General features: G+C 37.9%; 6 protein-coding genes and 1 non-coding gene across 13 annotated transcripts in view; 3 read left to right on the plus strand and 4 right to left on the minus strand.

Moving 5' to 3' along the window:
* Nucleotides 1–166, plus strand: part of pigf (phosphatidylinositol glycan anchor biosynthesis, class F) — an 8,828-nt gene extending 8,662 nt beyond the window's left edge. For both annotated transcript variants that reach the window (XM_046853562.1, XM_046853563.1), the window contains exon 6: nucleotides 1–166. This exon is cut by the window's left edge and continues 607 nt beyond it. The gene's annotated coding sequence lies outside the window, so the exon portion shown is untranslated.
* rhoq (ras homolog family member Q) overlaps nucleotides 1–14,664 on the minus strand; it is a 14,882-nt gene extending 218 nt beyond the window's left edge. The window contains exons 1-5 of the mRNA XM_046853564.1: nucleotides 14,272–14,664; nucleotides 13,854–13,912; nucleotides 3,045–3,209; nucleotides 824–919; nucleotides 1–480 (exon numbers count right to left, since the gene is read on the minus strand). The exon at nucleotides 1–480 is cut by the window's left edge and continues 218 nt beyond it. Of these exons, the coding sequence (XP_046709520.1) occupies nucleotides 325–480; nucleotides 824–919; nucleotides 3,045–3,209; nucleotides 13,854–13,912; nucleotides 14,272–14,413 (618 nt within the window). The 5' untranslated portion in view covers nucleotides 14,414–14,664 and the 3' untranslated portion in view covers nucleotides 1–324. The remainder of the gene's footprint in view (nucleotides 481–823; nucleotides 920–3,044; nucleotides 3,210–13,853; nucleotides 13,913–14,271) is intronic.
* A 27,224-nt stretch (nucleotides 14,665–41,888) lies between these two features.
* On the minus strand, nucleotides 41,889–44,260 carry LOC124388968 (cytochrome c oxidase subunit 7A-related protein, mitochondrial). Its single transcript, XM_046854121.1, has 3 exons — nucleotides 44,098–44,260; nucleotides 42,867–43,001; nucleotides 41,889–42,784 (listed from the first exon to the last, which is right to left on the minus strand). Exons 1-3 carry the CDS (start codon nucleotides 44,167–44,169, stop codon nucleotides 42,644–42,646), a joined length of 348 nt encoding a protein of 115 aa, XP_046710077.1. The 5' UTR covers nucleotides 44,170–44,260; the 3' UTR covers nucleotides 41,889–42,643.
* Nucleotides 44,261–45,930: 1,670 nt separating this feature from the next.
* On the minus strand, nucleotides 45,931–52,536 carry kcng3 (potassium voltage-gated channel, subfamily G, member 3). Its single transcript, XM_046852889.1, has 2 exons — nucleotides 51,692–52,536; nucleotides 45,931–49,109 (listed from the first exon to the last, which is right to left on the minus strand). The coding sequence occupies exons 1-2, from the start codon at nucleotides 52,318–52,320 to the stop codon at nucleotides 48,464–48,466; spliced, it is 1,275 nt and encodes a 424-aa protein (XP_046708845.1). The 5' UTR covers nucleotides 52,321–52,536; the 3' UTR covers nucleotides 45,931–48,463.
* A 2,913-nt stretch (nucleotides 52,537–55,449) lies between these two features.
* Nucleotides 55,450–80,672, plus strand: mta3 (metastasis associated 1 family, member 3). Of its 5 annotated transcripts, XM_046852887.1 has the most exons (20): nucleotides 55,450–55,717; nucleotides 57,756–57,823; nucleotides 59,517–59,610; nucleotides 60,700–60,826; nucleotides 62,995–63,058; nucleotides 63,786–63,903; nucleotides 65,365–65,482; nucleotides 65,798–65,897; nucleotides 66,010–66,198; nucleotides 67,925–67,999; nucleotides 68,087–68,145; nucleotides 68,257–68,378; nucleotides 69,928–70,085; nucleotides 70,501–70,723; nucleotides 74,476–74,568; nucleotides 74,665–74,844; nucleotides 74,933–74,964; nucleotides 75,950–76,074; nucleotides 77,145–77,172; nucleotides 79,503–79,692. In XM_046852887.1, exons 1-20 carry the CDS (start codon nucleotides 55,690–55,692, stop codon nucleotides 79,548–79,550), a joined length of 2,049 nt encoding a protein of 682 aa, XP_046708843.1. In that variant the 5' UTR covers nucleotides 55,450–55,689; the 3' UTR covers nucleotides 79,551–79,692. The 5 variants fall into 5 exon arrangements, with proteins under 5 accessions (XP_046708843.1, XP_046708839.1, XP_046708840.1 ...); XM_046852883.1 differs by lacking the exon at nucleotides 77,145–77,172 and having other exon boundaries at nucleotides 79,503–80,672; XM_046852884.1 differs by lacking the exon at nucleotides 77,145–77,172 and having other exon boundaries at nucleotides 75,953–76,074; nucleotides 79,503–80,672.
* Nucleotides 80,673–80,820: 148 nt separating this feature from the next.
* hcar1-4 (hydroxycarboxylic acid receptor 1-4) lies at nucleotides 80,821–85,880 on the minus strand. Of its 2 annotated transcripts, XM_046852890.1 has the most exons (3): nucleotides 85,487–85,880; nucleotides 85,114–85,199; nucleotides 80,821–82,894 (listed from the first exon to the last, which is right to left on the minus strand). In XM_046852890.1, the coding sequence occupies exon 3, from the start codon at nucleotides 82,843–82,845 to the stop codon at nucleotides 81,874–81,876; it is 972 nt and encodes a 323-aa protein (XP_046708846.1). In that variant the 5' UTR covers nucleotides 82,846–82,894; nucleotides 85,114–85,199; nucleotides 85,487–85,880; the 3' UTR covers nucleotides 80,821–81,873. The 2 variants fall into 2 exon arrangements, with proteins under 2 accessions (XP_046708846.1, XP_046708848.1); XM_046852892.1 differs by having other exon boundaries at nucleotides 85,114–85,880.
* A 2,010-nt stretch (nucleotides 85,881–87,890) lies between these two features.
* On the plus strand, nucleotides 87,891–87,984 carry trnai-uau. The gene is made up of 2 exons: nucleotides 87,891–87,928; nucleotides 87,949–87,984. It is a non-coding gene; the product is annotated as a tRNA-Ile (tRNA).
* The last annotated feature ends 27,980 nt before the right edge of the window (nucleotides 87,985–115,964 follow it).

The raw sequence follows: 115,964 nt of genomic DNA on the forward strand, positions 1-115,964 counted from the left end.
TGTGTTACATGCTTGGGTGTCGCCTCGTTCACGTTTAGTGTCCTTGTTGGTCACTTGTTTGACCGCTGAATGATTTTTGTCATTATTTTCATTTATTCACGCCTTCTATCCAGAGCAACATTGGTTCCTGTTTCTAGACAGTAAAAGATTTCATACCTGTGGGTTTTTTTTGTTTGTTTGTTTTTTTCTTCCAGAATGTGTTTTTGTCATCTGTTTACAGAGAGGTTGCACTCTGGTTGATTCGTAAGCTTGCGCTCCTTATTCAGGTCGAAGTCTTGTAGCTCTGACACAGAATTGTCCCTGAGCTGGTGTGTAACAGGATGCTCACGTTATAAGGCAGCAGTTGATGCACCGTGGGCCAAGACGTCGCTTTAACACACATTTCTTGGGGGCTAGAATTGCGATAATGGCCTCGTCAAATACCGTCTTCAAGCCTTTCTGCGTCAGGGCTGAACACTCCACGTAACAGCAGGCACCAATCTACACACATGCACCAAATGGTTATAAATCAGAACAGCACCGTTTTCTGATCTTAATTACCAACAAGGAGCTTAATATATTATTACATTTTTACTTTATCTGCTTTAATAGTTCAGGTGAGAAACAGTCATGTCAGGTACTTTCTTTGGGGCAATAAATATTAAATAAAGCTTAAACTATGACAGTCTTTTTAATAAATAAAAAATTGCCATTACCTATAATATGGTGAATAATATGGTTTGGGACATGATGCTAATTGAAAATTGTGTCATCTTAATTTTGTCCACAATCCACCAGCAGATCTACAGTTAGAACTAGTCTTGGCTTGTCCTTTGTGCCTTACCTCCTTTGCCAACTTCTGCCCCTGTTCTGTCACAATGGGCTTCTCCTTCACATCATTCAACTTTGTAATGGTCTTGGGATCATCTCGCAGATCAATCTGTAGCACGGAAGAGAAAACAAAGGAAAGTGTAAGAGGAGGGAATGTCTCAGTTACGGTTTTCAGTCTCAAAATCTAGAGCAAATTGAAACAAATCCAAAACATTTTCTGAAGGCAGGAAGTGAAGCGAGTGGTTAACTATGTGAGCATGTGGTCTATGAATCTTTATTTTCAGGGTGGTGGACGGTATTCCATATGTCGAGGTTTGTTTTTAGAGCAGAAGGCTCCAGGATATCTGACCCAAAGCCAGATGCTGGCATTCATCTGCACACACTGCCCTTTGCCCTAAAAAGCTCCTTTACAGTTGACTGAAAGGATCTCAATCTCTTCATATCTTGGTTTCTGTGTATGCATCATCAAAAAGCCTACATTTATATATTACATGAACAGTATGTGTCCTTCAGGGTATTAAGCTACAGCTCCATAATAAACCTAACAATGTACTCAGGACTAGAGCTGCTTAGATAATGACTAAAGTACAACTAGTATGTAGTTACAAGTAAAAAATATTGGATATCAGCCATGTGTTTAACGGCAATGTGGATTTGGTGAATTTATATTGCCTCTACTACGTGCACTCAGAATTTTAACTAAAACATAGGAAAGAAACTGATGGATATTTTAAAGTTTTTCTTAGTCTCATCAGACCACAGGACATGGTTCCAGCAATTCATGCTCTTGGACAGAGGCTTCCTTTTCGGAGGACGGTCATGCAAACCGACCTGTTGCATTGTGTGGTATGATCGGAGCACTGACTAGCAGACCTTTTGCAACCTCTAAAGCAATGCTGCAGCACTCATGCGTCTGTTTTGTGAAGCAGCTTCTGCACCTGACGCACAGCACGAGGACTCAACTTCTTTGATCGAACCTTGTGAGGCCTTGAAAAACCAGGACAGGGTTACCGATCTTCTTATAGCCTAGGGATTCAAGAACACAAGATCTTCCACGTTGGCATTTGTAAACCATGACTTGATGGAGTTTACTTTGTACACAGGGCCATTTTTATGCTCCAACAGGTTTCTCTTCAGTTCCAGTGAGGGAAAATATAAAGTTACAGCATACAAAGGCTTTCTATACAATTGTATGCTTCCAACTCTTTTGGCCACAAATGGGTATGAAAGCCTGATGTCCAAAAAAATGTTGCCCAAAAAAAGTGTAGATTTTTGTTTTTGAATACAGTATTTCCAGTGAAAACCTGAACATATATACACAGAGCTTCTGGCAGTTATAATGTAGCATATTTTCTGGACAATCTCTCCCTGGGTAACAGGTGACATCACTAGCACTGTAATGACCAGTCTATCCTATATTAATAGGCTGCAGTTGTTGAAGGACAATCATTTCTGATTAAACAGGTTTCTCCCTCAACAGATTGAGTGAGCAAGTCATTAACAGTCTCTCCATGTTTGTCAAGCAGATGGAAAGTCTAACACAGAATCACAGACTGTTGAGTTATATAAAGCCATGTGGGATATATATATGATCCATATCTGATATTTGTAGACAAGAAATGATTTGTCCATCGCAGTAGTGTGTAATAAAAACCAATGGTGTACAATGTCTGAGAAACCAATGAATTCCTCTTATACCTTTCCTAGAACAGCTATAACCAGTCATTCCCTCACCAGCCTGCAGCTTGACATGTTACCAAGACACTGAAAAGCCACCCAACGAGAAACTTTTCCCACATCTCAAAACTCTAACATCTGGAAAATAGCCTAACCATCGATGCTGATACTGGAGACTCCTTCAAACATTGCTTTTACCTGGAGTGTCTGCTCTATAAAGGTGAATGAGAAAGAGCTATTTTACCAGAAGAATAGGAACACATTAGAAATCGTGAATTCATAGAAACTTGTGATTAGGCTTACAGTCAGATCTACTGTGTAAACATGCTGTTATAAAACAGTTTCTGACCAATCAGAGTAGAGCATTCAACACTGCAAGATAAGATTCTGTAAAACTTCCACTCAAACTGCACAGGTAATTTTTTTATGTTCTGGCACAATTAATGAAAACAGTATTACAATATTAGTCAGCAATAATCAGACACCGAGTTTGTCATGGCAATGCAGTCTGACAGCAAACCTCTCAAGGGGACACTTTCCAATGTAAAGGAGAATACCTGAGTGCCAATGAGCAGGTAGGGGACATTGGGTGCACACTCCTGCAGCTCAGGGACCCACTCCTCCCTCACGTTCTGGAAACTGGCTGGATTCACCACCGAGAAGCAAATCAGGAAGACATCAGTCATGGGGTAAGACAGGGGACGGAGGCGATCATAGTCTTCCTATAAAGAGTAAAAAGAAAACACACATGAGCAGGCTGAATTGAATTGGTTTAAAGATAATAGCAACAACCTCTTTCCTGTAATATCTACCACATCTGCTACGTAGGTTTGATTACTGCAGATGTACATTTTTTATATTCATTCCCACAACAAGAAATGTGTTTACTCAATACAGTAGTACTTCACACATTTCTCTAATACACTGGTCAAAATGATAAAAACCAAAACAAACAAAAAAAAAAACAAAAAAAACATTAAAACGTGACCTTTGGAAATTCGACAACAATTACAGAGAGGAAGCATGTGGTTATTTGCTAGTCGTACGAGTCTGAAGGTACATGTATTATACAAAACCTGTGAGAACGTGTATTAAATCTGAAATTACTTTTAACTCTTTTAACCGTACTTTTAAGTGTTAGGGAAAGGTTGGATAAAACCGAATATGAAATGTCCAAAGACCTTAATGTAAGAGTAATAGTTAAATCTCTTAAACTCTTTATGATGGAATTTGTTGCCCTTCGACACCATTATAAATAAGACTGTGAAAAGAATGGATTTTTAATATTTTCTTCCCTCTCTTTCAGTACAGGGTTAGGTTGTGGAAAATCCTGCTTGTGATAATCTACCTAATAGATGAAGATTAGGCTGAAAAAAAACACTAAACAATTGCTTTAAGCCTAGGAACACAAGAGCGGGATTTGACATCGGTATGATGATAGAGCAGACGCTAATCAGATTTAGATTAGAAATTGTAACCCAGATGTATGTGTATTAATTAATATGCGAGGAAACCAGAGACAACACCTGATCAGCCTGGATTTACAGGGAACATCTTACTGATATTTAGGGGCCATTGTTTATCTGTGTGTGTGTGTGTGGGGAGGGGTTATTCATGGTTCTTATTTCAAGTCTAAGCATCTCCACTGTATCAGTGTGTGCCCCTGGCTATGCAGACATTGTTGAAGAAACGATTCATTAAGTGACAGATGCTTGTCGGAACCGGCCCAGAGCTGCTAGGAGGCATAAAGCTGAGACTCATTTATAAATATATACCAAAAAATAAATAAATTATTATATATATATATATATATATATATATATATATATATATATATATATATATATATATATATATAAAAACCAGCTCTGCACCACTTCTGGGGACGCAACACTACATCATCTTCACGTAAGTGGTGAGACGTGACCTCTAAACAGTCACACTCATTATCATTGTCCCTTTTCTGAGCAACACTGCCCTTCGGCTTCTCCGGAAACAAAGCGTGTGACCTCATCAAGCCACCGCGACACCAGCTCCCTGCACCGAGTCACGTTGTCAAAAGGTCAGACAGATGAGTCTTCTTTTTTAATTTTTTTCTCCTATAGAGCAGACCTGTTCTCCAGTCATATGAAAACCTGAATACTACTACAAAACTGATGTGTGTGGGGTTTTTTTTGGTGCCTAATACCTGTAACAAAAAAAAAAAAAAAAAAAGATGGGTCCAGTTCATAATCTTATCATGCGTATTAAAACAAAACCGATTCACACAGCATGAAGCAGGTGCTTCTGTGGTGTGACCACACATGTATGCGTGTCCCTGTGGGGCAAGTGGTGTTATAAATATACCCCTCAACTGTTTCTTTGCCCTGTTGAAACATTCTGGAGGGAGGGAAAGTGGGAGTATTAGTTACAGCTGGCCTCTACCCAGACAAAATCCACACACCAGATCTCGCTGGATCGTTCGCTACAACTCGTATGTGGGATGAGGAGCATGGTCGGTGCAGGTTATGAAATTCATTAGCTCAGTGATAGTAAAGTTCAGATGTATTCCGTCACACACACACATTTATAGACCACTGATTTAATAGGTTATTAGATGAGCGCCGAGCCGGTTACACCCTGTAGCAAGTTACCAGTGGCAACAATCTGGATCTTGTTAACAGTGAAGTATGTAGACATTTAAGAGGCTGCACACACGGATTTATAAGTGTATGAATGTGCGAGTGTGTGAGCTCAGCCACCTCTTTTAAAAGCGGAGGGAAATGTACTGGAACAAAGACAGCAGTCTAATGCAGCGAACCTGGAAACACCCTTCCCTCTGTGGCTTAAGCATTACCATAAAGCTCTCCCTCTCACTATCTCTCTCTCACTTTGCACACAACTGCAGCTCACCTCACAGCTCACAGCGTGTAACACTCGCACAGATCAGCGCACACACATACACCAGCACGCACTAAGCTCGCTTTCTCCACAATAGTGTCGTTTGTAAACCACACTCCCACACATGCAGACGTTTCTGCGCCGGGTACAGTAGTGGTAATTTGATTACAATCCAGGGTGCCAATATTTTTATGCCTTTCTCTAGTCTGCACAATGGTTTTTCCCTCATGTTGAAAGTATTTGCAGTCGTTTTAATTTCCCAAGCAGAAACGTTCAGCAATGTGTGTGCAGCAATACATCTTTAGAAGGATCTCTGCGTAGGAATCCGGCTCTTCCTATTGCTCCTAAACAATCACCATCACACAGACACACACCCACACTGATGTTTTATATAGACCTGGAATTGAGTGTCTATGTGGGATAAGCAGGAGTGTGTTACCTATCCTGCCTCTATAGCTCCTCAGAGATCAGTTTCAGTTTCCACACACGCATTATCCACAAGCATGCACACAAATCAGCGCCTCCCCTACCTCTACCCTAGTCTTTTATATCGGCTTGCCATCTGCAAAGCTCATGCTGAGCTTTAGCACGATTCGGACAAAAAATAAATAAAAAAAATAGAACAATAACATAATAGGGTGGTACAGAGAGAAAGGATGTACAGAGTGTGTTTTAAGCAACCTGTCCAATAAAACATTCAACTCACGAGCATGTGTGTGTGTGTGTGTGTGTGTGTGTGTGTGTCACTGCAGGTAATCTTACAGGATTTATACTGAGCCGTTGTCAAATTTCAAGTAAGGTGTAACCTATAAAGTACTAGAATAATTAACACAAATAGTGATGATTAAAGAATATTATAATTTTACTTGTAGACATCAATCTCTGCCCAAGTCATTTTTACAGGTTCAGCATCTTATACCAAAAAAACACACTGTGCAATTCTCACTAATGCAGTTTAAGTGGTATAACGACAACAATCAATGCCAAGGCAGAATGCAAACTGTTATTCTGAACAAGACTGCTTATTAACACTTTTATAAAACAGTAGGAACAGCTGTCTGACAAAAGACAAGGCAACGTGTGTGTGGTTATACCACTACCAGTTAACCAATCAGTACCAAGAGAGCTAAAAATACCAATTTCTGTTCCACAAACTCCAAATTCAATTGCGGACAAGTTTAATACCTGGTTTCTTATCATGAGTAAAAGCATGTAAAGACTTTTTCCAAAAAAGCTGGTGATAACCAGCAACCGAAAAATGTAATACTTCCGAAACACAGAGATCATCAAAAATAACTTTATACATACAATATCTACAACTGCTGTAACACAGTGTTTGACTGAATGGCAATAATATGTTGAAGTTTTTAAATGCCGTCAGTCACGTACACCATCATCAACAATGACCAGTTGGTTATGAGTTTCAGCCCCTATGGTAGATCTAGGATAAGTGGTTGGTAACTTAGTTGTTAAGGCATTAGAACTTGGATCCAAAGATTGAGAGTTCAAACCCCAGCAAATCCAAGCTGCAACTCCTGGGCCCCTGAGCAAGGCCCTGAACCCCATAGCCGCTCAGGAGAAGGGCATCTAACAAAATGGAATTGATGTTTTCAATTGTTTCCCTCACTTCTAATCTCTAATTTCTACGCCTTTATGTTAAGAGGTGAAACAAAAGAAGAAAAAACAAGCAGACATGCAAATGTGAAAACGTAAACCATAAAATAAATAAAAATGCTACAAAATATGTATGAGACCTAACAAGCATAGCATTTTAAAGTTTCTTAATTTTTGTAAAAACAAAAAAAAAATGAGGGAACGAGACAAGAATGGCAAGTGGTTTGGCTTTAATTAAAAATGTAAGAGAGAAAAAAAAAAATCCCTTCTGTTGCAAAAGTCAGTTTGCTATTAGAGCAGATACGGAGTTGGACTGCAGTGGTGAAAGTCAACAGGAACAGGTGTTCTGGTAAAAGTAAAATACAAACAAATTATCAAGTTTTTACTCCACTCCGTCTTGCTAACGACTACACTTTAGAACAGCTTATTATTTAAAAAGAAAAAAAGGTCACTTTACTCTGGTCAGTCAGGTTTGCATAATTTTCCCCTGGTTCTTCTTAAACCTTACACGCCAAGCCCTGCTTGTGTGCATCTGTGTAAGTGTGTAGTGGTGGAATCTGCCTCTGGCTGGTCAGTGAATCCTTTACAAAAAGATGCACATTTCATCGTACATTTTGTTTATCAGGACACACTGCTGTAAATCTGTCATTTGATGTGAAGTGTTAAATGGGTCAGATTTCTGCTCAGTCTTTCATTACCGACAGTGCTTAGTTCCTTATATAAGACTTCTATATTTACACCCCCTGCTCCGACAAACAAGCAAAGAGAAAGTGTAGTCAAAGCCAAAAGATGAAATGCTGTGGAGATGGTAAGCAGTAGAAAAAAAAAAAAGATGGGTGGGCAGTTGAGAATTCTGAGCCGCTATCCAAAGAGAATAATTCATGCCTGTGTTTACTCAGCTAGTGCAGATTAATTGAAGCTTGCCGGCGCTTCAGCATGCGCACATGCGTGCACACGCACACACGCTAAGGATTTTCAGTCTATTCTTTGGAAGCGGATGGGTGCCACAGCGTGATGCTCCAGGCTTCCAGCACCTGAAATTACACACTCTGCATGTGCTAACATCTCCATGCATTGCTTGAACACCAACAAGGACACACACACACAAAATGATCCACTGTGATTGGCCCAACTCATCTGCCCTGTGTTTAATGACTGAGGAAAGTTTGTGTGTGTTTGTGTGCAAGTGACCGAGAGACAGAAAGAGAGAGAGAGAGAGAGAGAGGAGACAGAGAGAGACAGACAGAGAGAACAAACTAAATAAATCGTCCTTCATTCCTTCCATCAAAGCCAAAGTTGATTTTCATCCTTTCAGGAATTTGAGCATCGCTGAGAGAGCGAGAGTGTGAACTGGAGGCCATTGCATAAAGAAGAAAAAGATCTGGAAATCTCTAAAGACATTTCCAAGTCTTAAAGGGTGTTCGAGTGCTCTGCTTTTTTAAGTTATCACTGTACCAGCAGAACCTCTGGTTTTTCACAGTGAGTGTTCAGAGAAGTGAAGTGTTCAGAGTTTCTTTTACTAAAACTAAAGCAAACATTAAGGAACCTTTTTGTATTGTATTGTATTTGTATATAAAAAAAATATATATATATTTGCTAAAGTATGCAATTAAGGCAATTACAGTCATAGATTAATGGCCTTTATTTCTTTAATTTTATTTAAAATAGTTAAATGGGGGGGTGGGGATGGGTCACTCCAGGGTAGTCTTAATAAGTAAGTTAGTTCAGCAATATACAGTACTTTGGTAAACTTTTAACAACTGGAAAGCGCAGTGACAGTAGGTCTGCTCTGATATCAGTATGGTAACAGACAGGGAGTGAGAAAGAGAATTTAAAGGCCGTGAACACCATCGGCAGGACTAATTTGGAGTTCATTCTCTTTTTTCGGAAAAAAAAAAAAAAATAGGATTCACCACCCTTGTTTCTCGACACGCTCCCAGATTACTGCTGGTGCGCTCCACATGTCACAAGCAATCAGGCAGTGTACATGAATTGGTACATCTACACATCCAACAAGCTGTGTGACACTCTTTTTCCATCCACACAAGAAATTATGAGCAAGAGTCGATGCTTCCAAAATGATCCCAGGCAGCTGGAATATCAATGCTACTTCTCTGCTTAGATAACCAGCAGTTTTCCTTTAGCACCAAAGCCCTGTTCAGCATGGAACACATAGTCTAATGTGGTTCCGTGCAGCACTGCAAAGTTTCCTGAGATAAAATAAGGTCTGAGGGTTTTTTTTTTTAAATCAGCTGGCTGTGGGAATATGATTGAGTGCCGAGAACAGCAAAGTTCATCCATCACCACCTAACCTGAGCAACAAGCCCAGAAGCATAACCATGCATGCTGGGAACAAACACTAGAGAATCACAGAACACAACCAAATAAAAACACCCATACCCATAAGAGCAGACTGCACTTGTGCGAGTGTAAGACATGCCCGTCTTTCCTTGCCTGACTGCATTCTCTACCTTTATATATATGAAACAATAGTCTTCCTCTTTATTTTCTTGCCTCCATAGAATTGCAGCTTTTAGATGTAAAGCACTAGTTAGCACTCAGATTATGCTTCTACTACTGGACTAATACTAATGCTAATAATAATACAGTAATCAATCCCACTTCATATTAGGTGTCTAATGACTATAAACTTTCTTTCGGCTTCTCCAATCAGGGGTCGCCACAGCGGACCATCCGCATGTTTGATTTGGCACATGTTTTTACGCTGGATGCCCTTCCTAACGCAACCCTCCCCATTTATCCGGGCTTGGGACCGGCACTAAGGCTTGTGCAACCCTAATGGCTGGGGTTGGTTCCCTGACCGGGGATCGAACCCGGGCCGCATCCTAACCACTAGACCACCAGGGAACCTTGGGTGTCTAATGACCATATGCATTTGACCTATGCATTAAAAAAACTATTGAAAAAAAATTACCATGTAAGGCACAATGATACTAATTGTGTTCATGTATTGCAAAACGCTTGATGCCACTGAGGTGTAAAACAGGTAAGATTGGCACAGGTCTCATGGTATGAGTAGGTTTAAGGGATTAGGATTAGCAGTGTCATTTTAGATGTAATTAATGCAAATGCAGATCCAACTGTGTTCTGGTTCAAATATTTTTTGCTAAGGTTTGCATATGGTGGTAGTTTCTTAATGACAGCTTTCCTAAATATTATATCTTATTTCTAAAATAAGAAATATCCCAATACATCACCTTACTTATAGTATCGCAACATAGCGCATGGCAACCCCTGTATGGCGACACGCATTGTATTGCCAGATTCCTGCACAGCCCTACTTTCCCACAGCCCTACTATCCATAGTATGTTTTTAAGAGAAAATTTAAAAACTGGCAACCTACAGACAAATTCTACAGACAGTATCTAAAGCACAACTTTCCCAATATGAGAGTATCTCTAAGAGTACTTTTTTTTTTCTTACTTGTGTGAAATACAAGTGTCTATAAAAGTCTCAGCTGTGATTTTACAAGTACCTCATAGAATAAATGTACGGTGAAATCAGTGTCAATTAAAAAGGTATTGGGAAACGTAATGCATTTTTCAGACATAGTTCTGAACAACATTCTTACTCAGTGATTTTAATTAAATGTTTAGTAACTAAAACATGAACTTCCAATTTAGCCAAACAAAACCAAGTACCATTGTGCAAGATATCTGTTCGTTGTTGTATTGTGCTCAAGGAGTGTCTGTGTGGACGAATGTGCTAAAAGGCAAAACATCCAGCTGCTTTGATCACTTCACACGCAGACTCTGCAACTGACCCAGCTTACACAGAGTACATACAACACATTCACCTTGTAGTCAAGTATACAGAACATTACATTTATACAGCGGAAGTTTGTTTAGTAAGGAATAAAACACTGACAGGACAAAAAAAAAAAAAAAAATAATAATAATTACTGAAGCAAGTGAGCTTTTTAGTAATAGCTGTATCTTACGGTCTCCGTCTATAAACATGAAATAAATTTCTCATAAAAAAAAAAAAAAAAAAAAAAATCTGTTTATGGTGTTACTTTATATTTTAAAAAAAAAAAAAAAAAAAAAAGGATTTTATTAAATGATGCTCTAGCCCCCCCCCCTCATTTAGTTGTTAGGCCTTAGTAAGAGAATCTAACATACAAATCGCTATAAAATTGTTGTTTCCTATAAACATTACAACATTAGAATAAATTTCAATTATCAGAGCTTTAAAAAGTCGAGCACTTTCTGACCAATCAGAATTGAGAATTCAACAGTACTGTAGAGTAATGGAAAAACGTTTAAACCATATTTAATCACACACTTTGTGAATGTCATGTTAATCTGAAATTCCTCTTTTCTCACATTTGAGTCTAACAACAGAAAATCAGATCTACATTTCAGTCCTCGGGTTTCTTAACAAATCAACACCTTATGAAATGTACAGTGCGTCAGTAAAGAACATTCTGTTCCCCCGAGGTTGTTTTTTCACAGAGTTTTTATATGTCTACATGCTTTAAAATATTCTGTTCCAGTAAAAGGCAACTTGTATGAATATGCTGTATGTGCTGCATGGGGATGGGAGGGGTAAGAGTGAAGAGAAATAAAAGAAGAGTGAGAGAAGAGGAGGTATCTCTTTCTTTCTTTCCTTCCTTCCTCTCTTACTCTGTGTGTGTGTGTGTGTGTGTGTGTGTGTGTGTGTAAGATTGTGAGTGGGTGTGTGTGTGTGACATATCCCTCGGCGGAGGATCTCTTTTCTTTGATAAACTTTGTTTCGTTTGATTCTACTCGAGCCTGAGAATATTATTTAGTATTGGAGATTTCCGTCACAGTAGTTACATATACTTCATGCAAATTACATTAAAAGTAGCAATGATGTAAACAGTAATGTCAGAAAAATGGCAAACACGGCCAGTTTAAAACATTTACACACACAAATTATGGCCAACTAGTTCCAAACAAATCTCACATGAAACAGTAAGGTGATGTACTCTGAAGTGATGGGTCTGAAATGTTGTATTGAACTACCAGGAGAAGACAGTACCGCAGTACAGTGGTCCTCCGGAACTCACGAGGGTTACGTTCTAAGACGAGATCCTGAAAATCTGTGAATTTTAGACGCCGCCCCTATGGTACTTTAGTGAATTCATCTAGACATGATGTCACTTTAATACAATAATGTGTTTTAAAAATGTGTATAAAATGTGTTAGTGAAAACCGTTTAAAATGTTATTTCTAACGTTCCTGAACATTCGGGTCCGGCTGCGGATTCCCGCGAATTTTAAGATGATCCGCAACTTGCTGTTAGTTACGTTCCAAATGAGAACCCATGAATTTTCCAAGACATGAGTTTTATCCAGACACATGTGAACACCAATACGACTAATCTTGGTTTGCATTTAGTACTAGGCTGGTGGTAGCTAGCAAACTTCCCCCACAGTAAGAACTGTAGTACGTGCAGTTTTGCTCTATTTTAATGCAAGTCTAACATTTCTGGATAAACTTTCGACCACTGTCAATGTCCACTGAAGAGCTTATTTTCCCCTCCACCATTCATAGAGTTGTGTCCATAAACCATCTTTTATCTTAATACTTTAGTTTGTGTTGTGTTAATGTGGAGAAAGACAGTTAACTATGCTCAAAAAAAATATACAGCATATGCATCATCTCACATTAAATCTTTCCTTTGCTCTTTTTCGATCATGGCCAGGATCGCAGACACACCCTCTCATTTCTCATCTAAACAAGTCCTCAGAGCGTCTGATAAATCAAAGTGTGTAGTGGGGTTTTTTTTGTGTGTTTTTTTAAATCGAATCCAGCTGTGAGAGCACAGAGCAGCATTTGACTTTCGTCTGCTTTGAAATCAAACCCCAGCATTTGGCCCCTCCTGACCCTTCTGCAACATCTGGCCTGCTCCTCACAGTTTCAGTCTCCTTTTAAGTGCTCTGAAAGAAAACTAGCAGCCATGTCAGATGCAGCTTTGCTCTGGAGAAAAGCCTAGGTTTTAGAGCTCCTCTTATTAGTGCACTCTCAGCACAGTGCAGTAGATCCACTTCTATTCACACACCGCCCCGGTCACCTCAGCCACCTCATTAGAGCGTCAGACCCACAGAGATTCATTTCTTTGAAGCAGACACCTTCTAAGAACGAAACGAAAGCTTCCTCTCTTCCTCTGAGAGCAGGCACTTCGGATTAGTGTTCACAACGTTTTCCTCATTTTGGATCACACTTTTGCTTTCACCCTGAGCATGTTACATGCTTAGATTTACACTCAAAGATTATTCCCCACCATTCCCCCCCGTTACACACACACACACACACACACACACACAACCAAATCCTTCAAGCCTTCAAGGACATCATGTTTGGGAATACAAATTTTTTTTTTTTCCCCGTTTCTTTCAGATCTTTTATTCTTGAATCCACTTCACTGTGCATTACTTGGTTCATAAGTTTTATTTAAACTTTTTTTTCCCTTCTTTAAGTAAATTTTTTTGTATAATTGTCTAAAATATGTGGCTTTAACACCACCACTGTGATAGTCAGTTCCTCTAATGTGACAAATAAAATAAATAAATGAATAAAACTGCCTTCAAGACACAGACAAGATCGTGCTTGAATGTTGAAAAGCCTATGCAGGAGCAATGCTAAGGAAGGGGGAAAAAAATTGCCAGATTTTGTGATTATATTTGAGGGAAAACAGCATGTGACTGATTTTGATTTGACTCTATTTGCCACTATAAGCAGTCTGCTGACCTGTTGAGTGACTCGTGATTGCAGCATTTTGAGCCCAGCATAGATTGAGAGCTTTAAATCTCTAAAGATGTGCAAAAAGTGTGCATAGTTCTTATCAAGGAGTGAAATGAAAATGCATGGATTTTTGTTCATACCTGACCAGCGGTGTCATACAGCCCAAGAAGGTACTGCTTTCCCCCAACAGTCACACTCACTGCAAAAATCAAAACATGCAACAGTTACTTTACTAAAAGCATGTGATGATCCGGACGCATTCGTGTGTCATGAGTTGGAATAGTGTGACCGCCATGTGAGAGAGGGAGGAAGTGCGGCTAAACACATCAGCTGCTGCCTTCCCTGAAGCCCAACAGGTGGTTTCGATCAGGGGAACGCGCGAGACAATGAAAGCCGCAACACACCACATTTTGCGCGCGCGCGCGCGCACACACACGCGCGCACTGATTGCACCCCTTTTTATTTCTTTTACAAAATAGACAGAAGGTCATGCATGGTAGGATTTTTATGAAAAATGCATGGCCAGCAATCCTGCGGTTGTGCTCGCCTACAACTTACCTGCATAGTGATCAAACACGGTGGGCACGTATTCCTCGGGAAACGCGTCGTTGGCGTAGCTCATCAAGAGGCACGTTTTGCCGACGGCGCCGTCACCGACCACCACACACTTCAGCATGATCGCACCGGTCTCGTTTGCCATGACACACCGCACACCATCATCATCATCACCATGCTCAGCCTGTGATCCGCTTCCACTGGCTGTTAAAGAGCTGCTTCAGCCTGACTCACCGTCTCTCCTCCTCCCCTATGCGTTTTCCCGGTTTTAAACGTGCGCACACACACCATGTGCCTTCTAATCCTCTCATGCCCACATCATCGCCCTTGCTGTGCTTCTGAACACCTTCTGCATGGAGCCACTTTTTAAAGAAGAAAAATCTCCACGAGCTCAGCTCACTCTCTCCGCACACGGGCGGGGAAGCCCTTCTTTTAAGGGATCGAGAGAAAACTACATGTGTTTACTTTAAAACGCAAAACACTTTTAGAAACAGGCAATGGTGGACGGTAGTGTGTTTTTCGATTCATTTCATTTCAATTTTATTTGTGTATATATATATATATATATATATATATATATATAATTTTTTTTTTGCATTTAATAATGAACATTGTTCCAAAGCAGCTGTACAGAGATGAAGAAGATAGATAGGTAGATAGGGGTTGGTTCTAGGCAAAATATATATTGGAGGGCCCACGTCCCCCTTCCTTCCAACTTTCAGAAAAGGCACAACAAATTTAATCTTTAACCTTTTTATTTATACAAAAATTATCAGTACTTTTATATATTTACTTAAATGTGTATATTAAATAAACTTTAACTTAACACTAAAAAGGTTATAGCTCAGTGGTTAAAGCATTGGACTCTGGATTGAAAAGTCATAGCTTTAAATCACAGCAGCACCAGTCTGCTACTGCTAAGCCCTTGAGCAAGGCCCTTCATCCTCAGCTGTAAGTTGCTCTGGATAAATGTATCTGCTAAATGCCATAAATGTAAAGAAGTAAAGTATTTAGAACCAGCTTCTTTTTATTTCTTAGCCATGACATATCATGTTAGCTAGGCTACACTGTAAAGTATTCATTTGCTTTGATAATGTTTTTGTAATTACTTTAAACTGCTAACTTTATTGTGTTTAAGATAATAATTTTATTATAAATAACTCACAGATACACAATGAATCACACAGGACCTTTAGTGATTTGTTTAGCAATTTATTTACAGTAGCACATTTACTCACTATTTGGAATAATAGTCTAATAGTCTAACTCTAATAACTAACTTTTTACTCCACTACATGTCATTTCTTGATACCTTAAAATGAATACATGTATTATTACAGTTACCTGTCACGAAACCATATATATATATATATATATATATATATATATATATATATATATATATATATATATATATATATATATATATATATTTTTTTTTTTTAATGTTTTCTTTATTTACATGACTATGAAAATTGTAGATTCACACTGAAGGCATCAAAACTTTAAATTAACACATGTGGAATTATATATATGGAATTATATACATAACAAAAAAGTGTGAAACAACTGAAAAATGTAATATTCTAGGTTCTTCAAAGTAGCCACCTTTTGCTTTGATTACTGCTTTGCACACTCTTGGCATTCTCTTGATGAGCTTCAAGAGGTAGTCACCTGAAATGGTCTTCCAAAAGTCTTGAAGGAGTTCCCTGAGAGATGCTTGGCACTTGTTGGCCCTTTTGCCTTCACTCTGCGGTCCAGCTCACCCCTAAACCATCTCGATTGGGTTCAGGTCCGGTGACTGTGGAGGCCAGGTCATCTGGCGCAGCACCCCATCACTCTCCTTCTTGGTCAAATAGCCCTTGATGCCTTCAGTGTGACTCTACAATTTTCATAGTCATGAAAATAAAGAAAACTCTTTGAATGAGAAGGTGTGTCCAAACTTTTGGTCTGTACTGTATATTATCTGCAATTGTCATTGAAATGTACTAAGCAATGTCCATACAGTTGCATCTAGCTATCTATCTAATTAACTTTGTTTTTTTTCCCCCTAAATATTCTCTCATAGCATCACATGCCTAATCAAAAACATTACTTTTTACTAGTAATTATATGAGAGGGCAAAATAATTAAGCAGGAAAAGAAGGATTTGATTTTGCTCCTCTAATCTACTTGACAACAAAATGGTCCAATAAGAAATACTGTATGTACCTCTTGCTGTGTTTATTCCATAGAAGAAGCTTGTGGAAGTGGCCAATGTAATTTGTAGAGGATCCCTAACTTCTACTTGCAGTCCAATCAGCTGGGAGGGGGCGCAGGGATGCTCTGCTGTATCAGTTTTGACAGCCACTGCAGAAGTCACGTGACCAAACAATTACCTCATACCTCTCTCTCTCTCTCTCTCTCTCTCTCTCTCTGTGTGTGTGTGTGTGTGTGTGTGTGTGTGTGTGTGTGCGTGTGCTGGAGACGCGCGCAGGCGTACAAGTCTCGAGACGCACCCATTCGTTTGGACATCGCCGCTGGAGCTCCTCAATCATCTCACTGTAACCTACTTGACAATGAAACACTGCTCTGAAACATGTATAAGTGACTTTACTCATTTATTGTTAGAATCTCACAGAGGGCTACTGGTGAGCTACGTGTTGCACATCATTCTGCAGGATAATAATCAACTCCACAACACACACACCTTTTATAAAATTGACTGGAATCATGAAAACTTTTTTTACTTTTCTATAACCAATGTATTACAAATACAATGTACAATGTGCCAATAATGCTGACATCTCTAAAGAATATTTTAAATAAATTGTCATTGACACATGCTTGTTTGGGTGTATATAACCTTTGATCTGATGATCATCTCTTCATGGTCACAGTATTTCTAGCATGATAATGTATCATGTCATGCACATGACAATGAGTTCAGTGTTTTCCAGTCCTTCAAAGTCACCAGATCTGATTTCAGTAGAGCTCCTTTGGGATGTGGTAAACAGAGAGATTTGCAGCCTGAAAGTGCAACTGGAAAATCTGCAGGAATTGCATGATACAATCAGAATCTTAAAGCAAAGTTTCTAACATCTTGTGGAATCCATACCACAAAGTACTGAGGCTGTTTAGAGAGCAAAGCAAGGTCCTGTCCAGTATAAGTATACATTTACCTTTATGGCATTTGGCAGACACCCTGATCCAGCATGGCTTACAGAAGTGCTTTGTAGTCTCCATCAATAAATACATCCTGATACTGGTTCAGTAGGTCACAGACAGTACAGTTAGTTTAAAAAATATAGGTAGAGGAAGAATAGTCAGAAAAAAAATATAATTTTTTTAATAATTATGCTATAGTGTTCCTTATAAAGTGTACTGTAAGTGTATATAAAATATATAGAAAAGGTGCATTTAGTGACACTAAATGTGACAAAATATTAATAGGTCAGTTTGAACATTATAAGTTACACAGTTTTGAGGGAAGTGGTAGCTCAGTGGTTAGGATGCTGTATGACTGATCAGAAGATTGTGAATTCAAATCCCAGCACCACCACTTCCAAACTTCTTCTTCTTCTTCTTCTTCTTCTTCTTTCGGCTGCTTCCATTAGGGGTCGCCACAGCGGATCATCCGTCTCCATACCACCCTGTCCTCTACATCTGCCTCTTTTACACCAACTACCTGCATGTCTTCCCTCACCACATCCATGAACCTCCTTTTTGGCCTTCCTCTTTTCCTCCTACCTGGTGGCTCCATCCTCAGCATTCTTCTACCAATATAATTTATGTCCCTCCTCTGCACATGTCCAAACCATCTCAATCTCGCCTCCCTCACCTTGTCACCAAAACATCCTACATGCGCTGTCCCTCTAATAAACTCATTTCTAATCTTATCCATCCTCGTCACTCCCAACGAAAACCTCAACATCTTTAGCTCTGCTACCTCCAGCTCCACCTCCTGTCTTTTACTCAATGCCACTGTCTCTAAACCATACAACATCGCAGGTCTCACCACAGTCCTATAAACTTTCCCTTTCAATTTTGCAGATACCCTACTATCACAAATCACTCCTGTCACTCTTCTCCACCCACTCCACCCTGCCTGCACTCTTTTCTTCACTTCTCTAACACACTCTCCATTACTTTGCACTGTTGAACCCAGGTACCTGAATTCCTCCACCTTCTGAAGCTCTTCTCCTGCAACCGCACCACTCCACTGCCCTCCCTCTCATTCACACACATGTACTCTGTCTTACTCCTACTGAGTTTCATTCCCCTTCTCTCCAGTGCATATCTCCACCTCTCCAGGCTCTTCTCAACCTGCTCCCTACTCTCACAACAAATCACAATATCATCCGCAAACATCATAGTCCAGGAGACTCCTGTCTGACCTCGTCCGTCAACCTGTCCATCACCACTGCAAACAGGAAAGGGCTCAGGGCCGATCCTTGATGCAGTCCAACCTTCACTCTAAACCAGTCTGTCGTACCTGCTGCACACTTCACTGCCGTCACACTGTCCTCATACATGTCCTGCACCACCCTTACATACTTCTCCGACACACCTGACTTCCTCATACAGTACCACAACTCCTCTCTTGGCACCCTGTCGACGCCTTCTCTAAATCCACAAATACACAATGCAATTCCTTCTGTCCTTCTCTATACTTCTCCATCAACATTCTCAAAGCAAATATGGCATCTGTGGTGCTCTTCCTCGGCATGAAACCATACTGTTGCTCACAGATGGTCACCTCTTCTCTCAGCCTGGCTTCCACTACTCTTTCCCATAACTTCATGGTGTGACTGATCAACTTAATACCCCTGTAGTTACTGCAGGTCTGCACATCTCCTTTATGCTTAAAGATCGGTACCAGCACACTCTTTCTCCATTCCTCAGGCATCTTCTCACCTTCCAAAATCCTGTTAAACAATCTGGTCAAAACCCCACTGCCATCTCTCCTAAACATCTCACGCTTCCACGGTATGTCATCTGGTCCAACCGACTTTCCACTCTTCATCCTCTTAATCGCTGCTCTCACTTCCTCCTTACTAATCTTATCTACATCCTGCTTCACCATCTCCACATCATCCAACCTTCTCTCTCTCTGATTTTCCTCATTCATCAGCTGCTCAAAATACTCCCTCCACCTTCTCAACACACTCTCCTCACTAGTCAACACATTTCCTCTCCATCCTTTACTGCTCTAACTTGCAGTACATCCTTTCCAGCTCGGTCCCTCTGCCTGGCCAATCGGTACAAATCCTTTTCTCCTTCCTTAGTGTCCAACCTCTCATACAGCTCCTCATATGCCTTTTCCTTGGCTTTCGCCACATCCCTCTTAACCTGCTGCCGCATCTCCTTGTACTCCTGCCTACTTTTCTCATCACTATGTCTATCCCACTTCTGTTTTGCCAACCTCTTTCTCCTTATGCTCTCCTGCACTTCCTCATTCCACACTACACTCTTCCTCCTTCAGTTTCCACCATCTTATTCTTCTTTCAGTCCTCACTCTCCTCCTCTTCATCCTCGCCTCCAAAACCATCCTACAGACCACCATCCTATGCTGTCTAGCTACACTGTCCCCTGCCAACACCTTACAGTCGCCAATCTCCTTCAGGTTGCATCTCCTGCATAGCACATAGTCCACCTGTGTGCACCTTCCTCCACTCTTATCGTCACCCTATGATCCTCCTTCTTTTTAAAATAAGTGTTCACCACTGCCATTTCCATCCTTTTAACAAAATCTACCACCATCTGCCCTTCCACATTCCTCTCCTTAAAACCATACCTACCCATCACCTCCTCATCACCTCTGTTCCCTTCACCCACATGCCCATTAAAGTCCGCCCCAATCACTAACCGTTCTTTCCTAGGTACACCATCTACCACTTCATCTAATTCACTCCAGAATCTTTCCTTCTCCTCCATCTCACAGCCAACTTGTGGAGCATAGGCACTGATGACATTTATCATCATCCTTCAACTTCCACCTTCACGATCATCACCCTATCAGAAACTCTCTTCACCTCCACTACACTCTTACTGTACTCTTCCTTCAGAATCACCCCTACACCATTTCTCTTTCCATCCACACCATGATAAAACAGTTTAAACCCACCTCCAATGTTCCTGGCCTTACTCCCTTTCCACTTGGTCTCCTGAACACACAACATATCTACCTTTCTCCTCTCCATCATATCAGCTACCTCTCTCCCTTTACCCGTCATAGTACCAACATTTAAAGTACCAACCCGAACCTCCACTCTCCTCCACTGCTCCTTTCCCTGCCGTCTCTGTAGACGTCTTCCTCCTCTCCTTCTCCTCCTTCGACCAACAGTAGCCCAATTTCCACCGGTACCCTGTCGGCTAACGATACCTGTGGCGGTCGTTGTTAACCCGGGCCTCGACCGATCCGGTATGAAATTCTCATTTGTGATCCGCATATTTGATTTGGCACGTGTTTTACGCTGGATGCCCTTCCTAACGCAACCCTCCCCATTTACCCGGGCTTGGGACCGGCACTAAGAATGCACTGGCTTGTGCCTCCCTAATGGCTGGGTTACCACCACTTCCAAACTGCCCGGTTAAATATATGAGGGAAGTCATACTAGGTGCCTGCCAGGTGCTGTAAACCCAACTGCTCCTAAAATAAGTCAAGGTCAAATTTTCAGTCACTGACCAATCAGAAAAAAGTCTTTTTGCACCCCAGACATGGAAAACGCATTGCTATAGCTTCCATCATGTACAATATACTGTGCAATTAGCCATGATTTTGCTTATTTCAATTTGTATTCATATCATCATTTCTTAAAACTTTGTGAAAGTGCTCACTGAGCCTATTTTCTTGGCACAATAAATGCCTTTCTAAGGGAAAACCCTAAAGAGTTCATGTAGAACAATACAATATATGTGTTTTTTTAGGAACGGTTCCAAACAGAACCTCTTTAGAAAGCTACAACCATTAACTGCATCCAAAATAAACATTTTTCTCATGCATCTTTAACATTACCTATCACTTTATTACCTTACTGTCCTGGCAACAGCGTGCAGTGTAAGGCCGATTTACACCTCTGGTATCACTATACAGTATCTCTTGCTTTTGTGAGTGTACACTATACGGTAAAAGAAACAGGACATTTGACAATCACAGCCATGTGGGTTTTTTCCCAAAAAGGGACCCAGTCATCCAGCATGGCATGACAAGTGAGGTCAATACAAACATGTTCCAAAATGAACATGAATAAACTTGTGATTTGCACAGCCCTCAAACCCTGTAAAGCTGACTATGTGCCAGGTCTCGTCAAAAGGTGCTGGGTGCTTTATACTTGTCACGTGTACTTTACAGCACAGTGAAAATCTTTCTTCACATATCAGCGATGTTAGAAGCAGGGGTCAAACATGATACAGCACCCCTGGAGCACTGAGTTCAGGGCAATGTTTAGGTGCCCAAAGAGTGACAGTTTGGCGATAAAGGTGATTGAACAGATCAGCAACCCAGAGCTTTAACCACTGAGCTACCTTCTCCTTTCATCACTCACCATTAGTGCCTGACCTCACTAATGCTCTTGTTGCTTGTATTGCACTGGGGTGACATGGTGGCACAAGAAGTATGATGGTGCCACCACACGGCTCCAAAGTCCTGAGTATGATCATTAACTCAATTTAGTTTGTGTAGAATTTCCTATGATCTCCCTGTGTTTGCCAGTTTTCTGCGGGATCTTTAATTTCCTACCGCCTCCAAAATCCACTTCCTACACTAAATTGTCCCTATGTGTGTGGGAATATTGCCCTGTGATGGACTAGTGAACGATCTAGGGTATGTTCTCAAGTAGCACCCACTGATCCCTGGATAAGTATATGATTTAGTGGGAGGGAGTTCTAGCTCGGTGGTTAAGGTGCTGGGTTACTGATTAAAAGGTCGGGGGTTCAAGCCCTGGTATCGCCAAGCTGCCACACTTGGGCCCTTGAGCAAGGCCCTTAACCCTCTGTGCTCCAAAGGTGCCGTATCATGGCCGACCCTGCACTCTGACCACAGCTTCTAAGCAAGCTGGGATTTGCGAAGAACACAATTTCACTGAGCTGTAATGTATATGTGACAAATAAAGGCTACTCTATTCATTCTCTGATTTGCAGGATCAGGTGTTGAGTTGGAACTAAACTCTGCAGTGCAGTAGACAATCTTTCTTATTTAAATAAAATTTCATGTAAAGATCTTTACAGATACAAGAAAAAGCAAACCTTCAATTTGAACTATATCCATATATTTTTCAACTCCAATTATTATTGTTGTATGATTATAATTGTATTCATTATTATTTTGGTTAACAACGTTTCCACCTATGTAATACACCAGCAATGTAAGATGAGTGTTTCGTAGTGTTTTGCTTCCCTCTTGTGGCAATGAGTGTGCGATTCATTTAATAATCTTTTGTGATAATCCTTTTCATTTTCTAAACCCCCCCTATATCCGTTTCCATACCCTGCAGTTTGTCCAGTGATATAAAATTACAATGTAAGATACAGCAAAATTACAGTCAATTGGTGACTTTGTGTATTTTATCATAAATTTGCAGTTAAAGATGGAACCATGTCCTAGGGTGAAACAGAGATTTCTCTGTGTTATTAAAATCATTCATTTTAATTAAGTGTTCAAACAGAGCCAACTGAGGAAAAACCACTTAACATGTACTGGACAATGCAGTGCTAGAATTACTGTTAATGTTTGAGAGTGAAGGGTAACAATATTTAAACTAAGGCCAACAGGCCAAATCCACATTATGAGAAAAATCCAAATAGCTCATTATGAAATTTCCTATCATTTTAATAAAAAATATAAATCTATTTTATTTCAGCCTTGTCAAAAATCTTAATAGGCACTAAAGGGAAATAAAAGATGCAAATATAGTTTTTATAAAAAATTATATATGCAGTTACACATGGGTACAAAATAATTGAAAATAGATTGAAATGTTGTTGTTGCTGTTGTTGTTGTTGTTGTTGCTGGTGTTGTTGTTGTTGTGTTAGGGTATATTATTTAGAGATGGTGACCAGAGAAAATTACATTATTTATAGGTTACTTGTTTTTGAGAATTAAATTACACCAGTCGAATTCAAGGCACTAAATAACTTCACAGTGGTGATTTAAAACATAATCACTCTGTGTTTAATGATTTAGATAGATAGATAGATAGATAGATAGATAGATAGATAGATAGATGATAGATAGATAGATAGATAGATAGATAGATGATAGATAGATGATAGATAGATAGAGACGCAAGTATGAATTTACTCTATCCACATATTTCTAAGTCAATGGTTGTTCTTCACCACTTTACTCGCCAGGTGGTGCTATTGTCTAACAGTGCAGGGTTTGACAAATTAGGAAAACTACAAGGTTTTCTGCCTCATTTTTAAACGAATCATGTATTAGAATATAAATGGTTTGAGTATGAAAGCTTTAGCTTTAGGCAGTGGATATGGATTAAGAGGTCAAATATCATTGTAAAATCCTTTTGCCAGGTCTGGATTATGCCACTGAGGACATTGTACTGCTGCTGAATCAGAGATTTCTTTGGGAGAGACTTTGCTAAACCGTTAAAGACCTGAGGGGTATAAATGAGAGATGTGGAATGAGTATAAGAACTGATCAATAATGCATGTGTTGCTGAAACATGGCCTTTCCTCTTCTCCGGGATGTAATTGGTCGCCTGAGGCTTAGGAGTCCAGTGTCAGCCTGAAACTCATCTCATCTCACATTCAAAAGCCTCTCCTGCTGTACACATCTCAGCACTCCATTCCTATTCATTCCTCTCTGTTTGCACTCTTCACTCGCTCAGCACTATTCTCCATCCTCCATGCACCCGGCTGTAATTGAGTTCTCTTTGTTTCCCTCTTCCTCAATGCAGGTTTGTGTCATCTTTTTTTCTGACACTTGATGAGGACAAAGAGAAGGTGAGTGACAGATCAGGTAAGAGGCAGGGCACGAGTACTTATGAGGCCACAGTGAGTGCCACTTAGCCTTTAAACAACAGATGGATGTGCAGAGTGTGTTTATTACACATCTCCACGAACAGCCGTCAAGTGTAGACTCAAGGCTTTGTTTCTTGTTCTCATGGATATTAATGAGTTTGAGAGAAGTGTGATGGGAAAAAAAACAGACAGAGAATAAGAATGAGAATGATGAATTGTACCGCATACGATACTTTTCATCAAATATCTGTTCAGTATGGATTGGGCCAGGACTCTCAGATGTGCCCGATCAGAATGGTTTATTTAAGGAGAGAAACTACCACATATAGTGTTTCAAATCAATTCCCACACCCGACATAAAGGAGTCGAGACAAACAGCTTTTTCTATCAGGGATCTGTCTCTGCATGGTAAGGCAAGCCTCTGTTGGTTATAGCGTGTCTCACAGTTTGACAATAGAAGTGTTTCCCTATGCATTTAACACGTTTCTCTCCTTATTTTACAGTAGAAATTATGCCTCTGCCCCTATTAAATAAAATATTTTAAGAAACAATATGTTTTTAGACATTCTTTCATTATCACAATTAATAGAAAAGTGTGGAAATAGAACATGCTAAGAAATGATTAGTATTAAAGAAGAATCAGCTCAAAAGTGTAAATCTCCCTTAAAGAAAATCAATGTAGATATCTCCCAGAGCTTCAGACACCCGTCTGTTAGGGAGCGTACCATCAGTGGTCGAAGTTTATTAAAACTGATTAGAAACTTTGATTACTTACTACTACTTGTTCAGAAACTTTGATTAATTGGGGAACCACATGCCTCATTTCAATGTAGAGGGTGGAGTCATTTAACTTTTGGCAATTTTACAGATCTACCAACATCATCATTTGTGGCCTTGTTTAAGGATTTTAGATGATATTAGGATAAAACATATGGACTTAAAAAACAAAAAATAGCTTTGTTTCTGCTACTCAATTTAAAAACAAAATAAATATCAAGTCTACCTGGGAGTCAAATAACCTATGTCGCACTTTCACTAACATGTTGGAGATGGTTTTAAGTGAACTACTTATTTATTCCACAGTTCACGAGGGCTTTCTAGAATACCAAGCCCTAGGATTTAAACTGTACTGTGAATGAAAAACGCACAACAAATGCAGCAATTCTCTGGTTTAAAATTACTGACCTATACAATATGAATCAATGTAATTTTCCCCAATGGACTGAATTCAATTAACCTCAACCATATTGATCTATTATACATGGATGTTCAAGTCCATTATATAAGCAATCTATAATGACTTTAGTTGAGTGCTTTGTCCAACATTTACACAAGTGATGTAATACAGTAATACATCTGTCATTTACAATGCTGTATGGCCGTATGGTTGTTTAAAATACGAATGGAACAACTGTTAGTACCTTTGGGAAGTGCACAACTATGACTTATTTGTTGTTTTGGCTTTATATTGAGCATGATTTTATGTTTTGGCACTGAATATACAGGGGTGGGTGCAGGGTAAAAAAGTTGTACAATATTTCTTAATTTTAGGAATTATGTTTTCCAGAGGAAAAAAAACACATCCATACATCATTGTGTATCATGAGAATCGATGTGAAAGTCTGTCTGAAGCTGTCCTGACTAAAAAAACAAAAGGCCATTATTTTAATATTAGAGCTGCACCCAGCACTATGCTCTGTAGGCTTTATGAGGGAGGGACCATGAATTTTTTATCTCGGCGTGAAATATGGAGTCATGTTTTATTGAGAGCTTTAAGTTTAGCCCCAGAACATTGTTCACACACACACAGAGGAGAAATAGAGCTTACATCTGCTCATCACACATAGGGCAATGGGTGAGCAGGGCTCAGTCACAGTGAAATATGAAAGGAATGTTTGAAAACTTTTTAAAGAAATATGTTAAAAAAATTATTTTTTTTTCAACCTTATCAGCAGTAATAGATCATTAAAACCTATCCTTTGAATTTCCTAAATGTCAGTGTCACTGTTGTACTAAAAAAGGACCATTACCCAATATATCAGCACTATTAGTAATCCATATTCATTGATGGACAAATTATAGAGAGCAACAGCCAGGGTACAATTAGTCATTATATACCAACAATGTGACTTACAGTGGGTGTGCATGCCAAAATGGTCAATAAATGTAAGCATTTACCAAGTATAACTAACAAATAGGAAGTTTTTATGCTGTGGTAAACGTTAAACTTCATTGTTCAATGTTAGGAATATAAACAACATTAGCTTTTTAATTCTATACTGCTGTACATTCATTGTTTTTGTACATAGTACAGCATTGTTAACCTCATGTCCTTGTATGTATTACAGTGCCCAAACCAACTGGCTGCCTAATTGCTAGCCTTTCTGGTCTTTAAACGGTGTGGATTTGATTGGGGAATTGGCCAGATCTGCAGGCTCAAGGGCCATTAGGAGCTGTTCAATGTCCAAAGTAAAGCTGCATGGATATACGTCTATTATACGCCCATCATCAACATCTGCAGGTTCTATTACAAGCAAGAGGAAATAGCTCTTGTTCTGCATCATAATTATGTAAAAGCTCCTACCATTTGGCTGTGTATGAGGAACTCCAACACAGTGATTTGTGGGTTTGATGTTAAGATTAAAATGTATAATGGGATTCTGTAGGTTGAGGCAGCTGCTCGACGGTACTTTATCATACAGTGTGCCACTCTGCATCGAAGGATTGATCACCAATGTGTGGCACAGCCTTCCAGCTTTCTTTACACTTTAGGTCCTTGTTGTGATTTATAGGTTGCCCTCACTCCCTCACACCAATTTTTTTGTATAATGTATGTCTCTCTCTCTTTCTCTCTCTCTCTTTATCTCTCTCTCTCTCTCTCTCTCTCTCTCTCTCTCTCTCTCTCTCTCTCTCTCTCTCTCTTACTCTTTCTTTCTAATTCTCTCTCTTGGCAGAAAGGCCCACTGGTGAAGTACAAGGTGATTAGTGATTGCTTTAGAAGTACAACTCTGGCAGGCATACTTATTAGCCAGTGGTCTTGAGGCTGAACAGCATCTCTCCAGACTCAACTAAAGTGCAAATCAGATAGACTGAACACAGCACACAATGTTGTTCTTGTTTTTTACTACTATAATTCAAAATGACAGATTGATGTAAGGTGTGTAATAATTTACCCTATTATATGCACATGTGAATTATATATAGTCAGATGCAGCGTAAGTGAATTGTATGTACAGATATTACAACAAACCAAATCTTTTTTCTTTTCCAAAGGATGATCTAGTACTGAAGGTACTGAATATATCATCAGTTAATATATTTGTTGATACCAAAGATCGGTTGATTAATTCTTCTGAACATCAGCTCCCACAATTACTTCAGTGAGTTCTTGTGCTTGCTATCTTTTCTATAGTAAAAGCTCATTCACATAGGCTTGATAGGCAAATATATTTACATTTATGGCATTTGGCGGACACCTTTGTCCAGAGTGACTTACAGTTAACTCATTTGTATTTAACTGAGCAGTTAATGGGTTAAGGGCCTTGCTCAGAGGCCCAGAAGTGGCAGCTTGGTGATGGTTGGATTTGAACTCACAACCTTCTGAGCCAAATTCCAGCAGCTTACCCACTGAGCTACCACATAAAAGTATAATAGAGATGTTTAAACATTTATAGGTAGTGCCTGCAGTATCAGTGCTTTGTAAAAGTCAGTGAGTTTTCTACTGTGAGGAGCTCTTCCAGGACAGAACTCATGTGCCTTTCAGTTTTTTAGTAACACGAATAACTGCATTTTCTTTGTCTTAACTTCAAGACAGAAAAACAGAAAGAGCTGGTAATGGAACAAATGTTTACAGCATTTGTAAAAGTGATGATAGGAACTTAACTGGTTAAATTAAATTAAATTAAGATATTCATTAATAATCAGGATTTTTTTTCAATATAAACATGCCCTATTGTATTTTATTCCTGATACAGTCAAGTCCTAAGAGGTCATTTGGTCTTTACTAATTGGGACAGTTAATATCTTAGGACACATTTTATTCTTTTAAAAGTCTTAAGGCTTTTTTGCTCTCTGGCAATTTATTTTGAGATTTTTTAATACTATTCTACAGTTTGTTCAAATAAGCTACATTATATGACCAAATGTATGTAGACAACCTGCCATCACATCCCTATGTTCTTGTTGAAAATCCTTTTTCATATTTAGCACCCCCTTCGCTGTTATAATAACGTCCACTTGTTATGAAGCTGAGAGAATTTGCCCATTTTGCATGGAATTTATTTTACTCTAATTTTTTATAAATCATGTCTGCATGGACTTCGCTGTGTTCACAAGGAAATTGTCATGCTGGAAATTGTTTAAACTGTATGTATTTCCAGTGAAAGGAAATTTTAAGTTGTCAGTCTACATGATGGGTCTTTGCAGAACTTATTGTGGTACATATTATACTAGTTGGGTTTTCCTGAGTACAGGTCACACAGGATACATAAGTAGTGAAACTAATCAATGCTGCAATCACACTTTGCTTTGCTCTCCCCAGGATTTTGGTGGCATAATAGCTTATTCTAATGACCACCTTAATTCTTTTGGACAGGTTACCCTCAGAGACACGAGAGTGCATAATGTTATTATAGTTTGCAATAAATGTCAAGAGAAGAAATTAGATGAGCATTAACTAAAAGTGTCAAAGGTATTTTGATATTTTGAGAAAAAAGAATATGTGCTCTTGTTGACCTCACTGTATGGAAAAAAAGATGAGGATTTGAAGAAACTATTCTGTGGTGGAAGATGAAGGGCTGCAATGAGAACACAAATACTTTGAAAAGTGTAATCAGTTAAGCTGTAGACAGTTTCCTTATTTACATGCTGGAAAAATAAAGAGAATGTGAGAATGTGGATACAGGCAGCAGCTGGAGTGGGGAAGTGTGATCTCTTGAAGGGGCTTGGGTACATACAGTGAGGAAAATAAGTATTTGAACACCCTGCTATTTTGCAAGTTCTCCCACTTAGAAATCATGGAGGGGTCTGAAATTGTCATCGTAGGTGCATGTCCACTGTGAGAGACATAATCTAAAAAAAAAATCCAGAAATCACAATGTATGATTTTTTTACTATTTATTTGTATGATACAGCTGCAAATAAGTATTTGAACACCTGAGAAAGTCAATGTTAATATTTGGTACAGTAGCCTTTGTTTGCAATTACAGAGGTCAAACGTGTCCTGTAGTTTTTCAACAGGTTTGCACACACTGCAGGAGGGATTTTGGCCCACTTCTCCACACAGATCTTCTCTAGATCAGTCAGGTTTCTGGCCTGTCGCTGAGAAACACGGAGTTTGAGCTCCCTCCAAAGATTCTCTATTGGGTTTAGGTCTGGAGACTGGCTAGGCCATGCCAGAACCTTGATATGCTTCTTACAAAGCCACTCCTTGGTTATCCTGGCTGTGTGCTTCGGGTCATTGTCATGTTGGAAGACCCAGCCTCGACCCATCTTCAATGCTCTAACTGAGGGAAGGAGGTTGTTCCACAAAATCTCGCAATACATGGCCCCGGTCATCCTCTCCTTAATACACTGCAGTCGCAGTGTCCCATGTGCAGAAAAACACCCCAAAGCATGATGCTACCACCCCCATGCTTCACAGTAGGGATGGTGTTCTTGGGATTGTACTCATCATTCTTCTTTCTCCAAACACGTTTAGTGGAATTATGACCCAAAAGTTCTATTTTGGTCTCATCTGACCACATGACTTTCTCCCATGACTCCTCTGGATCATCCAAATGGTCATTGGCAAACTTAAGACGTGCCTGGACATGTGCTGGTTTAAGCAGGGGAACCTTCCGTGCCATGCATGATTTCAAACAATGACGTCTTAGTGTATTACCAACAGTAACCTTGGAAACGGTGGTCCCAGCTCTTCTCAGGTCATTAACCAGCTCCTCCCGTGTAGTTCAGGTGCATCTAATTTAGGATAATAAATGTAGTGGAGGTGGACATTTTAAAGGCAGACTAACAGGTCTTTGAGGGTCAGAATTCTAGCTGATAGACAGGTGTTCAAATACTTATTTGCAGCTGTATCATACAAATAAATAGTTTAAAAATCATATATTGTGATTTCTTGATTTCTTTCTTTAGATTATGTCTCTCACAGTGAACATGCACCTACGATGACAATTTCAGACACCTCCATGATTTCTAATTTGGAGAACTTGCAAAATAGCAGGGTGTTCAAATACTTATTTTCCTCACTGTATGCTGCTGTACATTGGTGAAAAAATCAGCACCTAGCTGAAGGCAATTATTACTCTTAGGATATAAATAGAGTATTAATATATGTTAAGAATGCAATACAACACATTTAAAATACCTTGGCAGATATATACTGTATTTACTTGTGCAAGCTTCAAGGCTATTCTTGCCCTCCAGCAACAAGTGATTGAATCTTGCACCACCTCAACCACAACCATGTTGTTTGTTATTAAAGGTGCTGTCTAAAGTACTAATGGAGACATTTTAGCCATGTCCCTGCAGGAAGAAGGCTCCCTGATTTACTCAGGGTTTGTGTGTATTAAAACACGTACAACCTGAAAATGACGATCTACAGACGACAAAAATCACAATTTGTTCATTACAGACATGCTGTTCAGGGTGTTTCGACAAAAAGAATAAGTGGTTAATGCAAATAGTTTAATTGAACCCATGCTGTGTGATTTATCAGGTTCAGTGCAGGAGCACTGAAATGAATGTGTTAGTGTGAAAATTTAAGAGTTTTTAAAGAAGAAAAAAAACATATTATTAATTTAAATCTTTTTAAATGCACGTTTCTTGAAATTGTTCTATAATATTACCACAGTAAATCTAGTATCATTGGACATTTTCACCACACAATTGTATCCTCAGTGATACCTACATTTATCGACTCTCTATGATTATCTCTTTTCTTAATTATCTAATTATGATCATCCACCTACAGTTCTGTAGTTTCTGTAGGCATCTTAGTGCTTTTAATCTGCTATACATTGTGTGGCAATGCAAACATTTATTACTTTTAGTAGCTTGGTGGTCTAGTGGTTAGGATGCGGCGCTCTCACTGCTGCGGCCTGGGTTCGATCCTCGGTCAGGAAACCAACCCCAGCCACTCTTAGTGCCGGTCCCAAGCCCGGATAAATGGGGAGGGTTGCGTAAGGAAGGTCATCCAGTGTAAAAACATGTGCCAAATCAAACATGTGGATGGTCCGCTGTGGCGACCCCTAACGGGAGAAGCCAAAAGAAAGTATATAGTATAGTACCTTTCAGTTAACTTTTCTATGGGTTTCTGTGAGATCTGATCAAGGTTGTTGACCATAATCCTAATGCAAAAATACATTTAAATATTGCGTCCTTCATTGCGTTGCGTGTGATTTAAACAGTTATTTCTTGGAAAGTACCTGAAACATTGAAACATTTTTATAAACTTTTTATAAACTTTTAAACTTTTTATACAAGTTCCAAGTACTTCCAGAACTTGAATGCAGTGTCTTGTATCCATAAATGCATTATAATAACAGTATTTGTTTATAACTTGGTGAAAAACAGGACAATTTCGACTGCACCATTTCAAAACAATGTCAAGACAGAGTATTTGAAAGCGGGGGAAGAATCATAATGAAAACAGAATGAATGTATTGCTGATTCATTTCAATCTCTTTTCAACCCACTCACTGTCATCTCATTCTACAGTTTTGGAGCCAATATTGATTATGTTTACTCAGAGCAAAATTAATTCTGTCTAGAAAACTCCAGTGAGCTGAGTTATACATATCAGGCACCTTAGGGAAATGTGAGTAATGACCTCTTCTTGCAGTTGTGTTGATTAACCGTAGACTTTCCACCCTTGATGTAATGACTTTGTTCCATCCCACTGTGCTACTGAAAGCGATAAGAAAGACTTACTTGGTGCCCAGGCAGTCCATAAATTGTTTAAGCTTAGGTATAATCTCACTGAGTAGTGTTATTTTGAACCAGAGCATTTAGAGAAGTACCATAACATCATTCTGTTTCACAGAAAAAAAAACAAGAAAGTGTGGCAGACCAGAGTAGAGGTATATTAGTATCAAAGAGAGTACACCAAGATTGCATGGAATGAGCTGAAACAGCCTTCAAGGTGAGTAATATTTTTCAAACATATAGCTAAAAAAAATTTTCCCATCTGAGCTTTTATCATCTGTGTGGTAGATCAAAAATCCTTGAAATCACACCTTTGGAAAATCCCATCTGTACTGAGCTATCAAACAGGCACATGGACAGCTCTTTATAGCCATCATCAGAGCACCTACATCTCTGAGTTTAGTGGAGAGTGAGCAGCGTGGTGTAATTACAAATTTGATGTTCTATGTAATGTTAATAAAAAAAAAAGTCTCTCGTGTGTTCACTATGTGCAAGGAGAAGTGTTTGACAAGTTGTTTACATCCTGCTTGGAGAAAGACATTCAATGGAGATAGATGCAGCACAAAAGAATCAATAACATTCTGGAGAGTTGAGACTCTCCTTTCTTTAGTTAAAGAAAAAATCTCTCGTCGTTAGCCAGTAAAGCGCATGTAAATGATTCACCTGTATGGAAATAGCTCATTATTTGATTGCAGTGTTATGTATGCTGTTCATGAACACATACAATGAAAGAAGGGGCACTAAATGTTGACAATTCATCTCTGACTTTGTATGATGATGTATGAGTTTTTGTTTCAAATTACTTGATGGAAAAATAAATATGTTTATATTAGAGATGCTTTCTTTCGTTCTGTCTCTGTACCAAACATTTACTTTAAAATTCACTGATCGGTCATAACGCTAAAGCCATCTGTCTTATACTGTGCAGGTCCCTCTTGGGCCACAAAAACACCTCTGACATTTTTTGCAGTCTGTCAGGGTCCATTATACTCCTGAAAAAAGGCCACTGCCATTAGGGAATACCACTGCCATTAAAGGGTGTGCTTGGTCTGCAACAATTTTTATATAGGTGGTACGTGTCAAACTAACATCTTCATAAATGCAAGGACTCAAGGTTTCCTAGCATAACATTGCCCAGAACCTGACAATGCCTCAGAGATTATATGCACTCTGACTGGTTTGTGCCTAACCATTCCCATAAACACCAAGCAGCACTGACACCTTTCTATCATAGCCAGCATGAACTTTTACAGCAAAAGTAGCTCTGCTGTGAAATCAAAAGAGACGGGCTAGCCTTTGCTACCCACACGCATCAGTGGGTCTTGGACAACCATAACTTCTCCCCGATTTACCAGTTCTACTTTTATTGGACCACATTTGACAGGTACTAACCTTTAAATACCTTATTAGACTGCATTTTTGGAACTGCAGTGATCCAGTTATCCAGCCATCACAATTTTGCTATAGTCAAAGTTGCTCAGATCCTAATGCTTGTCTATTTTCCTGCTTCAATACATCAACTTTGAGAACTGTTCACTTGCTGTCTAATATATCTCACATCTTGATTAATTTTATTGTAACAAGATCATTAATGTTATTCCCTTCACAAGTCAGTGGTTTTAATGTTATGGCTGGTCGATCTAATGATAAAAAAAGGCCACTTCACAACAGGGCAGCGCTTCTGTTTGGTAAAAAAAAAAAAAGGCCATGCACTCTGGATGTCCTTCTCTGTGGCTACAACCTGACAATTTCCTGGAACTAAATTCCCATGAGTCTGCTGGACATCACCCACTTACTGACCCTTATTAAATAATATCCTGCTGGGGCAAAGGCAGACTTCAAGGCTTTTATGTTAACCATGCAGGGCAACTGGAAATCTTGAAAATAACATTGTTTGAAATGACACACACACACACACACACACACACACACACACACACACACACACACACACACACACACATATCCATTTCTTTTTTTTCACACAATAACAAGAAAGGCTGATGCAATACTTAGTTTAATTACTGGTTATATAATCTCTTAGTGCCTGCAATCTGCTAAATGTAGACCATATTACCTATTACATATATATTTTATTTTTGGTTCTGCTTAGAATTGATTAAGTGTGCATTTTAATGGGACTGTCTACAGACTATCCAAAAACAGAGAATTGAATGCATGTGCCACAAAAAAAATATAAAATTTGTGTCCACTGAAACTACAAAATTCCCAGGGTCCTCAGCTAGCAAATGACAAACTTTATTAAAACAAGCTGCATAGTTGCTCACACCTGTATTACTTCTGCATTCCATACCTTCCCACCTGTTGAAACTTAGTTTGTCCTGTTTACGGATCTTTGCCTGATTATTTCCAGCTTGTCTTAATATATGTAACATGAAAATTAGTCAAATATAGTGAGAGGATCAGAGAAAAAAAGAGCCATTCAGAGGAAAGTTTAATAAAAGCCCAGCTATGTTAATGACCAGTGCAGACATTTCGACAAAATGATTTAGGGCCACAAAAAAAGAATTGAAGTCTGTACTTAAAATGTCTGTTGCTATTAAAAAAGCTGAGTATATTAAATATGATCTAATTTCATAATATAAGAATATCTCCAGACTGCACTAAAAGCCAAATCCATTACTTTCCCATGTTGCCTATGAGGTAAAACTTTAAAGTGTGTTACACTTTGGATGCAGTAGTTGTCTCTGAAATGATAGGTAGGAAGAAGGCAATCTTGACATTGCGAATTAGCCTGCAGTAAACGCTCTGATCTGGCACTGTTTTTGCAAAGGCAGATGGTTCCCCCCTCACTCATGTCAGTTTCACAGAGCTGTGTCAATCCTGAGAGGCTGTCAACATGAAACCACTCAACAGCTCTCTGCCAACCTCACTGGTCCTGGAGCAGTGATTTTATCCCCAGTTACACTCAGGTTACAATCTGGCATAGAATGTCCCATGGTGACTGTTTAAAGAACAGACTTGGCTTGCTGTGTCAGTAGTGGTGGGTGTCTGTCTGTGGAACGGTTGGCATGGCTTCAAGCCAGTACAAATGCTGTGCCGCTCCCTCTCGCTACCCCACTGTGCAGAGACAAGCTAATGAAGGCTAATTTTGAAAGACATGCAGTGTTATTGCAGTGCTACTTTTTCTGCTTACGGGTGATTTAAAGAATTAGGGATGGTTCTTTGGACTAAAAGCCATTGACCAACCATACATTATGAATTAGGGGCTTTTCGAAATGTTGCATTCACTACCTATGAATTTGACTTTAAATAGCTTGAAATAACTTTATTAACTTTCATTCTAAATGAAACACAGCATATCTGTGTAATGTCAATGCAAAGTACTCATTACAAGTTATAAAGGGTGTGGATTTTTGATTGAAGCTTAGACAAATGGCATGTCAGTGGCGGAAAAAATAAGAGATTTAATCTCTTTTAACATAATATGCATAGAATTTAGAATTAAATTGGCTTAGCACACTGCTGCCGACTTCTCAATTCTGATGGGAAAGGTGTTGATTAATTACTGTCAGATATGTACTTCCTGCTGCAAGGCAAATCCATTCATTCATCCACTCTATGCTGCCTATGCCACAATGGGGTCAATGGGGAGCCTGTGGCCTATACAGGAAACTCAGGGCACAAGGCAGGGGACAGAGTGCTTACTCATCACAGGGTATAATCTCACACACACTATGAATAATTTGATACTACTTGCAATGCAATGTAGTATCAAATTGCAATGTAGATATGTAATGTAGACTATATGAATACTAATCAGTCTACAGTCTTGCATGTTTTTAGACTGTAGGATAAACCAGAGCACATACAATGGGGCAAATGAGTATTTGATACACTGCCGATGTTTTTCCACTTACAAAGAACAGAGAGATCTGTAATTTTCAATGTAGGTACACCTCAACTGTGAGAGACAGAATCTAAAATAATAAATCCAGAAAATCACATTGTATGATTTTTAAATAATTAAATTCCATTTTATTGCATGAATAAGTATTTGTTTACAAGTAAAGAGGTCAGACGTTTCCTGTAGTTCTTGACCAGGTTTGCACACACTGCGGCAGGGATTTTGGCTCACTGCTCTATACAGGTCTTCTCCAGATCTTTTAGGTTTGGGGCTGTCGCTGGGCAACACAGAGTTTTAGCTCCCGCTATAGATTTTCTATTGCGTTCAGGTTGGAGACTGGCTAGGCCACTCCAGGACCTTGAAATGCTTCTTATTGAGCCATTCCTTAGTTGCCCTGGCTGTGTGTTTGGGGTCATTGTCATGCTGGAAGATCCAGCCACGACCCATCTTCAATGCTCTTACTGAGGGAAGGAGGTTGTTGCCCAAAATCTCACAATACATGGCCCCTTCCATCCTCCCCTTAATACGGTGCAGTTGTCCTGTCCCCTTTGCAGAAAAACACCCCCAAAGCATGATGTTTCCACTCCAATGCTTCCCGGTTGGGATGGTGTTCTTGGGATTGTATTTATCGTTCTTCTTCCATCAAACACGGCGAGTGGAGTTTATACCAAAAAATATTCTATATTCTATGTTCTATTCTATTCTATTTTGGTCTCATCTGACCATGTAACCTTCTACCATGCCTCCATTGGATCATCCAGATGGTCTTTGGTGAACTTCAGAAGGGCCTGGACATGTGCTGGCTTGAGCAAGGGGACCTTGCACACTGCAGGATTTTAATCTATGACTGTGTAGTGTGTTACGGGGGAGTGGTAGCTCCAGTGGTTAAGGCGCTGGATTACTAATCTGAAGGTCGGGGGTTCAACCCCGGTATCGCCAAGCTGCCACTCTTGGGCCCTTAAACAAGGCCCTTAACCCTCCGTATCATGGCTGACCCTGCGCTCTGACCCCAGTTTCCAAGCAAGCTGGGCTATGTGAAGAACAAATTTCACTGTGTTGTAATGTATATGTGACAAATAAAGGCTATTCTATTCTGTTCCTAATGGTAACCATTAGGACTGTGGTTCCAGCTCTATTCAGGTCATTGACCAGGTCCTCCCCTGTAGCTCTAGGCTGATCCCTCACCTTTCTAAGGATCATTGATACTACACGAGGCTAGATCTTGCATGGAGCCCCAGTCTGAGGGAGATTGACAGTCATCTTGAATTCTTCTATTTTCAAATAATTGCAGCAACAGATGCTGCCTTCTCACCAAGCTGATTGCCTATTGTCCTGTAGCCAATCCCAGCCTTGTGCAGGTCTACAATTTGGCCCTAGTGTCCTTAGACAGCTCTTTGGTCTTGCCCATAGTGGAGAAGTTGGTGTCTGAATGATTGAGTGTGAGGACAGGTGTCTTTTATAAAGGTAACGAATTCAAACAGGTGCAAATAATACTAATGAATTAGTTAATGCAATTAAGGTAATGAGTGGAGGATAGGGTGGCTTCTTAAAGACAAACTAACAGGTCTGTGAGAGACAGAATTCTTGCTGGTTGGTAGGTGATCAAATTCTTATTTCATGCAATAAATAAAACAAACAGATTCTGTCTCACAGTTGAGGTGTACCTACATTGAAAATTACAGCTTACTGTTCTTTGTAAGTGGGAAAACTCGAAAAATCAGCAGTGTATCAAATACTTATTTGCCCCACTGTATATGGAGTTCTGGAATTTAATCCCCCAACCCCAAAGGTGTGAGACCAGTACTCAAATTACAAATTTCTCTCAATTTATATTTATGCATTCAATCAAAAATATAATTGCTTTATATGTTCTATATTATATACATAAGGACATGTATGGAAGAGGTTATACATCAAGATATACAATATATTAACTGGTTTTAAAAATCTGTGTGCATTTCTTTAAAAAATAAACACCTTTAAGGTTTTTGGAGTTGGAAGCTTGGAAGCACTTTTGCCAGTGCTTTTTAAAACAGATAAAGCTGTTTCTTTGGGTTCATCTCGTGCTTTATTGTTCAGATTTATTAACTTATTAAGGCTGGTGACAGATGGCACTTTATGAACAGAAGTTTTTGGAAATTTCAAAGTATGGTGTTGCTTAAGTCAAGTATTGGTGAGGGGTAATGGAAGTATTATAGTTCATTCCAAATGTGTTTTGAAGGGTTAAGGTCAATGACCTGTAGCAGGCCACTCATGATCTTCCACTCCAAACCATTAAAACAATATCTTAATAGAAATCGCTTTGTGCACAGGGGCATTGTCGTGAACAGGTTTGGGTTTCTCAGTTCAAGGTAATGAACAAGGGAATGCTACTGAATCCAAAGACATCCTGGACAATTGTGTGCCTCCAACTTTGGGGTAACAGTTTGGGGAAGATCTTTCTACTAGTTCAGCCCTGTTTTTTTTCTGTTTCTGTGATTGTTGTTTTATGTAGCAACTGGGTTCTGGAGGAACGTTGTTTCATTTCACTGTGTACTGCATCAGCTATATATGGTTGGAATGACAATAAAAGCTTCTTGACTTGACTTGAAGATCCACATATGGCTGAAAAATTCAGGTGTGCTGTAAATATATGTATGTGTAAATATAAGCAATATGAGGCAAGCAATGACAACCCACTTGTTTCAGGGAGGTTTCAGCACATTCAAATCTAACTATAAATGATTAAAAGGGACTACATATTCTTTACTAAATTACACTTGTTAGTGTTGGGAAATCGCTATGGTATACCAGGAATTAACCACTTTTGTACAGGCTAGAAATGGAAAGTAATCACACTGTGAGTGTTAAGAAAAAAATTTACAATGTTGTTTTTTTTATAACAGCATTCACCGTGTTTTATTCTTTATACAGAACACTTTGTACTCTTTCCATGAGGATAAGTAGATCCTTGAATGTTACAAATATCTAAAGGAGAAAAAGGAATGGTTTGTGATTATTAAAGTATTAACCCAGTAGGGATTCTGCAGGGTCTCTGGTGATTTTGTTCAGCAGTAGGAGGCAGCTAGTGAGAGAGACTCTCAAACCTCTCATTTAGATTGTATAACTCTAAATGAAAAAAAAAAAGTTGCTATTGATGGATTAGTGCCCGAAATCTTTTCATCAAAGAAAGAATCTTAGGATAATTTCTGCAAAACTGTTTAAATGATGGCTGCTGACCTTTTCCTCTATGCACAATATTTCAAATTACTTTATAATTTCAGGTTTGCACATTTGGACCTTTCCTTAAATCAGACCAAGATGTTTCCATCGTTCAAGTCCAGATATTGGCATGGCCATTTATTTGGCATCCTGCAGCCATATTGATTTGGATGTTTAATTTGGATGATTCATATTCTACAATAGATTTGGGGAAACTTTTTTTCCCAAATCAGCCAATGCCTGGCCAAAAGTTTCCACCTGACAAGACACTATTCCACTTATGATGAATGAATGATGGTTGATAAAGTTTAAAAGTTACATTTTGTAAATTGTTCATAAGAAAAAAACTTCCTTCATGCTAATTTTTGCTTTTCTGTGCCTCCCCCAACATCACAATATAAATGTTTCCTTTTTGTGGGGAAAGTTAAGACATTGTAAACCTTCTTATGCACTGCAGAAAACTACATTTTAGCAAGTGAAAATAGTTATAATACAATATATATAATACATTATAATAGTCAATACAGAATATTAAACATAGTCAAAAATAGTATTTCCCAATATAAGATTTCTACAGATCAAACACTAATAATAAAAAAGGAAAAATTACTACAGATGTATGGAAATTGGTTTAAAAATACTATACAGTACTTGGTTTATGATGAACTTATAGTAAATACTAGATAGTCAGTTAATGTCAAGATGTCCCCCAGTATTAAAGCACCTTACAGTTCCAGTGTCCTCAGTTTGACTGTGAGCATTGTTTGCCGTCTGTAGCCTCACATTTTCTCACCATGTTCATTGGGATTTCCTTCCAGTTCCCAAAACATACTAATAGACTGGTGACACTTAGGTATAAAAAGTGTGTGTGCATGTTGCTCTTCGGTGTATCCCAGGTGTATTCCCAATTCACACCCAATGTTCCTGTAATAGGTTCTGGAAGATCCATGATCCCAACCAGGATAGAGTGGTTAGTGAAGATGTATGAATACATTTGTGTAAATTCCCCTAAAGGTTCCCCTCATTGTGTGTAATTTTACACTGTACTGGGTACTTCATCACATTAACTGATGCTATTTATTAGTTGCTCATTTTGTGGTGATAATGATTAACTAATTTAATTACATAACAAATGCACTGAATGTTTTTTTAAACAGTGACAAATGAATACAAAGTCTTGAGGAAGCCAAAACACCCTGAGCCTTTTTATTCATACTTACGAGTGTGCCACCTAAAAACCCCCACCTAATTCAGTATTCATGCTCTGTACGCGTTCCCTACTAAATGTATTAAGGTCCAGGGAATAATGTGTGAGAGAATGAGGGGGAAAGTAAATGACAAATTGTTCTGGAAAACACACGCAAGCACATATTCCCCAGAGCAGTGTGAGAACAAGCTTGTCCGAGCCAAGAGAGCAGCAGGGCTGCAGATGGAGAAGCGCAATGGCTCTCCTTCAATCAGTAAGATCCACAGGCTGGGGGGTCTCACACCAATCCGACTCCCAGATCCCTGCACCCCCGCAATGTCTGCTCTTTCCCTGCTCTTTCCTCTCCCACTGGTTCATTCTTGTTTTATTTTTATTTTTTAATGAGACATCACAGGTCAGTGAGTAGTGCAAGCTATAAATTGGGTGAGAGAGGGGGATTAAGGCATATTTCTGCACATATTTGTTTCTAGCAACGATAGCCAGAAACATAGAATGGATATCCATATTTTAACAGAAAGAAACAAACAGAGTCAGACATCTAAGTTTCCTGTACAAACCAAACCAGATTTCCTTCTCACACCCAACTTCTTAAACTCGTTACCAGATTCTCCTACTGACAAATTGATTTAGATGTAAAATCAATATTATTGGTCAAGTCATTTGGATTGGAATTAATACATTTCTTGGAAATCATAAAACAGCTGGAAAGAGGCCTTATGTTTCCATAGTTACAAGATTTCTCTTACAACTCAATCCTGAACTGTGGAAGATTACCATTGATCGGCAAGGAATAAGAAGTCTTCGTCTCCACATCATTACTGAAACCTCCAAAGTGTTTATTGATTCACATTTAGCCATCCACGTGCCTATTCTGGATGCAGTCCGATTAAATCACCATACCAGTTCGGGCTTTGTCATGCTTTCTTTGTCTCTATCTGCACACATTTTGTGGTTTGGAGTGGAGCTTTTAAGCCTAGTGTGATAGATCATTTTAGCTGCTGATGACTCTGTCTAGGGTTGGGAATAAATGGTCTTTCATTACCACAGACGTCAAGCCGTAGCAAATGAATTATCGTGTCTCATTGTCATAGACTGCCTTGCACTGCTTTGTATTGTGACAGCCTATCAAACTTCAGCCAACAGTCATGCAAGCTGTCAGCTTTATCATGTATTATTACCACTGAGTGCAAAGAAATTTATGAAAATAAGATTCAAAAGAACAATGGTCCTCTGTTGTTATCAATAGTATATACAAAATTCCTGATCGTTTTGGGTGAAAAATGAGATGCACATTCGAAAGTCTTTTGTTTGTCACTGAATCCTTTTACAACTGTTTCAAACTCTTGTTGCCATGTGAACGAGTGGAGGGGGAAAAAAACCAAAAACAATAGATGGATTTCAGTGATCCATAATAAAAGTTTAAATGAATAATTGAACAAACACACAAATATTCACAATGTCTCATTATTTAAAAGAACACATTTTTAATTAAAGACATTTGTATTAAAAATGTATCAAACATTATTCAGTTCACAAGAAAGTGCTGTGCTGTACCCGACTCACCTCTCTAGCACTCACGGCAGTAACTTACCATATAAATACCCATTTATTTTGAACTGATTTACAGAGCAGAGACCGGTTGCATTAAAATGCAAAAGCGATTAAAATAGCTGCAAGATACAGTTTCCTCCATTTTTTTCATTCGTCAGATGTTTCAGATCTCATTTTCAAAACAGACTCAATCACTGACACCACCACATAACTCTATCTTTAATGTAGTCCAGGTTGTATGCGTGACCAGTGTGTGAATAATATTTTAAATACAAAGAAAAACTTTATAGCCTTCACTGTAAAGTAATTTTGAATTTCTCTCTAGGATCAATTAAGTGATCTATCTAAGATCTATCTACACAGGAAGCCTTCTCATACTCAAACTTATTTAAATTAAATCTGAACTAAATTCCCCATTCTCACCAACACACATGTATTGCTGCTTGAGAAGCTAACCATTTGTCCCTTTGTATTAACTGGAGAAGACCAGTATAGCAGGATTGTTCACAGTAAATAAGGTCAGAAGAAGTTCAGAGTCCTCCCCAGAATCTTCCCACAGAACTGCCATTTGTCACACGATGATAAATATATCCAGGTGCACATTAAAGTCTCTCTTAAAGTTCACAAATACCAATGTGAGGACGTGCAAACACGCTGGTTAACCCTCACTTATTCTTTGGCTGTGCTGCTATGTAAAGAGCCACCAAACAGTACAGAGCACCTCCGACAGTCAAAGCCATGGTGGTCCTGTACAGGAGCCGGTCAGGAATACCACGTTTTAGGTGCACGGGGATCCCATCTGAAGCCTTAAAATTTGAGAATAATCCAGTCATTAAGAGAGCAGACATAACTCCAGTAACAATTGAACTTTTTCCCTAAAATACATACCTGAAATATCCTCTGGAGATCTGGAACTCTGTTGGCACCCATGTACTCCAGAGGAGCTTTGGACTCAGACATCAGTTTGGTTGGTGTAGAAAAGATCAATGTAGAAGTTTCAGAGGGTACACTTGTCCCTAAACCCTGGAATCAAATTACATTCACTTTGAGACATTTAACTTTATGTTTGTATGTCCAAGTTTACCCTAATTCAATCCTTTTTTTTTTCAATTTAATTTTTGATCATAATCACATTGTATAGAATCATTCCTTTACCTGCAATCAGAGGGCAGCCTTCGGTGGAATCAGTAGCAGACAAATACACTAAACATAACCCTAGCACAACATATCACTAGTCTATCATTAGCAGTGTCTACCAATGAATAACTTTACATGATTTTGAAACCCTGACATATATGTTATAACCAAAACCCAAGCATAACTAAAGCAAAGAATAATTTAGACACACATCTAGATCAAGATGGTGTTGTTTAAAAGTATTTAGTGACAAATGAGGAGGACCAATGCTTAGCCAAACAAGGTACATTTGAGACACAAATACAAAAGAGACAAAAGAAAATCTTGTTTTTGATTAAACCTCAGTTCTCTCCAGGAAGGATTGACCAAATCCCATGGAAAGTGTCAGTTAAGAGTTCAATACTCTGCTCAACTACTGTGAGAATTATAAATCATTTTTAAAAATCATTCTGAAAATCAGCTTCATGTAAACATAAATAAGAGCTGAGATCAGTCATGTATTGCAAATGTATTGTTGGATCAGTGCATCTATAGACTCTCAGGAAGAAAAATGGTGAGGTGGTACCCTTTATGCACATTTCTCATTCATGTTCTATCTAGAAAGATGTAGATAATGCATATTGAAAGCTTTAGGGTCCCAATTATGACAATTGAATCTTCCAAGGGAGGAATACACTATAATATACAATATAAAAAGGATGTAAGGTAATGGCATTTACAGAGAGAGGGGCAATATAAGGTTACCAACCCAACTACAAGGACACATTTCCAGTTCAGTACCATTTCATTCTCGAGTACTCATAAAAACATTAATGATAGCTTTAAAGCAAATCGACACTGGCTATATGCAGACATTCAACCAAATTTGAATGATCCAATGACAAACCCCAGGACACGACACTGTTAGCTTTTTCGGCTAACCAGTTAGCCAGGAATTTCAGGAAAAATGTTTACTTTTCTTCCAGTTTGTAATGTAAATTACCTGTGGGCAGTAGGCAGTAGAAGACCCAGACCCGGTCAGCCTCTGTGTGAAACCGCTGAATTTATAGTACATTTTCCCGGCTGGGTTAACCTGACCTCGGCGTGTGGCACGTGAGCGACCGGCTTTCCTTCTTCCGCGTCGCAGAGGGTGTCCAACAAATATGACGTCACTCCCGTTCACACAAAGGGGTTGAGTGCCAATAATGAGTAAAATGTAACAATAAACATATACGTCAAATTATTCATAACCTAAACAAGAACGTACACAAAAAGTTTATTGGGCTTCAATAATTGATCAAATAAATGGAAAAAACAATTTTTATGTTTATTCCATAATTGCAAAATATGTGGACATTGTGGTTCTATGTACATTTTGCAATTAACAAAAATAATAAAAAAAAATTGTACTTGTGGTGTGGTACAATCTTTTAAGCAACTTGAAAATTATATTTAGAATTTTATTCATTATTCTTTTCATTTCACATTAAAGGATATAATTATCTTTTTCAGGCAAAGTAACAAGTCATTTGAATACATTGTCATCTTTTATATTTTGATGGCCAAGTTCGACATTCATAAATGTATATTTTTGTAAATCTCTTCCTAAATTAATGCCTTTAAATATTATAAAAAATACAAAACCTTTAGAACTTGTTAAATCTAATAGAAAACCACAAATCTTCTGTTATTGTCCCGACGCTCAGATTTAATTAATGATACATTGTGATTTTTTTCTGTTTTTATGTTTCTATTTTTTCCTTCATTTATTTCTTTGTTTATTCATTTGTTGGTTTACTCTTCTGTTATTTAATTAAATTTTTTGTTAAGTCTGCTTATACTGTATATCTTCAATTTATTTTTCTGTTCCGTTAACCGTGGATAGTTAATTGTATAACTACATGTTTTACACCAGAAAGATATGAATATACTTTTTTTTTCTCAAGATTGTTGTTATAATCTCTTTTATTTAAAAAACTGCAAAACATTAGTAGAACCTCAATGATCTGTTTAAACAGTTACAATTATTTTCTTGAACTCAACCTGAATAAACATGTTTTAAAGTATTAAAATATTTACTAAGTCCTTTAAATATTTACATGAATTTCAGGGTTTTCTAGTGTTTCAGAGTTGCTAATTTCTCTTTAGTGAGTTCACATTTACATTTATATTTTATATTTAAAAAAATCCACTTTCCACTTTCAATCTGGATGCTTTCCAGATATCCTCACTTATATCACTTCTATATATTCCACCACCTAGGCCCAGAACAAAGAAGAGTCTTGAAACGTGACTTCTTTTCATGAACTCCACAAGTGTCACAGTGTCATCTGCATATTTGCTTCAGTGGAAGAGAATATGCATGGGGAAAATCTGAGCTTTTGTACAAAGCAGTTAACATTGCAAATAGCAGTACTTAATATTTTAACAAATAGGCATCTAGAAATCAATAGAGAATGTTGAACATTTAATATTGCTAATGCTGCATGTTTATATTGTTAGTGTTAATTATCGAAATATTCCACAACCTTCAGTAAAATAAATATTTTATGTTGAAGAAAAAACCCTGATTTTCTGTTATAGACTAGAGACCACATCCTCAGGCGCACTTTCTGCTGAAGGATTAGTCCTGTTTTACCCAGAATAAGAAGGAAAGAGAGAAAGAAAGAGAGAGAGAGAGAGAGAGAGAGAGAGAGAGAGAGAGAGAGAGTAAAAGAGAGTGAGAAATAAAATATAATTAAATGCACACAGTGCCCAAGATCAAAGTGGAACGTAGATATTTGAAGAACTGACATATATCCAGCCAATTTGCAATTATTATTTTATTTTCTAAATGTCCAAATATTTCTGCATTAAAGCCTGCCAAAAATGTAAGCTAAATATAAAACATATTTACAAATGTTTCTTTAGCAGAAGACAAGTACATTTACATTACACAACAAACATATATGATTTCAGGTTTATCTTTCTAAATCAGATATCTGCATAAAGTATTTGATGCAATTTTGCAATATTCCTAGCTTCACAGTTACAAAGCAGAATGTTTCAAACGGTGCAATGTGGTCCGAAAAATAACCCAATGAGCACAGAGATGCTGAAAGACATGAAACAAATCTTTGCCAGTGGTAAATGTTTGTATTATATCCTCTATAGAGGCAGAAAAGTATACAATTGACTGCAAAAGTTTGTATTCCCATTGGTTTCCCAAGAAAAGATAGGCAGAGAGAAAAATATATATAATCATAAAGCCTCTAGAGTATTATAAATACATTCTAGAGTATTTAAATTATATTTTACTGTGATCTGCAGACACATTTGAATAAACAAGATCTGTGATTCAAGCCTAATGTATACAATTCTACAAAATTAGAACATTAGCTGTAATAGTACAAAAGTAGTAAATGTCCAGTCTGCATTCAGGTTCATGTCCCCATTATATTGCACATTATATTAGTAATATACGAAATAATAATAATACAAAATAATATACTAAAACTACTTAAATATATTTACTGTTCACTTGCCACTGACAATTTCAAATCTGAGCATTATTAAAGTATAAAAATAGGTCTTTACTCTCTTTTATAGACATGATGGGAAAATAACTTGTCTGTCCAAATATGTATACAACATTCACAATATATACAGTATATTTATACTTTATATAAATGAATTGTTGGTGAATGGTAAAACATAGCAAATCCTCTCCTTCACTTTCCTTAATATTCTGATAGTGAAAGTTTTTTTTTTTCGAACATAAAAGAAGTTAGAGACAGCTGAAGAGGTAAAAGATTGACATTTAAAGGGTAGTTATTCTTAATATATTTTTTTATCTTTTTTTCCTTTTCTTTTTAAATTATTCTTCTGACGTTATTTCCCCCATTGGGACGTCTTCTACTATAATTTCATTATATTTGTATCCGCTTTGTATCCGTTTTGTCAAAGGGTTTGCAAACTTTTGCACTCAACTGTAAACTTAATAAATATATAATATAGTTGGACACAAACGTGCTAATGTAAACATAACCTATAACACTGTCTTCTTATGTTTAGGACAGTCCAGTGTATCCATTAGTATATCTGGTCAGATGGTGCTCACTGAGTAAAATTAACAATATTATACCTGTGCAGGACCATCTTTTTTTCCTTTCTTTTCCTTTTTTTTATTTTATATCTACTGAGCAATGCAAACGTCATTCATAATGGTTTTCTATGATGGTATTAGCATTAGTCTGAGATAACCCGTTGCATGCGCCATTAATAAAGTAGCATTCGTTTTCAGTTTTTCTCCAACATAATATTTGATACTATCAATAAACAAACATACAAGTAAATGAACTGTTTATTTGCTTTCAATATCTGCCTAAACACAGAATAGATTGTAGCTAGTGTTGGAGATAGGCTAGGTTTTGTGCTTGCTATGTGTATAGTGAAGGAGGAGGAGAGTGACAGCTCTCTGACTGCTGAGTGTGTGGGTGAGGTGTTTGCTAATCAATTTGGTTAACACCTCTCCGTCCGCACAGTCATCTCCTTCGATTGAGATATGGGCAGGTGGTGGCTTTTTCCTTGTGTAGCTCAACATCTGATGTTTGTTTTTTTAAGTTAAGGGTCAGCTCTTCATAATGTGGCTGAAGCACTGGCTGGAATTTTGTTTCACATATAATGCCATTAACTAGGACTACACCTTGCTGCAGGCTCTTTTTTTAAACTTTCCAAAAAATCCCAAGAGTCGCTATAAATATCAGTTTTCTTATATGACCTATTTCTGTTCTTCCTTTCGTCAAAGTTTGAGAATAATTTTGATTGGACTGAAGACTGAAGAAATTTTTCAATGGTTACAAAGTGTTTCGTTTTGTTAAGCCAGGCCAAGGCTTTTGAGGAAAAGGTCTGGAGATCTATTAAGACCCGAAAAGGCTTGCCAGATGCCCCTCATAGGCCGCCAATCCATCTGGTGCCGGCTGTTGCCACAGTTGTCCTTTTTAAATATCACCAAACACAGTAAATGATGTCTCTTTGGGTCAGTTTCATTGGTTTTCATAAGGATGTGGGTGTAAATTGACCACTCTTCTGTGAAGTCCCTTTGGGCAGCTATGATTACTGTATGCGATCCAAATTGGGCTTTTTTGTATTTTTCTTCTGTCGCTTACAATCAAAGTATGAATCACAGTTGTCTGAGGTACCAGCTATCATTTAAACTTCAACATGTAGAGATCCTGCATTGTAGTAGTCGTTAGTAGTCATTTTTCCGTAAATCATTTAGTTTACAATTAATGAGGCTGTTAATTGGTTTTAAAACAAAGGCACAGAAAGATCAGATGAGGGGTAATGGAGCTGGGCTGTGGACCAGTATGTCCCAGAGAAAACCAACATCAGTTGAGAAACTCAGCAGAGAGACTTCGCACGCAGCGTGCTGAGCGGAATTTGAGTTCGTGGTAGCACTGCACAAAGCTGTGGTAGATAAAGGTAATTGGGAGAGCCAGGAGCACAATGCCACTCACAACACACACACCACCCAGCACGCGACCCGGCATCGTGATGGGATACATGTCTCCATAGCCTACGGTGGTCATGGAGATAATAACCCACCAGCAGGCTGCCGGGATGCTGGCGTAGTCCTCATTGCTGCTTTCCAGGTCTAGCCCGTGCTCTAGAAGCTGAGCCAGAGCGCTGAAGATGGCCATGGCAACACACACGAACACCAGCAGCATGACCATCTCACGGTAGCAGCGGCGCAGTGTCAGCCCCAGTGTCTGCAGACCAAGGAAGTGGCGTGCAAGCTTAATGAGCCAAAAGATGCGCATCATCCTCAGCACACGTAGTGTGACTCCTGCTCTTTGAAGCTGCGGGTTTTCCCCAGTAAGGGCCGTCATGGCCACTGATACATAGTAAGGCGTTATAGCCAGGAGGTCGATGATGTTCAAAGGCCGCCGTACAAACTCACATTTGTCCCTTGAGACAATGAAACGTACTATGCATTCGGCAGTGAACCAGCCAATGCATACCGCTTCAATGATCCTGGCAGAGAGAGAGATGACAAAGAGTAAGTGAGCAAACAGCAATGGTCACAATTCATGCTAATAGCACTACTGTCAGTTCCTTGACAGGTGATTATGTCTAATTTACAGCATTTAAAATGCAACCATGCACTCTGAGGATCATAAGTATAAATGTCATCATGCAGTTGATGTGTGCCTTTTAGACTTAAAACAGCTACAGATGGAAAGCTTGATGCTGCTCAAAGATGAAAAAAAAGAGGGAAAAAAGTCTTTAAAACAACAATCCAGCTGAATTATTGTCATCTTTTAGTATATTTTATAGTCGTCAAATTGAATGATTTCGCAGGTCCATGGAATTGACGTACACATAAAAATATATAATGTCTGTATTAAATTATAATGTCTTATTATTTATTATCTGATATTTGCCATGCCCCATCAATGCCATATGTCTGTCTACAAAAAAAAATAGACAATAGTAAAATGGCGGCATGCTGTAATAAAGAAACAACATCAAGCTTCAGTGTGAAGAAAATGACAGTGTAGTAATGATGCATTTATTATATGCAAGTATTATTATTATTATTATATATATAAAAATGCATATTTTTCTGCTCACAAATGCCAGAGTATTAAAGAACCATAAACACTTTAGTTCTGAGCTAGCACAGGTAGTAGTATGAAGTACAATGATCCCAGAAAAGGCGTCACTGGGGTAGTGTCCTTAACGGTCATTTACCTCAAAACAGACACATCCCGTACCTTTAAAACTCAGGTCATAATTAAAATTAATGTTAGACATACACTACATTCACTTTTCCAGATTGAAGACACATTCATCCCACCACAGTGACCATCAATAATATTTAACAATGATGTCAAATTCGTATGATTTCTGCTCATACTCTCTTGACAACATGATGGCCACCATTACTCACACCATCTCTGGCATTTTTGGCATCATTCAAATTCACATGCATTACAAACACCAACACTTAAATGTACCCCCTGTAAGTGCCTCATAAACACACAGTGACACATATCTGACCTCGTGATACTGAAGGACATGGAATCAAGAATGCACAGGATATAAGAATGAGGACATACAAATTGTCCAAACACATCAGTAAAAAAGAGAGAAATGCCAGTGAACATACAAGTTGGAAACAATGAGGGGAGAAACATTAGTCAGTGAAATAGAGTAACATGACTTATTTCCTTTTAGGACAATCTGTCATCTTAGCTGAAATAAGGACATTTTTATGCTACTCATTACGCTTGGAACCATAAATACAAAGACATAAAATGCGCCATATTAGCATTTGATTTTCTTGCAGGTTTTATTGGATGCAAAGAAATATAAACCATCAGCTAAAGTCTGGTACTGTGTGTTTGGATAGAAAGAGAGAGAGGGAGAAAAAAAACAAGAGGGAGAGCGAGCATGCCTAATTATGTATAATTTAAAAGCAGGGAATTGGATTTGGACCAAACTTGCAGTGCAGTGCATGGTGATCAATAAAAACAGAAAACAAACTCTAAATCAAATGCTTTAAGTAAACGTGCTCTACCTGGGGTGCAAACATAAAATGATCAAGAATCTTGTAAGCAGGATTTATGTTGCCCAAATTTATTCACTCTGCTGGCTTTTTTTCCCTGATCGATTAGTGATACTGGTAGACATCTCTGTTGATAATTATTTTGAAATGATGAAGGAACAGAATAGAAGCAGAACCACGACAAGAGTAAAAGCTCTAGAGGCTTTTGCTGATTCTTATATTATTAGTTACTTTCTAAACAGAAGGCATATCTGAATACAAATCGGTTTGTGGATGTGGATTCTTTTTTTATCTGCATCCAATGCATGTAACAATGGGTTTAATGTGTTAGAATCCAATGTATCTGACTTCTGCCTTTGCCTTGGAGTGACCACACGTGTCTATTTACATTATATCTATTTAACAGATCACTATTCCCTTTATACTACACTATATGTTTCTTTCCTAAGTTTTTTGGTGTGTATTTTGAGCGCGATTTCGCATGAACCACCTGTCTGATTTTGCACCAGTATAATCACGGTTCCTCACGTAGGATTTCTAGCGCCACCTATTGGGCAATAACGACATTTCCACGTCTCCAGCCTATTTTGCAGTCTATCGCTCCTTCCATAATTGTGTTTTTTAAACTTTTTATTATCATTATTCTGTGCAAACGTGCACATTAATCATGCTTAATCAATAAATTAGTTTCGATTTTTTTTTAATTGCTGATTCAGGATTAAATGTAAGGATTACTGTATTGTGCCACAGTCTGTGGGCAGTATGCAAAGTCAATTTGTAGCTTATATAGAATATTTATATAAAACTTGTAGGTAGCATTTTGAGTGTTACGGATTGAGAAAGACAAACGAAATGAAAAAATGTAACAACAGGAAATGTCACAATTTGGGAACAAGCATGGAGACAGGGACAAGACATTAGAAAATGTGTGTGTGTGTGTGTGTGTGTGTGTGTGTGTGTGTGAAAGCTTTAATTCCTTCAGCATTGCCCTTGATAACTTTTTCTACACTTCACTTTCGCTCTGATTCAGCTTCATTTGTTTTACCTGTGCTCCTCGACTGTGTTGTTCTTGGCTGTGTCCCAGTCAGGTAGGGTGCTGGCGCACAGGATGACCATGGAAATTATGACAAAAATCACAGAGACCGATGCGAGGATCTGTGCGGCCACGGAGGACGCAGGCTCCTCGAAGGTCCGCCGCATGCGCTCGAGCCAGCCCGGGTTTGCGCCCTCCGCGCACGAGCCTCTCGCGTCCGACTCCTCGTCGCCGGCTCGCGACTCCTCATCGGCCCGTCCGTCCTCCTCCGAGAAGTACGTGTACGTGTCGGACATGCGGTCGTCCAGGCGCCGCTGGCAGCAGAACTCCAGGTGCGAGCTCTCCAGCCCCCAGTAGATCATCTCGTTGTAGAAGGAGAGCTCGCACATCCGCGGCACGAAGCGCAACTTCCCTGAGCGCACGTACAGCATGATGAACACAAACGCCTCGGAGTGACGGTCGAAGAAGAACTCGTTGCGCTCGCGGTCGTAGTCGTCGCACACCTCCAGCACCTCCTTTTCCGACGAGCAGCTGTGCAACCTGCTCACTCTCCTAAGAGGGAAATCCTTTATCACCTCTCGGGTGAACGCGTATTTGGTGCCGCCGACGTTCAAGATGCATATATTCTTGCCGAACTTCATCTCGTCGTGGCTACAGGCGGATCTTACCTTTCTTATTCAGGTAAAAAGGTAAAAACGCGATCTTTTGGGTAACCATTGCAGTGCTGCGTGCACTTTTGGCATGGATTCGTTGCAAGAAAAGAGTTGCACAGCTTTTGGAGTGTTCGGGTTTTCAGGCATAGGAGCTCCGATCTTCTGCTTGTCTCTCCCATCCCATCCCACCCCATCCCAACTCCAGCTCGCTCGCGCTCTCTCTCTCTCTCTCTCTCTCTCTCTCTCTCTCTCTCTCTTCATCACTCCTTCACCAGGTCTCGGTTCCCGCTACGCATATTTTACGCACTAGGGGGAGGGGGAAGGGGGGCGTTCCCAGCAGGTCAGGCGTGACAAATGAATCAGGTGCTTTTCTAATCCTGCTTTAGTGACGCATTCAATCCCAGAGAACATCTTTGGTTTTATTTTTTTTTCTACCAAAAGTTTATCCTGTAGTTTATTATTAGGGGGGCACAAAGCCCAGGGTTTCATGAGCATATACTGTGTTTATATAAGTCGAGCAGGAAATTAATGAAGGGACGATTTCATTCAGTAACTATGTAAGTGTTGACTCAGCACTGTGTGCCTTTTGTGCACCACAAACTCTAGTGGCTGTAGTTGCTCACTCAGTAATTGCTGAAACCCTTGTTTTATTTATTAAGTATATATTTTTTTATAAAGATATGTTATCAATCTATGAGAACCCTCACCTATTCTAAAAACCCTTGAAACACGTTTACGTTGATTATGATATAGATAGATAGATAGATAGATAGATAGATAGATAGATAGATAGATAGATAGATAGATAGATAGATAGATAGGCAGGGCCAGTTCTAGACATTTGTTAGGTCAGTATACAGAAAAGATGGATTTTGTTTTTCATTACACACAATCTCTTTATGCATTCAGAGGGTGGGGACTCATTTAAATAGTGGTATTAACTAGTTACAATTCATGTCAGGTGGGTCAGAATTTGTATCTAATGGACAGAGAGTCTAGTCAGGCTGCCCATCTTGATTGGTGAACTAGTGTATAGGTTTGTTACAGTTATGGAGGCCACTCTTCCAAGCCGAAAGCCCTAGTCCAGTGCCTATACTGCCTATAGCTAGCGCCAGCCCTGATAGATAGATAGATAGATAGATAGATAGATAGATAGATAGATAGATAGATAGATAGATAGATAGATGGATATCACTTTATTGTTATTGCATAGTACAGGTACACAGCAACGAAATGCAATTTAGCATCTACCAGAAATGCAAACTGACAAGTGCAGATAAATATATAAATGTGATAGAAATATATGTGTGTAATGCACATTTACAATATGAGATATGTACAACTGAAAGTTATACACAATGAATATAGATATGTAGAAAATCTAGGCTATAATGTGAATTTGCAGCTATTTACAGGTATAATTATTCAGAGATAATACAGCACACTTTATTCACTCGAATGCAAACATGCAAAAAAGAGATGCAAATTAATTAGCATCTAGAAATGTATACACTTAGTAGCTAATATATTAGGAAAACATTAAAATCTGTGGACAGATTGTCAGCTGTGCTCTACTGTGCAGATCAGAGAGTGTCTCAGTAGTTAAAGTATCGCTATTACTGAAAAGAAAGGTTGTGAGTTTAATCCCAGCATCACCGAACTACTACTGCTGGGTCCTTGAGCAAGATATTGAACTCTTAGCTGCTGTTAACTGCTTTGGGAATAAATCAAGAAAATAAAAACTTAATAAAATTCACCACAGGTCAGATATAATTTGGGTGATAGATATTTTTCAGCATAGCAGTGACTCTGTTAGTTGTGTCCTGGAGCTGCTGTGAATGTGATCTATAAAGTCAAGTCAACATGGCTTTTATTGTCATTCCAATCATATGCAGTACAGTACACATTGAATTAAAAAACAAACGTTCCCCTAGGACCAAGGTGCTACATAAGACAACACAAATAAACAAAAAATAACACAAAACTCAGAACTACACAAAACTAATTGGGGCAGGACATAAAGTGCACATGTGTGACATTTAGTGTAAAAATGAACGCCATAAGACAGTGAAACAGGAGACACAGTAATGCTGCAGCACCAACTAGTATAGTTCAGATTTGTGTTAGTGCAGATGGATTCGTCTGTATAATAATGAATAATGTGGATGTAAAGACTAAATAGTTTTAAGACAGCAATTTTGTGCAAACACAGTTTTGTAGTTAATGAGAATGTTTATTTGTGCTTCTGTGCATGTGTGTGAGTTTGTCTGTGTGTGAGTCCAGTTTATTCAAATGACTTGCAGAAATAAATCGCCCCACAGCCTGGATGTGAGGGAACGAATGCTTTAGCACCTTTTTTCCAGATGACAGAAAAGTAAAGAGTGAATGTAAGGTGAGTGTGTGACGTCCAAGTAATTTCAAACAAGTCCTTATTTATCCATCTGATACTTAAATAACCTATGATGATATTTTTGTTTGTTTGTTTGTTTCAGGCTGTGACAGATTCTTTTCAGAACTATAAGAACTTTAACCCGTTCAAAATACTTTTTCCATTATTAAGAGCACACTTATATTTACTCTAAAGGAAAAACAACAACAACAACAACAAAGATATGAAAGTAAGATTCTAGAAATGTATTCACTTAGTAGCCAGATTATTAGGAACACCTATGGACAGATACTGTAATCCAACCAGAAGCAGTGCATTAGTTATAAACGCACAGGAGAAAAGGAACATGTAACATGTAAATCGGAACATAAAATACATTTATCAGATGTGATTTGAGACTCAGCTGGATAATTAAGGTCTTACTACTTGGAAGTCTTATTTTGTTGGGAAATGCAGTGTCCTTAAGGGATGATATATTCGAGGCTGATGGAGCATCTGGTCTGACTGTAACTATAAGGTGAGCTTTGAAAGCTTTGAAAGCTCACCTTTATACTTGGCTCACCTGAGAAATGATGGATTATAGGGAATAATGCTCAAGCAATGTACATTACAGTACTTCCTTTCACCTATAACTTACTGTACACACATACTTTTGTGTGTGTGTGTGTGTGTGTGTGTGTGTGTGTGTGTGTGTGTGTGTGTGTGTGTGTGTGTGTGTGTGTGTGTGTGTGTCAGTCAGTCAGTCAGTCAGTCAGAGAGTGTACCGAGCAAGGGGCTCTCCACTAACAAAAAAAAAAGAAACCCACGAAACGAGGGAGAGAAATTTAATGCTCATTTTGCGGTTTATCCCTCTTTTTATAACAGTCTGCAACGTTTAAATAACTTATAATCCTTACATATTTTATTCACTTATTTATTATATTTTATTTAGTGTATGTTTGTTTTTTTACCACTCCGGGAGGGCAGAAATGGCGGCCAACATGTACCGGGTTGGAGGTAGGCTGGCTGTTATAATCTGCGTTTCTGATTTCATGACTTTTGACTTGTATTTCTAATTTTAACAGGTATACGAATAACTTTATCAACACCCCAGAACAAAGCCCTTGAAATCAGTGTTTGGATTTTATTGCGAATTATTTTGGGATGTGTGTGTGAGGCCTTTTTAGCCGCACTAGCAAAAAAAAAAAAAAAAAAAAAAAAAAAAAGAATGCTAGTTTTTGTCGTGGCTAGTCTATCATAAACACATCATCAGCTAATCTAACTAGCTAACGCCGTTAAAGGCGCAGAAATGGACCAGTGCGTCTGTCTGTAAATTCACTTTTCATCATCATGGAAAGGGTTTTTGTTCGAAGGATGGCCAGTGTGGGGGTTTTGATTTATACCGATATATTATTTAGTAACGTTCACCATTTTCATTACTAATGAGTCCTCACGGCATGCTAGCTAACTAGCATTTATAGCTCAGCTTATCGCTAACATTAAACACCGTTTAGCATTATCCGTTTTAGTAAATCATCGTGAGCAAAAGATTAAGACAGATTCACATGGAAAGACGATGTAAACTGTGTTAACTTTGCGTTAAAAAAAACTCATTTATGGACTACGATTTCCCTCCTCATTGTTTAATATAATTAGCTGGAGTGATTAGCCGCGGCGTGCCGGTGAATCCGACATTGTTTCATGGCGGCGTTAAATCGTGGCAAAGGCTAAACGCCCAAAGTCTTGATATTTGTGGAATACAGGTAGCTGAATTTGCATACATGCATGCCTGGGATTGAGTTTCTAGTTAAACTCATATCGTAAAAATGTCTTGCTTTCGGTTTGTCCTAGTGTATCGGAATGAGAAATGCAAGTCTGGGCTTTTTAACACTGAGGCCCTTACAGTCATTACACCTACACTAGGCACCATGCCTCAATACACACATGCTACTTACAAAATACTAACAATATTAACAAGTAATTCATTCATACTTTCTCACACTATTCCTGAATGCAGCTGTACCTACTGGGTGGCTTAACATCTTCATAGTGTGCTTTAGGGATGTGTACATTAGTTGTGTCATCAATACATTTCTTTTTATGGTGATGTCTGTCATAACACACGTGTGCAAATAAGACAAGACCTGTCCTAAAGCTCAAGACCATCAGGACAGATTAATAACACAAGATTGCACAGTGCTGCTTTGCTTTCTGTCCTCAATCCAAATTTGGAGGTGTGATTGCTAAATATCTAGTCAGTAGAGCATTCCACACTACTATTTACACTATGTGTGCTCAAAACTATTTTGACACCTGGCCGTTACCACAAAGTTGCCAACCTTTTAAAATAAAATTGCTGTGAATTACAATTTCCATTCACTGGAACTAAAGTAGACCCAAACCGGTTCCATCATGACGATGCCTCTGTGCATGAAGCAAGCTTTTCGAAAGTTTGTATGGAAGAACTGGAGGAACCTCAGCTGCACTGTACAACTTTAGAAATGAACTGGAACAATGAATGCATCCCAGATCTCTTTATAACACACCCCTGCCCTCACTGACATCGCTATTGCTCTTGTGGCAGAATGAGCACAAATCAGCATAACACACTGCAAAATTGTGTGCAAAGGGGGGGATTCATTATAACAGCAAAGGAGTCTTAAATGGGAAATTTAACAAGGACTTCCGGGTGTGATTGGTTAGGTGTCCACAAACTTTTGCGCACACTGTGTAAAGATGGCAGGAACATTGATTGTAGGTCTCTCTGTTCAAGGGGGTCTGCCACATGCTGTAAATGTAGTTGTATTTGGACATATACAAACATTTCAATTTCATTATGCTGTTGGAAACCCTATGGCTGGTATATTCTGTAGCAATATAAAACAAATATTTTATTATGGGTAAGCATGTCAACTGAGTTTGTGTAATCCATTGAAAGGAAATGTTATTGTCTAAGAACATTTTATTGTAGCCTTTCCTCTCTAAGTACTAGCTGATTTGACCATTATATGTTTTGAAACCACACAAGAATGAAAAATCTTATTTCTTGTTGCAGACTATGTCTTTTTTGAGAATTCTTCAAGCAATCCGTACCTGATTCGGAGAATAGAAGAGCTGAACAAGGTACAGTCCCGAGGTATAAGGGAGTGCTGTGGGTTATTTTTCATGCACGAGTAGTGGAATCTACAGGGGAAAGCTCAAATCTTCACATTGGTAGTCATTTGTAAAAATGCTCACATATTTCACATGGAATATTTAAATAGTTTTAAAAGGATTCAGGTGATGGAGTCACACTGGGATCCTGCATGGAAGCTTACAAAACTTTCAGTCCCCGTCGCTAATGGTCACAGTGAACTTCAGTGCATTTAGTTGTGGATGTGTTAGAATAAAACGTGTAGAATTTTTTTTTTTAGAAGCAGCCTTATAAAAGAGAGCCAGATGCAACTCTTGTTTTCCCTTTCACTTGTTAAACATAAAAAAATAAAATAAATAGACCCCATGACTCATATATTCCTACCCTTTATTATTTTCTGATCCACAGTACTCTTGGCCTGTTTAAAATACGACTCAAACACATGCCGATCCAATTCTGAGTCTCGTCCGATTTGTTTGCTGTGGTGAGTTTATGTGTCAGGGATGTGCATGGACGTAGTTTAAAAAGTGTCTTCGAGTCAAACTGATTATGTTGAACAGGTTTCATATTAGATCCTGATAAGATAAATTTCTTCCAATCTCTGTTCATGTTTGTTTCTGATGCGGGCGTAATATAATATTTGGTGACAGGTGTTAAATGTACTGTTCCCGTGGCAACGAAAAAGGTTAAAGAGGTGTGCACCTGTGCCATCTGTAGCCGGTTGTCTGCAATATAATTATTCTTTTTTTCTCAGTATACTTTAATAGAATTGCAACGATAAAGGAATAGAACAGCAGAGCCCAGTTCACATGACATGGAAAACAAAATACGTAGACCCCTTCTTAACCCTACTTTTATTTATTATAATTTAAGAGAGGTCTGTCAGTGCGGTCAGTGTAGTGTAAAGGAACATTAAGAATTGATTAACTCTCTTTAGTAGGAAATATAGAATTGGAGCTTCTGGCTCAAAATTGGATGTGTGCTGATATGTTGAGTTGAAATATGTTTACAGTAATAAGATAAGAAGATGTGATGTGCCTTGATGTGACTTTTCTTGTTCAAATATCCAGATTTAATGAGGTGATCATACTGTCCAATTCTGCATCCTTTTGAATAACATCCATCATTTTTGGTAGACCAAAGGGTGTCAGGAAATTATAAAGTGAGGGGTTGTTCTCATTAATGAACAAGTGCAATAATAAAACAAACAAGAATCGGCTCAACCTTGACTGTTCTCTCGTAGGAAATCAAAAGTGTGAAGACCGAGATATATATATATAATTACACACACACTAGTCTATTGGTAATGACCCAATTTTTTTTTTTTCAACGAACTGCTGTCATAGTGCAAAAACGCTAGACGTGCTTTGGTAAAATAAAATAAAAAAAAAAAATTCAAATCATAAAATTGCTTTATTGTGCTTCACTAGAGCGAGTCCTCCAATGGTTGGTTCTGTGAAACTTGTTAATAAGGTGACAGCATGGCTTATTATCCAACTTCATTATCCAATAGGAACCCAGAGTCTATCTCTCCAACTTGTGCTATCAGCAGTCTTGAACTGGTTTTTTTTTCTTCCATGCTTTTTTCCTATGTCTGTCTTCATTAATCTGTTGGGGACAGGAAAGTGTGGTTCAAGTGTGAAACCGTAAGCCACCATTGATCATGCGTGTCATTCCTTACAGACGGCGAGCGGCAATGTGGAGGCGAAGGTGGTGTGTTTCTACAGGAGAAGGGACATCTCACAGAGCCTCATCCAGCTGGCAGACAAGCATGCGAGTGAGTGAGGTTGTGAGAGACTGTGCTGCTTTGTGTTGATGGCTGAAAAATGTGTTTTAATTAGGCCATGTTTTACTAAAAACAAAAGCCCATCCATGCACATCCTGTGTGTGTGTGTGTGTGTGTGTGTTTGTTTATGTGAGTTAAAGATACCCCTGTGTGTCATAAAGGTGTCCTGTGATCTTTAGAGAGCTGCAGATTTCACACAGCCATAAATGTATGATGCTCTACCCTAATCCAGTGTGTCTTAGGAATGCTTAACTAATTGATATTGACACGCCAGTGTGAGGGTTTGCCATTTTCAGGAATGTTTAATTAAGATATTTTGCAGAAGAATAGGACTGCATGACATGCCATTTTCTAATCATTAATGGCTTTGCAGTACTAATATAGAAGAATCTTCCCAGATGGATATAAGCATGAAACATTTTATTAAGGCTCTGTGAGCAAATTGTCTGATCTCGAAATATCCTCATAGAGTTTCTGTGGGTTATTTGATAAATCGTGGACTTTGTGTGATAACGGTGCAAATTCTTCCAATCTTTAACACAGACTCATCACAGGTTGCTTGGTGTAGTAGTAAAATTGTGGTATGTTTGCTTTGTTTATGCTGTGCAGCTCTTTGGAGAATGTTAACTGGGCTAGGTTTGTCCGTTCTGGAAGACATCACTTTGAGCATTGATAAATGTTGCTGAAATGCTTTTGCTAATACCTTTTTCCTCCAGTGAGTTTGATTCATAATGCAGTGCTCTCAGCAATAGTGTCTTGACTTACATTTCACTATCTGATAATTTATATAACAACAGTAAATGACGATATGTTGCAGCAGTTACTTAGTACTCTGATTAATGGGCATCTGTTTCTTTTCTATTAATTTATTAAACTTTTAAAAACGTTTGAAAACTTATTCAGTATCCAGTGCATTAGTTTTAACATTGACAGGTTGTGTATGTGTGTGTGTGTGTGTTTGTTTGTCTGTATGCACATACTGCATTTCTGATCATTTATGTGAGTACCTTTTTTGTCACAGCTGCACTTGGCTTGTTCTAATAGTCTGTGTGTGTGTGTGCAATGCTTGTGTGAGAGCAGAAGACTTGGAAGAAGAGAAGGAGATGCCTACAGAGCCAGATCTTAGTGAGAAGCAGAAACACCAGCTCCGACACAGAGAGCTTTTTCTGTCTCGCCAGTATGAATCGCTCCCTGCCACACACATCAGGTAAACACACACAGACTTGTTACCAGAAACTACATGCATAGTCACTGTAACGCATACATAGAGTGGTTATTACCACATAGACCAGGTTTATAAAACATGAAGGTTTTGGGTAGATGCTCACACAGATGTCTGCTTTTACATTAGTGTCACATTAACTAAAACAGATTTGACCAGGGAATGAGTATAACCTTGTGAATGCTTATGTGAAAAACTGAACTTTCTGTGATCAGTTAATTCACACTAAAGGCTCATCTGAAATGTTTGTATTTTCTGTTTTCTATCAAGTGATTCAAGTATTGAAACATTTTAAATAGTTTACATGCTTATTTACAATCCCAGAATGATGGTTGCTTCACATAATATATTTTAGAAATTAGTTTTTTTGGCATGACACATTCTTTTACAGGAAGCACTAAACTGGCCATGCCAGTGTGAGCTACAACCATTTACATTTACGGTTATTATGGTTACAGTTATCTCAATTATACAGCTGAGCAGTTGAGGGTTAAGAGCCTTGCTCAAGGGCCCATATGTGGGAGCTTGGCGGTACTGGGATCTGAGCTCTCATTCTTCTAAACCAACATTTGAATCACTATTAAGGTTTATACATATATTAAAAAAATAACATTTATTATATTTATACTACAATATGGTTGAAGTATAACTATTTGATCAAACCTGTTATATTTATATTTGTTGAAAAACTATTATACAATGATCATGTCACTGTGTGTGATGCAAACATGCTGGAAAAGGAGCCTGATAGAATTCTATAAAAAAACTGATTTTTGTTTTTCATTGAAAGTTTATATCATATTGTACCACTTAAGGAAAGTAAACAAATGAATAAGCTATTTTTTTAAATGGATACTTTTCGAGATTTTTGATGGAAAACATGGTATCAACATTTCTCATCCAATTGGAGACAAAAAGCACTGGATGAATTTATAGTTTGAATTGCACTTATTTTTGTGGCACTTATTTTGTGATATTTCTGTGGCAATATTCTTATGAAACCCTTGGATGGCCTGTCTTTTGGATGGAAATCTGCGAAAGAAGGGCCACAATTCCTAGCACACATCAACACTCAATCCTGCTGAGACTCTTGTGATAAATTCATTAGCAGCATGAAGCTGCACCTAAATTTTAATTAAGAGTGAGCTTGGTAGGGTTTGCCAACACCTGCTATGTGCTCAAAGTGTGTGCTGTTTCTTAAATAAAAAGAGTATTTTTAGACTGTATTGTTCTGAACATTGAGGCATCAAGAGTTCACCAAACAAAGTGATATGGTTGCGTGTGTGTATATTATATTATCTATTATATAAATATACATGAAGGGAAGAACTCTTGGAGTCCTGGGCTTTTTGTTAGGATTCTACTGATATTATCATCATTATCAGTCGTTATTTTGGCTATGTGATAATTCACTGATAATTTTAATATCTTAATATATTAGAAGTTGTCATATCTTTCAGGATTTGCTACTATTGCTCAAATTCTAGTTATTCCTGTGTCGGCCTAATTGTAATAATTTGCTAAACTTGTGTACAAAATTCAGTTTAAATAAGGATTTGAGAGAAGCTGAACTGAAAGCCTAACATGCAAAGTTATTGTCCTCCACTTATGACTAATGTACTGCACCTAGAATTTCTTTTGTTATCTTCACCTGTATGTAAATGAATCATATTAGAGAGAAGACAGCTTCTGAATGATCTCATATGGCACTCATAAGTCCAAGCCCAAACCGTATAATGGCTGCAGTTTTCTGTAATGCCGGTTTACTTATTTTAAATGGGTTCCCACTTGGAACCGGTTGTGGTGTGTCTCCCTATCACATGTTCACCCAGATTAGGAAGAATGAAAGCCTGTGTAATTGCTCCTGTACTATTTGGGGGGAAAAACGCATGCTTCTTTACAACCTCCATCCTTCTACCAGAGCGAATTTTTCCCTCTAATTTCCCTTTTTTCTCACCTCAACGCACATTTCTCCTCTTTTCTCACTTTCTTTTCATTTACACTTTTTTTTCTGTAATCTTGCACCTCATGTCACTTCCTCCTCCCCTGCTGTGCCAGGGTCTATGTGTAGGACTGTGTGTGTGTGTGTGTGTGTGTGTGTGTGTGTGTGTTTCTGATTCTGAAAGCGGCTTTGTGTCTGCTTGTTTTTTTAGGGGGAAGTGCAGCGTGGCCCTCCTGAATGAGACTGAATCAGTACTCTCCTATCTGGATAAAGAGGTACCCAAGTGTTGAATTTCTAGCTCTGCATTTTTACGCTATTGTGAAAAGTGGCCTAAATCATAATTGAAATAAAAAAAATTTCAGCAAACCTCACCAATTTATATATTCTACATGTGACTACCACAATTAAAAATGTTAACACATTTACTGGGATTTATGCATGTCTAGGTTTTTTTTATTTTTTTTTATAAGAATGTGATGGGTATGAGTTCATCTTTTCAACAATCACTTGCAATTTATTTTAATTACTTAAACATTTTCAAGGATTTGTCATCATTTACGCAGTTCCCTGGTGGTCTAGTGGTTAGGATGCGCACAATTAGTCACAGAGGCGAGTATAGTACAAATCATAAATTTGTCATAATCATAATGTGTTAGAGCATTTAAAAATTATGACTGCACTTTAGATTTGGTTTTAAGCCTGTTTGGAGTAACTGACATGGCTTGTTCATCCTTGGGTACAAGGAAAGTTTAACTTTGCTTGAAAGCTGGGGTTTAACAGCATCCTCATGTCACGTCAAGGAACTTTTTCCTTACAGTCATAATCTGTCGTTTGCTCATTACGAATCTGAATAAACATCTGGAGTTCTGTGAAGCTGCTTTGTGACAGTGTCTGTTGTAAAGATGCTATTTAAATAAAATTGAATTGAATTCAAAGATATCGTATTTTACATATTTTGTTCTATTTATTCATGATGTTTGTTTTTTTCTCTCTCTTTTACAGGATGCCTTTTTTTACTCCTTGGTGTATGACCCAACGCAGAAGACCCTGCTAGCAGACAAAGGAGAGATTCGTGTGGGCCCCCGCTTTCAGGCTGACGTCCCTGATATGCTCCAAGAAGGTGATGATAAATCACTAATGTATTTATCTATTTTCTGATAAATACGTTATTACAAGTCTTTGTCACATTTACTGTACATTACAGTAAAATTTATTTTCTTTGTAAACTTGTGGTCAGTCAGTGAGGTCAGAGGTCAGTGAGGCCAGGGTCAAACAGGAGTCAGTGCTCTTGGACCAGATCGGGATAAAGGCTTTCTTTGCTCAAGGGTCCAGCCTTGACAGCTTGTTGCCACTGAATCTTGAACTCCTCACCTTCTGATCAGTAGTCCAGACCACTGAGCGTTCAATTTATCCAATATCGTTTCCATCTTTTATCTAATTTTATTTTGGACTAAATAAATGAATTTAAAAGCTTCAGTCCGGTTTTTAAACTAAGTTATGAAAGTTATCCTCTGTTTATAAGATTGAGAGAGGTTGGGAAGTAGAACTTTTTTCCTCGACACTGACTGGGAGAACTTGAGTGTGGCACTTAGTATTTGCAGAGCATCAGGATAAGTTTGATTGGTGACTGCTGGTGCATCACGGAAGGAACAGGGTAGATTACTATATCAGCCTCTACAGTCAGTCAAGTGTGAAATTGCTCTTCTATCACTCTCTTTGACTTTACTGTGCTGCTTGTACTGTGTCCCTGGTTATATCCCCAGTTGCAAACATCTTAACGCATCTCTTCCTGTTCTTTTGGAGTCAATTTGCATAAAGATAAGCAGTGTCTTGGACGCCTGGATGGAAAACTGTTATAAAGGCCAAATGTGTTGTACACATCATCCCTGAGAGAAATCAGAACTGCATAGCAAATATTTTTAAAACATAGTTTTTACATATCTACAGTATTAAAGGATTGTATTCTAGTATAATAACTTTTACACCAAGAATAATCAAAACACCCACAGAAACCCACATTAATAAAGACAACCTCATCCATCACACTGGCATGTGTTCTGTTAGTATTGCAAATGCCATTATTTTATTGTTAGCTGAATCTGACCCACTTGTAATAAACAACACAAGCCACCTTTTCCCAAATAGTGTTTCTAATTTTACTGATTCTATTGTTCACTTGTGATAGCTCTTAGACTCTGAATCTCTTGGGATACTGTAGTATGGATTGTGTATAATAGATTGTGGCAGTGAGACTGATGGGACCTATTTACTCCTTTGTCAGATTGTGGATTTCAGAGCTTTTGTTGTAATGAAAAGTGACTAATAGTCTCCTAATTAAGAGTAACTGAAAGAAAACATAAACCTAAAATAAGACCAAGTTTAAAGGACAGTACAATAAAATACAAAAAAAAGATATTTGCTGGATCAGTCATTAATGCATTTCGCTAATACTTGGTCATTTAATGCAATTACCATTTTATTTGGGATTATTTATTTTTTATTATAATTTTTTTATTTATTTATTTTTTGAAGTACGAGCCTACACAATTAACAATTAATGGAATAATTCAAATAAATCTAGTCCTCTTTCAACTAGGAGAAGCAGATGACAGGGACCAGGCCAAGCTGGAGGTGAAGATGTGGGACCCAGAATGTCCACTGACCAATAAGCAGATAGACCAGTTTCTAGTGGTGGCTCGGTATGTGCTTTGTCTCAATATGTCCCTTTGCTTAAAGAATTAACAAACTGTTACTAGTTGTATTGTATGACTGACAATTATATAAAATTTTTTTTATTTATAAATAATTAAGATACAGTCATTGCAAATATGCTAATTATTTGTATTTTGTTGCTTCACTTCAAAATAAAAATGGCTAATCAGTGCCTTGAAGAAGAATTGTATTTATAATATGAGATGCTATTTTATATAATAATAACTGGAATTTTTTTTGTCTCTAATTGGTGTGAAGCTTAAGGGGTTCCACACATAATAGTGCTATTATTGTTTGCACAGGGCGGTGGGTACCTTTGCTCGAGCTTTGGACTGCAGCAGCTCTGTCAGGCAGCCCAGTTTACACATGAGTGCTGCAGCAGCGTCGCGGGACATCACACTGGTACCATCCTTATGAGCACTTTGTTTCATAACCTTTCATAAACTCTTTTTTTTTTTTTGACACATTGATTTAATAAATAAATTTCTTTTCTCTCTGTGTTTACTGTGTAAAGTTCCACGCCATGGACACTTTGCACCGGCATGGCTATGACCTTTCAAGTGCACTGAGTGTTCTGGTGCCACAGGGAGGCCCTGTGCTCTGCAGAGACGAGATGGAGGAGTGGAGCTCTTCAGAAGCCAACCTGTTTGAGGAAGCACTGGAGAAATACGGCAAAGACTTTAACGACATTCGGCAAGACTTTGTGAGTCCAGATTATTAGAATCTTATGGTCATAACTGCGATGTATAGAAAAGAAACACTACAACTTAAAAAGCAAGCAACCTGTATGTATCATTTGTAATCAGTAAACCTGTTAATTATCAAATAAATTACAACAAACCTTCATAGACTTTATTTTGTGAATGGTTTTTGGATTGTTTAAAGTAATGTAAAGAACTGACAAAAAAATGTGAAGCTATACAGCTTTTTCCTTCTGAAATGTTCACGGATAGAGCATAGATCATTTTGGTAGAATAGGGCAGTGTAGTGAAGCTGAAGTGTGTGTGTGTGAGATTAATGTTTAACTTTGTCTCTCTGTAGAGTTTGATTTCTAATTGAAGGTTTTAGAATCCAGTTTTAGAAGTGCTCTCTTGAATGTGTGTGTGTCAGGGTCTGGTCTGAATGGTTTTGTCAAGCTAAGATTACGATGGACAGTAGTTTTTTTGCTTTTGGGTAAATTACTTTCTATCCACTAGAAACGTTGTATTTAAAGGAAGCGCTGCCCTTGGCTTGATCTGCACTTGCCGAAGTAAGGCAGCAGACGATAATTCGAGTGTGAACGGTTAATCAGACACTCGTGGTTCAATAGCTGAGACACAATCATGAGTGCTGTTCACAAGCATAATCCCACTGAGATGCACCAAGCCCTGGTGGCCTTTGGTGAGATATGCCTGAGCTGGCCTTTGAATGCTAGCAGCTTGGCCGCTATCCCATAGTTAATTTTTTTTCCTTGGCCATCCCTGGATGAAGATCTGTAGAGAGTGCTATAAGCGAGCATGTGCCAAAAATCGGGCGTGCGTTGCACTGTGATACTCAAGATGCATGGTATTATTTTTGGCAGTATTTAAAGGCAGAATTACTTTCTCTTTGAGGACAGTTCTGTTTCTAAAATGAGAGTTGAACAAAATTGAAGGCAAATTAACCTCTTTCTGTTCTCTTTAGAAAATGACACCTTATTAAATATGAATTATGGTATATATGTTTGGTATGTATACCATATCTCAGTGTAAATGTAAAACATGAAATGTCTGTATATGCATAGCTGCACTTAGCCTATATTTGTGGGTACACAGCAGGGATGTTATTTTAAAGCTGCAGTAGGTTTGTCGCCAATCAAGCCTGCAGGCTGATGAGGGCTCTCGTCTCAGCATGCACTTTGCTACATCAGGCACTCTCCTTTTGGAGTTGGAGACACAGTCTGCAAGATGACTGGTGTAAGGATAGAGTTTTCCAGGTTTTCATGTTATTAAATATACGTTAACGTCCAATTTGCAAGAGGGCAGATCAGTTAAGGCAGGCATCAATTCCCCAGAAACACAAAAGTGGAAATAAGAACAAAGCCCCAGGCACGCTTTAACATCCTGTGTGCAGTCGTACCAACGGACCGTAAACAAAACTTCTGTGCCATTGTCACATTGAAGCGTTTATAGAATTTATCCGCCAGGAATCTGCCACGGGCAGGTGTTCATGAATAAATATGTGGATTTGCATTTATAGCCAGACATTTTATTTCTTAGAATAAGGTCGTTCCAGTTTTGATGTTCCAGTCTGTCAGTTTGTGCTGCTAAAGTAAGAAACAGCTCACTAGGGACAGACGAAGACTCGCATGATATGTGCGCGCATTTTTATCACTGTAGTTTGTTCATTTTCAAGTCATTATCAAGCCATTTCTTACTTTTGCTTTGTACCTTCTTCCCACTTTGTTTTAGCTCCCGTGGAAGTCCCTGACTAGCATTATTGAGTATTACTACATGTGGAAAACTACAGACAGATATGTACAGCAGGTAAACAAAAAGCACAGTAAGATTACGCTGTTATTGTAATGTTGACAGTATACCTTATATTCTGTTTATTGTGTTTTTTCCATTCAGAAGCGACTTAAAGCAGCTGAAGCAGAGAGCAAATTGAAGCAAGTCTATATTCCCACATAGTAAGTTTGATTATCCCCTTTACCTTCTGATTGCTCTTACTTTATTCTCTTAAAAGACTCAACATTTATTCACTCATTAATTGGAAATTGATGTATTGTTTTATTCTGCAGTAATAAGCCAAATCCTAATCAGATCTCTGTCAGCAATGGGAAGATGACTACCGTGAATGGTGCAGCCGGACCAGGCGGGTACCATGCAGCCAGTGGGGGCCGTGCATGTGAAAGCTGTTTTGGTGAATATCTTATGACTTTCTTCCTTTAGTACAATCAATACATTTGCCCCAGTTGGTAGATCTGGCTAAAATAATGGAAATGTCAGTGGTGAATACATTTGTTGTTAGAAGAGGGAGTAGCATATGGTGATGTATAAGAGTAAAGGAAGGTGCACACAGGTGGAGTATATGCTACATGCAGGAGATGCAACCTGAAAGAGATTGGCGTATGTAAGATGTTGGCAGTGGAAAGTGTAGCTAGACAGCATCGGATGGCGGTCTGTAGGATGGCGTTGGAGGTTAAGAAGAATAGGAGGAGAGTGAGGACTGAAAAAAAAAATAAGATGGTGGAAACTGAAGGAGGAAGACTGTAGTGTGAGATTTAGGGAAGAGGTCAGACAGAGGCTCGGTGGTGGTGAAGCGGTGCTGGATGATTGGGCAACTACTGCAGAAGTGATAAAGGAGACTGCTAGGAATGTACTTGGTGTGACATCTGAAAAGAGAAAGGAAGATAGAGATGTGGGGGTGGAATGAGGAAGTGCAGGAGAGCATAAGGAGAAAGAGGTTGGCGAAACAGAATTGGGATCGGCAGAAAGATGAGAAAAGTAGGCAGGAGTACAAGGAGATGCGTCAGCAGGTAAAGAGGGATGTGGTGAAAGCCAAGGAAAAGGCATATGAGGAGCTGTATGAGAAGCGATTAAGAGGATGAAAAGTGGAAAGTCGGTTGGACCAGATGACATACCAGTGGAAGCATGGAGATGTTTAGGAGGGATGGCAATGGAGTTTGTAACCAGATTGCTTAATAAAATTCTGGAAGGTAAGAGGATGCCTGAGAAATGGAAAAGGAGTTTGCTGACAGCAGTTTTTAAGAATAAGGGAGATGTGCAGGCCTGCAGTAACTACAGGGGAACAAAGTTGAAGGAGGAGGTTTATGGATGTGGTGACGGAAGACATGCAGGTAGTTGGTTTAAAAACAGGCAGATGTAGAGGACAGGGGGTATTGAGACGGATGATTCGCTGCGGCGACCCCTAATGGAAGCAGCCGATAGAAGAAGCAGAATAGATTTGCCCCAGTACCCTTAAAATATGCCATGCCTTCTACATTGAATAAACTAAGACTTTGTTCTTCAATCAGTTAAGAGAGCTGCACACATTTTCTAATCAAAGTGATTGAACGGTCCACAGAGAGCTGAAAAAATGATAGATTATTTATAAAAGAACACATGTGCCTTGCTCATGTTTAGATGATTTTGAGATAATTCTAAGTGCAGCTCCTCGCAGGTGCATTTTCCTTACATGTTCATGTATGTCTGGGTGGGTTTAGTAGCTCTTTTTTCCCCCTTAGGGTTTCACTTGTCTGAAATTCACAGAGATTTACATATAAATCCTTCTAAGGTTTGCTCTATTGTTTGGTCATTGACTTTAAATTTAAAGGAATTTGTAGTTTAAAAGTACTATTCTTTTTTTTTTTTTTTTTTTTTATACAGTATTCAAGGATTTAATTTTACAAATTCTAGAATCACGTTTTGTCAGAGTGAGAATGTAGTGCTTGTCTCTTTTGCTTCTCTAGCAATGCAGTCTCCTCAGTGGTACTCGTGGGGTCCTCCAAACATGCAGTGTCGCCTCTGTGTCTCCTGCTGGATGTACTGGAAAAAGTATGGTGGCCTGAAGATGCCAAGCCGAGCCGAGGGAACAGAGGAGAAAACACCTCCAAGCCCTGCTTCAAATGTAAGCACTTGCTATAGTCAAACATTTATGCACCTGCAGGATTAAAAAACGCTTACATAAATCAACAACACATTAAACTCTTGGTGCAGTTACAGTCAGGTTTGGAAAATCAGTGCAAATTTGGTTCCTCGTTCAGGGAAAAAACAAAAAAGGGAAAGACATTTGGAAAAACAGCCTTGTGTTTTGGTCATTATAGTCTTTTCTACCTAATTGCTTTTTCTCCATTTTTTTGAATTCTGCATGACCATAATTAACAGAGAACTTTTGTGAAATTTGTTTTGGAAATAATTTTGAAAATATGTATATCTGAAAACAGTGGAATTAGCTGTCTGAAGTGACATAAGGCATTTTAAACGCTAATATAATTGATGCCATCTTCAGTCACCATCTTTGTTTTTTTCTTGTCTGTTTATAGGAGATGCGTTCACGTGGCCACAGCCTGCGTCAGACCACTCACATGGTTCCCATGAGGAACAGTGGAAGTCCCAAGTCCTCCATGAAGACTAAGCAGGCCTTTCTGCTACAGGCCACGCGCCTCACCAAGCTGGCGCGTCACATGTGCCGTGACCTCATCAGGCTGCGCCGGGCTGCGCGCCGCCCCTTTGTGCCCATTAACTGTGGTGCCATAAAGGCGGAGTGTAAGAGCTCTTTAAATTCCTAACTTCAATCTTTCTCTATCTCGCCCCTTTACACACACACACACACACGACACACACACACTCATCACTGCACCCTTTTTTGCCCGTCTCCCCACACCGACCTCTTGAACATCTCGCAGTCATTCCTCCCCTTCATTTCTGTCTTTTACTGTTTTTGTTATTATATTATTATATTATTTTGTTTTTTGTATTCCCCCCACCTCGTTTCCAATAAAGAAAGCCTGTCCTCCATCATTTTGGGTTGCAATCATCTTTTCATTTCAGTTTCATTTGTTTCTCAAGTTTTTGGATTGCTGCTGTTGTACTTTCTTAAAACAGTAAAAATAAATTTGGGATGTCTGTGAAAAAGGTTTTGATCACATGAGAAAATGAAGTAGATCCCATTTATTATTGCCTTTATTAAAGCGTGTAGTTGTACTTGCAAGTGCTTATAATGTGCGACTTGTATTTATTAACATCACATTTGCATATAGTCCTTTAAGTCTATTTTGCCTACAAGAAACTGTATTTTGCACACCCCTTATGATGTTTACTGAATGCTCACTGTGAACCTGTCCTTTCATGCCACACTTCATTTTACTGTTGCTTGCTCCATTTCATTCTTAAGGTCATATACAGCACTTGTTTTTTGTTGTTCATGTTTTTGCATGATATCTGTGCTGTACCTGAAGATGTTTATAAGACTAGTGCTGAATGTAGTGCCTGTGCCTTGTCCTGCATCTGTAACAGATTCAGGATGTCACTAGGGGTTTGTAATTTATGTCCGTCCATGAGTGAATGTATGATCTATGGAATATTGATCCAAGATTTATGAAATGGTGAATAGATCATTAATATTAGTAGATCAGTTATTAATAAATAGAGTATGCCCCTTGCAGGTTAGGAGGCTTAAGCACTTATTGAATGCAGTGTGGGAGTAACAGTTCAGGAAAGATAATTCAGCCTGGATTTTTGAAGTCTGTGTTCATGCACTAAACAATATATCAAATAATGCATTGACTATCAATCTGACTAATCTGTTGGATTACTCCATAAATTTAAAACTTCCAAAGATAGACAATAAAAAGTCTGTGAAGGCTGATGAGCTATTTTAAAAAGCATTTTTGCAACCTACCAATCAGTTCAAAGCAGCCACTGGATTTTTTCAAGTACTTACAATAAGAAAGATATAAAAGTATATAAAAATGCATTCTTTGTCATTTAATTGTAATAATATAGGACTGTAAAAACATCTCTCAATTTCACAAGAAAATTCCCAATGATGGTCAGGAACAAGTTTGTGTTCTATCAAGACTGTTTTTGTTCTGGTGCCATTTAAACTAAAAAAAATGTTTACTAGAACAGCAGCTTGTTCGTTTGGTTGTTTCTTGCATCATCAGTAGATTATTGGATAGCTCAAGCGATGAAAATTAGTTTGTAGTGGTAGGGAAACAGAAAATAATCTGGACTCAAATCATTTAATCCTCAAGAAATGAGAAACCACAGAAAAGATGGGCTGCTTGAATTGCTTTTATGTATCAAATGACTCGCGTAAAAAAGAAGCCGCCATCGTCAAGCTGTTGAGGCCTTATGTGCTTTTTTTTTTTTTTTATGGGATCATAAATCATGTCACGAGTTCAGTGGCTTGGCTGGAAAGTGAAAATTGTGCGACTACAACTCTATGTGGTCAGTAAATGCAGAAATGCGAAGCTATCTTTTAGAAGGAAATGTTACATTAATGAAGTCGAGTTAGTTTCATAGTGGGGAAATAATTTGGAGTATTAGGCTATGCCTTAAGAGCAATTGTAGACTTCTGCTAGTTTCAGTAGGTGAGCAAATAAAATCAAGGAGCAGGTTTATGGTGGTGGTAAACATTGATTTGGACATTGAAGCTTCTGGCAGTGTCTCATCAATGCAGTTCATTTGATTGCGGACAAGAGTAGATGAACATTTGGGCCTTTGGTAAATATCTGAAGCCTGAAAATCAATGTTTTTACCTGTACTGAAGTTGAAAAGAACATTGCAGAGCAATTTAAATAATTTACATAATAATAGCAAGGGAACTGTCAAACAGTCAAGGAAACACATTTTCATTGCTCGGACATCCCTGCTGTTTAAATGTTTTCCTTTAACTAAATAAAAATGTATTTAGTTTTTAGGTTTGTGCACAATATTGAGGGGGTTAATCTGTGTTTCGTCTGCACAGTTACTGATAGATTTAAAAACAATTTTATTATAACCAGCTTTTGAAAATATGTTTTAGGTTAAAAGGATTATGTGCTAGCAGGAAGTCTCACAGTTTTTGTTTTGTTTTTGAGGATACTGCGACAACCACACTCTCATTCAGTTTTTACAGTATATAATTCCTATCAGTTAAAATCCATAAACCGTCATCTCTCCTCTGCATCATGCCTCATCTTAAGTTGCTCTTGCAAGTTTTTGTGTTGCTCCTACTGCATCCTTCATTCTCTGCTTTCATTCCACTCCTTTCTCCACCCACTCTAGACGCGTGTTTGTGTCGCACCCGTAAGAAGATCCTGTGGCATCTCTGTGCTACAAGGCATGGTGACCCTCGGGGCATGCTCTTTGAGTTGTTTCCTTCTTTTCTATCATATCTTTGTTTTCCTGGTGTAAATGTCCTGTGGGCAATCAAAAAAAAAAAAATACAACAAAAATAAAACCGTGGCTGAAACCATTCTTTCTGAGTCCTTGTAGTTTCATGTGTCTTGTGTAACTGTCCATCACTTGTGCCACACTCACACTTGATATTCTGAGTGGAGCGGCAGTCGTATGAAGTTCACCTCCACTGACAGCATGAGCTCTGATCCATTAGCTCCTGTCATTCTGCTCTGTCCATGCCCTCATCAAGCGTGTTTTGTGTTTCTTTTTTTATGGCGTGCGAATGCGAATGTACACACACCCATTTTCCTTCACATTTGATTTCCTCTCGCCAAGCACATATGCTGGGTATTTGGATTCTTTTGCATACCAATCAGCATGCTGCCTGTGAAAATATAACAGTCCTACTAAGATATGAGTTTTACCAGGGTTAAGTGGTGCTTTAAAGGGAATGCATGTAAGCTCTAAACATCAATACCCACTTAAATATCACATACTATCCACTAAACATTGTTTACAATATTCACTCAAACCTCATGAGAAATGACCAGATTCAAAGGGATTACATCATTATTCAGTTGGTTAGTTAGCACATCAGAATGCACCTTACAATTTATAATGCAGGTTCTCGCCAATACTAAAAGATGAGATTGCATTTTCTTTGCTTAATGCAGTTCTTTGCTACAGCAGTCAGCTCAGTGATGTGTGATCCAATTAACTGCATTGTTGGAGAGGGAATGGTTCAAGTACATTTCAGAGCTTCTTAAAGGCGGGCCTTCGTTTGCCAAGGCAACAGAATAGCCTGTCTCAGAAAATCTTGCACCAGCATTCCTGAAGGTTATAATGACTTTTATAATGAGCTAAAGTTGGTTGGACAGGGATTTTAATGAGAGCATTATGGTTAGATCAATGTGCTGGAGTCCAGGGAGAACAAAAAATATGGCTTTTGCCTGAAGAAACGACTGCAGCACAACAGATTTGCCTTTGAATTTCTTTTTTGCCTGGTTCTTCATACAAAGTGTCTCAAAAAGACTGGTGATTCACAGCGACATGCCGAGTCTCTCTCTTGCTTGCTGCGACATATTGACTCCGCCCTGTTCTCTGTGTGTCCAATGCTGCCCGTTGATGTGTAGACATGATTCGAGTGGCAGAAGGCACGACAGGTCGATCCACCAAGCCCAAACCTTCCCAGAGGAGCACGTTAACCAGCGTCCTGCAGTACCTCGGTGAGTCACACCAGGGCTTTATAGCTGCTGGCCTGATTTTCTTGCATGAATAAAAATGAGACCAACAATGACCCGGTTTGTGCTGTGTTGTTACAGAGTCACGTCCAGCACCCCATGTCCAGCGCTCTCATCGTACACCCGGCCTACAGGTCCAACCACCACGCCGACTTCTGTCCTCTTTGCCAAGCCACGGGCCACTTGGCATGCTGGGAAAACGCAGTTATCACCACAGCAGCAGGATGGACCCTGAGAGAAGAGCAAACGCTCCAGGACAAGGTGCTGAAACGCACATGCACAACCATTTTATCTCTTCAGCATAAATGTATATTTCATTTAAACACATTTTTGTTTGGTTTTATTACAGAAAATCAGGGACACATCGTGGGTCCCATTCTGGTAAGTAAACTTTACTGCACTATTCCCAGTTTTTGGTGTCGGTGGATAGTAAGAAGACCCCGTTTCAAAGGATAATAAGTATTTAAAACAAGCAAACGCGAGTATATTTAAAGTTAGCTCACCATACAAATATATCATTTATAAAGCCAGTGTTCACACGAGTTTTTCCTGGCCACAGTAGACACTGGCTAACTCATTAGGGATGAACTTAGAATTATACAGAACAAACTTATAGGAACTAAATTTAGACACTCTTTCATGCTTTTTTATAACCTTCATCTCTGTGAAGCTGCTTTGAGACAAAGTCCATTGTTGAAAGCAAAAAAATGAATCAAATCTTTCTCTAGCATGACGGTTTAATTAAATCACTGCAGATTGGCATATCAATCATTTCTTCTTGGTTTACATACTCAAATGGGGATAGTTATATTTCTGTCCTCTGTATTTGTTCCTACATTTGCAGCTATAAATTTCTATTCATGGCTAATTGTATATTTTTCAGACAAAGCTTGAAATTGGAAATTTACACTGATTTCTTAATTTATTAGTTATTACAATTGATGCTATATGCATTTTAGAAATTTGACTAAACAATTAAAGCTACTCTTTAGTGCTGTAAAATTGTATATTGAATAGTTACTAATAAATGTAAACAGTTTAAATACCAGAATTATTCAATCTATTTTTTTATTGACTTACTCTTTAAATGCATGTAACTTGGAGCCCTTTTTTTGGGATACTTATTAGATTTTTGCCCTTATTTAAACACTATTCTATATCCCTGTGCTTTGTCTGTACCAATATTGGTGGTCAAAACAGTAATAAAACAACGGCTGATCCACTGGCAGCTTGAAAAACAGTGTATAAACTTGTAATTGGGAATATGGACAGAGTTGCTGCCTTGAGTATAACATAGCTATGTCAAATGTTGTATTTTCCTTCATGTTGGTATCCCTTCATGCTCACTTTTCACACTTACTCTCAGCAGCACAATGGACGGAGCAGTGGCAGCCCCAGCTTACGAGCCAGCAACATGATAATGCGCAAGAGGCGACCCAACTGGATTGATGCGCCAGATGACAGCTTTTTCCTTGTTTCCCGAGAAACCAGGTACGTCCTACAAATGTGAAGCATGTCTTCTCTTTGTGTGCATTTTGGTGTGGATACTGACCTATAAGCTTATTCTTTTGTTCTGAATAAAATAAAAACACTTTTACCAGCCAGTATATTGAGAGGCTTACTTGAGGATATAAGACCCTTAGAGAAAACAAAACAAAACAAGTGCAACACTCATGACGAGGAGTGGCAAAATGCTCAGTTTGCTCTTTGATTAGCACATTTGGGGATTATTTATTGACTCGGCATGAAATTTCTTATTTATTTTCCCACGTAGTGATGCAGCAATCATTTAACAGCCAGAGACAAATCCAAATGGCAAGGGCTGCACATGCGTAATTACCAGATTGGTCACACTCTGTACCAGTAAGAACCAAGAAGTTCAAATTCAAGTTGTTCAAACTGGAAATCAATGCAGATATGGTTGTTGGCTTTAGATAATTAGTGGGATTGTGGTGGTAGCTTGGGAAGATTAGAATGCTCATTTGTCTGTAATGTCTCAACAGGATGTGGCAGGACTCCACAGGTAACTTGCATATGAGCATAACTTCATACAAAGAAAAATGTCCACTCCCCCTCCAAAAGAAATACACTGCACATAAATGTCTTTTCAAATCAAACTTTTTTTGGAATTTCAACTTTGGTGTCAAATCTGTAACATACTATAGATTCGTTTTACCTGTACATCACTAGTTTAATTCCTAGTCAACAGACTATAGAATTAAGTAGCTAATTTCATACCAAATATGTTCTGCAGCAACAAATGTCTCTCCTGAATCCTAATGATCATTTCTCAGTCTTCAAAAATTTCATCTAGCGTAATCTATCTGCCTAAATGTGTGCTCAGGTTCTGGGTGATTATAAAGAAGGTCTGAATTTATACATTCTTTATTTTTTATTATTTGGGAACAAGCATAGAAATTAATAAGGCAGCAAAAGAAAAGTGAGATGGGAGGGAGGGAGTGCACTAGAGGAGCAGGAAGACTGTTTTATGCCCAGATACATCGTGGGTCACAGTGTGTTTGTGACTTCTTATGATTGACTGGCGGCTTGTCTCATTTCAGTGCTGTAGCTGTTAGACATCTGCTCATGGTAAGACCTTGGCCCATTACTGCATATACACCAACACATGCACTAACATACATACACACACAAAGACTGGGGCTGCATTAGATTACATGTATGTGCAGAGCAAACATTAACGCTAGACATCCTATGATGATTACACTTTGAGTGGACTCAACAAAAGCAAGAGGGAATGGTTACCCTTCCCACATAGTGTCTGCTGTTGATGTACATCATCAATCCTAACCTACTGATAGTACTTTTTTAGTACTGATAGTGTTCCCAAGTGCAGTTTATGTCTACTAGGAGTTGGAATAGAGGAAAATGCTTCTCCATTAGGGCCCTGTCTCGATGAGCCATGACCAGCGCGTCTGTTCTCGCTGGAGCGGATGCCAGGCTAAATTTAGAGCCCTTGCTCTGAAAGATTAGCCTGTAACTAGCTTCAGAGAGGCTGAGACAAATGAGGGTTGCTCTGAGGCTGGGCCTGGAACTCATGTTTTACATCATCATACAGTGATCAGGAAATGAAGGTTGTGGAATCATTGTTTTTTTTGCAGGTAGACAGTTGTTCAGAGGAAAGCAAAGATATTAAAAAGGATGAAGCCATGGTAGACTAGGGGTATACATGGGTCAGTGATGTAGGCATTGTATTATTAAAGATGTTTAGGTCTTGTGTTTTTGTGAGTAGTTATCACTCCTGATATTTCAACATGTAGCTACTCCATTGTTGAAGTTGACTGTCTTCAGAAGACTTTACCTTTTAGATTATTACATCTAGATTTTTTTCTTCCACAGGATGGCCTTTACATTGTGAATGCACAAGCATGCAATTGCATTAATTCATGTGCTCACTAACCCACTTCGCTCATCATATATTATTCACATTTGATGTTAGGAGTCCAGATCATGCTTTCTTCATTAGACACAATCAGAGGCAAAAGTGTCTGTAAGCCTCATAAATTGTGCATGAACACAGGACCCAGGGGGTTCGTACATTAGCCTGATTATTGCAATTATACTCTTGATGTTAAATCAAATTATATTTATATAATCAGTCCTCATTGACTCATATTACAAAGCTTAATGCTCGTAATCACTTAGGAAGGCAGTGCATTCAGAGCAGCATTACTCTTACAAATTAACTGGTACTCTGATTACCTGAGGGGGAAATTCACACTAATTCCATTAGTTTCATGACAGCATCAGAGTATATAATATAGCCAGTTTCACAATGATCGAAAAACAATATCAGTGTTTTTGTATTTGGTTCATGTTCTACTCTATTGCTATCCTTCTATTATCATGTTCCTGGAACTGCAGGATAGTTTATATGTGTGTGGTGTCCACATGCGTGTCCCTGTTTGCTCTGGAGCGTGGTCTTTCTCCCAAGGGAGAGAATTAGCATCCAGTTGGTAATGATGTTTTTCTGTGGTTTCGACAAACACAAATGCCCCACGTTATGATAACACAATGGCAACATTAGCTTGCAGTAATACAATAACAGCATGCCAGTTCCACTAAGAAAGATTTATGTGTTTTTCTACTGAGCTGCCACTAGTGTTCAGGAATATTTAGTTACTCCATTAGTCAGCAACAAATCACATGTTTTCCTCCAAACGTAAAAACAATAGATTAGCCTTCAACCGCTGCTACATCAAACTATTGTTTGCGATTGGAAAATGGATTGATGATAACGATGGTGTCTTAAGATTGTGAATTGTTGATCTGTTAAGTAACCATATATTTCCTGCATGTCTTCTAGGTTCCTATATGAAAGAGGAAATGTATAATAAAGCTTTCTCTATGGAGACGCTGAGGTGACATGGTGGTTATATGTATTTGCTGAATAGAAATGACAAGAACAATCGATCAATTGACATCATTTGAATTTAACTATTGTGGCTATGGAATCGGTATCATGACAGGTGTTGATTGATAATTTTAGTTTACTTTCATCATGGAATGATGCATGAAGAGAGATTGTGTTAACGGTCATTGTGACCTGGATATACGACTAGCTAATGTCACTTTAAGTGAAATCTCCAAGCGATTACATTACATTTACTGGAGGACACTTTAATTTTTAGGTTTTTACAACAAATTAAGTGGTAGGTTTACACCATGCTTCATTACGGTTTATCATGGTGTGATACTTGAAACTACTAACTTGTGGCTGCAATATATAAATTTGTAAATACCATGTAACCTCAGAGGCACCATATTTCTCTGTATTGTCTGAAATACTATTGCTTTTGCTTTAGCATCATTTTGTATACCTCAGTCTTCAGTCACAGCCTTGGGCACAGTAATGTTGCAGATGTGAACAGTCATCATGTTCTCTTGTGTTGTGGTCACAGGAAAGCCCGGAGGCTGCTCACTCGTTCCCAGTTAAGAAGAGCCTGTAGGCAGCCATGCGAGCAGATTAATTTGCGCAGGGTCCCCCAGGGACCAGTGCAGGGATCTATCCTTGCACCCCCCCACCCTAGTCTACGGATGCGAGGTCCCATTGTGATCCACGACTGACCTTCATCTGTGCCGTTTCACCTGCTTGCCTCTTCACTTTGACTCTTGCCCTTAATCATACAACACAGTGGCCACACTCTACAGCTCTGTTCCGTCTGGAAGTACAGAAACCGTGTATTCAATAATTAACACCATGCGCTATGGTGCACTAAACATGCACTTACAGTAACCCTAGGGCTCCATAAGTCTCAGTTATGCTTCACTAAACTTTGAACTGATCGTCTTTGTTAATCTAATGCTTTGTGGATGTAAGGATTGCAACGTCACAGTCCTATAAATCAGTGGTCACATGAAACGACATCATACTGTACAAAGCCTTTCTTTCTTATGCTGAAGACTCTTGACAGACTTTTCAGTAAAGTATTTGTGTGCTTTTTTGTTAGTAATTTCATTTCGTACTGCATTGCAGTCCTTTGATTCTCTTATTGTCTGTGAGTATTATGACTACAGGCTCGTGAGCCGTTTTTAAACTGTTTGAACAGGGCCAAACTATTGATGTGTTGGACATTACCGGAAGGCAGAATTGTGTAAATAGCATGGGACTTCTGGAATCACGATGTACGATTTTCCTTCAGACTTATTTGTTGGAGAAGCCACCAGTTTGATACATTTCATTATAATCTCATTTTCTATTTCAAACAATGTAATGTGTTTCTGATTGCACATTTCAGTGGACTTTCAAGTCACTCTTGGTGACTACTATACAGATTCAGGAGTGTGGAATGTCAAAGATGATCTGACGTTCTACTAAAATTGTAAGGCACACTGAGTAGTCTGAATCTTCTTTTGATCTAAAAAAAAACCTAACAAAAAGAGTGCCCTTTCAGAACTAATGAAAGAAAAAGTGTGGAGAGTTTGAATTTAGCTATTTGTCCACAGATGGTTACCTGGTTATTTTTTTCTCCATATGGCCATATGACGTCTCATATCTGACATAAATAAACTAAATAATGCAGAATGGGAATAACCATAATGCAAATTCAGGCTGTTTATACTGCATGTAACAGTCATAATGATCAGCTACTTACTTTTATTTTTAATGCTTCATATATTGTGTTGTGTTTTCTTGTATGTTATGTGTTAAGTGAAACACTCAGAACAATAAAAAAAGATTGTATATATTGCATTAATTATTATTTAATCTCTTCCCTCATGGTAATAAATAAAGACATAAAACAAACATTTTAATATAAAATAATATAAAACATTGTAACTTTTGTCAAAATGGCATAAGTGTTTTTCTTTTTTGTAAATGGAGCTCTGTATTGAATAATGGCAGACTGAAAGCATAAAATACATTCATTGATTAAGCTTAAAGAAGTACAAATATGAGACTGTACAAACATGTATGCTATTGTCGACATTTGTTAAGGTGTCTCTCTACCATTATATACATAAAAAAGTTTTAATTACTATGGCTCCTGAGGGAAAATATACTGTTACAGTATCAAGAGCAGAAAACAATGCTTACATAAAAAATATATTCACCTATTTTACAAGACCAAAAAATAAAAAAACATTAAATTTAGAAATTTACAATACACCATTAATTGTAGGTGAGAGCCTTGTGAGTATCTTGTCAATGAATCACAAAATAGATGCATAAAGAAGTGTCAAATTAAACATCAGCAAAATTAGACAATAATATGTTGCATATGTTGCACCAGATGTGGAGCTGCAAACTCTTTCAGCATTGGTTGCACCAGTTATAATTTAACCAACATGAAATACGTAATCAGTTCCTGCCCTGACAATGAAAAGATAAAAGCTCACTGGATGCACTAAAAGGGCAGTGGCAAAAAAAGAAAATATTCGATTTAACCTGGTGTTAACCCAAGCAGTGTGCAGTGTCCATTATATTTGTGTTTTCAAAATTACATGAAAACTATGCCAGAACAGTCATTTTGGCACAAATTTTCTGTAGGTAGTGGCCTTTTACAAATGCAGCTTTTATGCGGTATTTTGCAGTCTAGATTTTATAACAGATTTTATAACAACTTCTACAGCAGATTCTCCATGCTATGCTCGTATTGAGCTAATAAACAATAGGCTAAAATATAAAGAGGAAAAACCTGACTTCGGTCAGTCATACCCACTGGAAAGCAATTGTTGCTTGCTGAATGTATGTCACCTTCATTTCAATGTAAAATAGGCTTTAAAGTGACCAATGCTGACCTGGTAGTAAAATAATATAAAGTCCATGGCTCAGGATCGTCGAGGAGATCTCGATTGCTTATCACTTATTCGAAACTTGGTAAACCCTGTAGAATTGGATGCTTCTTTGATTGTGTTTCGGAAGTATGCACTTGCTAAAGTGTACAGAACCGTATCCAGAGCACTGTTTGAAAACACAAAGCATAAAGAAACACTAAACACTTGACTCAAAACAAGGTATGAAGAGCATGTGGAGACATCTCTGAGGAAGGACACAAAGCCTGTGATGTAATTGGGCAGGAAACAAAAGGTCAACATGATCACCACTGTCAAAAGTACGTAGAAGGTCCGTTTCACTCTTCGGTGCTTTCTCAGATTCTTTTTTTCACGTAAACAGTAAAAGATACGCACTGAACATATGATTACTACCAGGAAAGCTATTGCAAACTCTATCATATAAAGTGAATTGTGAAACTTCATGCCTGCTCCAGTGTCTGTCCATATGTCAATATTTTGGCAAAGTAACACAGATGAGTTTTCAGTTGGTCTTAGTAGCCGAGTTACGAGCAGCGGAAGGCGAAGGGTCATCACAACTATCCAGACTCCACAGGCCACCATTACCAAACTCCGAATGTTTAGGTGGGAAACGGGATGGTGTGGGTGAACTATAATGTAGAAGCGATGCACCACCAATACAGTCATGAAAGCAATGCTTGCTGACTGGTTGACTGACAGCATGAACAAATTGATTTGGCAAAAAGGAACCCCAAAAATCCATCTGCCACGCAGCAAACTGTCAATGTGAAAGGGAAGAGCAATGAGCAGCAGGATATCAGCCAGCACCAAATTGAGGAGGTAAATATTGGCTGACTTCCAGGAAGCACGAAAGCCAAGGAACCATAAAGCAAGGATATTCCCAGGTAAACCCAAAATGACGTCCAAAAGCAACATGGGAATTAGTGCAGGGGCAACAAAGCTCTGAGCTTCCATGCAAGTGCTGTTGTTGGTCATGATGTACAGCATTCAGAGTTGACCCCAACCAGCAACAAAGCCCTGAGTCTGGTTTCCTTACCTGTTTTGTAATTTTAGAAAAAAGAACAGATTAGTATTAATGTATGTACTGAAAATAAAACTTACATTTACAAATGTTATAATAAACAGTTGTAATTATATATATATATATATATATATATATATATATATATATATATATATATATATATATATATATATATATATACATACATACATACATTAGAGAGAATGCTATATGATAAGTGCAGACAAAAAACCTTACCGTTAATAACTATTCTGATCATATACAGTTTACATTGATCAATGTGAATTGAAAGACCTCATGTGATAATTGCATCTTGAGTGGCGCTAAGGCAGTTGTTTTCTTTTTCTCACTCTCCTGTGATGCCAGACAAACTGTCTGCGATTTTATTAGGTTTTACAGGCTACATACACAAACACTTTCTAATTATATCCACTACAATTCCTCTTCATACATACTCAACTAAAAAGGTCAGGAAATACCCATTAACACAAATGACCAAAGCTAACTTTGCCCAAACAGGTCACCGCATAGAAAATCTGTTAAATTAGGAGGTGCTCAGTTGCTGTGTCTTTGTAATATTGAAAGTAATTCTAGATCATTTAGATAATTCTAGTTAAAAAAAAAAAAAATCTTAAGTGGCATAAGTGAAAAAAGGCCATGTCTCTTATTTGCTATCTGTTGTAAGGCTGAAATGAAAAGCATGCAAAAAAGAGGCAATCAAAGCAAATTATTTTTATCATTACACTACATCCGGAGCACTGTGTGTTTCCCCATGGACCATTATTACTGATGCACCACCCGCTAAACTCTCAGCGCTCAGGACAGGGAACACTGAAGATGCTGCAAAATGAAAAACGGAGGAATTGGGAGAAAACAGCGAGGGACAAGGAGAAGATTCAGGCCAAAGAAAACCACAATAAGTTTCCAAAGTTTGGGATCATTTCAAAGGAAAACACCATACAGTGTAGTTATCGTTTTTAAAGTAATCTAAAATGTATTTTTTAGATTTATATTTGCATTTATATGGCAATAAAATGCACTAAATTGGTTTAGCTTTTACTTATATTATTGTATGCAATGTCAGCAATAAAAATGTAAATTCTTCTATAAAGGAAACAAATTGTTTCTTTCTAATATACCTGTTTTAATTTCTCTTGTATATTTAGCATTTTTTTTATTACTATATTTATTACTTAACTGATTACTCGATTAAGCGATGGAATAATTGCTAAAATATTCCTCACTAAAATAATCGATGGCTGCAGCACCAATCTTTTCCTCCTTCGCCAAGCTTGAACCAGCACGAATCCTGCCTCAGTGCGCCTTTATTACTATTAGCTCTGCTCCAGTTCCCAATTCAAGCACCAGATGCAATGATAACTTTATTGAACTTTATTGTTAAATAGCTTAAAAGAAATGTTAGCCACGCAAAAGTGTTAATTAATATTTTAACAAGAATTGTGGAGCTGGAGGTAGCAGAGCTGAAGATGTCAAGGTTTTTGTTGGGAGTGATGAGAATGGACAGGATTAGAAATGAGGGACAGTGCATGTAGGATGTTTTGGAGACAAGGTGAGATTGAGATGGTTTGGACATGTGCAGAGGAGGGACATGGGGTATATTGGTAGGAGAATGCTGAGGTTGGAGCCACCTGGAAGGAGAAAAAGAAGAAGACCAAGAAGGAGGTTTATGGATGTAGGGGGAAATCCATAATGAAGACATGCAGGTAGTTGGTGTGAAAGAGGCAGATGTAGAGGACAGGGGGTTATGGAGAAGGATGATCTGCTGTGGGGACCCCTAATGGGAGCAGCTGAAAGAAGAAGAAGTTGTAGTATTTTAACAGGATTTAAAATGAAATTGTGAATGACGATTTACATTAACATTAGTTAAACTGCTGGCTCTGCTCCTTCTACCCAACAGATGATCTTAAAAATTTTGTAATAAACCAAAAAAATATATGAAACATTTGAGGATAATTCTATATATATTTTGTACTCCAGTGTTATAAAGGGAAACATGAGTCATTTAAGCCATTTTCCCACAGGTCTAAACATTATGTTGCTATAAATCATGAAAGTATTCAGACAACGCTTATCTGTTTATCACCTAACCTAAATATCACATTTCTGTAGTTCCCCAACCACCCCACCCCAGGTTTAAGGTGAAACTGGTCTTCTAAAGTACAGTAGTTCATACAAGCTTCATAAAATACAGAAAATATAGTGAGACTTACCGAGAAGCTGTTCTACTGGGTGGAGAAGTCTCTTTTACAGGTTCAAGACCTCTCTGTGTTTGAGGAACATTTCCTGCTTATGAAGCCTTTTGAGGAAATTTCAAGAAAAAATACTGAATGATGTAACCGCATGTGTGGTAATAAACTGATCTCCATATATGGAGTTTAACCAGTGTGAACATGAGCAGGTCTGATTTACAGCTTAGATTCGAATTTAACGTTTTAAAGGGGTTTGATTATATTTGAATATATAAAATATGGTAAAAAATTAAGTCTCAGCCTGACCATTTCTTCATCCTACTATCAACTCATAGAAGCATGTAATTACGGTAAATTACTACTACTAATAAAAACACCTCAAACTAATACTCACCTGTTTAGACAAGTAAAAAATTAAGATGAAAAATAACCTAATAGTCTATATGTTAGGGTGTAGGTAGGTGATGGCTGGATGTTCTTTCTGCAGAAGTATAGGATGAAGAATGTGTTGCTCCTCCTCAATGTGCTGCTAATGCAGACTGGAGGCGCCGCGTTTCCCCAAATGGCGTTTGTGGTCGTAATCCGTATAATTTTCTTGTTTTTTTTTTTTTTTGCACCTGCGTCGTATTTCAATTACATCCACTATTCCAGCTAATAATTATAAGACCCTTTATTAACAAAAGTACCGGAAAACAAAACCATGCCCCATTTAACATTTCGGGGAAAAAAAATATATTAAAGGAAGTGACATCAGCAACTTAAACAGGAATTTCATCACTGGAGGTCTTTAAAAAAATGATTAAATATACAGAATATAATGCATTTTTATTGAATTCACATCTGGACCGCGTGCATCAGCTAAGCCAGGTGAAGCAGTGATGAAGGAGTGATTCGTCTGTTATATTATTACATGATTTTTAATGAAATGTGAAATTACTAAAGTTTTTTTTTTTATTTCTGATCTGTGTTATAAACGTCATTTTCTATGTTTCGGGTCTTTTTTTATTGTAAAATAAAAAACTGCAGAAGTCTGATTGCTCAATATTTATGTAAATATCATTAATATACTATTCATAGACCTCGTCATTTCATGTCGTCACCTTCCACAGTCTTGAAATCATTTTCACAAATCTGTGAATAATCTTGTTAATATCGATCAAATTGCAATAAAACAGCTGCATGAGAGGCAGCCATTACTCCCGGCGCATGGGGGCGTGCGAGAGGCCAAGTGCGATTTTATAACGCTGAAATAACACTGCGGTTAAACCAGCCGCATCTGGAAAATACACGGTTAACCCAGCCGGATCTGGAAAATACACGGTTAACCCAGCCGCACTTCTCTTTGTGTTGCGCGTCTAATCGTGCACTTACGGTATGGGTGGTGGGCGTGGTTAAAATAAATGTAAAGACGCTTCAGAAAGGCATTTCCCTTATAAACAAACTAAACAAAAAGACATAAAAAAAAATCTCAGTGTATTTTTAATCATGTTCCACATTCAAACACTAAAACATTTTCCTTTATAGGTTTGATCAATCTTTTAAATAATTCTTATTTAGAGTGTCTCTGTCTTCTTCTTCTTTCGGGTGCTCCCATTAGGGGGCGCCACAGCGGATCATCCGTCTCCATACCACCCTGTCCTCTACATCTGCCTCTTTCAACCCAACTACCTGCATGTCTTTCCTCACCACATCTATGAACCTCCTAATTGGTCTTCCTCTTTATCTCCTTCCTGGTAACTAAATCCTCAGCATTCTTCAACCGCACCACTCCACTGTCACACACATGTCTATTACTCCTAAATTTCAACTAATTTTACTGTGGAGTTTTTGGAGAAAAGTGAAGGCCCCAGCTAAACATCTCCAAACATCTCCAAACATCAGTGTATTTGTATCATGTCTCATATTCTAACATTCATTAAACATTTTCCTTTATAATTTTGATCAATCTTTCAAATAATTCTCATTTACATTCTCAATTCTCAATGCACTGATGTTTGGAGTGGTTTTGCCTTCACTTTTCTTAAAAACTCCACAGTAAAATGACTTGAAATTGTATATAGTAATAAACAGGGAGACTGTAAATAAGAATTGTTTAAAAGAATGAGCAAACCTTTAATGGAAAATGTTTTATCAGGGTTTGAATATGGAACATGATTGAAAAAGCACTGATGTTTGGAGTGATTTTTCCTCTTCTTTTCTCCAAAAACTCCACAGCAAAACGAGTTGAAATAGACAGACGCTCTAAATGAGAATTATTTGATTGATTAAACCTATAAAGGAAAATGTTTTAGTGTTTAAATTTCAACATGATTAAAAATGCACTGAGATTTGTATTATTGTTTATGTCTTTTTGTTTTGTTTTTGTTTCTGGAGCGTCTTCACGTTTATTTTGACCACGCCCACCACCCATACCGTAAGTGCACAATTAGACGCGCAACAAAAAGAAAAGTGCGGCTGGTTTAACCGCAGTGAAATAACACTGCTTAATTAAACTATTGCGTTTCTAGTAATTTAATTCAATTCCAATTCAACTCGGTGTTTTCGAATAGCGCTTTTAACAATGACTATTGCCCCAAAGCAGATTTACAGAAATAAAGAGGCTATAAACTATGAATTTATATGTCGGTGCCCGACATATAAATTCATATTTTATAGCCTCTTTATTTCTGTAAATCTGCTTTGGGGCAATATGAATTTATATGTTGGTGCCTATAAGTTAAACTTAAGTATTAAGTATTGCACGCCGGCGCATGGCGCTGGTACGTATGTAAGATGTGTTCTTGCCCCGCTGTCCTCGAGCTCCAGTGGCGCAATCGGTTAGCGCGCGGTACTTATATGACAGTACGAAGCAGAGCAATGCCGAGGTTGTGAGTTCGAGCCTCACCTGGAGCAGTGTTTTGCACACAGTTTAGCAAAAAAATAAATAGATAAATAAAAAAAGAGAGAAACCGTCTTGAGTAAGCTTCATGACATGCAGAGAATAAAACAGCGGTCCCTACACGTTCGGCAGTGTAATATATTTATTTATTTATGGATCTAATCATCATTCATATTATCTATGCGCGCCTGCTTGTTAAAATAAAAATGTTAACATTCTGAAATATTTCTAGTGTTTTTCCAGGTTTTTATTTTTTTTTGTGGTCAGAGGCTCAAAACAGAAATTTTATGTAAAAATGTGATTTAAATTATTTTACGTTCAAATTGGTGTTATACATTGAAGCCGCTTGGGGGCAGCATCGCTTTTATGTTTGGCTCAACACACAGGGAGGAAACCTTGACTAAGGCAAAATGGGAAGTGTGTGTTGCATGGTAATAATTACAGTCGCCATTTTCGTTAATTTTACACGTATGACATAATTATTCATGTCAGATTGTACCATATGTGAGCTTTGTTTCCAAGACAGACTTTTGCAGAAATCAGGACAAGATGATGTTACAATGTCTTATGACTACAGCGTCCATCAGTGAACGATTAATAAAATTAACAATGATGGAACTGTAATAAATGAACATTGGGTGTTACCCAGGCAGAGGTGGCAAAAATACACACATCCATTACTTAAGTAGAAGTACAAATACTCATGTTTTAAAATACTCGGGTAAAAGTTGAAGTACTGATTATAAAGTCTTGGCTCTGACATGTACTTAAGTAAAAAGTAGTTATTACTTCTACCTGTTTTAGCTGTTAACTGGACCTCACATCATATTAATATTTGGTATTAGATAGATAGATAGATAGATAGATAGATAGATAGATAGATAGATAGATAGATAGATAGATAGATAGATAGATAGATAGATAGATAGATAGATCGATCGATCGATAGATGTCATTGCAATGTACAGGTACACAGCAACACAGCAGTTTGGCATCTACCAGAAGTGCAAAAAGTAGTAATAGTGCAGATAAATATGTATCATATTTGCAGCATGTGATATATATGTAAGCATATGTACAGTGATTAAATATAAAGGCTATAACAGTGCAGAGATGCGTGGACATCATCAAGAGCCTTTGCTATGTTTCCACACGGACAGTTAATGAGGTGATACTGAAGAAAGTGCACCTCGTAGAGGGTAAATTGTGTAAAACATGGCGGATTTGGTGTTTGATTTGAGACTTGGCGCAAAAATAAACCAAAAGTTTACTAATTAAAATAATTTTTCGGTGGAGTTTATTTATTTATTTATTGTATATCTAAGTAAAGAAGGGACGTTCGTGAATAAGTGTATGTTTTGCTGGAGGTTTTAATTTCGCTTCTTTTATATTTAGTTATTTATTTATGTATTTACTTTTTTTTATAAAAATGGTAAAAACAGAAATGCGCGCTGAATTGATAGCGTTAATACAATTTAGTGCCGTTTACAATAATTGTAATTTTGACAGCAATATATGTATATATATATATATATATATATATATATATATATATATATATATATATATATATATATATATATATATATATATATATATATATATATATATATATATATATATATATATATATATATATATATATATAGTACAGACCAAAGTTTGGACACACCTTCTCATTCAAAGAGTTTTCTTTATTTTCATGACTATGAAAATTGTAGAGTCACACTGAAGGCATCAAGGGCTATTTGACCAAGAAGGAGAGTGATTAGGTGCTGCGCCAGATGACCTGGCCTCCACAGACCGCAGAGTGAAGGCAAAAGGGCCAACAAGTGCCAAGCATCTCTCGGGGAACTCCTTCCAGACTGTTGGAAGACCATTTCAGGTGACTACGTCTTGAAGCTCATCAAGAGAATGCCAAGAGTGTGCAAAGCAGTAATCAAAGCAAAAGGTGGCTACTTTGAAGAACCTAGAATATGACATTTTTCAGTTGTTTCACACTTTTTTGTTATGTATATAATTCCACATGTGTTAATTCATAGTTTTGATGCCTTCAGTGTGACTCTACAATTTTCATAGCCATGAAAATAAAGAAAACTCTTTGAATGAGAAGGTGTGTCCAAACTTTTGGTCTGTACTGTATATATATTAATACAAAACTAATTAAAAATGTTGTTTCCTAATGAATGTATCCAGACTGAAGATCCACATATAGAACACAAGCAGAGAAACCACCAGCGGATTGAAAAAGATGCACAGTAACAGTAAATCGGTTGTTCGGCTAAAATCGGCTCAGTGAAAAGAAAAATTTGATATTTCACGAAATCAATGGATTAAACTAAAGTAATAAGCCTGTTTTGAAAATGTAAGAAGTAAAAAGTACAGATATTTTTGTAAAAATGTAATGAGTAAAAGTAAAAAATTTGTCCGAAAAATAAATAGTGGACTAAAGTACTGATACCAGAAAAATCTACTTAAGTACAGTAACAAAGTATTTGTACTCCGTTACTTCCCACCTCTGTACCCAGTTGAGGATGGGTTCCCCTTTGAGTCTGGTTCCTCTTAAGGTTTCTTCCTCATACCAATTCAGAGAGTTTATCCTTTTAATTGTTGCCAGTATCTTGCATACATTTAAAAGTTATATTCGTAAAGGTTGCTTTTATGCTATACAAATAAAATGGAATTGAATTAAATTGCATTAAAGGGTGCATAAACTTTTTATGTAAACAGGTTAGCTATTTTATTTGGCACTTACAACATAGTTTGGTTTGGTAAACAGTTGTTGTTCTGTGCAACTTATCTACACCATCCACCAATAAAAGGGGGATCAGTACATTGACATCAGACCACTGCTTAGCAAATAGTATTTTACACCAGTTTTTACCAGAGAAGAGTTTGTTAGTGTATACTTCAGGGGGATTCTACTACATTGAAATAGCCCTTTCATTTGTCCCTCCTCTTTTCAGAGAATAATTAAATGTAGAACAAAGAGATTAAGCAGTAGAACGATCCAGAGGAAGCATATTTTTAGCCAGCGAAACTGCAAATAAGTTTAGATGCTAGTCACTTAAATACTCTTACCTACGGGTGACCGCATGGGTTAGAAGTTTTTAAAAAATATTCAGTTTTCATTTTTGACCTATTCATCACATTTCTGGTGGTGAATTATTCTGGGGACAAAGCATAAAAGAACCAGCAGTGGTCATAAGAAAACTCTCAGAACTGCATGAGGTGGCAGTGGGGGCTGATTTCTTTCTAGCCCAGACTGTAGATCAGTGATAGTGTCAAGTGAGTTCTCTGAGTGAAACACACCCTTAGATTATAAACAATTTGAGCTGATACATTACTTCTATGCAGACAAGTCACTGATGCATCAGTAACATGCCACGAGCAGTGATTTGAGAAGACGTGAAATACAATTGAGAAGTATTAACTTTATCATACATTTTAAAGTACAATTAATGCAAAGGACAGATGACAGGACTATAGGTATAGAGCTTTTTAGTTTGAACGAACACAGAACACAGTTTCTATTTATGTGTTTTTGCAATTGGAGTAAATGTGGCATGAACCATCACAGTGTGTGTGTGTGTGTGTGTGTGTGTGTGTGTGAGAGAGAGAGAGAGAGAGAGAGAGAGAGAGAGAGAGAGAGAGAGAGAGAGAGAGAGAGAGAGAGAGAGAGAGAGAGAGAGAGAGAGAGAGAGAAAGAGTGTAATAACTCAGCCTTCTTATTAAGCCATCAGTGCAACTTCATGTTGTAAAATTGCTAAACCCTGAGGTTTATTTTCAAGCTATTAGTAGATATTAGATTTTAATTCAATGTTTAATATCACAGATGCTCCTGGCAACTTAGTGGATTTCAGAATAGTTTGTAGTCATTTAGCCTACAACCCGTGTACCTAATTTAAAAATTAAAACTTAGCATGACCTATTTTTTTTTAACCTAACTTTAAGGACATGTAATTCATTAAAGTTATATTTCTTACAACTGTAAAATGTGTCATTTCAATAAGCCCCTCAACCCTCCAACCTTCCATCAATGTTAATTTCATTTCTCATCCCATTTCTTTCTAAAACTCTGGAACTGTCTGTCTCTCACAGAACAAGCTCCAAGACCCCAACCAGTCTGGCTTCAAAGCGGCACATTTCACAGACACGGTCCTTTTGACTGTCACTAAGAAACTACATGCTGCTAGATGAGCCAAGCTGTCATCTGTCCTCATTCTCCCCAACCTTTTAACAGCATTTGACATGGGCAATCATAAAACACTCTTGACAACCCGCAGGAGCCTTGGTGTCCATGGAGCTGCATGGGAATGTTTGATTCCTACCTGAAAGATCACTCTTACCAGGTAACATGGAGGGGGTCTACATCTGCTTCACACATACTTTCCACTGGTGTCCCACAAGGCTCAGTACTTGGTCCTATCCTTTCCTTTAGCTATACTCACTCTCTTGATAAAGTCACATCCTCACATGCATTTTCTTACCACTGCCATTCTGATGAAACTCAACTCATCTTCCCATTCCTTTCCTCAGATACCTCAGCTTCTGCTTTGATCTCAGCATGCCTGGTGGACATATCTTTGTGGCTGAGTGCTCATCAACTGAAAGTCAACCCCAGTAAAACTGAACTGCTAGTCATCCCAGGTGATTCATCTCCAGGTCAGGATCTCTGAATAACTCTTCACAACTCTCTGCTCTCCCCTTCAGCCACCGCTCTCAACCTTGGGGTAACCATGAACAATCAACTGTCCTTTTTCTCACATTTTGCTAATGTGATGAGTTCGTGTTGGTTCCTTCTCTACAACATCAGAAAGATTCAAACATTTCCATTCCATCCAGGCAAGTCTACCTCTGAACGCTATTCGTCCACTGAAAATGATCCAAAACGCAGCGGTATCACTTGTGTTCAACCTGCCCAAGTTCTCTATCACCACACCACTGCCGCGCTCCCTCCACTGGCTTCAGGTAGCTGCACACATCAGATTCAAAACACTGATGCTTGCCTACAAAGCCAGAAATGGACCAGCACCTTCTTACCTCAGAGACCTGATCACTCCTCGCACTGCATCACACTACCTGAACCCATCTTCTCTCTGGGAAAAAGGTAAGTATATTTTAAGGCTCTTCTCTTTTCTCGCACCAAGGTGGTCGAATGAACTTCCCCTAGATGTCTGAACAGCGGAGTCACTAGCTTTAAGCGACATCTTCAAGCGACAGGTGAAGACCTACCTCTTCCTGAAACATGTAAACTAGCACTTTTTTCCGGGTTTGCTTTGTCTTAGTTAAAAAAAAGACTATCTTAAGTTTGTAATCTGGTGAACCAGTGTTGATTTATTAATTGATAGAGACTCAAAGCACTTTTGCAAGTCGCTCTGGATAAGAGCGCCTGCTAAATGCTGTAAATGTAAATGTAATTTGGACTTTAAAACGTGCTGTGATTTCCATAGCACTTCCGTGTCTGTCTGTGATTAGGCCTATTAAAACTAGAATAGATGGTTTTAATGATCAGGAGTACTTGGAGAGCTTCCAGACACATTCAGGAAACCATTTTTTATATATATATTATTAAACAATTATTAAGTATTTCTTTCCCTGCATACAGAAACATGTACACTGACTTGTTAACACACACACTTCAGGGCTAACACCTATTCTTTTAGAGAGGACTGTGAGACCAGTGTATTGGTATGTGTGAGAAATCTCTAATTTGTTAGTCTTTCCCCCCTTTTTTAAACATTTATTACAGCAAAGGTCTGGTAGTAAACCCAGCACAACCAGAGGTAGTTAAATAAGGTGCAGATTCTTTGAAAAAGCAGTTTTTCTCTGCAACCCCTAAATTCTCCCACAGTCTCTGACAAGTTCCAGAGTCTCTGGTTTTACTGATAGGGTACAGGTTAATATCTGTTTTAACATTGCAAGCCACTGCAAGTACAAGAGAAATAATCAAGAGCAAGTGTTCTGTTAAAGATCATTTTCATTTACCCTCAGGGGCTGTAATATAATCCAATTGAGCAGCTTTTCTAGAACCTTGATTAGCTGCAGCCTGAGACCAAACGTTACAGGTTGAACCTAAAATGAATTTTGGTTGTAGAGACATTAGACAGGATTGAGATTGAGTCTCTGTACACTGATGCATCTTTATGAACACCAGATTGAAGATGTTGGAAGTAAACTATTCAAGCAGCTTTATTTCATTACAGTGTAGCATAACGCGAACAATTATTAAACTTGAATTTGAGACAATTATTTACATCCACTTTGAGGAAACACGTAACTATTCCCCTCTAAATGATTTTCTAACGTTCTTCTGCTGTTCTTTTTTGATATTCCTACTGATAACACATTAGTCAAAGTGTAACATATTTTCTTTCACGACTTATCCTTTTTGATTTCCATTATCTTTCTGCTTTGCTCAAATTGTCAGTGCTCTCATAAGTGTTGGTTCCTCAGTTTGTGAGCATTATCTTACGTTTATGGTTGTTTTTGTTCTTTTGCTAACATTCCTGAGCTGTTTTGATTCCTAACAGCCTAATAAAGCTGTGGCATCAGTCAGCACATAATGCAGGTGAGAAGAGCCAAGAGACGTGAGGCTGAAATAGTTGGATGGCTGACAGTTCTTCTTGGATGGAGTTTAAAGAGCCTGCAGACAGATATCGGAGAGATCAAGATCAACTGAAATGAAACTGAGGTAAAAGTCATTGTGCTTTCTGGTCTGCAAATGAAGAAAGACAGAGGTACTTTGCATCTTATCCATAGTCTTTAGAATAAGGTAACTCATTATGTGCAGGTATACTCCATGGTAGTTTGTGAATAATAGACAGGATAAATGGTTGGGAAATGTAAAAACATTTGAGAAAGAATTTAGCAATTTATATACAGGGAACATGTTGCTGAAAAGTTTGATTTGAACCCATAATTACCAGAGAAAACTCTCACTAAAAATGTTTCATTAATGGGGCTTATGGGGGGTTTCCAGAGATTTGTGAAGCATAGCCATGGTACCATCATTTTTTTATTTTGTTAGAAAATGCAAAAAAACCACAATTCACCATAAACTAAATTATAATGACATGTTTATAGTTATTTTTGTAAACCTGTTTTTCTACTCGAGATTGGGCTTGATCCAAACCGTATTATCTCAAAACCAGCTAATCCTGTAATTATTTTGAATCTGAACTCATATCTAATGACACTTTTAACTAAACTGTTTTCTGGGTGTGATAAATAGCCAAAATATATACACTATTTCGCCAAATGTATGCGGAAACATGACATTTCCTGCCATATTTGGTTCTTCTCCAAACTGTTACCACAAAGCTGGAGGCACACAATTAGATAGCATGTCTTTAGATGCAGTATAAAACAATTTTGCATTCACTTGAACTTGAAAACCGAAACCTGTTCAAGCATGAGAATGCCCCTGTGCGCAAAGCGAGCTCCATGAATATACGGTTTACATGGTTTGGGAAGAAAGATCTTCAATGGTGTACTATAGAGCTCTAATTCTCAACCCTACTAAACACCTCTGGGATGAAGTGGAACACTGACTGCACCCCAGGCCTCCTCACCTCACCTACATTAGTACCTGACTGCCCTATGTTGCTGAGGAACCTCCAAATCTCCACAACCACACTCCAAAGTCTAGTGGAACATCTTTAAAGAAAAATAAAGGGAAATATAAGAGCAAATTGGGAATAAAGGCGATGCTCAAAAAACACATACCATATTTATGACCAGGTGTCTGCAAACATTTAGCAATATACTGTTTGTGTCTAATTGAATAGTTGAGTTATTTTTACATTATACTAAATCTGTACTTTGATGGCTCTGTGGACTTCCTTTCTATATAGTTGAAGAGGTTCCTGTCTAATCAGTTTGTATGAAAAGCAGTTGTACTTGTATGTATTTGATTGAAATCCAACCACGTCACTGTCCTTCCCTCAAATTTGTACTTTTCTTATATTTGCTTTGGTAACTGACCAATATAGAAACTATAAATATTTTGAGATGGAAGACAGGTACTGTGTTCATTTGAATGGGTTTTCATCATTTAAAGTTTGTATCCTGAGAAAACTAGCAGACTGACATATTTGGATCACAGGATTCATAACAGAAACAGCAGGAAGACAGAATTAGTTTTTTTGTGTAATCTTTTCAGAAATTCAGCCCTAACAAGTTTTATTTTATTGCCATAACACTCTCAATGAGCACCATTATACAGCCAGTGTGTTTGAGGTCCAGTAACATTTTTGAGAGCTGATTAGGACAAAATTAAAATGAGAGAAGTTAGGAAAGGGAAGAAAAAGAAGAAAGAAGGAGGAAGAGGAAGCAAACACACACATAAAGACAAACATATTGAGGAGGAGGTGGAGTGAATTGACAGGATCAGATTTCTGTGGTAATGGTTGGGCGGGTCAGTGGTTAAACTGCTCTCACAAACACATTCCAGAGCTGAGGCACAGCGCATCTGGTGTGCAAGTGCAGACAGGAGCAGAGCCAACCGTTTCCTCTGAGCATCTATCCTGCTCTCTGTTTAACAGCATGCTGGGACCTGGAGGCTTGCTGTAGGGCTTTGAGGTAGCATCTGTGCTCTGCAGAGACTTGATTGTATTAAATCTTTGCCTACAATCTGAGGCCAAAGGTTTTGCTTTGGTGGTTTACAAGTGAATTTCTTCCCCTTGTCTTCTAGACTGCTCACCAGTGTTTTAATTCTGCCTTTCCTCTGTCTCTTTCACTTTACTCACATCATGGCAAATTCTTGTCAGGGTCACTTGTGTTTTTTTGCACCTTTTTCATGCTATGACATTATAGGTACTATTGTTGCTTCACAGTTACATGTGCAGAAAGGCCTAGTCAACACCAGGCTCATTCTGCCTTGCACATGAGGCCGTCATCACCAGCTCAGATTCACAGGCACCCAGTTGTCATCACTTACTCGGGTACTAATCTTGTTTTTACTGACAGACAAAAGAAACAAAAGAACCTGTTATTTTATTGTCCTAAGCATATCGCTTTAGGCTTAACGTATCTCAGCATGGTTAAGTTGTTCTCTCAGAATCACCTTTTATTAAAGAGTATTAAACTGCATTCATTCAATCTGAATACTGTTGTGTAGCTTTCTAACTTGCAACAGAAGTGTTGGAACTGAACCACAGTCTTTTTCTTTCTTCGGCTAAATCTCTTACAGCTGCTGAGCCGATTGGAGCCTGAGACATTCTGTTCTCCCTCTTTCCCAGTGAATCCTCATTCAGTCCATCTACTTTTCACCATGACTTAAGCTCTTATTGATTTTTGTGCACATGTTTGTGTATTTGTGATAAAATAAATGTGTAATTTCCTTACATTTTAATGATCTTTTTTTCAGGCCTGTCCTAGCTGCTTATGTGCCTATTAGGGTATGTACTGCACATACCCAAAGGGGCATCTGTGTTTAATTTGTGGAATGAGTCATGAATAAATTGAACGATAAACCCTATGGAATGTGTGATTAAAACATTTCAGTGTTCTTAATTAACGTAACATCAGAAGCCGGCAAAGATTATTTTTGCCCTATAGGTTTTAATCAGTAAGGCTCTGCTTCTACAACGTATGGATTCTTAATAATATAATTGAAATAATTTGAAATAAGTGTCACTCACATGGTCTTAACATTGAAATTCCTATATTCTAGTTTCTTTTTTGGTTACCTATTTTTAATCATCTTAATTCCTGTATAAAATATCAAGTGACTACAGCAAAACTAATAGTAAAGGTCTGTAGTTTCAAGACCCATCAGTGGAGCAGGTTTTCATCCGCATATATTCACATTTTGCCCTTCATAGAGTGGTAGATTTCTTAAAACAGCCCTGATCTAAATCTGCCCCATGCAATTGACAAGATGACATTCATACAGATTTAATTTTGAAGCATTAAACTCATTGTTCACAGCACTACATAAAGAGTAATATCTGCAATCTAATAGTTCACAGAGCAGTAAAGTAAAATGTAAAGTTGAGTGGGTTAAACAGATGTACATTTGACTTCTGTGTGACAAGGCAGACATGATGTTATAATTGTAATTGTAATTACACCCCTCTCTCTTACTCTCTCTCTCTCTCTCTCTCTCTCTCTCTCTCTCTCTCTCTCCTTCCAAACGAAACTACATAAACCCCTGAACTATCCCTAAAGAATGCTTCAGCTTTTCAAAAATTGCATATTTTCCTGGAAATGTGCAGTCACTGATGATTGGATGCACATGGATTCAAATAGAATTAGTTTATAGGCCAGGCTCTGGAAATGACCTCAAATCTGCAGAGAGAATGATAAAATCATATGAGCTCCAAAATATCAGGAGGGAGTGTAATTGTGTGTACATGACTTGAGACTCTTGGGATACGCGTCACGCACACAGACAGAAAGAAGCGTCAACTCTGAGCTGCGTTGGGGTAGCAAAGAGAGCTTTTTCACATGCAGTTTTGTGGCGTTTAAGGCTGGGTTTAACATTTTGCAGTTCGGTCCAGCTGACTGTCATTTTTGAAAGCCCTCATCTCAATCAGCATTGCTATCTCCTGTGACACAGCCTGTTTTGTGCTTATTAAAGTATCATCACAGACCTGTATTTCCACGCAGGATCCTGTCTGCACACTCCTTTAGCTCACATTTTTTCCCCTTCCATTAATCACAGGCTGAGATGAATTTAACATTTTTTGTGTACTTTCAAATGAAAAGTAAAGGTCTTGCACATCTCATTTGACCCATTTTCAAGCCAGAGGAAGCACAAACCTACAGAGCTTATATTTCACAGGCATGAGGATAATATACTTCTGTTGTGTCAGATGATGGATGAACCTTGTGGCTCTCTGTATCAAACTGGATTTAACCAGACAGGGAGCGTGTGAATAGAGTGATGTTTCTAAAGACTGTGGTATCTGTGGTGGCAGAGAGTGGATTCACACTGGCCCTCCCTGCGCCGTGTGGCCCCGTAACTTTAGCAGAGGACATGCTGTTCTTAGAGATCCAAATGCTGAGAGGATGAGTAGCTGCGAGGCTGTGGCCATGACTGGATGTCATTTCTGTTTTTTCCTCGCTTTTTAGGCTGCAATTAGGACTAATTTTAGAGGCTCTGAGTAACAGGCAGAACAGTAAAATGTCCAGGGTGCACATTTTAAGCTCTGACTAAATGTTGCTCATATACACAACCACAAATTTACAGATCACTCATTTTATTAATTTTTTTCCATAATAGATGGAACATTATTCTTTCATAATCTTCACGCATGCTTTGATTTGGATTTGAGGTTCCACTGATGACAGTTATGTGAACTTTATAAATACTGAGCTTTATTCGGCTCAGCCAGTTTTCCTTTAAAAAACTCAAAATGTGTACAGTGATGCAAGGATTTTGGGTTGCATGCTCCAAAAGCAAGAGTGATGTTCCTTCAGTGAAGATAGCTTGGATGAACAAGTCAAGATTCCCATGGTTGTGGTTTATTTTTATAGGGAAGTACAGACAAAGTAGTACTTGGAAATCGAAGTGGAAAAGGGGAGGAGGAAAAATAAATGCTAGAAGCAGATCACTTGGACAGTGCTGTCACTGCATGTTCTAATCCTTTCCTCTTTCACTTCCCTTCACTTAGCTGTTTTTCATTTGAAGGCATTAGTTGTAGAAGTTTGAAACACTGTGGGCAGAGAAAAATCATGCTATATGCTTGGTCTTGGTTAAAAGGCAAGGCTGATAAGTGCTTTAGCTCTTAACATATGAGGACTATCTGAAAAAGGGTCAAAAGCCATTCGATTGACCCCACGCCTACATCTTCTTTTCATCAACCAAGCTCCATAAATATTTACTTTGGCATGACCTTGGAGGATCTTGGCTTAGAATAGGCAGGAAAAGTTTTTTCTTGCCCTCCTTTTTTCTCTCTTCTAAACTCCAGGAGAAGATTAAACAAGCATCCCGTATTTGCCTCCTTTTCTGTGACGACAAAGGCCAGAGATTGTGAGAGAAACATCGGCTAGACGGCGCACAGATGTGTAAACACAGGGCTCATGAGAATGGGTGTGTACACGTGTGCCGATATTCCCCCAAGGGAGACTTCCCTCCCTCCACGCTCTGATCATGTTCAGGTGTGCACAGGCCTCTGGCTACCTATTAACTTCTCTAAAAGAGGACACAGCACTATATTTCAAACTTCCAATACTGGGCCCTCAAAAGCTGTTCCATGCTAGAGTCAAACTCTTAAAGCTTAAACCACTCTTGACATATACAACACATCTTTGATGAAGATCAAACGACTGTGTTCAAAGTCTGACTTTAAACATAAAGAAAATGCTGATAGGATTATGGCCTGACGTGTAAGTAATGTCACAGGAGATGTTACTCTACAGAATCACAACCAAGTTTTAAAATGAACACCTTTTTAATACAGGACCTTGAGGTGTCAAACATGTTTTGAAATGTTTATGTTTAGCTGGAAGTTTATACTTTTCCCTTCTCAGTTTCATTTGAAACACGCTCGCTTTTGCGTTTACTAATTACATCACAAGACACGTTGTGATAGATGTCAAACATTTTCATCACAACCAGGTGGAACACAGATGCTATAATGACCTCCATCCCATGAAGGTATCAGAAAGCCTGCAGTGAGAAATAGGGGTTCTGTTGAGCTAAATCAAGCTTTACCCAAATGTCTATCTGTATAATTACTTTACACACAGCATGAGATTTGTATGACATTTTGTGTACTATTGTTCATCATACATGGCCTCACACCTAAAATTTTTAAGAATTCTTAAGATTCAAGACATGGGCTGCATAAAATGTTATGAAATTTGTGATAGCAATAAGGATTAGATGAAGTTTAGCTTTAGGGTTATGACAAAGTAAATCAATTCAAGAAAGAAAATTTCAAGGAAATATGGTACAACTGTCTCTAAAAGACTAAAAGTAATTTAAATGCTTATTTATATTTATCCCCTATTTATCACACTTCTTCCCCTGAAATCCATTTTCTGTACTACAGTAAAGACTTTTTCTGTTCATTCATTTTCTGTACATACACACCCAAGGCATGAGTACTCACATTTTCTCCAGCCAAGAATCACATTATCTGTAAAATAATGTCATGTCAAGTCAAGTTTATTTCTATAGCGCTTTTCACAACAGACATTGTCTCAAAGCAGCTTTACAGAATTTAACAGTTAAGGTGAATGATGTGTGTTAATCCCTGATGAGCAGCCATGGCGACTGTGGCAAGGAAAAACTCCCTTAGATGTTATGAGGAAGAAACCTTGAGAGGAACCCGACTCAAAAGGGGAACCCATCCTCATTTGGGTGATATCAACAGTGTGATTATAGTCTCTCAATACAGAACACTGGAGAGTGAGAACTAACATGAGCACTGGAATGTAATATTATTAGTAATGTTCTTTCCTTTATTATAAAGTCATTTGAGATAATGGAACCAGGAGCTACTGAGCAACTCATAAAATAGCTCAACATTTGCGATCATCATAGATCCAACACTAATGTCTACAGACACTATTGCTATATATTTGTTTGCACATCCTTTAAAAAACAAAAAAAACAATTAAAATATTAGATTTACTGCAATGATTACAATACTAGTTTGTATTATGTGTGGTGGTGCTTTTATTCCTGGATATTCCACTGATAGATGAGGAGTAGAGTAAATGTTAGTGCATAATGGCTTATAATAATAACTGTATGACAAAAAGTTTGTGGGCTCTGTAACATCCATCAAAATCACATCCATATGTGGCTCTTCCCCAAGCTGTTTTCAACACATTTGAAAGTAAATGTCTTTGTATGCTGTAGCATTACAATGCCCTCATTCACATAGTGACAAAGCTTCACAAAGACATGATTTGGTGGTTGGAAATGACAAATCCTGAGTGGCCTGAACAGATCCCTGACCTCACCACCACTGAACACTTTTGGGTTGAACTGGAACACCGACATGACCTCCTCACCCGAAATCAGTGCCTGAGTTGACTAAAACCTTTCCTGAAGTGTAGGGATAAATATAACAGAAGAAGGTTGGAATAAATTTGGAATGCCACGTTCAACAACATTATTGTGATGGTCAGGTGTCCACATAGATTAGGCCATAAAGTGTGAAATATAAAAAAAGAACAAAATACCACCCAACCCCTTCCTAATTAAAAAATTGTGTATCTAATTAGGTTAGGTTTTACTCATACTTTTCTTTCCTTACTGCTATTCCCTTTCAGAAATGTGTTACCATCACACATAAGTTTACACATATGCTGCCTAAACCATAGCACGCCATTCATTACAAATCAAGTCCATGAAGTGTAGTTACACTCCGAGGAACTAAATGGACCAACTCCTGTACCGGTTTCATGAGCACCATATGTCCATTCCCATATTTTAACAACCCTGAGTTTCCACTGTGAAACAGCTATAGGCTTATTTGTATGGCTAGCAGAAACCTATAAGAACATGCAGATGAACGTAGAACTGTGTGTTTTACAACTGCCTTAATGGCATTTCCAGACAGAAAAGAAAACAACATAACGGCTGTTCTCTACATCACATTCAGTTGAGATTAATTATTCTCAGTGAAGAGAAAAATCACAGGAAGGCTGCTGGGATGCATGTAACCCAACCAGAAAAAAATGCTACTATGTTATTTAAGACCACAATCAAGAATTGTTGAAATGGTGCCATGTTGTAAATATTTTACTGGGTGTGGCAGGGGTACTTTTTGTGTATGTATAAATTCATTGCTCCTCAAAGTTATTGTGGTTCCAAAGGCAGAGCTGTCATTTCAGCAGTGATTTTGGTCTGTTCTTCCTAACTGCTGCTTCATCACTGCTCAGAAAGTCATTGTAAATCTGAGAATGTAAAACCTTTGTCTTTTTTACTTTCCATTTTACTTAAAATAAGCCATTGGAAATTCTCCTGCTTTTTTTTCTAGCCACAAATTCCATAGTGTTGTTTATAAAGCAGCTCCTTAGACACAGTGTTTTAACAAACAAATGACGTTCCTTATATGAAATAACAGGAAATAATAGATAATGATACAGAGAGCTGTCCTGGAACATGTGATGAAACAGCACTGCTTTTGTCTTTCTCGTTTGGTATGTATCACAACTCTCATTTCTTGCTCTGAAAGCTTTTCCTGCCCCGTCCTGCTTTTTCCACTTTCAGATGCGCAATAAGAGCCTATATCAGCCTGAGGCTATGAAGTGTATACATGCTCACACATGTAATATATATCTCCACTTGGATAAATAAAGACTATGCTTCTTTCGTCCCTCTTAAGGAACCAATCAATACTTTCTCAGGGGACACATTGAGTTCTTGTTTTCGGTGAAGGAAAAAGTTTTAATCATGGGGGATGATTGGAAGTCACATGGATTGTTGTCGCCAGTTCAGGAAGCGGAGTGAATCCTGAGTGAGCACATTTTGTTCCTTTTATGGCACTACTAACATTTCACATTGTGCAACTTTTGAAGGGATTTCTGATTGTGTAACTACAGATCCACGCCCCAAAATACATAATTACACATTCATTTTTGACCAAACATGTGCCAGCTCACTATCACAAATGCTGAACTTGAACAGGTCATTGGGCAGCCACTGGTTTTAAGCACTGAGCAAAAAACTGACATTCTTACCACATAAGTTAAAATCCCTGTTTGTTAGAGGAAAGACAAAAAGGAGGAATATGACTTTCACTCAATGCATCTCTTACAAATGACATATAAGCATCTGATTTTATCTTCCAGCTCATTTTCTCTTAATTCTTTTAGAGCCTGGGCTCTTAAATTTGTCGAATTTATCACGTTTTGGAATGATGGGTGCCAAAAATAATGTGGAGCAAATGGAGATCAAAGCTTATGATATTTTTTCTTTTTGTTCTGCCTTATAGATCAGTTTTGTAATGTACAGAACAAGTAACAACTTCCTCTAACATTTGAGATGTTTGCAGTATGTGATCCCCTCACTTTTAGTTGTTAGTATTCTTAATATCTATGCACAAATTGCATGTTTAAATAATCAAAACAATAGCCTCTGTTGAATAAACTGTTTGTCTCTGTGGCTCCAATTATGTTTTTCCATTACGCTGTTTTTTTGTGCATTGGAATATATTAGGGGACCTTTGAAGATATAAACTAATGTGAGTGGCTGTAATTAGAAAGTTGGTGTCCCATCATGGTTTGGCAATGTTTTATCCTGTATTTCTGCAGATAGAATTTCAAAATGAGGAAATTGTTAGACATGTCTTGTGAATTATTTACATTTTCCAATCACATGATATAAAACACATTGGGCTCTCATTGATGCATGAGTATTTATTATGTTGGAATCTGAACAAGGAAATAAAATAAAAAAAAAAATAGTAATGAGGTGTCTTTGATTTAGCTGCTGTTTTTCATACTTCAAGCAGACAAAAAAAAAAAAAAAAAGAAAAGAAAAGAAAAGGCTTTTTGTCCCCATTTCATAGACATGGTTTAGGCCACAAACAGTAACACACAAAAGGACATTAGCAGCCTGTTATTTCTCAAGGATATTTTGGTTCAAAGGCATATGGACGCCCAAATGTTACCGATCAAAAACAAAAGGAACATTTCAGGAGAGAAATAGAAGAGAAAAACAGAAAGGGGCCCAAGAAGTGTGCAGTAGTGGGGGACTGGAGTGATGTAATAAGGATGTGTGGAGAATGCAGCTGGAGAGCATGGGGGAGTAACAGGAGCTAAGTGTGTTTACCACAAACTGCATTTCTGCAGGGATGTACATAACAACACAAATTACTATCAGAAATTAGACACAGATCTCTAAACAATATTATATTCAGCTATTCAGCTTTACTCACGCAATGCAGCTGTAAAACCAGTTAAAATAATTCTTACTGTTGTTTTATTTCTATTTTTGAACTTCTGTGATGATTCTGATCATCCATTTATCCATCCGTCCGTACGTCCGTACGTACGTACGTATTTCCATCCATCTATATATCTATCCATCTGTTGATCAGAGGATTTTTCTATAACGTCTCAGCTGTGGCAGTAGTTTACTACAGGGTGATGCCTCTTTAGTATTTTGAAGAAGTGCTCCAGTCATAGCATTTATAATAGTCAGTGATGGAGCTTTTCTTATATGGAAGGGTGGAGGGCTTATGCCAAACTCAAATAATGTCAAGATAGAGAAAAAAGAAGGGCTTGGGAAGGAACACATGTTTATAGCTGTTATAGTAAGTAGGTTAAAACAAAAATATGCTTTTACTGGAAAAAAATCAGTGGTAACAGTATCCCTTCCATATCTGATTACATTACATTACCTCACAGTACCCTTTTATTTACCATTTTCTTCTAACAGCATGCACCAACAGGTTTGATTATTATATATTCTTGACCTGCATTGTAAGAATGATGAAAACTTAAATTATTCATTTTAATCAGCAAGTAATGACTTCTGTGGCCCACTTTGTTGTTGCATGATAAATCTTAAATCATCTTGCACAAGTTCTAATAACCATTAGTTCCCATGGTATAAATTTACATTGTATTAATTAAATGCCTTGTATGGATGTTAAAATTTTGGAAAGAAAATTAGCTGTTAGTATTTGAGTATGTCGAAAATCATGGCATATTGTGTTCCTTCACAAACATTTTAATTAAGTTACCATGTTATGAACGATGTTCTTTGGACAGCGTTATTTCAGCTCTGGTAGTTTCTTATGTTATGCAGATGGACTGGTCGAGAGTTGTATTTATTTTGCGTGGTTTGGCCCGTCCCCAATTCTAGACTGAAATAAATTCCTATTTCACTTGCTTTCTGGGCCTGTACTGATGATAGCGTGATCTGCAAGACATCTTTATTTATGCTGCGTAGTTTGGCAGCAGACCAGACAGATCAGCTTTCACTGCAAAAAACAAATGATTTTTAACACACTTTTAAACAAGTTTTATTGCCATTGCTATCTGCAGGATTTGTAGCTCTTCTGTGACCCAGTGGAATGGAACAGTACACTTGAAGAGTGCAGAGAAGTGTTTTCAAGCCTTCAAATTATTTGCTAGATTGCACACACACACACACACACACACACACACACACACACACATACACACACACACACACATGCACACAGAGTTTAGTTCAACTTAACATGATTTCCTGACAAATGAAATCTACTTTTGATCGATGACACGCACACATATACCATACTCTGAAAAGTAAGTAATCAGTTTCTAATAACACTTCATGAAAATAAACAAATGCTTTTAGAAATAGAAGCAGCCGAATAAGTTCATTTGAACTGTAGGAAGCAGGTCAGTGGGGTGAGACAGAGAGGGAGCTGCATGGGCCTAAGCAAACACGGGTGCACTAAAGTTTGTTTTTGCTGAATCGTTTGCAAGCTGTGTCCAGCCTGATTTAATCTCCAGCTGAACCCTGGGTGGCAGTGTATACAGACCCTTTCTGAGTGCACTACTCAAATCTAGCACTGTTTCCTCATCATCTGGATCCTACAATCTGTGCCATATCTATTTCGCAGGTTTATGACAGCCTTGGATCTGAGTATGGAGTTGAAGTGGTTGGTCAGAGCCTGAGTCGTAGTCATGTGATAAAGCTACTCTCATCATTAGTCATAAGAAGGAAAGGCAGAGAGCTACATATTGAGTGGTTTCTTTCACAGGATTGACAGTCGGGCTTGGGCTAGGAGTGTGTTGAAACTAATTTGCAGAAGTAATCACACTTGCACCCTGTTGGATGACAGATAAATATTTAAACAAGAAACGAGAGTAGGAAAGCTTTAGCCAAGTCTAGGGTAAAGTAAGTTTTCCAAATATTTAAGGAGTTATACAGTGAAAGCAATATTTTCAATTGAAATAAAATGGCATCCCATTTTGGGAGGATCATTTATTTTTGGAATGAGAACTAAACTTAATAATAATAATAATAAAAAAAAAAACACTTTATATATGTGATATAGGAATAAGTCACCCACAATGAGTAACTTGTGCTTATTTATACAGCTATGTGAACTTTGTCCACTAAGGGGTGCTCACGGTTTTTTTAAAATAGAGTATTAAAAAAAACAACACTTCTGTCATTCCCCTGCTAAACCCCATGGCCGCCTGTTCATTATGCTTTCATAATGATCATTAAGAGCTCGTTTAAGAAATGCGAACAATGGAGATTTCTTTCCAGAAGTTGGCACAAAACATCAGGCGCACATGCCACTGAAGATAGTGTTGATTAAACAGAAAAAAAGGGCCCCAGACAATCTCTACATCTTCATGAACCATTTCATTTTGCTTGCCCATGGCTGCTTTGTTGCTGCATACCTTTCCATGGTTGTGCTCAGCCATCAGATCAGTGTATGAGAGCAGGGACACTCCAGCTTGAGTAAGGTGAGAGTGAGAGGGCAGCCTTAGGGCCTCCGCACAGGCTCCATCTCACTGTGGCCTTCTCTCACTAGGGCGTCTGTGTTTTTGGCCCATCAACCCTACGATCATTATACCCCAACAAAGCAGGCGCCCGGCTGTGGAACGTTCCGGAGCCATGTGTTATCTGAGCGCTGGGAGCTGGACGGCCATCCAAGCCTGCCAAATACAGCACGCTGCCTGCCAGCACAGAATCATAGCCTCACCTGAGACAGGAAAAAAGAAGAAGAGAAACAGACAGAGAGTGTGAGTGAGAAAGAGAGCGAGAGAGAGAGAGATCTCAAATTTCTCTAATAATTATCAGATATTAGTATTATTACAGATATTAGAGCTGCCTCTCATGAATATGCTACACCCTATAGTGATGTTGAATAGTACATTCGAAATACGTCAGAATTACAATAAGACCCAGATTACAGTTTTAGTATATTTCTTTAATCTTAGATTACATCTAATGATAAGTTTCTTCTCTTAGGACATTATGTCTTCTTATTTGTGTTGGCAGAAAGAAAAATACACAGATACAACACATACGTAAATGCCACTTGAAATGTATTCAATAAACCATGATGCCATTTCTTCACTTTTTTCGCTTTGCATTTTTAATGCACCTCATGTACCTGTGATGTACGTTCTTGTCTTTGAAGTGTTTCATGTTCAAAGAGCTTATGATTCATATTACAGAGGGTGCGATTACTACCAAATAGCTTTTGTAAAAAATGTCAAAATCGAGGAAACATTTAATTTCTGCAGCATGACCTTGAAAATTCATGTGTTTACTCAGATTGCTCATACATGAAGTAAATAACGCCTGAAACACACATAGAGATCTTGAGAACTATTCAGTTCAGTGGCCATAAAATGTCTGTACACTTTAACCCTCATTAAAAATACAAGAATCTAAGTACATGCAAACTGAAAACACTTCCTTGTGCCTTTTGAATCCCAATCGTTACTTCAGCTACCGTGGAGTACTGATATACTTGTAGGATACACATATTATATTATATTATACTATATTATATTATATTATATTATATTATATTATATTATATTATATTATATTATATTATATTATATTATAATTTAATATTACAAAATGGCATGGAGCTACAGTACATTGGAAAAAGTAGTGCTAGCCTTTATGTTGGAACGGCATTTGAACAGTCTGTAAAAGAGAATTTTTTGACACCAGAGAACTGGGTGAGTTCATTTTATCTTAATAACAATAATAATAATAATAATAATAATAATAATAATAATAATAATAATAATAATAATAATAATAATAATAGGCCTTTAGTGGTGTCCTACCTTAATCAATTAACCTCTGAATAGTACAGTTGTGATGCCAGGCTTTTAGAAACTATCAATATTATAGACAAAGGCAGTATAACAGAGCGCTGCATCACAGACAGGTATCTCATGCAGTGCTAATAAATGGCGTTACTAAAGAAAGAAACTAATGAACACAATTCCACAAGTCTTCTTTCACTGCACCACTCACATACATCATCTCTAGCTTTAAAACTGTTTGTACAATTTTGGCTGACCCTTCCTCATGATGTCCCACTTTTTAAAAAAGGTCTGTCATGTAAATGTCCTTGTAATTGTATCTGAGACTAAATAAAATACTTCTCCTTTGTCAGACATCAAATGATATGAAAATGCTGATGTGATTCTATATTAAAGCAACTGCCCCAAGCAACATGGATTTGAACCTTCAAGAGTCTGTAGTTCTCATGGTGAAGGACTTAAGGCAGTCCCCTTTGACCCCAGCAACACATGATGTGTAGGCTGAAATCTGATTGGATTGAAACTTTAATCTAAAAAAATCCACTCAGTTGTGCTGCTAGTTGAATCACTGCATCTGTAAAAAGTGCTATGAAATGAAGAGAATAGACTATTGGGAATAATTTAATACATATTCATGGAAAAAAAAATATTAAAATGTAGGCCAGTGATTCTGAGAGTTTAGGCCAGCAAAGAAGGCCTTGCTGGCTCTGACAGCCTGCCACGGGTAGTAAATTGGAAACTAGACAGTTATCTGCTTATATAATAGCTCACAGGTTTGTTTACTCTGTCTGATAATCTTAATTATTTTTCTTTACAAATTATCTAAGATAAAGTTCTGAACTAAGAAATTAATACATTTTTTAATAATGAAAAAAGAATAAAGGTGAAAAAAAAAAAGCATGTCAAATGTGTACACGCAAACGTGTAACTCTATTTATGATGTCATGACGCAGATGCTACAATCAAAGGCGTAATGAGCCATAATCCAGCAATTCATGCTTCAATGCCTCAGGGTATTTAAACACCTCCAGTTAGAATACTTTCACACATTATAGTCACAGATCTGCCTTTTTCTGTCATCAAATCTGTCATCTGAATTTTATTTATCTGTTTCCATTATTATGTTTATTATTCATAATAATGTTGTTTAAAAGTAGAACTTTCACTTTGCTTCAATTATCTCTGCCTGAAATATTTAGGTCAGACTCTCCCATATTAGCTCTGACCTACATTGCCTGTGTTGTAGATATAAGCACAGAAAAAAAAGCACTGCAAGATTCTCAGTGCATGTAGTAATGTGCATCGAAGACAGCGTGTATCCTTAGTCAACATGTTTATGACTGTATGGTAAATAATGTATGTATAATGAAAACTAAAGTGTGTGCATACATGTAAGTTGGAAATCAAACACATGACTAACTTTGTTTTTGTCCTTTATTACTCTCCTCCACCTTTTTCTTCTGTCTGTGCTCTCACTCATTTGTTCTCATTGTACGTGAAGATATTCAAATAGATATACATTACCCTGGTACAACCCATCTGTTCTCACTTTTTCTCTGGGTGACCTATATCAGAACACAGTGTTCAGACTTACTCATACCCCTATGAAAAATCCTCATATGCTCCTTCAGTAACTCATTCCTGAGTTTTGTTAATACTGTCACAGTTGTATATTAAACTATCAAGTTCACAGGCATACTGTAGGTTTCTCTGGGAATTGGAAGAGAGACAAGGACATGACCTCTAATTTCTTAAAATCCGGTTATCTAGAGGCTATGGGAGAAATCACTAATTAAGGTACATCTTTTTGTTGCACAAAGCTGTCATGAACCAAATAATAAACATACTGTTGAAATACACAAAAACCACTGTTATATAATATTATACTACAGCTTTTCAATTTTAAACTCTGAATTGTCAAAAGGTGATTTATTCTTTTTTTTTTTATAACATCAGCCCAGAAAGTAATACAAGTAGAATCCATATAAAGTTTACATCAATGCACTTGCTGTAATATGGTATTATTATCACAGAAACTTTTACAACAGACATTATACATAATCTATGACAAATAAATGGATTAAAAAATATTTATATACCAAAATGCATATTCCTTTACATGGTGTAAGGACATGTTTATTTATTATTTATAGAAGGAGTCTCCAGTGTTGGCACGTCGCAAATTTTTTTTTCCATCATTAGAAAGTCTTCCGAGAAAAAGAGAAGCTGGTGAAGGAATAACTATTGTTTATCTGCTATAATTTGTGGATAATCAAATATTCATTTACTAGAAAGATTACAAAAGCATGATGTGTTGATTATATAATGCACTAAAATGGGGAACATTTTTTACTTTGTCACTAACTTAACCAGACATATTACAAAAAATAGCTTACTACCAAAATGATTGCTTTTATTATTGACAATTTCAGTAAATGATTATACACTGATTATACACTGCTTAACATATCTCTTTCATTAAACCAAATCCAATCTGTAGGTCTAATTCTTATGCTAAGCTATACCATTCCTGCTGTGCCAATGTCACTGCTTAACCAGTTAATTGGTATAGGGTTACATAAATTCTTGTATTTCCTTAACTAGCTGATTTTGCATTTTTTTTCTTGATTTGTTATTTGGTGGAGAACATTGACCAAATATTTTATTTTTTGGCTGTGTATAGAAATGTGAGCAGTCAGCACAGGTCAAGTCTACTCTTAAACAACAACAAGCAACAAGGTTAAAAGAAAATGAGGACTGAAAGTAAAGTGATTTGCTTTGCTTTAAAACAACGCCCTTGATCATAAGGTGGATGTCAGATTTTGGCATTCCACATGCTGAGGGTGGAAAGCTGAGAGGGCTTCACTGAAGCCTTTACTTTAAAAAGGCCCTGGATAGCAATGCTTGGTAATGGGACTATAAAGGATGTGCACTGAGAGAACATATTGTCTGCACTGACTGGATCGAATCAAAGCAATAGCCCATACCCATTACAACCCCTGTAAAGCAAACCTAATTTATGAGCAGTGCCAGTTTCACTTAAAGTAAAACCTCACCACATCTGGAAATCGTTTGGACCCACACATTCCTGACTTTAAAAGTGACTTACTGCAGAACCCCGTGAATGTTGGTCCGTTCCATCATTTTGACTGATGCAGATCGATTAGGAATAGGACAACAGGGGGTGTTTAAGCTAGCATTTTTTAAGCATTTTTAATTATATAAACTTACACTGCACTAATACCACAAGCTAAACTGGATCAAATTGTGAGACACTATAACATTTCTAAACATATATACAGTAGAGTGATACACTTTTTTGTGGTGTTTCAAGTAACTGAGTGAGAATAAGGTGCACGCTTCTAATGAAAGAGTTTGGGAATAAAATTAAATTTGCATAGTTTTCCGCTTACAACAAATGTTGTTGTTGAGTCAAGAAGTTTGATGTCTGAAGTAGCTAACAAATAATGAAAGCTTATATCTACCGTCTTCATGAAAATATCATGGAAACTAAATCACTAGGGCTGCTGCCATCGATTAACTGAGTAATCGAATAAGAAGTACTTTTTTATTTATTAAAGAGCAATACTAAATTAGAGAGAAAATGAGACAGGTCTCTTAAAATGAACAAGTAATTTGTTTACTTTTTTGGAAAATTTTAATTTTTTATTGCTGAAATTGCATACAAGGATATCGGTGAAAACTAAACCTATTTAGTGCATTTAATTGCCATGTTACATCAAAATACAAATATTCAAAATGTTCCTCCACAGTGGTCATGTAGAGTAAGTTATGGGAAAATTTAAATGCTTAATTAAACTCAATTATTTTCACTCTATTTAATAAAAATAAAAATTATTGTCACTTTATTTATTAAATCTCAAACAGTATCATGATGTGGTAAAGCTGCTTTAAATTATCCAGGCACTAACACAGTGTGTTTATCGCCAGCTTTATAAACGTGCTTCACTACCTACTCTACACGACCTTTTTGAACGCACTGTATATAAATAAAAATATTTAAAAAAAAATTTTTTAAATGGTATATATATATATATATATATATATATATATATATATATATATATATATATATATATATATATATATATATATATATATATAAATGGTAGGCACTGTACTGTGCTTTCTATATGTTTTATGTGAAATATTCCCACACTTTGGAATCTTTCTGCTGTTTTTTTTGGTCTGAACCTTCTCCTTAGTCCTCACTGTTTTCTCCCTGTTTCTCTATTTATTTATTCGGCAGCGTCTTCTATTTTTACCTGTCCAGACCGTTTCAGAGTTTAGTGGGTGGTGTCATTATTATTGGTCCGTGGGAAACACAATGCTCAGTGTGCTAAAATGGACAAAAATAATTTGCCTCGATTAATATTTGTATGAGTTACTCAAGGAATCGTTACAGCCCTGCAAATCACCATGCACTCTTATTTTTGAACAAAATTGCCTAGCTAAATAATACCATTTATAACCAAACAATGTTAGATATGGGTTACAAATCAAATTGAAGCTATATTCTAATGAGGTTACTGAACAATTTGACACAGCTTCAGGTATGTCATAACTTAAACATAAAGTGATATGAGCAACTCTTATGTGCTAGCTAGGCTACACAAAGGACTTTTATTTTATCCAACTGCTTTCAAGTAGCTGCTTTTTTTTTTTTTTACATTTTGACTTTTACATTTAAAATGGAAAATCTATTTATTTCATTAATTTATAATCTACGTTTTTGCAAGTCACAAGGGGCCTGATTTTAGCATTAGGTGGCTACAAGCAGTGGATTACCATTCCTAAAGATCTAAACTAAAATCTATTTCAATGTTAGCTACATTTTGTATTTTCTTGGGCAGTTATCGGTAACGTGACAGTTATAAATTCGCCTGCAGACTAGAGTTTTTTCAGAGCTATTAGAATGCTAGTTAATGTTTTAGAGGTAAGGGTTATAGCTGTTGTCAGTTAGCATTAGTCATTGTTCCTACGTGAAAGGCATGTTCATTTACTGTCAATAATCAAATCCATGTGTAAGAATTCATTCTTATTTGTGATTCTTTCCTGTACTTTTACTTTTAAACTATAAATAAATGTGTTTGCTGTGTTTATTTATTTATTTTTGTCTTAACTAAATAAATGATTTCAAATCAATATTCAATTTTAAGGAATACTTAGTTTCAATTTACACTTTTTTTATTAAACAAGTAATCTTGCTTACTTCTACCACCTTTGCCAGCATGCAATGACTGAAATGCAAAATTTAACTAAAACTGTGTAAATGAAATTGTGTAAATTAGATTTTCTGCTTAACTATTACATTCAAGATGTCCACTGGTGCTTGAAGGATTATCTGCCTTGCAAGGCATTTAGGAAAAGTAAATACATTGCAGAAGTACATTACAATCAATGTGATGACTCATGTTTTTCACTGGAATGCAGCTTGTCAAAAAGGACATGGCACTACAGCTAAAGCAAAGTTGATTTCTTTTTCTTCTCCAATGCCTGAATGTTCACTCTCAAGTGCCTTAGTCTTCTTTCTAAGAATGGGCAGAGGTCCTAGCAGGGTCAAGGATTAAGGATCAAAAGGCTTCTGAGTAGTGTTAATGAATAAAAAACAAATATTATGGACAGTAAATATAATGTTGAATACCAAAACCAGAGCATTCTCTTGGTTTTTTGCTAACTTTTTGGTGAGCATATGTGTCTAAGATGGGTAAATGAATAAAAAAAAACCAAGCCATACAGACAAAAGACAAATGAAGTAGAGCACGCTTTTCACTCATCAGCAGTAATCTAATGATCATCTGTAGGATTCTTGCTTCTTTCTTTGGCTCTTATCAACAAAGTCCCTCCAGCACCCCCAGTCCTTGTCACCTTCAGAGAGGCAGAAAGATTTCTCCTCAGATCCTGACTTTTCATCCTTCACCACCCACCTCATCTCGACCTCTGCTTTCTGCATCACTCACCAGGTTTAGAGACCGAGATAGGCATTACCTTTTTAGAAGGCAAGAGCAAAACTCGAAGCCCATAAGAGAGGTATATTGTTGACTTAACCAGGTTAGTTACTCCTGGACAGTTTCCTATATTACCCCTGTGTGCTAAGCGACAAGCCCTGAGAGAGGAAGTGACCTGGCTGTGTTGGTCCTGGTTCCTCAGCAGATTTATCCACCTAGTTGGGTAAGGGGTGATGAAGGAAGAGTCTACATCCCACATCTCTGAGCTGCTTCCTGTGATTATAAACATCTGCATCCCAGCAGGGTTACATCACACAGTTTCATCTGCAGCTGTCAAACCCTTGCAAGACCAGCTTCCCCAAAGAGCCTGGATCCTTCTGCTGACCCCTTCTTCCAAAGCTTGTGTCTCCTGAGTCCATACTCCCCCAACCCCAGAGATAAACTGCAGCGAGTCAGATTACCCAGAATCCCTGCTCCTCTGAAGCAGCCCATTCATGGGCCCCTGGAAGCCGATAAGAGGATGAATCACAGCTCTGTTTGGAGGGCTTTGTGGGAGCCGCACTGCTTCATCTCTTAGGCCCTCTTTGTGTATTGATGCTTCAGCTGTGTGTGTCTATGTGTGCACGTGTGTGTGTACGGTTGTCTGTGGTCTAAAATTTGTGTCTTTTTATGGGTGCAGGGACATTTTTTTGAGACTTCACAATAAAGGGAAGAAAGTCTCAAGGCTGCAGCAGGCTTTTTTTTTTATCTCTCAGAGCCATGCTGAAAAAAAGCACAAATTTTCTACCTTGAATTAGCACGAGAGTTAAAGTGGACAGTGTGATCTTCATGGACCATACAGTCAAAAGGATATCAGAGCATGTAAAACGTCATGTTTTCTTTAACTGGGTTAATGTCTTGCCTGTTTAGAGTCCTGTAGGGTAGCAAGTTGCCAACTCATTTTCCAAGTTCCATTATTTATTCAGATTTAAAAAAGTTTAATTAATATTGTGTGCACTGGATATTATTTCTACCTAGGCATGTTGTTTCAGCGTATATTGTATATTTCCTTCAAGTATTCAATTCTTCTGTAAAAAATATACCAGTAAGTGGATTGTCTGTTCTAAATTGCCCCAGGGGTTTATATTTCCCTTTGCTGGACTGTATAAACCTAGGCTGTATTGTCACCTCAGACTGAATTGTATTTCTTGTACTGTACTGTTTTTATGTGTTCTCCCACAACAATGACTAAAATCTTCACAGTTCAGATTAGATGTGGTATGTTTTTTTTCTTTCATTTGCCTCATGGATGTCTACTGAATTACCAGGAC

The sequence above is a fragment of the Silurus meridionalis genome, chromosome 7, assembly GCF_014805685.1.
Source record: "Silurus meridionalis isolate SWU-2019-XX chromosome 7, ASM1480568v1, whole genome shotgun sequence".
Classification (NCBI taxonomy): domain Eukaryota; kingdom Metazoa; phylum Chordata; class Actinopteri; order Siluriformes; family Siluridae; genus Silurus; species Silurus meridionalis.

Excerpts from the sequence above, each read along its gene's own strand:
- LOC124388968 (XM_046854121.1), bottom strand. The coding sequence starts at position 44,169 with ATGTACTATAAATTCAGCGGTTTCACACAGAGGCTGACCGGGTCTGGG. Across the intron at positions 43,002-44,097 it reads CTACTGCCTACTGCCCACAG|GGTTTAGGGACAAGTGTACC; the intron begins GTAATTTACATT and ends ATTTGATTCCAG. Across the intron at positions 42,785-42,866 it reads ATCTCCAGAGGATATTTCAG|GCTTCAGATGGGATCCCCGT; the intron begins GTATGTATTTTA and ends TCAAATTTTAAG.
- kcng3 (XM_046852889.1), bottom strand. The coding sequence starts at position 52,320 with ATGAAGTTCGGCAAGAATATATGCATCTTGAACGTCGGCGGCACCAAA. Across the intron at positions 49,110-51,691 it reads AACACAGTCGAGGAGCACAG|GATCATTGAAGCGGTATGCA; the intron begins GTAAAACAAATG and ends TCTCTCTGCCAG.
- mta3 (XM_046852883.1), top strand. The coding sequence starts at position 55,690 with ATGGCGGCCAACATGTACCGGGTTGGAG. Across the intron at positions 57,824-59,516 it reads GAATAGAAGAGCTGAACAAG|ACGGCGAGCGGCAATGTGGA; the intron begins GTACAGTCCCGA and ends CATTCCTTACAG. Across the intron at positions 70,724-74,475 it reads TGGTGCCATAAAGGCGGAGT|ACATGATTCGAGTGGCAGAA; the intron begins GTAAGAGCTCTT and ends GTTGATGTGTAG.
- hcar1-4 (XM_046852890.1), bottom strand. The coding sequence starts at position 82,845 with ATGCTGTACATCATGACCAACAACAGCACTTGCATGGAAGCTCAGAGC.